We start from the raw sequence: 121,828 nt of genomic DNA, 5'->3' as shown, positions 1-121,828 counted from the left end.
GCTTTCAGATGACTCTGTGTAACTGCTCTGATACATTTAGTCTGAGTTTTTTAGATGAGGATACTAAAAACATCTAATACTTTGAATATTCACTGCATATCAGACACTATAATTGATTTACAAACATAATCTCATTTTATCCTCACAACAGTCCTGTGAAGGAGGCACTGTATTTTTCAAATTTTACATGTGAGCAAACTGAGGGTCAGAGGTTAAGTCATTTATTGGAGAGAACTTGTCAGTTTGACCCCAGATTCTAAGACCATAACCAGAAAACGTCTTCCCAGAGTATCAATTTTATTAGGATGATTTTTGCAAGATGTGGTATATGAAAATACATATGTTCCTGTGAATGGAACGCAAGGTTTGTCTTAAGATAAAGTAGAAGCTTCCAGATGCTTTGGGCTCTGCACTAGAATCCAGGAAGCCCCTTTCATGCTCCTCTTCGTTGGCAATACCTGAGAGGCTCAGCAACAAGCACTGCCTCACAAGAGGACTCTGCCTGGCAACCAAGTTGTCCCAAGTCCCCAAGAACTGACAAGAGTTTTTGAGTTCGTTTTCCAGTTAAGGAATTTGAGGTAGGAGAAACTTAACTGGCCCAAATTCACATAGCTACTAAGTGGCCCAGTCACACTGAAACCAGCTCTGTCTGCTTTGACACCGTCTTCCAACCGGCAACCCGAAGCCATGATGCATTTCTCCGCCAACCTACACGGTTCCAAATATCTGAATCCCATTTTACCCGTACACAAACCCTTTTATACCCCACCAGCCCTCTGCGACTTCCAAATACCGGCCCTTCCTTCGATCCACTTTCTTGTCCCGCTCCTTTACCTTTTCCAGCGCCTTCCCATGCCTTCAGCCACGCCCCGTTATCCCTAAACCGGTAGCGCCCTACTCTCCAGCCCCGCCCCTTTATTCTATAACCCCCGACCTTTCCCTTCAGCTTCGCGTCCTTTTTCCCAGCTCTACCCTTTCTACCTGGTCCAGCTCCCGCTTCAAGGCCCATCCAAAGCCCCGCCCTTTATTTCCTGAGGCCCTCTTCTGTTTAGCCCCACCCTTTTACCCGCGTTCAGCCGCTCTTCTCCTTACTGGGCCCGCTTTACAGATGGCCCCGCCCACTCTCTACAAAACCCGCCCCACAGGCTGGTCAATTCTCTTCTAGCCAGCCCCGCCCCCACCCATAATTCCGGGGCTCCCTTAGGCTCCCCCCACCCCACTTCCCTCTAGCTCCAGGCCCTGCCCCCCAGCCCCGCCCAGTGGCTGAGGCCCCGCCTCCCCGCCGTTCTCGAAGACCACGGTCAGGTCCCTACCGCAGCCTCGGCGCCAGCAGCAGGGAGGGGGAAGGGAGAAGGGCGGGCTCCTTAAAGCCCAGCACCGCGCTCACCGTCCGTGCCCGCAGATTCGCCACATCCGGCCCACTAACTCCGGGTCCCGAATACCGAGACTTCAGTCTCCAGAAACTCAATTCTGAGATGAAGGTGCTAGAGAAGCCCTGTGGAGTATCCAGGGGCACTTCCAAGTCTCAGAGAATGACCTCTCCAGCCTCAGCGGGCGGGCGGGGGTCTGTGGCGAAAGTGCAGGTCGGCAGCGCCGCGGCGCCGCGTTTACCCTAAGCAGACGCCGTCGCCGCCGCTCCTGCCTCCGCCGCTGCCACTGCCTTTGCCGCCACCGTCTCCGCCGCCGCTGTCCCCGCGCTGCCCCCGGGAGCCTCCATTGTTTTGGCGGCGCCGGATCCCGAGGCCGGACAACCTGGAGGTCCTCGAAACGGGCGGCGACCGACGGAGTTGAGACACCGGGGCGCCGGCGGGACCGGGAGCGACAGGGGTCAGCGCGGGAATCCCGGGAGTCCGGGCCAGAGCGTGGGGCGGCAGGGTGCCGGGGTGGCGAGATCTGCGGTCTCCGGAGTTGGGGCTCCCCCTCCCCGGCCCGTCTTTCCCCGCCGGCCTCCCCAAGTGGGGTCGGAGCCCTGGCGGGCGCTCCCGGCGATGAACCCGGACTCGAGGTGGCCGGTGAGTGTGGGCCTGGGACCAGGGCGGGAGTGGCCAGCGGGGAAGGGGTAGGCTACTTTCGGTGGGGGCGCACTGAACTGCCTGGGCTGGGTGCCCCTCGGACCACTCCAGCCGGGAGAACTGACAGTGCATTTGCTTCCAGCAGGCATTCTGGGGCAACACTGTATCCTTAAGGGCTGCCTGGACCAATGGCCGGAAGGGAGCCTTGTTTAACTTGTTACACTTCGACAAAGGGGAAACGTCCCCGCATCCGGGAGAGAGCTGCGGGCACCGCCTGGGCCCGGCCTGATCTCTTCGGCCCCCGCCCCCTACTTCCTCCAGCCCCCAGGGCTCTGCAACCGATTACGCCTGTGCCCCGGGCTTTCCCCACGGGCTTTCAACTCTTAATTTCTCACCTCTCTTCCCTGTGCTTCTACCGCCCAGTCCCAACGGGACATCTGCCAGGGGCTCTGTACTACTCCGGGAGTCAGGGCGACAGAGCCACAGTGTTCACTGGGGACCCGTGTCTGAAAGAGGAGAGCTTGTTTGTGCTTCTGATTGGTTTGTTTAAAGACAGCTGCAGGTAAGATGTAGAAGCTAGTTGGAGTTGAGGGAGTAGTTTTGCTTATGTGGAAGTCAGGGACTTGTACGCAGAGGCTGGACGCTTGTTTGTTTAAGTCACAGGAGAGAAGCCAAGAGGGGTCACTGTCTGGGAGCTCAAGGTAGCTTTGCTTGGAATGGTGCCAAGTCCCTAGCTGAATTGTTGAACTCAACTAGGCCTGGAGAAACTGGGCAGTCTCTGACCAAGCTGGGCTTCCTGGGGGCTGGTGCCATCTGCTGTCTCTACTCGTCCAGGAACATTGGAGAGGAGGGAGGGTCCTGAGGACCAGCATGGAGCTGGGTGTGCTTGGATGTCTTGTTCCTATTTGCACCCTTAGGGCCTGGTACCACTCCCCAGACCAGGGCCAGGGCATAGACTTCCCCTGAAGACCTCAGTAATGAACTGCTTCTTTCTGTAATCCAGTAATTTCTGGATCCAGTGGAGTCCAGGACTAGATGATTGGCTACTCATTTAAGCTTCTGCATGGGTTAACACTAGCCTTCATCCATATCTCTCAGCTCCAAATCTTGTGATGCCCCCATTCAGCTATTCATTCAACACATTAGTCATCATTTGCCAGAAACTGAATGTCTACTACATGACAGGTACTGGACATGTAGAGGTGGGTAGGCACTGCATGGCTCCCATTCTAGTGGAGGAGACAATGCACTTTCAATATGGTAAGTGCTGTGATGGAGTTGAGAGTGGAATGCTATGGAAACACAGATCCCCATTGGAGAGACAAGGAAGTCATAACAGAAGAAGTGACATTTGAGCTGGGTTTTGAAGAATGAGTAGGAGCTCATCAATCAGAGAGGATGGTGGCAGGCATTCCAACTAGAGATTATGTTGCAGGAAAGAGAGGTTATAACTTCCAGGGAATGGCAAGTTGCCTGGGTAGACAGAAGCACAGCTGGAAGTGGTGAAAAGAAGAGTCTGGAAAGGAGGACTAGAACCAGACAGTGAAAGGAGCACCTTGAACGTCATTATAGGAAATTTCCTGAAGTAAGTGTGGAGGTGTCATCTCTACTCAAAGAGATTGACCTGATCCTTACTACTTGGTAGAAAGATTACTCTGACTACATTATGTGAGGTTAGTCTAGAAAAGTTGAGACATAGGACAGGATCACCAGGCAAGAGGCAGTGAGGCCCAGGCCATGGCCATGGCTAGAGGAAGTAGTATTTGGAGACACTGTAGAGGTGGGCTGGTCAGGGCCCTTGGTTAAAGAGAAGGCCAGAGAATGAGGAGGAGGTGGCCAAGAACTCTTCCCAGCCCTGTTAACTTCTGTGTTCTAGATGTGACAGCATGGGGGTGGACTTTGATGTAAAGACTTTCTGCCACAACTTACGGGCAACTAAGCCACCATATGAGTGCCCTGTGGAGACCTGCCGCAAGGTATACAAGAGTTACAGTGGCATCGAGTACCACCTGTACCACTATGACCATGACAACCCACCACCCCCACAGCAGACTCCACTTCGCAAGCACAAGAAGAAGGGGCGCCAGTCGCGCCCAGCCAACAAGCAGTCACCCAGCCCGTCTGAGGTATCCCAGTCACCAGGCCGTGAGGTGATGAGCTATGCACAGGCCCAGCGTATGGTGGAGGTGGACCTGCATGGCCGTGTCCACCGCATCAGCATCTTTGACAACCTGGATGTGGTTTCAGAGGATGAGGAGGCCCCTGAGGAGACTCCTGAGAATGGCAGCAATAAGGAGAACACTGAGACACCAGCTGCTACTCCCAAGTCAGGCAAGCATAAGAACAAAGAGAAGCGCAAGGACTCCAACCATCACCATCACCATAATGCTTCTGTGAGCACCACTCCCAAGCTGCCAGAGGTGGTATACCGGGAGTTAGAACAGGACACCCCTGATGCCCCACCCCGGCCAACTTCCTATTACCGGTAAGGCCACCTGCACCTCCTAACTCTGAAAACTGGTAAAGCAGAGCTCACGAGCCAGAGAGAGGTGACAGGCAGCAAGCAGATAGGAGAGTGGCAGGGAAAAGGAGGGCAGAAGCACATTGGCCCTGCCAGGGCAATGGGAGGAACAGTGCCCCAACTAATGATGGTGGCACTTACTGTACCCTGCTACCCCCAAGGCCCCACACTGGGTGTGTTATAGCCACTCCCTTTTTTATTCTCACAGTGCTCTCAGATAAGTGTTGTTCTCATTTCGTAGATGAGAAAACCAGTCCAGAAAGGAGGCATGCCAGTCACATGCCAGTAGATAGCTGAACTGGGATTCAAACTCAGGTTCCTCTGACTCCAAAGCTGCACTATATCCAAAGATCTTAATTCTGGTTCCTGGCCCTCTTCATTCCATCACTGTGTGCCGTTGGGGAAACCATCTGGCTTCTAGAGTTCTAGTGATCCTGTCTGTAGGGCAGGTATAATACTCCTCTGCAGGCCTAAAGGTAGAGACTAGGAATACTGCTTTCCTAAGGTCCTAAAATAATTTGTAAATGTACAGAACAACTTTTCCATTATTTGTTCTCTTATTGTCACTCATCCTTTGGCATGCAGTAGCAGTATTTGTATCACCTACATTTTGTATTCCTCCAATGGCCCCTTTGTTTATCTCATTTCATTGTTTTTGGTACCCCACTTCCAAAAATTAGGCACAGTGGCTCCTAATAAAGTCATAGGCATAAGGTTAAATTCCTTTAAGATGAGGTTAAAAAAGTGAAGGGGTGAGGGCAGTGTGGTGGTGAAACTACATACAAAACCTTAGCTGAAGAAGGTAAAACCAAGTGTAATACTTCTGTCTCAGAGTCTTGGCATCCAAGGCAAAGAGGGCATTTGGATGAGTTCGTTAAGGAGCAGTCTTTGGTGTCAACTAAGCAGAAGGACTGATCTCTAAGAAGGACTTGTAAAGGTTTTTATATGAAAGGTAGTTTTTACCAAAAGTGCAATCCATGTGCTATTATATTAATCTCAGTGCTGTAAAAGCAACTCTCTTAGAACCAAGTGATTTGGCCCAGTATGTCACTTTCCTCTCTCCCCTGTTCACGTGTTAGCCAGTCTCCCCTTCCTCTCCTCCATTCTGCCATCTGTCCAACCCAGCTCCACCTCCTGGCTTTCCACTGTCTCTTTGTCTTTCTATGGGCACTGACTGCCATGCCCACCCACAGCACATAGAGACCCCTCTCTGGGCGGGCCTGCCCTTCTTTCTAATGGCTCTTCAATACTCTGCTCTGACAGGCAAAGCAGCCCAACTTATTCTGCTCCTTTTCTTATCCCCTCCACTCAGATGCACTCTTTCCTCCTGGGGGTAAGATCTGATCTCCAGTGCAGCAGTTCTTAGCTGGTGCACTGCAATCAGGAAGTCTGTTATATTTTATTTTGTTACTACTGTTAGGGCCTGGAACCACAAATACTCTACCCGGCAGGATTATCATTTAAATTTGAAGGTAGGATTAAACAATTCCCAGATAAGCAAAAGCTGAGAGAATTTACCTCCCACAAACCATCTCTACAGTGTATTTTGGAGGGACTGCATAGATGGAAGTGTTCCTAAGGCTAAATAGCTGTCACCAGAGGAAATAAAATCACAGTAAAGAAAGTAGAACAATTAATTACTAAGCAAATACAAAATCAAATCAGCTCCCCCCAAAGTCAGTCAAAGGATAGACAAAGAGTACAAAATATGACATCTAATATATAAAGAATGAAGAAGGAAGAAAATGGAAAAATAAAGAAATTAGATTGTTTGTATTTTGTTACCACTGTTAGCAGAACTGCCTAAGTTTTGGAAATGATTTTCTTTTTATATAAATTTGAGAAACTGGAGGTCATCTCTGATAACCCCACTTTCTCTTGTACACATCTGATGTGCTTTCCTAAGAGAGAAAGAGGGTGAATTGTAGGCTGATGTGCCAGAAATTGTATATGACACTTAGCCTGCCTATCTGTGCCATGGCCTGTAATCTGGGTGCACCATGGGAGTGTGCTACGCACCACCATGTAATGTCACATACGTCCTGCAGAGAAAAGGTTCAGAGCTGGTGCCAAGGCCTGAAAGAAGCTGGTTGGTTCACACTAGCTCTGAGCCACACCCTTTTTCAAGAATGAGGACATTGTGGTCACCTTGGGGAAAAGGCAAAGGGCTAAGAAAGAAGCTGCTTCATGTAAACAGAACATTTTAGTCTCTCCCCCTTCCAACCCCAAAATGCCTTTCAAATGAACAACAGTGAGTGCCTATTTCTGTGTTGTTAATCAGACCTGTCCTTGCCTCTATCCTATAGTGAAGAAGGAGGGGTTAGGGCTATACAAAAGCTAATGACAAAGCTAACATTTATTGAGTACTTGAGCCATGCCAGGTAATGTTTTAAGTGCTTTACCTGTACTAATTCATTTAATGCTCACAACAGCTGCGTGAAATAGGTTCAGGTTATCATCACCACTTCCGGATGAGAAAACAGGACTAGGGAGGTCAGCTCATTTACCTGCTTTCACACACAGAGCATGGCTCCAAGGTCTGTGCTCCCCTGGCTGTTCTAGCACCCAGAGCTCCCATTTCCTTTGTGGAGAGAGAAGGAAAGGGATGGGAACTAATATTTACGTAAGGCCTGCTATGTGTTGCTTGATTTAGCCAATTCAGTTTTGTAATTCCACTGAATCCTGACAGTGTCTTTGGGATAAGTAGCATTATTCTCATTCTGTTATTGATAAAACTGAGGTTCAGAAACAAGCAGTGCTGTCCTAAAGGTCACAAAATGGCAGAGCCAGGATTTAAATCCAGGTTTGTTAGAAGCCAAAGCCCCATTCTTTCCATTGTAGTTCCCTATAGGCTTTGCAGTACCAGAGTCCAGGCAACCCAGAGCATGGCAAGGGCGTGGGGAATCTGCTCTGTATCCCAGGCACCTGGAGCAGCTCCCAGCTCCAGTCCTGCTGGCCCAGTAAGTGCTGTAGGTGGAGTCTGAATCGTAGTTTTGCCACTTCTGATGTGACCTATCTGTGTTGGGCAGTTAATTAACTTCTCAGTGCTTCACTTTCCTCATCTACAAAATGAGGACTAGAAGAACATTGACCCCATAAATTTGATAACTTAGCATAATGCCTGGTTCATAGTAAATGCTCAGTAAATCTTAGCTATTCTGTGATCTCCCAAAGCTCTCCAGAGAATAAACACAGTACCTAGATCTTGAGGGAGCCCTGAACTAATGCTGACACCAGTGGACAGAAGACCCACCACAACAGCTCCAATGCTTGCCAGCTGGTGCTAAATCAACTTTATGTATAATTTGCAAGTAACATCTGAGGACCTTCCTACCCCTGACTCTTTGGCCCATCACCCAAGGGTCACTGCTGCCCCTACCCTCCTCCCTTCAGAAATCTGGCTGAGCATCTCCACTCCCCCAAGGGAGGCAGTGTACCATCTAGGAGACAAGCTTTGGAGTCAGCAGGCTTGAATTCACATCCCAGTGCTACCACTTTCTCACAAGGAAGCTGGGGTAGGTAAATTAACCTATCCAACCTCAGGTTTCTCTTTTGCAAAACAGGAATGATATAGGACCTATAGTACCTAGGGTTAAGGTGAGGATGGAGTGAGACAACATATGTAAAGGAACAGGCCTGGCATAGAGTATGTGCTCAGCAAATGTAACCCATTGTCTTTAAGGGATGGAAATCTTGACCATATGATGTTGAGCTGCTTGTGTGCACTGTAGGTACATCGAGAAGTCAGCGGAGGAACTAGACGAGGAAGTAGAGTACGACATGGATGAGGAGGACTACATCTGGCTGGATATCATGAACGAGCGGCGAAAGACAGAAGGTGTGAGTCCCATCCCACAGGAAATCTTTGAATACTTAATGGACCGGCTGGAGAAGGAGTCCTACTTTGAGAGCCACAATAAAGGTGACCCCAACGCCCTAGTAGATGAGGATGCTGTGTGTTGTATCTGTAATGATGGTGAGTGCCAGAACAGCAATGTCATCCTGTTCTGTGATATGTGCAACCTGGCTGTGCACCAGGAGTGCTACGGTGTCCCCTACATCCCTGAGGGCCAATGGCTGTGCCGCCGCTGCCTACAGTCACCCTCCCGTGCTGTGGACTGTGCCCTGTGCCCCAATAAGGGTGGTGCCTTCAAGCAGACAGATGACGGGCGCTGGGCCCATGTGGTGTGTGCCCTGTGGATCCCTGAGGTCTGCTTCGCCAACACAGTCTTCCTGGAGCCTATCGATAGCATCGAACACATTCCACCAGCTCGCTGGAAGCTGACCTGCTACATTTGCAAACAGCGGGGCTCAGGGGCCTGCATCCAGTGCCACAAGGCCAACTGCTACACAGCATTCCATGTGACATGCGCCCAGCAGGCTGGCCTTTACATGAAGATGGAGCCTGTGCGGGAAACGGGTGCCAATGGCACCTCCTTTAGTGTCCGCAAGACGGCCTACTGCGACATCCACACCCCGCCAGGCTCAGCACGCCGCCTGCCTGCCCTGTCTCACAGTGAGGGGGAGGAAGAGGAGGAAGAGGAGGAGGAGGAGGGTAAGACTTGGAGCTCAGAGAAGGTCAAGAAGGCCAAGGCCAAGTCCCGGATCAAGATGAAGAAGGCGCGGAAGATCCTGGCAGAGAAGAGGGCAGCAGCACCTGTGGTGTCGGTGCCCTGCATCCCTCCACACAGGTATGTGGGGCGCAAGTGGACAGGCTAATGAGGGAAGAAGCAGCCTGGAGACTGACAGCCCCTGAGTGGAATGACAGGTTATCTTCTTATCAGCATAGAAGTTTTAAAAAAAAAAATTCCAAAAGAGGTTAACTCTAGCAAGTCACCTGACTTTTACATTAGGAGCCAGAAACTTCAACTTTCATCAGACAGATTTAACAGATGTTTTAAACCATCCTTCATTTTGATTTCAGTGTGGTTTAAGTTAGGAAGAAAGAGGATGGAATAGGCAACAGGCACAATGGAAGAAACAGTCTGACTATGCAAGGAGAAATGGAATGAAAAAGAGGGAAGGAAACGCTCAAGGAGTTGTGAAGTGGTTACTGCCACAGATGAGTCCAAATGAGGGCTGCAATCATCAGTTATTTTTAACTCTTGTGCTTTCTACTCGACTTCCTATAGTTTACTGCTGTACAACTTTCCAAGGCTTAGTCTGAGTGGGTATCCTAGGGTCAGATAGTACCCTGGGCTTCAGTGACAAGAACAGTCCTAGGGACCATGCTCCCTGACCCCCTGGTGAACAGACTTAGGGATCTGACTTCGTGCTGAGAGCTTGACTTCCTGTCTTCCGAGGTGCCCCTGATGGCACCATTTGCTCTTCTTTGCCTTAAGCCCATTGCCACAGGCCTTTTTGACAGTAGGCTTACTCCCTGTTTGGTCCCATTCAAGAGCTCGTTCCTTTTCTGCTTAAGAAAATAAGGGCCCAACAGGTTTTTCTCTTTATTCCCCTGCTTTCCAGGCTCAGTAAAATCACCAACCGCCTGACCATCCAAAGGAAGAGCCAGTTCATGCAGAGGCTGCACAGCTATTGGACCCTGAAGCGGCAGTCACGGAACGGAGTCCCACTGCTACGTCGCCTGCAGACACACCTGCAGTCTCAGAGGAACTGTGACCAAGTCGGGGTACTGTGTCAGATTCCCTGTGGGCTCGGATCTAGAGCTAGGGAGACGAGGACTGAGATTTGTGACTATAGCTTCCAGAGTCCAGGGGTTTAGGCTCTTTCCTCCTCTAAACCAGCCCTCAAACCAGGCTCTAGATGAAACCCTTACAGATTATCTGCTCAGTTAAAAAGCACTGTTTCTGTTTTCATTCATTCATTCACTGAACAAGCATATAAGGCATTGACTGTGTCAGGCCCATGGGACATGTAGGTTGAGGACCTCCCACTTTAGCTGACAAGCCTGCCAATTAATCACTATGCTACCTCTTTCGGCTTTATGTGTTCTTGACCCAAGTTTCCTGGGCTCTCTTCCCTTTTGGCCTTTCCTCTGGTTCCCTCATCGTCTCCCGATCCCCTTTTTGCCTCCACAGAGAGATTCTGAGGATAAGAATTGGGCTCTCAAAGAACAGCTCAAGTCCTGGCAGCGGCTCCGGCATGACCTAGAGCGAGCTCGGCTGCTGGTGGAGCTGATCCGCAAGCGGGAGAAACTCAAAAGGGAGACGGTGAGTGCTCCTGGACCAGCCCTATTTTACAGAGAAGAAAATAGATCCAGGAGAAGGAAAAAGGGTGTGTCCTGTGGCCAGAAAGCAATAGGGCTCATGCTGGAGTCATGTCTCCTGGTGCTCATTCTGCTTTCATGCCCACTGGAAGCAGAATGTCACAGGAGAGTATGAACAGAACCTTCAGTTATGTGATACAGGTAGCTAGTGCTGGGATTTCAAAGAAGGGAAAGGCCAGAACAGTTGCAGAAGGTTTTATGGGGTGGGGCCTTGTAGAAGGTAGGCCTGGATGAGTACACCTAGCTTTGGGGGGTGGGAAGGAAGACAGGTGAGTTCCCACACCAGCTGTGACCATCTCCTCAGACCTCTCTGCCAGGGGACTGGCCCGAGCCTGGCTGATTGGGCCTTTATGTGTGTCAGATCAAGGTCCAGCAGATCGCCATGGAGATGCAGCTGACCCCTTTCCTCATCCTCCTTCGCAAAACCTTAGAGCAGCTCCAAGAAAAGGACACAGGCAACATCTTCAGCGAGCCGGTCCCTCTGTCTGAGGTAACCGAATTGGACGAAGTAAGAATCCCTTCCCTCACTCCACCTTCTTTCTGTTCCTCTCCCAGTTGGACCCCTGCTGCAGGTCTGGGCCAGGGACTAGGAGGGGACCTTGAAGAAAGGGGCTGGTGGCTCTGGGGCACCAAGATGAACTGGAGCCACATGCATCACCTGGACTCTGTCTTGTCCCTGTCATACCTCAAGGGCCCAGAATGGGAGGCAATCTGCACCCCTTCCCCAGAGGCAGGGACTGAGTCTGCCAAATGAATAATCCCAGGGCAGGACGACACTTTCGGGGTGCTGAACCCTAGAACGGAGACTTTAGAAGGCTCAGCACCTAAAGAACCAGCTCTGAAGCCCTAGGTCCTGACTGGCAGACTCTTCTTTCTAAAAGGTATAAAATGAGAGGCCTGAGGCAGGATCCTCCTTTTAAGTCTTAATGATAAGTGAAAAGAGGTATAGGAATACAAATTGCTATTACTTCCAGAGGATTTCCCCTAGCCATTTCCTTACTGAAGCCTCTTATGGCTCTAGGAGGTAGATTTGGCTGGAATTTCATCACCTTTTCCAGGCAAGGAAAAGAAGGCTCAAAGAAGTTAAGAGACTTGCTAAGGTCACCAAGCTTGTGACTGTAGAGTCGAGTAGAATCCAGCTTTCCTTTCCCCTGTGCTACATGCCTGCCTCTAAATGCGGTGGGAGGAGGTTACTGGATGCATTTCTTGCGGGGTTGTTAGGAGCATGGGCTCAGGGAGAACAGGAGCATATCTCCACTTAGCTACACCTACCCTGCTCTCCCAGGTACCTGACTACCTAGACCACATCAAAAAGCCCATGGACTTTTTCACCATGAAGCAGAACTTGGAGGCTTACCGTTACCTGAACTTTGATGATTTTGAGGAGGACTTCAACCTCATCGTCAGCAACTGCCTCAAGTATAATGCCAAGGATACCATCTTCTACCGGGCAGCAGTGCGGCTCCGTGAGCAGGGTGGTGCTGTGCTCCGCCAGGCCCGGCGCCAGGCAGAAAAAATGGGCATTGACTTTGAGACTGGCATGCATATCCCCCACAGTCTGGCTGGAGACGAGGCCCCACACCACACTGAAGATGGTGGGTGATAAGTCATACACACACATAGTGGCCAGTGCCAGCCAGAGATGAACAGCTTTCCAAAAGTCCCCTCCTGGGAGCAGGCAGTGTAGGCAGGAAGCAGCTAGGCTGAGCAGTGGCAAGCTACCCCCAGGAATGCTTCCCAAGAAGCCAGACTGGGTGAATGGATAGCAATGTCCACCATTCCACATGTTAGTGCTGCTATTTTACAGCTGTTCCTGGTGAAAAGCTGGGGGGAGAAGAGTGGGTTTCTTGCTGCCTGTCCAGGTTCAAGGGGCCCAGAGGGCTGCCCTGAGTCTGTCTGTGTCCTATCCCCACCCCTAGCAGTAGAGGAAGAGCGGCTGGTCCTGCTGGAGAACCAGAAGCACCTGCCAGTGGAAGAGCAGCTGAAGTTGTTGCTGGAGCGGCTGGATGAGGTGAATGCCAGCAAGCAGAGTGTGGGCCGATCACGGCGTGCAAAGATGATCAAGAAAGAGATGACAGCATTGCGGCGAAAGCTTGCCCACCAGCGGGAAACTGGACGGGATGGACCTGAGCGGCACGGCACTTCCAGCCGGGGCAGCCTGACACCCCACCCAGCAGCATGTGACAAGGACGGCCAGACAGACAGTGCTGCCGAGGAGAGCAGCAGCCAGGAGACAAGCAAAGGTCTGAACCCCAAAGCAAGCCAGACTTTGACTCTGCAGCACACACTTGGCCCCTGCCATCCCCTAGGCAGAGGTCCCCCCATGCACAGCTAGCTGCATTTCCTCCCTCATTCCCCAATCAGGGGCCTCTCAGCCACCTCTCTGGCTATTTGTATAAGAGACATGTTCCCACTTCCATGTCCCCCAAGTCATCTCCCCAACTCTAGCTGGAGTAATGGTCCTGTCACCCTGGGCATAACCTGGACTTCTACCCTTTGCACATTAGGCCCCTCACCAACTCTCCTTCTCTCTTTCTCTGCTCCAGGCCTGGGTCCCAACATGTCCTCAACCCCCGCACATGAGGTGGGCAGGAGAACCTCAGTTCTGTTCTCCAAAAAGAACCCGAAGACAGCTGGACCGCCCAAGAGGCCGGGCCGGCCCCCCAAAAACCGGGAGAGCCAGATGACCCCCAGCCACGGAGGCAGTCCTGTGGGACCCCCCCAGCTCCCCATCATGAGCTCCCTGCGCCAGCGCAAGCGGGGTAGGAGCCCCCGGCCCAGTTCGAGCTCAGACAGCGACAGTGATAAATCCACAGAAGACCCCCCAATGGGTGAGCCTCACCATCACCCAGCTCCCCAAGAGAGTGAGCAAAGCTGCCATTATTCCCAACATCACTTCCACCTGTCCCTTCATTTCCTCATAATATATCAGAGCTAGAAGGGCCCTTAGGAAGCCTTTAATTCAATCCCATTTTACAGATGGGGAAACTGAAGCCCAGAGACATTGACCCAGCTAGATTCCCATCCAGGGCCTCCTTCATCATATCACTTCACCTTTTCTCTTCTCACCTTCTTTGGGGATCTCCTGCCCTTTAAACCATTTGTTTCTTATAAGGCCAGTAACTGTCAAGGGAAGTACAAGGGGGGGTGGGTGCAGCTGTGGCAGGCTGATGCCCGGCTGAGCTCTGCTGGCCAAGGTTGGAGGGATTTCCCAGCACAAGGGGAAGCCAAGCTCTCAGCCCCTCTTGCCCCCATGCCATCTCTGATCTACATCTTCCTGACCGATTGATTCCTTCCCTCCTCCCCTCCTCCAACCAAGACTTACCAGCCAATGGCTTCAGCGGTGGAAACCAGCCAGTGAAGAAGAGTTTCCTGGTGTACCGTAATGATTGTAGCCTCCCCCGGAGCAGCTCGGACTCCGAGTCCAGCAGCAGCAGCAGCAGCAGCGCCGCCTCCGACCGGACCAGGTATAGACTCCACCTGGGCCAGACTCCTCCTAGGCCTGCTTCCAGTCCAGGCCAGCCTCCAGTTCAGGCCAGCCTCCACCCGGGCTGGCCTCTCTACCCAGGCCAGCCTTCAGCCCAGGCCTGCCTCTGATGCCCTTCTGGGGCCTGGGGAAGCAGGCACCAGCCATCTCAGCCTGATGAAGATGCCTCAAATGCAAAACAAACGCTTCTCTGCAAAATAAATAGAAAACATGAGAATGTCACTATAGTGGAATGGAGGGAGCCTACCTGGGTTAAGCTGATGTTTTAAAGCAAAAGGTGTACCGTGTGGCCTGGATTTGGCCTGCAGACATACTGTTTGGCCAACATGTGTTTTTAAAAAAATGAATCCAGAAATGCCATATAAAATTATCTTCAGAAGTCAGATCTGGCATATCTGCCCAGGTCTGCTTTTAGATAGGGCATGCACTAATCACCACCATTGCTGAGTCCAGCCCAGCTCAGTCAAATCACTGCCAGACTCACAGGCATTTGAGTTGAAATTCTTCAAGTAGCCTCTGCTTTCCAAGTCATAGATCTGGCAGCTTAAAGAAGAGAGGACACCCACCTACTGTGCCATTACCCACTCATCCCCTTCTTTTGAGGTGAGCTCTCATTGTCTTGTCCACAGCACAACACCCTCAAAACAAGGCCGGGGCAAGCCCTCCTTCTCTCGGGGCACATTCCCAGAGGACAGCAGTGAAGATACCTCAGGCACTGAGAACGAGGCCTATTCCGTGGGCACTGGCCGCAGTGTGGGCCACAGCAGTAAGTACCCTTGCCCAAGACCAGGGATGCCGGGGGCCAGTGTCAGGGCCTTGCCAGCTCCCTGGCTGCTGATTCGCCCCCTCTCTCCCATTCCTGCAAAGTGGTAAGGAAGAGTCTAGGCCGGGGAGCTGGCTGGCTGTCGGAGGACGAGGACTCCCCACTGGATGCTCTGGACTTGGTGTGGGCCAAATGCCGAGGGTATCCATCATACCCAGCTCTGGTAGGCTTCCACTGTTCTTGACATACTCCTTGCCTCCCAACCCCTGTACACAGACTCACAATGAGCAGACTTTTTCCCACTCTCTGCTGAGCTGCAGAGTACAAGGGTCTTTGACAGTAAACACTTAGATGTCCCTGGTTACTTTCTGCAACTCTTCCTTTTTCATTACCTCCTGGGCTCTTAAGTAGTTCACCATGGGAAGAAGCCAAGGGTCAACATTGTACCCCTTACAGCACAATGACCTTTCTCTGTCCCGCTTCACAGGGAGTCTCCAATTTATCTTGGGTAGGGTAAGTCTTGGGGAGAAGGGAACTGAACCAAGGTCTTATTACACCCTCAGATCATTGATCCAAAGATGCCCCGGGAAGGTATGTTCCACCATGGGGTTCCTATCCCTGTGCCCCCACTGGAGGTGCTGAAACTTGGGGAACAGATGACCCAGGAAGCCCGAGAGCATCTCTACCTCGTCCTCTTCTTTGACAACAAGCGAACCTGGTAAGAGAGGAGGGAAGCGAGGATAGCATTTGGTGTGACTCACAGCTGTAGATGCAACCCCGGGTATTGGGTCAGGCTGCCAGGAAATTCCAACAATAGACTGGGCTGTCACAAATCAGGGGAGGAACTTAGGTCTTTGAACAAAAGGGTTGTGTTGACCTATGAGTCTGAGAGACCAAGTGGGCAGCAGCTAACAAACAGCATAGCTAGAAATCAGAGGACCATCAGTGACTGTGGCAAATGTGGGGGTGGCTCCCCACCCAGACTCAGGTGGCTTCTAGGCTTAGTTTTGCCACCTCTGCTTCCATGGTGGCAAGAAGGGGATAAATCAGGGATGAACATTCAAGCTCTCAATCCCTATTCTGTCATATTTACATATGTAGTCTTTTTAGGTCAGGGATCCTCCATTTTGCACCCTTAAATACCCTGTGGTTACTCCCAGTGTGACCATCAACTAAGTTCTTTTCATCTCTAGACTGAGAGTTCCTTGAAGGCAAGGGCTAGGTCTCTGTAACCTCAGCTCCCCATACAGCCTGGCCCAGAATGGGTGCTCAGGAGATATTTGCAAAGGAGTGAGGAAGGCTGGTGCTTGTTGCTCTGCCAGAGGGGACTTATTTGACCCTCACCTCATCCTACAGGCAGTGGCTCCCCAGGACCAAGCTGGTTCCTCTGGGTGTGAACCAGGACCTTGACAAGGAGAAGATGCTGGAGGGCCGCAAATCCAACATCCGAAAGTCAGTGCAGATTGCCTACCACAGGGCTCTACAGCACCGCAGCAAGGTGCAGGGTGAGCAGAGCAGCGAGACCAGCGACAGTGACTGACACTGCCCAGCCCAGCCCAGCCCATAGCAGCCTACAGTGCCCTGCCACCTCTCTCCTCCCCTTTGCTTGCTGTCCTGGAGTGGCACCGGCCTCTGCACTGACTCATTCCTGGTCTTGGGGCCAGTCTCAGGGGAAGCTGGGTGGGGGAGGTCCCTCCTGCCCTGAGTGCAGCTGGACTGTACAAAACACTCCAAAGGCCCATGGTGGCTCTGTGCAAGGAGAGGGGAGGTCTCACAGGCCAGAAATCTACAGAGACCTCAGCACTGTAGTGCAGGTGGTGGGCCAAGGTTAGGACACTGCATAAAACAGGCCATCCCAACCACCTCTGCCTGCTCGTGCCAGGAGATCTGTAACTGCCTATAAGGCCTGAGGCCCCTGCAAATGGTGAGGTGAGTGGGCATCTGCCCAGCTTAGCGGTGGGATTGATGTCTGTCCAGCCCGGAAGAGGGGCACTAGGTGACCCCCTCCCCTGCAATTGTAAATACTGTAATTAGCGGAGAATTTAAATTATTCTCATTTGTAACTGCGTTTCCGGGTCGCGCCAGAGTCATTTGGTACTAAAAAAGACTGGGGCCTGTCCCCACTGCCCTTCTTCCCATAGATTCCCCCACCTTTCAAACTGGTTTGTATTTATTTCAAAAGAAGAAAATATATTGATTCTTAGAAAATAAATGGTCTGTTTGGAATTCTTGGTTCTTGCCTTCTGCCAGGGCAAAGGAATAAAAAGGGAGGTTCTGTCCCTGAGGGACAGTAAATAATTGGGCCCAGTGGTGGGTGACTGCTGTGCATGCTGCATTTGTAAGACAACAGCAAAGATCATATGAGAGCTCCCATTTCCCATGCAATTACTAAGTGGCAGGCCCTTTGCTAAGCATCTTTAGATACACAGTTGTGTGTAATTCTTGCAGTAACTATGGGGAAGGTTAATAATAGAGTTATCTCCACAAAGACACACTGACATTTAGAAAAATTAAGCAACTTGCCAAAGTTCCCATAAGTAGGAAGTCACAGAGCTAGGATTTGAACTCAGGTCTGCAAAGCTGGTTTTTAACCAGTGTGCCAAACTGCTGGAGGAAGAGTCTACTGCCCATTCCTTCATGAACTTCACATGTTTTAAGTCCAGTGCCAGTAGGATGGTCCAAATGCTTCAGGGTCACTATAGCTGTGAACTTCCCCTGTTCAACTGGGGCTAGAGCAGGAACGTGGAAGGTTGCTCTTTATTCCCAACCCTGGCACCTTCTTTTCTGATTTATTTATTGAAGGAATGGCTTCCAAGTTCTAGGCACCCATGGGCTAGCATGCCTACAGATGAGACAGTTATGGGAAGTAGTTGCCAGAGGCCTTGCAGCTACTGAGGAGTGGAACTTAGACATAGACAGCATTTGTTGATGCCAAGATTATAGTTCTCCCTGCTAGGTACTGTGGATGGGACACAAATCAGCTGCAAATCATGTCCCTAAAGATTGTGCAGTCTAATCATTCATATAGAGCAACCAAAAATCACTATGCTACAAGGTGAAAAATCATGAGCTTGAAGTTCATGTCTCCTAGCTCCTTGTTTTTTCTTTCTCCAGAAGGGAAGAAATTACATAATACATCTTTTCCTGGGGCCAGGCAGCTGGCCCTGGCAAGTGTGCTAAGCAGATAGGCTGCTTCAGGGCCACACATTTGTTCTGGGAATGAGTTGCCTTTGTCGGCCACAGGGCCCAGTTCCAGGGAAAGGCCCCATTTGGCGCAGGGGTGTGAGGTAGTGGAGTATTGTTGAAGGAATGCCCAGAGACTGAAGGGAGCAGCTGTGGCGGCTGGCGGTCTGCGGCCAAGGCGGGACAATCCCAGGACACCGGCACCCTGATAGAGCGAAGTCTATGAGGACGCCTGTGACGGCGAAGGCGAGGCTGTGAGAAGGCCGTGGAGGGCGGGCAGCTCAGCGGACGAGCGCGAAGGCCGAATCCTCTGGACGCTGTGGAGACACCTCACGGGGACACGGAAGGGCTGTGTTCGGGTCCGATTCTCGGTGAAGAGGGTGCTCCCGGGAGGCGGACTTGAGGGTGAATACAGACTGTGGAGAGGCTCTCAGTGGAGAGCGGTCCTCAGGAAGACGGGATAGGATTTGGTTCTGAGGACGGGCGGGCCCTGAGGAATCCCAGCGCTCTGAGTTCAGGCAGTGAGTATTGGGGCCTGAGGGCGCACTCTGCTTTGCGTCCGCGGGCATTGGACACCCTGGTTTGCCGAGCGCGGACAACGCAGGAGAACGCTAAAGGCGGGAAGCGAGCCGAGCGGGCAGCCAGCCCAGCGCGCGCCATCCGCTGTGGCGCCTCAGGGAAGCCCGCCCATTCGCCAACACCCACTGTCCTCATTGGCTACTCGATTCAATAAACTGGGCTGGAGTATTACATCCGGTGAGAGCGAGGTCAGGGCCCGGAGAAGCCGGAAGTGTTCTCTGGCGCGCGCTTCCCCAATGGGCCGCAACGCAGAGGTCTCGGACGCACCGGGTGGCCGTGTCGGGCAGGAGAAGATTCGTAAGGAGGCTAGGTGGCGGGTGGCGGGTGGCGGGTGGTGGGGCCTTGGCAGACTGCAGTGGGCGCGACTTACGGAGAGGGTAGCAATTAAATACTACTGGGAGTATCTTAAACACGAAGAGGCCAGGACTTGGAGGGCACCGCCTTAAGGGCGTGGTCCGTGTGTACTCGGTCTTTGGCGGCAGGTAGGTCTGGTTCTGAGTGGGCAAGGACGTTGTGGGCGCAGCCGGATGTGAAAACATTAGTCTGTTCCTTTCTGCTGGGTAGAATGGGGCATCGTACTCTAACCTCCGTGCCAGCCCTGTTTGCCTCCATCCCCTGTCCACGCGCTGAGCTGTGCCTGGACCTGGTTCTGGCTTCTGGACAGTCCTTCCGGTGAGTGACCCTGGCTCCTGGCTCCTCAGCACTGCAGGCCTGTGGCGCAAAGGATGTTGGGGGTGAAAGAAGAAACCTTAGGGTACAAAAGAGGCAACTGAGGCACGGGTGGCGAGCCAGTTACCTCCTTTATAAAGTAGGGTTAATAAGCCTGGGCAATGTAGTTGTGAGGATCAAGTGATAAAATTGATGTAAAAGAAAGCACTTTTACTTTGCAATTTGTAAGTAAGTGTTGTATGTGGAGTAGGTTGTAGGATGGGAGGCCCCCAGAAGGTGCAAGAAGGGAAACTGAATACTAGGGCTGCCATGTGCTTGGGGGCTCAGGTGGAGGGAGCAAAGCCCTGCGCACTGGAGTGGCATCCTGGCAGACCAGGTATGGACACTGACCCAGACTGAGGAGCAGCTCTGCTGCACTGTGTACCGAGCGGACAAGGCCCGGATTGGCAGGCCCACACTAGAAGAGCTAAAGGCTGTGTGCCAGTACTTCCAGCTGGATGTCAGCCTGGCTCAACTGTACCAACACTGGAGTTCTGTGGACCCCCACTTCCAAGAGGTGGCTCAGAAATTCCAAGGTGAGTGCAGCGCCTGTGGCAGGGATTGGGCTTCTTGTAATTTGGTTAAGTTACTCAGTTTCACCATCTGTACAATAGGGGTTATATCTCCCTCATAGGATCTTATGAGGAATAGTCCTTCTGGGACTCCTCAGCATCCTCAAGATCAAGTGCTCTACTGTGGCACTCAAGGCTCTCAGTGGCCTAACCCCTACCTGCTTCTCCAGCCTGGGCTCCTGGGCTTTGAATAGCACCTGACACATAGTCATTGTTACTACTACTATTATTGTCCTGCTGATCACTGTAGTGGAGTGACAAAGATACTGAGCTAAATCCTGGCTGTGTGACTTGGAGCTGGTGGTGTCTGTCATTCATCCTGTAAATATTTGCAGAGCATCAGCTAAGTGACTTAGGGATACAGCAGTGAACAGAAAGAACACAAATCCCCACCCTCATAGTGCTTACTTTGTGGCTCCTTTATCTGTAGAATGGGGTGATAATGCAGACCTCACAGATGCTTTTAAGGAATGAGAGTTCTAAAATGGCTGTCTCTATCAACACTGTCCCTCATCCCCTGGGACCCCCTCTGAGCCTTAGTGCCTAGAATCGGAGGGCATAGGAGGAGGACACTCCGACAGCAGGTGCTATTCCTCTCTCCCTCCTTTTTTGTCCCCAGGTGTACGACTCCTGCGACAGGACCCCATTGAGTGCCTTTTCTCCTTCATCTGTTCCTCCAACAACAATATTGCCCGAATCACTAGCATGGTGGAACGGCTCTGCCAGGCTTTTGGACCTCGGCTCATCCAGCTTGATGACATCACCTATCATGGCTTCCCCAGTTTGCAGGCCCTAGCTGGTGAGTAACTGGGTCCCTGCCCAGAGGCCCTCCAGTAGCTTTCAGGGTCTATTCAGTTTTACCCTGGTCTCCAGCACTTGATAATAGAAGCTACCATTGTTGTTATGATTATTATTTTAGATCATGGGTGTGAATGGCTTTTGGAAAAGTTCAAGAACTCAACTGGGGAGTTCCTCAGGACAGCAAGTCCTTCTCAGTCCCTTCTTCAGTGCCCAACACCCATAGTAGGTACTCAGAAAACATTGTAGAGGGATAGAACCCAAGCTTTGCACATGCAAGTGTCCTGGGGTCTCCCAGGGAGTGGTGAAGTGGGAGCGGGTTGTTAAAGAAAAGCATTCCAGTGGGGATGGAGAGCACATATACTAGTCTGAGGACAGGAAAGATTTGAGGATGCCTGACCCTGCTCCCCTTCCTACCCCCCCACAGGACCGGAGGTGGAGGCTCAGCTCAGGAAGTTGGGCCTGGGGTACCGTGCCCGCTATGTGAGTGCCAGTGCCCGAGCCATCCTGGAAGAAAACGGTGGGCTTCCCTGGCTGCAGCAGCTGAGCAAGGCACCCTATGAGGAAGCCCACAGGGCCCTCTGCACCCTGCCTGGGGTGGGCACCAAGGTAAGGCCCAAGAGAGACAGGAGCTGCCCTCACCACCCATGCAGAATAGCAGAGTAGGGGACAAGGCAGGCCTGAGAGCTAGGTGCAGGATTGGCTTCCAGAGGCAGAGCAGGAAGGAGAAAAGATATAAGCAGGTATTTTATTAGAGACAATGCAAAGTGTAAAAAGGGTATAAAAGACATTGCCCTTTGAAGGCATTTTTAGAAGCCATTTGTTCAGACGCATGTATACGCTACTATGTGTATGTAAAATTTTCTAGAAGGAATCAGGAAACGTTATACTTAGTACCTGTTAAGATAAATAGAAAGATGTTTCTATTTTTATTTTGTTCTTCTCTTGAAATCATACGTACTTAAAAGACTTTTTGTCTAATGTTCAACAGGGTTAGCTAGCAGTAAGATGATTGAGAATGTGGCATTTATTGTTTTCTTTATACTTCTCTGTAGTTTAAACAATGAATTTTTGTTTAAAGAACTTTTTCTAATGGGCACCGATCTCCAGCCTAACATTAAATCTTGGCTCTGCCGTTTCCTAGCCATGAAACCGTGGCCGGTCCCTTCAGCTTTTAGAATGTCAGTTTTCATGTCTGCAAAACAGATATAATACTACCTTCTTCCCAAGTTATGATGAAAATCTGGCCCACATAGATTTTCATGCAGTAAGCACTCTCATCACATATATTTTTTAAATCGTTAATACATTGTGTATACTGAATGATTGAGAATATAGAATAAGAGTAACAACCTCAGAGTGGAGGAAGCAGCAGCTGGCAGATGGCTTTGGGGCTAGAAGCAGGGTGTTTGCTGGACGTGCCATTTCTCCTCTGTGGCTCTATCTCTGTCAAAGGTGGCAGACTGCATCTGTTTGATGGCCCTAGACAAGACCCAGGCCGTGCCTGTGGACGTCCACATGTGGCAGATTGCTCAACGTGACTATGGCTGGCACCCCACCACAACCCAGGCCAAGGGTCCAAGCCCCCAGGCCAACAAGGAACTAGGTAAAGAGAGAGGGTGGGATACTGGGGCTGGCAATGAGCCAAGGTGGTAGCAACATCTCACACCTCTCCCTAAAACGCCACCCTGTGAATGGAGAGCAGGGAAGTCATATTAATTTCATTTCACTGCTTCTGGTTTAGGAAACTTTTTCCGGAACCTATGGGGACCTTATGCTGGCTGGGCCCAAGCAGTGAGTACTTAGGATTCCGCTCCTCCTTCAGTCCAGACCCCTTAGGATTTCTCCCTCAGCCCTGACCCAGTGGACCTTTCCACCATCACTGTCTCTCTCCCAGCGCCTAGAGGACTCTCCATCCCCCCTGAGCCCTGACTGCAGTGGACTCTCATTGCCCTGACCCTGCTCGCCATGGACTCTACCTCCCCACAGGGCCACCAGCCCCAGCTTACCCTCTTCTCACACTGACTCCTCCCTGCTGCCCCTAGGTGCTGTTCAGTGCTGACCTGCGCCAAACCCACCAGCCTCAGGAGCCACCAGCAAAGTGCAGAAAGAGATCCACAGAGCCGGAGGTTTAGGCAGGGGGTACTGGACAAAGGGATTCCCCAAATACCTTTCTCCTCCATTCCCCAGTTCTCTCCTCCATCCAGTTCTGTGTTGGAATGGAGGCTTCCTTCAGTTACCTCAGGGGTCAGGCCCCCTCAAGTCAAGCAGTTTGCACAACAATATGAGGTGGGGGTTATCTGGAGAGACAGAGCTGCATGTTGTTTTATCTTCTTCACTTTATTACAAGAAGGAACAATAAAATAGAAACATTTGTATGGAAAATGCAGTGGAAGAGGGGTAGGGTGGGTTGGGGAGGGGTTGGGGCAGGATAACTCCCCAGTTCAGGGAGGGAAGGGAACCAGACGGTCCCCAAAGCTTCCCGTACAAGGGATCCTGACCCTGGACCCAGGGTCTAGATCTAGAGTTGGGGGTGCAGTGGTGGGGACAGTTCTGGGCCCGGCTCCACACAGCAGTCTCGACAGCAGCAGCCAGCTGCTGGCCCTACATGGAAAGAACAGAGTTGGCTGTAGGAGCAGACCCTCCACTCCAGTGTGGGGCATGCACGGTCTTCCCCAGAGCTCTGTTCCTCACCCCCAGCTGCTGATGTCAGCAGCTCCCCATGGCTCGCTGTCTGTCCTTGCCCCTCCTGGCTGGTGCCCAGCTGTAGCTTCCTCATGTGCCGTACCACGGCCGTGGCATTGAAGGCTTGCTGTGGAGAGAGTGGGAAGAAGGGACTTTTCAGAGTAGGAGATCATAGGACAGCATCTGGTGATAGGATTCTTACAATGGTTGTTATTTTCATTCAGATATTATTGGTTGATCCCCGAACCAACCCCCAAAAACCCCTACAAGGCTTTATTAAATTACATTCAGCCATGTTACATATTTATACACACATATACATACATATATAAACTATATATAAAGACATCACTTTATATATATATAACTAATACATATTCATGTAATAGCAAATACGTAGTATAACATTATGCATCAGGCACTGTTCTAAGCACTTTACATAGTAATTCATCTAATCTTCACCAAAGTCTTTGAGGTGGACACTATTAGCATCACCACTGTCAAAGGAGAAAACTGAGGCACAAAGAAATTATGGAATTTGCCCAAATGTGTATCATTCTCTACTCAAGAAATCCACTGAGATGTCCCACATACACCTCAAATTCACAATGTTCAAAACCAAAATCTTCCCCCCAAAATGAGTTTCTGCTCCTGGGATCTCCATCTCAATGACAGTGCCACTGTCTACCTTGTCCCCAACCAGAATCTTGGGTCAGCCCCTTGATATCTCTCCCCGCCGATATTCATTCTACTATGACTTCTTGCCAATTCTACCTCCTGAACGACCTACCACTGTTCTCTCTTCCTGTTGCCACTACTCTGGCCCAAGCTCTCACTGTCTCCTCCCTGCAGCTCTGTCACAGCCTCCTAAGGGATCTCCAGTCTTCATTCAGTGCTTCTCTCTACATCCTGAGAGCCCTTTCTAAAGGGCAGATTCCTGCTGAAATCCTTCTGGGACTCCTCAGCATCCTTAAGATCAAGTCTGTGCTCTACTGTGGCACTCAAGGCTCTCAGTGGCCTAACCCCTACCTGCTTCTCCAGCCTGGGCTCCTGCCTCTCAGCCCCTTAGCCCCTATTACCCCCCAGTCCCTGCAGTCCACCCAGGCATAGCACTTGCACTTCCTTGAATGACTACACTCTTGCCCCTGGCTCTTTGCACTCTGGTTCTCTCTGCCTCAGACATTATTGTACTGTGCTTGGCTAATTCCTATTCAGCTGTTATGTTTGTCAGGCCATCACCACCTTTCTGCCCCTCCTAGGACCCTGTAGTAGGTTGGATTACATGTCTCCTTAAAAATTATACACAGGTTTCCTTCTAGACTTGGAGGTCAGGGACCCTCAGTGACGGAGACTAGGTATCAGGGAGCACTGAATGAATGAGGTTTCTTCAGTAAGCATCCCCGAGCACTTTCTGTGTGCCCAACTTTGTCCTAGGCGCTGTGCAAGCTGAGGCCTGGATGCGGGTGGGGAGGAGTCCTGGGGAGGTTGGGACCCAGGACTGGGGATGTGGGCTTACCTTCCACTTGCTCTTGGCAAAGTTCTTCTTGATTTGCTCACTCACCGACTGGTGAATATTCTTATCTAGAGCCGTATCTCCTGCAATCCTGGGGTGGGCATATGTGGAATGTTGTCTGTGAAAGTAGAAGCAGGCTTGGGGAACCCAGACTCCACCCCAGCCCACAGCTTGTGGGAACTCTCACCATGGGTGCTGCAAGGCCTGCTCACAGGTGAACCTCTTCTCTGGATCCTTCTCCATCAAGTGCCGGATAAAGTCCTTAGCTGAACCCCCAACACAAGAGCAAAAACAAATGGCATGAAAACAAAAAACAAAAACAAATGGCATGGCAGTGCCTGTGGACACCCCTAAAACAGACTACCCTCTCATGTCTGTCCTGGCATCCAAGCAAGATAAAAGGCCAGATCTGTCCATGTACCACCTCACCACACCCAAACTGTTTCTCTAAGCACCCCCACCCATCCCAGCCTTCCAGCTCTTTCTTTTTCTCCTTAAGAAAAACTTGTTCTTAGAACCAATTCTATTCACTACTCACACTGATATGTAAATGATTAATAATGGCTTCTCAGGTTTGCCTCTTAATAGGCACAAAAGGACAGATGAAAAGTTTTATGGTGGTGGTTTAGGCATTAGGAAGTCAGCAGGGGACATATTTTGAAAAATACTATGTTTGGAGGCCGAATGAATGAATGAATGCCTGTGAGTTTGTCATTTCAGGGGCCAAGCAGAGAGAAGCACCTAGGATGTGGGGTCTGGTCTCAAAAACAGCTCTTAGTCTGGGGCTGGGGAATCTGACTGAAGGAAGGCAGTGAGGAGATCGCCAAAGCAAGTGAGGATGGCACCTGAGGTAGAGCCCAGGGGAAGAAGGCAAAGCCCGCAATACCAGAGTCAGAGATGTCGTCCCAGTAAGGAGAGTCAAACTCGTACTCGGCCTTCAAAATCTGTTCAAAGAGTTTGGCATCATTCTCGTCGTAGAAGGGTGGATAACCGCAGAGCCTGGGCAGGGAGAAACTTTCAGTGCAACCACTGGCTCCAGGATGGAGCTTTGGAGGCACTCTGTAGGGTCAGGGAGGGAAATTACCCCTCTCTGCTTTGCTCACTGTCCAGCTACACTAGCCTTTCTGCTTTTTAACATGCCACCATCTTCCCTTCCTCAGGACCTTTGTACTTGCTGTCCCCTCTGCCTAAACCATTCTTCCCCCACACCTTGAATGTCTGGCTCCCTCACTTCATTCAGGATGTTACTCAAATATCACCTCCTCAGAGAGGCCTCCTCTGACCTCCTTATCTAAAATGGCATCCATCCCCATCTCCTTGCCCTGCTGGATTTTTCTTCATAGTAATTTTTTTATCACCCAGCATTTTATAGCTTTATTTATTTTATTGTCTGTCTCTTCTCCTAGAGTGTCTGCTCCTAAATGGCAGACACTTGTCTGCTAAATCCCCAGTGCTTGGCACTGTGCCAGAAACATAGTATCTGTTGAATGAAGTGCTATTAGTTATTAATTGGTAGATATAAATATGGATGGCAGGAAGAAGACAGCAAAGGGAGAGGAGAATTTCTGGAGCCATATGGCACGATGGCCAAGCCCCCACTCACAGGATGTAGGCAATGACCCCAATGGACCAGCAATCCACTGCCTTGCTGTAGGGCTTCTGAGCCAAGACCTCAGGAGCTATGGAGGGAAGGGGACGTGGTAGTGACAAATCTCTACCCTGCCACTCCTGGTTCCTCCCCTGCCCACAGCGCCGCCCACTCACTGCATACCCACGTATCCTGGGGTCCCACAGGCTGTGGAGAGCACACTGCTGGGGTCCTCCATCTTGGAGAGGCCAAAGTCAGAAATCATGATCTTGGAGTCTTCATCCAGGCTGTAATACAGCAGATTCTCTGGCTTGGAGGGCAGGTGAGAGGAGAAAGCACAGTCAGGGATGGCCAGAGGCTGGCAGAACCTTCTGCCTCCCCAAGCAGCTCCTGGGAAACAGTGGCCCTTCCTCCAAAAGTCAGTGTGGCTTCACGGCTCCTGTCTTGTTTGGAGGCACAAGAAACTCAAGGAAGTTAAAAATTCCAGAAAGGACAGGCCTCAGATGTGTGTGAGGGAATTATCTGTAAACCTCAGATGAGTACTATGAAGACCTTAAGGATTGTTGAGCACCTACTATGTGCCATATCCTGTGCTAGTGCTTGATTTCATCTCATCTTTACCATATCCTGCTGGACTAGGCTGAATAATCCCACTTTACAGATGAAGAGACTGATGCCTTGAAAGGTAAAGTGCCATGCCTGAGAACTTCAGTTAGGGAGTAGTAGCAGGGCCAGAATTCAAACCCAGATCTGTCTCACTCATTCTTCTAGATTGGAATAAGCTGTACTACAAAATGAACTTCATCATAATCTCTTGAGAAGTAGCATTTCAGGGATTTCTGGCTTTTCAGCATTTCTCTGTCCCATCCAAGTTTTCTATAAAGCAAATGGGGACATTTATTAGAAAAGATAAGAGGTTATCTGGACCTTTGTGTCGATTTGAATGTCTGAACTGGAATGGGAAGAGGCAGCTCAAAGGTTTATATGGTCCATTTTTCAAATGGGAAGCAGAGGCTCAGCAAGGGGATGCATATTACTCAGGGTCACACAGGAGTTTGCAGAGATCCCACCCCTGGGTGCTCCAGCTCACCATACACCCTCACACCCCACCTTGAGGTCCCGGTGTACTATGCCCAGGTCGTGCAGGTACTTGACAGCATCCAGCACCTGGAAGATGAGGCGGCTGGCATCCCGCTCCGTGTAGAAGCCTTTCTCCACGATGCGGTCAAACAGCTCCCCGCCTGACACCCTGCAGCCAGGGATAGGACACTCTGGCCAAGAGAGCAAGGTAGGGTGGGGACAGCAGGGAGAGGTGTGAGGAAGGGGCAGAGGCAGGGCCACTCACAGCTGCATGATGAGGTAGAGGTGGCCCCCACTCTCATAGATGTCATCCAGAGCTACAATGTTGGGGTGCTTGATCCTGAAAGGAGAAATACAGTGGCTCAGAGCTGAGAATAGCTCAGTCCCACTCTCACCTTGAGGAATCAGCCCCTGCACACCTGGGCAGGACAGACTAAGGATCTGGGTCCCAAAGGGAAAAGCTAACTTATGATTTATTCTAATATAATAGAAGATAGGGGAGCACAGAGGTGAATGCTAGGCTCTGGCATCAGACAGACCTGGGTCCTAACCTGCCTCTACTGTGTTCTATTTGGGGGGCAAGTTTTTTCACCTCATAGCACATCATTAAAAATAGATGATTTAAAAATTTCTCTATGTTCCTAAGTTTGTCAACCTTCCTCACCACAATATCAGCTCCACAAGACCAGGGACTTTTATCTTGCTTACCAGTGTTCCTCCAGGACCTGGTACAGAGTAGGTGCTCACTAATATTCACTGAATAGTAAGCTTCAGTTTCTTCATTTATAATATGAAGCCAGTAATAGTACTTTCTTCAGGGAGCTGAGGTAAGAACCACGTGAGAAAATGCCAGTAGGAATCTTGGCACAGTGTTTGGCACAGAGGAAACAGCAAGGGAACCAGTGGTGGTGAATGAGCTTGATGGAAGCCTGGCTCTGCCACAGACTTGCATGTGACCTTGGGCAAGTCACTTGCCCTCTCTGGGGCCTCAGTCCCCACCACACCCTCAATAGGGGAAATGGCCGTTTCTTTCCTGCCTAGGGTGGGTAAAAGCTCAGGGGAAAAACTGGAAGTAGAGATGATAAGTTTTCCAGTGAGGGCAGCAGATTTCACATCAGCATGAGCAATTAATAGACCAGTCCATAGATGACTTAGTCAGGTGGTCAGCAGATAGGCATTTTTAAACTTGCTGAGTGGCTCTAACATGTAGGGGGAACTTGAGGTAGGTCTAGCAGTAACACCGTTGAGAATTGTGGGTTCAAGCCATGTTCAAGAATTGACCTTTAGATCTCTGAACAGATCGAACCACTGTAAATAAGCAGTGACATCTCAGTCACATCTGTCATGTTAGCTGTTGTGCCAGGCACTTGAAATTAAGAACTTTTAATATGCTCCATAACCTAAGTGGAGATTATTACCCCATTCTGTAAATGAGCAACTTGAGGCTCCGAGAGGTTAAATGATTTTCCCAAAGCAGAGGCAGGAGGAGAATGGGAGGGTTCAAGGCAGGGTCAGCCCAAGACAGAACTGGCTATAGCACACGCACTTGTGTAGGACAGCAATCTCATTCTCCATGCTTCCCTCCTTGCCCTCCAGAGCCTTCTTGGCAATGCATTTGATGGCCACCAGCTTCTGAGTCCTCTTATCTTCTGCCAGGATTACTTCTGAGAAGGCCCCCCTACAGGGAGAGAGAATTCCTGAGGTGGGGAACTGGAACCTTAGCTTCCAGCCTCTTCTCCATCTCCCTCTGAGTAACATGACCACTTCTGGACCAAAGAGGAGGGATGAGCCTCCCAGCTCTCATCCAACCCTGGTGCCATCACATGACCCAGGCCTGGTCAATAAGAGTAGTCTATCCCCTGGCCATAGTAATTTGATCATGTGATATAAAACCAGGTTACTGGCACTTTGAGAATGAGGGGCTTTCTCTGGCTAGGATGGAAGCCTGGAGCTAATGGTCGTCATCTTTGTCACCACTTGAGGAGAGCCTGCTTGAGAATGAAGCTAATACAAAGGAAATCAGCTGAGAAATGGTCAAAGACAATTTCCTGATAATATGTGAGCCCCTCTATCCAGCCATTCCTAAAGGTTAGGCCTAGGCTTTTTGATTTATGCATGAACAATTCTTTCCTTTTTTTGCTAAAACCAATTTGAGTCATGGATTATTTAATACCCTTTAGAACCTTGAAGAACCATCAGCATCACCTGGGAACTTTTTAGAAGTGCAGAATCTGAGATTCCAATCCAGACCTATTAAATCAGAATCTGCATTTTAACAAGATCCTTGGGTGATCTGCATGCTTGCTGAAGTTTGAGAAGCAATGTTTTACAACAAGCTCTTAGTAAAAACTCACTTGCACTAAATTTCACTGATTCAGGAAGGTTCTCTCATGGTGAAATCTCAGTCATCAGAATTACTAGTGACTGTGCTAGCCACGTTGCTGATTTCCAGTCTTGTCTCCTTCCAATTTACCCTCCATGTTGTGGCTAGAGTGACCATCCTGAATTGCAGACCTGCCTAAAAGTTTTAAATGTCCCCCTGTGGCCCTTGGGATAAAGTCCAGGCTTGGCTTTCAAGGCCTTCCATGACCTTTCCTCTGTCTTCTCAGCCTCTTCCACTGTACCCCCAGCCTGTGGTTGTAAAGCTCTTCACCTCTTTCCACACATAGCATGCCTCTGTACCTTTGCTTCTGTTACTCCCTTATGTAATGCCCTTCTTCTGACAAGTGTACTCCTACCAATCCTTCGGTACCCATCTCTGATGCCCCCTTCTCCAGCAAACCTTCCCCCAAGCACTCTCTCTGGGCTCTACAAAGTCCTCATTCCTGACTTAATGGAGCACAGTATACAGTTGTCATTTTCCATGGGTCTATTTCCCTCACATGTCTGGGATCAACTTGAGGCACAGAGACCAGGTTCAAGTTATTTCTGGGTTCCCACCACTGAGAACAGAGCCATGCCCAGCTTTAGTTCCCCAAACTAGGCCAAAATCCCCAGCTCCTGGCAGCAAGTTGGGAAAACTGTCTCTTCTGTTCTCCCCTACTTTATTCTCTTCATAGGAACCCAGAGCTGTGGCAAGAACTACCTCTCCATTATAGCACAGAGAAGACAAGTAGTGATTCTATAGCATCTTACTACGCTGATGGACAGTGACTGTAATGGAGTATGTGGTGGGGACTTGATAATGGGGGGAGTCTAGTAACCATAATGTTGCTCATGTAATTGTACATTAATGATACCAAAAAAAAGAAAAAAACTGCCTCTCTTCCACCCACTGTTAGCCAGATGTGGAAAGCTGGAGTCAGACTGGGCCACGGCAAGCCTGGGCTGTAGGAAACGGGAAGTAATGATCAACTGACCAGAGGAAACAAATGACCAACCTGAACTCAGCCTCTCCAGCCAACCAGGCCCAAAAGTGAGGATCTTCCCAACCCCAGCCCCCAGCTCAGTCAGTTCCCCCTTCTCGCCTGCACTGAGACTCACGTTCCCAGAACATCACGGAAGTTGTAAATGTCCCTAATGTCCTCCGCCTGCTTCCAGCTGGGTCTTTCCACTGCCCCCGGCATGGCCCGCTGCCCCCTGGCCACAGCCAGGGCTCCTGGGAAAGGGAATGAAAGCAAAGGATTCAGTGGGGACCCAGGCCCTACCTTCTATGTGGAAGCTTCCTGGGGGCCCCATTCAGTCATTCAGCCTGCATTTATTCATTCCTTGATTAATTCATTCAACAAAATCATTCATCAAACAATCATTCACCATTCATTTGCTCATTTACCAACATTCATTCAGCAAATCTTTATGCCTAGAGGAAAGTTCCTCGTGGTGGCATCAAAATTCCTTATTCAACAAAGTCATTCATTATTTCAGCTCACTTCCCAGTTTCTGTCTCCGAATCCAAAAACCCAGGGGGACCCTGACCACTGGGAGGACAGCAGAAAATACTCCAGAGCAGCTTGTAGAAGCACACAGCTCCAGAGGATCTCACTGTCCCCAGAACCAGAGATGTCCCAGCTCCACCCTGGAAATTGCTGGGGTGTCTCCTCCCCCTCCTCCTCTTTCTCCTGCCCAGCCTCTCAGAAATAAGGTTTCCGGCAGCCTGGGCTTCCAGCAATATCTCAGTCATGTTTTTAAATAGCTCCTTCTGCACTGTTACCACAGCAACAGCAGCTACAGCTGGAGCTCCCTAGACCTGCTATTACCCCCCCTCTCCCCAGCTCCCTATCTGGGTCCCACCCAGCCTGTCACCTCCTGACTTCATCTGACTCCGATCCAGTCCATACTTCAATCTAGTGAGACCCCTATCAGCAGGAGAGGGTAAGAGTTCCCCCCATTTATCAGATGGAAAACAGGGAGACTGAGGTTGGTGATGGGTAGGGGCTGGGTCCAGAGTTGCCCAAATGATGCCTAGCTGGGGCCCTAGCTTAGCTTGCTGAGGGCAAAGGCCCTGGAGGGGGCTGCCATCAGCTGCTGCTTCCAATATGCAGTCATACTGCCGCCCATTCAGAGAACACAAGAGTCTCAATCCCATCCCAGACTCATAGAGGGTGAGGCCAAAACAACCCTGACATGCTGTGTGACTTCAGAGAGGGCACCTTCCTTCTGTTTTCTCTGCTGAAGACTGAGGCAAAGATGCCCTGACTAGAGTCCCTGGTGTAGGATACCATTCCTTGGATGGGACTTTGTTCCTGGGGGGCCTGGCCACCCATCCTAGGGGTAGGAAAGGAGACATGGTAAGCTCTAGAAGCAGTTTTAAAACCCACCTGGAGGCCTGGCAAATAGGACCCTCACATTCCACAATATCCCCCTGCACCCAGACACACCATACCAAGCTCCACCCATACCCCTGAACCAAACACCTACCCCCAGATCCAGCACACTCCATCCACACACTTTGACTACTGATCATCCATGCACACCCAGACATTAACACACACGTCCAAAACACCCTCCCCTAGACATCTTCACACCCAAATATCCCTCCCACAGATCCCTCACACATCCCAAAACATCTGTCTGCACACACCTGGACAGAATCACACAGACACTCACACCCATAGCCTGTATACCAGACAGCCGTTTCACTCATACCCTTCACCCTCCAGCTCCTATAACACCCTAGAAACAGCAGTTCACCAAACAAACAACCCCAACTCCTTACCAAACTTGTAACATAGTATATCCTCCCAACTCTTTACCCTTTAAGCCAGATAACAGCACACTCAACACCTGGACACACATCTGCAACGAAAACAGATTCCTAGACATCCCCACCCCTAAGGATACCCCGACGCACCAACACAGGGCAACCCATAACTGATGCACATGCCTGTGGTAAAATATCAGCACAGCCCAAGGGAGTCCCAGCACGTCCACACCTCCGAATGCCCAGTCTTTCCACATTCAAGTTCTGTTGAATGCAGGTGTGTGCGCACAGGCACACAAACACAAACACACACACACCCTCCCACATTACTGTTAACCACTGAGCTCACGACCGGTCGCCTACCACCTGCTAGGCCTTGGGCAGAGGTTAGGGGAAAGGGCCCAGCCCTGCCCATCCAGAGTCCAGGCCAACCCGGCGGCACTCCTCCCATCCTTGGGGGAGGGTATTCAGCAGCCAGAGGGTCCCGCCACCCCTAGTCAGCACCAGGGGCGCAGGGCGGGTTTGCTGCCGGGCTGTACCTGCGGCTGCCCCGCGCGGGGCTAGCTAGGAAGCCCGAGGTGGCTGGCGCCGAGCTTTGGACACCGTCCGCGCCACTACGCGCCTGGCCCGCCCGTTCTCTCCCTGGGGCTTGGCTCGGGCGTGCCGGCTCCCCCCGCCCGCCTGCGGCTCTGATGTCAGTGGAGGAGGAGCCTGCGGTGAAGGGACTGGGCTCTGGGAGGCGAGGCTCCGCTACTGGGCTGGGAAAGGGGCGCGGCAGACGGGGCTTTGGGGACGTACCCCCTAGTTAAGGTCAGCTCCTCTGCTGGACTCTTCCCGCCCCTTGTCTCCGGTGGGACCCCAGTTTCACAGAAGGAACAGCTGAGGCCCAGAGAGATGAAGGGTTCAAAATTAGCAGTTGGTCAGAGCCAAAATCGGATTCGAACCCCAGTCTGCCTGATGCCAGAGACTGGCCCATTTCACCCTGTCTGCTTGTGGAGCTTCTTTCAGACCAATTTCAGATCAGGGCTCCTGGGCTTTGTCTCCCCTCCCTTCTTTTCCTGCTCCTTCCCACCAGTGCCCAGAAGGGAATTAGGCCTTGGTAGGGCTCTGGAGCCTGATGGAGATGGGGGAAGGGGAAGTAAGGAAAAGACGGCGCAAGAGCAGGCAATGTAGAGAATCCAGGCAGTCGTAGGGCGAGGGCCCCTTTGACAAACGGGGAAAACTGACGTTCAGGGTCCCTCGGCGACGCAAAGCTGAGGCTCCGGTCCCTTACACCTCTCCCTCAAAATGGTGTAGTGTTCACATGGACTGGGGGGTGGAAGGGAGGAGGAAGCAGGAGGAGTTAAATCAGGATCCTGAAGGAAGCAGGCCAAAGAGGACCGAAGTGCCACGTGACTGGGCAGACGCCAGGGACTGATGGCTGGGGGCCAGGTTGAGAGGGTGGGGCACACCACTCCTGGGGCAGCAGGCAGGGCGCCAAAGGACCCGACGAAGGCCCTCTTGCACAAGGCCTTCCTTGGGAAGAAATTCGGTACCAGCTAAAAGGGGGGGAGCAACATGCAGGAAGTGAGGGTGGGGCCAGACTGGGGCCAGCCAGAGGAGGCAAATTATTCCCACCCTCACTCCACTAACATCACATCTCCCTGCTGCTCCCACTCCTGAATTGCATTTTCCCGCTGAGGATGGGAAGAGGACAATGCCTACCCCTATTCTATTTCAACTGGCTTTTTTCATCCTCAGGACTATGTCAGAAGGTGGTCAATTTATTATATGCCCATTTTGCAGGTGAGAGAGGAAGATGGCTGAAGTTCCTAGAAGGGTTTTAGAGATGGACTTATCTGAGTCACACTCTACATTTCTGAGCCTCAGTTTCTTCATTTGGAATATAGGAAGGAACATTCATGACATTCAGAATTGTAAGAATTCTATGAGGTAGTGGATGTGAAGTGTCTGGAATACTGTAGGAATTCAAAATATGAGAGCTACACTTAGTATAAACTGAGGCTCAGAGAAGAGATTTGGCTTCTCCAGGGACAGAGGGCTAAGGGGCAATTTCCCTCCCTCAAATATCAGTATTTCAGACTCCCTAGTCTATGGAAAAACCCACTTCTCCCAGCGCAAGCCCCTTCTCTCCCCTACGCCCACCCAACACACCCACTGAGCTGGAGTTGTTTCACCACAAATTCCTGTTTATCTCATTGACAACATGCCCAGGGTGATGAGATGGCCTGTGTCTGGAGGACTTGTACAGACAGCCTTTATGCTCTGTATTACATTTTGTCTGCTTTTGAGCATGTCTGAGGGCACTTATGCATCCTACAGCCTTCACCCCCGGTGAGCGTATTTCAAAGTACTAAAACAAAAAATGAGTTTTGGTAAGTCAGATATATGAAAAAAAGGATATAATACTCTTCTGCCTTTTGTTATTAAAAAGGTGACAGAACAGCTCACACATTTCCATCAGTTCTTAAACCCTACAGAAAATAAACCCTTGGAGGAATGAATGTTTTCTAAGAAAAGAGAACATGGAAGAAATCACAAGGGAAAGATGGACAGGTTTATTTACAAAACAAAAATGGTTTTAACTTCCGTTGCTGGAAACACACCGATAAAACCCTACCCTACTCCAAAATCAAGCCAACTACAAAGCAAACATCAGACCAGGGAAATGTTTTACAGACAGTGGGTTAATATTTCTATTATGTAAGAACATATAAAATTGATAATGAACAGACTAGGAACCAATAAACGGTTAAAGGAGACAGATGAAACACAATAAACATGAGACATTTTCTACCTCACAAGTAACCGAAGTACAAACTAAAAGAATAGGTCATTTATAGCCTTTCAAATTTGAAGTTTAAAAAACTAGTATGATTGAAGACTGCTAGTGTAAGCAATGGATACTTACAGTTCTGGTGGGAAAATGATTTGCTAAAAATTTCTGGGAAAGCAATTTGGCAATAGGAATCAAAAATGTAAGCTGTCCAGGCCTTTCGACCCAGGAATTCCTCTTCTGGGAATCAGTTTCATGGAAACAACCCTAAATGATGACAAAGCCGTATGCCTGAAGATGTTTGAAGAAATATTTTTATAATAGCGAAATTTAGAAGAAACCACCAAGAAGGGAATGATCAATAAACATAAGGTATACCCATCAGATGGAATATTTCACAGCTGGTAAGCTGATGATAAGCAACCTACTTAATAAAAAGAAAAAATGCTTATAATGTTAAGCAGGTGTGCAGTTTGTTAACTTCAATGTAAAATGCAAACCACAAATTATAGCAGAGTGGAAAATAACACCACAAAATGTTAATAATAATGATTGGTCAAAAAATTATGTCCGATTTGGTTTCTTTTACATCTCACTACACATCTGTATTCTCCAGACGTTCTTTGTTGAGTATTAACTTTATAATCAAAGTCACTTTTTAAAAAACTATGCCTAAAAATGGTACACCAATTTGATGTTTAAAAAATTTTAAACAACAAAGAGTGAATGTAAATGTCATATCCATAACATCTTTTCTCCTTACTATTGAAACATTGATGGCACATTAAAAGTTTGTTAGACCTGGATTCAAACTCCATCTCTACCTCTTACAGCTGAGGGAGCTTGGGTAAGTCATTTCACTGCTCTGAACCTCAGTTTCCTCATCTATAGCATGGCATAATCAGACCTACTTTGTAGGACTATTTTGAGAATGAGACAATTTAGAAAGTGCCTTTTAGCCCATAGGCTAGTTCCCTTGTCGTTTGGGATCCCAGCATGTACCTAGTGCATACTTGGTACTTAGTAAGAAATGAGAGTTTTCTTCTCCTTTTCTAGACATCAGTTCCCTGAGGGCAGCTGCTTTAATATTATTTCTCCTTCCATTCTTTAAGCCCCACATGTTCTAGTCAAGTTTCAGATTTGGGGTTTCCTTTCTGCCCTCATGGTGCCAACTCTTACTTTCTCACCCTTTCGGCCTCAGCCCATCTTCGGAGATTCAAGAGGTTCCTCCAGTATTTCCCAGATCTCACTGATTTCTTTTGGCTAACACGGGTATATTCTGGGGCAACGATTCTTGTGCTTTTCTCTGAATCTCAACTCACAAAACCTACAATTTTCTGTGTTATGGTACCTGCAGGCCCACAGACAGACATATAGAAAAGGGCCTCAAGGTCTGTGACCTGGCTTACAAAACTGGTTTACCACCAGGTATCTCATTTGCCTTTCCTCTTTCTGTATTTTGGTTTCTTCATCTGTAAAATAAAGGCACTAGTATTATGTGCTCTATGTAGGGTTGTTGAGAGAATTCATGCTTGGCACCACCCTAGTTCGGTCCCTGCAGAATCATTCTCCCTAAGTTGTGTTTTAACAATATGCTTTCATCAAAGGTTATGATAATAAATCATGTGAAACTCAATCTCTCATTTGCTGTCAAATTTATGGAGAATATTAGCAATATATGAGTCCAGTTGAGAAATTTCTCCAGCATGAGAAATTATTAGGATTTTGGTTAGGAAAACTGGGAGATGCCCTTACCTCTGTTATCAAATGATTTGACACTGATTCATCTTATTTCCATTTTTGCCTTGGTTTCCAGGATCTGATGCTTAATGATAGCAGCTCCATCAAATCTGATGGGCTTAACTTTATTTTTTTATTTTATGAAACTCATTGTACACATCCTCAATTATAAACTTTCTTGGGAAGAAGGAAGAAAGGGAAGGAGGAAGGAAGGAAGGAAGGGAGGGAGGGAGGAAGGGAAAAAGGGAAGCATGTATAGTTTGAAAAGATTTCTTAGCATATCATATGCCCACTATATCAGCTAGATTATAGGTAAGAAGGAAGGGAAAGAAGCAGGTATAGTTTGAAAAGAGTGCTTAGCATGCCATATGCCCACTGTATCTGCTACATTATAGGTTTGTTTTCTCTAGTACTCAAAATAACTGACTTAAATAAAATGGACATGTATAACAATATGGCCATAAGTAATCCTGGGCTGGTATAATGATTACAAGGTAAGAGGAATCCTGGCTTCTTATCTTGTTCTTCCACTGTACCTATGGTGTTGTCTTTCAGCATATGTTTCAAGATGGTTTTCCACCCCGTGTCTTATCCCAGCCAGGGGCAAACTCCCTCATCCTTGGTTCTCATGACCTCATAGTTACATGTATCTCTTCCACTCACATCCTACTGGCCAGAACTTAGTCACATGATCACACCTAACTGCAAGGGAAGCTGGAATATTTAGTCTTTCAGGAGCATATGCACTACTAAAAATCTGTTATGTTAACTGTAGAAGAAAAAAAGAACGGATTTTGGAGGCCATCTACCAATTTCTGCCATATATACAGTCTCAAATGTATTTCTTTGCACATGGTTGCATTCCCATCTGCCTCAATTTCACTCTCAACCCCTCTAATCAGACCAGTCTCCATGCTGCTACCAGAGTGCTTTCCAGTTCAGAGGGCTGTTATGGCACTCTCCTGCTCACAAACCAACCCCTGGCTCCCAGCTACCTAGAAAAGTAATTCTTAGCTTCAGCGTGCATCAGGAATCACCTGGAGGGCGTGTTAACACAGAGGCGGCTGGGCCCCACCCAGTGTCTGACTCAGCTCCAGGAGCTCGTGATTCACATCTTAGTTCCCAAGTGATGCTGGCTGCTGCTGCTGGTCCAGGGGCCAGTTTGACAACCACTGACCTTGAGAATAAAGCCCAGGCTTCTTACCTGCATTCAGTCTATGCCAGCCAGTCTCAACCTATTTTCCAGCTTCATCCCTTCCCCTTCCCCCGCCACACACCCAGGGCTCCAGTCACACTGAAGTTCTCACCTCTCTTTAAGCAGGCCAGCTGTTCACACCCCCCTGCCTTGCTGTTCCTTTTGTGTAGAATGTCTTCTGCCCAGCGACTTCCTTCCCACGTCTTTCCTGAAGCCTTTCCTGCTCCTCTAAGGTGGTGTTAGGTCATTCTCTGCCCCGGCTCCCTGTAGATTTTGTGCGTTCTTCTATTACTGCTCTTATGCCTTGTGTGTTGATGGTCTTCCCAGCTGTCTCCCCAACACTGGAGCCTTAGTCACCTACATAGCTCTTAGCCATGGCAACAGGGTCACTGAATGAAGGAACAAAAGTATCAATGAGAAAACAGAGGTGAGTAGATGGAGTGAATAAACGAACTAGGAGAGTAAAGAGAAGAAATGGTGAGTTCATGCATGCATGAATTATGGTCCATCTGTACTTGGTTCTCTCCAACAAATCCTGAGTCCCAGACCAGGGAAGGAATTTACTCTCTGATTATGTTTCCACTAAGTTCCAGCCACCCCTTCCTTCCTAGCAGTAGTCAGCTGGGACCCAGGATCCACTGAGTCAGTCCCTCAGAGTGCTCAGGAGCTGGACAGGGGCTGGGGACACAAACTGGCTCATATTCCCAATGTCAGGGCTTAAACCCCACCTAATCCTTCCTGTTTTCATGTGCCCTGGTGTTTCTGAAAGTCAGTTGTAAGGCATTTGGGACCCTGGAGAAACAATGATGGTGGGTGCCTATCAGGGCCGAGACACAAAAGGCTTTTTCCCTAATTAATGATTAATTAACAGTCCATGTTAGGACTGTTTCAAGTTAAATTAGAGCCTTGAGATGTTGGAACTATTCTCCCCCTCGTCATGAGGAACCTAGCTTCCTCCAGATCCCTTTGGCTCCAGCAGACACAGATACGGCATAAGAGACTCCCTACCCCACTGTGGTTGTCAGCTGTCAGGGATGATGCCATCTGGGGGTGGTAACTGCTGCTGCACCAGGGTAGCCTCAGAAGGCATTTCAGTTCTTTAGGTCTCAGTGTCCTCTGAGACAGAGTGGTCCATTTCCAACAGAGTGGAAATACTACTGTTTGCCTTATCGTTGTGTGGTGAGAATCAAGTAAAGCCTGGAGTAAGGTAAAGCCCAGCACTGAACCAGGCAGAGAGTAGGTGTGAAATAGAGAGTAACTAGTTTTCTCATAACTAATCCTTGAAAGTTAAGTCTTTTCCCTAATGAACCGTGCCCAGTCAGTGTACTAGGGTTCTTCCTAGTATCTATAATATCTGCCTTCCCCTCACAGTTCTACCTGATTTTGGGATCTCAGCTCCCATCCTGCCTCTTCCACAAAACTGTCTGTATCTGGAATGCTCTACCAAGGATGCATAGAGTACTTCGGAACTGGCCTAATGAATATAGAAGTGAGTGGTTAATTAAAAACGGGGTCTACATGCAGGGCTGCCACATATGGCTGCACAGGTGCATTGCCTAAGCTTAGGAGTACTGTAGGGGAGTAGGGCCCCAATGAGTTGTGTAAAGAGGTTGTGTCTGCAAATAAAATGGACCGAGTTTGATTTTTGACTCAACCACTTATCAACTGTTTGATGAAGCAAGGTATATAACCTTAGAAGACTCCCATGTCCTCATCTGAATGGGATGTTATTAGTACCTGCCATATGTAGTAGTTGAAAAGATTGTTTAATGAGCTTATAATGTGCCTGGTACAGAGCTAATATTTGCTGAGCAGTTAAAATTAATGTAAACTAAGTGTGGGTATCTTTTATTTATGAGACGGCTATAAGCAACTTGGGGACAATGAGTCACTGAAAATTTGCAACAGCTATGCCCCGCACCCCCATACCTAGCAGGAGGCAAGGCCCCATGCTGCCCTCTCTCTCAAGGCCCTACTCCATCTTTCTTTTTGCTAAATCCACTTTTATTAGCCCTTTTTTAGTTGACAAATGGCACAACTCCAGAGCAAACTAGCTTAAATCAAAAGGAGCATGTGTGGGCTGCCGCCATTGGTAGGACCAATGGAGGTTCTAGGGTTCTAGCTTCATCATGTGGACTCTCCTTTTCCATCTCCTGCCTCTGCTTCTGTGAGGTGGCTTTATTCTCAGGTTCTTCCATGTGGGAGGAAAGTGGATCACCAGATGGTCTAACCTTACATTCTATGGCTTTTGATCCAAAAGAAAACCATCCTCTCCGCATCCACAGAGCAAACTTATGGAAGGCCTCTGACTGGCTCAGCTCAGGTCACATGCCCATCCTTTACACCAATCATCATGGCTAAAGGGATAGGGTACTGTGATTGGCTAAGCTGGGGTCATATATCCACCCTAGTTTGACATCCCTACAAAACCACAGGGAATGGGGAAGAGGCAGTTTTACAAAAGAAGTGCTGGGCATACGAGAATGTTAGCTGACCTTACCATCCTTTGTGGATCAGTTCACAGGTCACTTTCTCCAGGAAACTTGCCCTCCCTTCTCCCATGTGAACCTCGACCTTCACACTCTGACTAGTCTGGGAACAACTTGAGGCAGGGACAAGAGCTTATTTATTCATCTGTATCTGCCGAGCTTCCGGCCCAGCTTGTGGAAGGATTTATTGGTAGCCTGTGCAGCGTCCATTTCCCCTTCCCACTCAGATCTTTGTAGGTTCCACCCTCTCCCCCGACTGCCTAGGACACTTAGTCAGCAAGCAGATTCCACTCTCACTAGTTTAAGCCCATTAGAGTCATCCCTTTCCAGTGACTAGTTAGGAATGGGACAGTGAGATTTAGTTTGGGCCAGTAAGTCATAAGGATGTCTGGGAAAGGCTTCTTGCTCTTCCGGGTAGTGCATGGAAGCCAGCTGGCTCCCTCCTGCCCTCTCAAGATGTACCTAAATGAGGAAGCATTTGGCCTCTGTCAGCTGCTGCTGGCTGCCACTGACCATCTGTGGGGAACCGACTTTAGGCAAAAGCTGACACTGTGGAAGGGCAGCTTGGAAACATCTGGGTCCTTGATGGCTCTGCTGAATTGCTAGATTGGCCAACCCAGGGGACCAATCTGCCCCGGGGCCAGCAAGCCCCTAGCCACACCTTTTCTTGTCAATCCAATTTGAGTTGGAGGTGTTTTGTTATCTGTTATCTGCAGCCACAAGTATCCTCAAGAAGTTCTTCCTGAAATGAATGACATGGTGAGTGGTCACAGGCTGAGAACCACTAGGCATGCCCTCCTGAACTTTTGCCATCCACACCAGTTCCTTTCCACCCCGCAATAGCAGACATTCAGAGATGCTGGATGCTTTTTTAAAAACCACAGTAGTCACTTTACTCTTAAGTTTGTACTTTTACAAAACCACAAAGGAGAAGTCCTTGAGGGAAAGAGGGGTGGGGGTAGGGAATGGGGGGTTGGTGAAGAGGGGGAAGAGGAAGGCCCAGAAATAAAGTCCCCCCTTCATCTTGGGGATCAAGCAGAGACTGGGTCCCAGGACAGCCCAGCTGGGCCCCCCATGTCCTGGCTATACAGAGCTAGGCCAAAAAGACCTCAGGGAAAGGCCACAGTCCTCTAGAGGCTGTCACCATTTGACAGGCAGCCACAGGCTGAGGGTTCCAGCAGCCCAAAGAAGGAAGTGGGTCTCCCACCTGCCCCTCCCCCAAGCCAGGGGAAGGCAGCCTGAGGAAGGGGTGAGCACTACCCGTCCAGCAGTTTTAGGATGCTCTCACGCTCCTTCAGAGTCTTCCAGGCCTGGTCCTTCTCCTTCTTGGTGGGGGTCCGCTTCTTCTGCCGGGCAGCCATGATCTTGCGAAAGGCATCCATGACCTCATTGTCTGCCATGCGGACCCGCTGCCTCAGCTCCTGCCGGCTCACCTCCTCCTTTGCCAACCTGTGGGGACCAGCCAGCCAGGTGCTGCAGAAAGCCCATCTCCAGAGTGGGGCCCCTCTGTCTTTCAGACTGAGCCTGCCCAGCACCCCAGGTTGGCACTGCTGCGGACGGTTGCACACCAAAAAGCAGTTACTGAAACACATTTATATTGTGCTATGTGCTATTGCCTTAAGCTTTTATAATATTTTATTCCTGTGCTTCCAGTGATGAAACTGAGGCTCAAGGCAGGTAAGCAAACCCCCAAAGATCCCATGACTAAGTGAGGAGGAGATGTGAATCAAGGAGATAAGCTTGAAACAATCTTTATAAAAAGGGGTTCTGGTGCCAGCAGACCTGCTTACTTGGCAACCAAACTCCAGAGCAACCTAAGGGTCTCAGCAGCCTGAAGTCTGTAAGACGGGTGAGATGCCAAACTGACCCCTCTGAATGGTATCCAACCTATAAATTCCACTGATGGTGGAGCTGGAAGGTGGCTTAGAGATCTGATCTATTCTAAGCTGTTAATTTCCCTGAAGGGGAAGCTGCGGCTCAGGGCAAGAGATGCCTTGCTTACAGCCCTGCAGCTGGCCCACCACAGGGCTGGGGCTGAGCTCTGGCTGCCAACAGTCCCCAGCCAGTTCTGCACTGCCCATTCCTTCGGTATCTGCACATACCACTTCTCTCTCTGACTTAATTTCTTCCTCTCCCCTCCCCCTTACTTCCTCTACTTCTTTCATCTGTATTTTCTTGCCCTGGAGAGGGAACTAGAACTCTAGATTCAGCCTTGGGCTCAAGTCACAGCTTGGCTGTCTACTGGCTGTGTGACCTTCAGCAGAGCACTCACTTCACTGGGTTTTTATTTCTTCATCCGGTTAACAGGAAAAATACCACCTACCCCCTGGACTTAGTCGAGGAGGGGGTACATAAAGCCCCTGGTACACAGTAAGCACTCATTAACCCTTACCCTGAAATACTCTAGCAGCTTGTCAGCAACTACTTCTCCTTTTAATGGTGCAGGTCTTTACCAATCATCCATTTGTAGACCGCAAGCCCTCTGCCTCTCTTCCTAGCCCCAAACACAACATCTAAGAGACAACAGAGTTGGCCAAATGAATGAGTGTGCCCTGCCCTGCTGGGACTCTGGCAGAGAGGCAGACAGCACCTGCCTGTGAAAAGTTGGGCTGTTTCTGTCTTCCCAGTACAAGGGCAGCCGCCACCATAATCTCCCTCCAGATGTCACCTATACCCTTGCTGTGGCCAATGCAGGGCAAAGATGGAGGGGAGTCAATACAAAATGAATGACATCACAACCAATTCCTTGAAGAGCTAGTCCTATGACACTGGGCAACTTCTAGTAAAGGGCCAATAATCATCACACATATCCAACAAAATGTTAACAGTTGATAAATCTTGGGGGAGAATATTTTGGTGTTTATTGTACTGTTTCAGATTTTGTATGTATAAAATTTTTCATAAAAATATTTTGGGGGGGAAAGAAAAAAGCATGCAAAAGATTTAAAAAATTAATCACACTAGTCATTTCCCTAGTCATTAGGGAAATGCAAATTTAAACAACAATGAGATATTACCTCATGCCTGTTAGAATGGTCATCATCAGAAAGATAGGCCTAACAAGTGTTGGCAAGGATGTGCAGAAAAGGGAACCTTTGTACACTGTTGGTGGGAATGTAAATTAGTATAGCCACAATGGAAAACTGCTTGGAGATTCCTTAAAAACATCACTGGCCTGTACACTTACAAATGGTTTAGAGGAGCAATTTCACATTAGGTGTTTTTAACCACAATTGTAAGTCAGAATGTAAATAAACTGCAGATACCTAACCCTTGTCTGTGGAATTAGAATCTTTTGAGACATAACTGGTGGTGTAGTGCCCGACACTGGTATTTTTTCAAGGCTCTCCAGGAGATTTACAGGCCCTGCCAGGTTTTGGAAGCCTATCATAAAGCCCCCAGAAGATGACCAACCACCCCCGACCTATCCATCCTGTCCACACTTACCTCAGCAGGTCATGCTTCTTGGTTCGATTGTGAGCACTGAGTGCTTTTAGCTCAGCCTGCCGTTTTCGCAGCTCCGCCAAGACCTCATCCTCTGAGTCCTCTGCAGGGCGGTCCTCCGACTCCAGCAGGCCCTGGGCAATCAGCTCCTCCTTTATGCGGCTCTCCAGGGACTTGGTATGTGGCACACTGCAGGGGAAGACAGCCCTCAGTTCAAGGGCCAGCTTGGAAGGAGGACCCCTCAGAGGTTCCCAAGGGGCACTTGGGAACACTTTCTCTTTGGATACCCCCTCTATATCTATCTAGATATAAAAATGTAAAGAAAATATAGGACTTGAAGTCATGAAACTCTTAGAAGAAGACAATCTAGAAATAAAGCTTGAGATGAGTCTTGATAATAATTTTTTCAATGCGACATCTAAAGCACAAGCAACAAAAAAAGTAAACAAGTAGGATTACATCAAACTAAAAAGCTTCTGCACAGCAAAAGAAACATCAACAAAGTGAAAAGACAACCTATAAAATGGAAAATAAGATCTGCAAACCATAAATTTGACAAGGGATTAACATCCAAAATATATATTCATACAACTCAATAGCAAAAAAAAAAAAAATTAAAAAAATGTGTGAAGGACATGAATAGACATTTCTCCAAAAGACATACAAAAGGCCACCAGGTACATGAAAAGATGTCAACACCACTAGTTATTAGGGAAATGCAAATTTAAACCACAATGAGATATTATCTCTTGCCACATCAAAAGACAAGTGATAACAAGTGTTGGTGAGTATGTAGAGAAAAGGGAACCCTCCTCATTGTTGATGGGAATGTACACTGGTGTAGCCACTAATGGAAAGCAGTATGGAGGTGCCTCAAAAAATTAAAAATAGAACTACAGTATGATTCAGCAGTTCTAGTTCTGGGTACTTATCTGAAGAAAATGAAAACACTAACTCAAAAAGATATTTGCACCCCCATGTTCATAGCAGCAATATTTATAGTAGCCAAGACATGGAAACAACTGAAGCATCCACTGACTGATTAATGGATCAGTAAGTTGTGGTATACACACCCAAAAGCTATTATTCAGCCATAAAAAAATGAGGAAATCCTACTATTTACAACTCTATGAATGGGCCTTGAGGGCATTATGCTAAGTGAAATAAGTCAGAGAAAGACAAATACTGTATGATTTCACTTATATGTGGAAATAGACAAAGAGATCAGACTTGTGGTTACCTGAGGCAGAGGGTCATGGGAAGGGAAACTGAAGGAAGATGGTCAAAAGGTCCCAATTTCCACATATAAGGTAAGTAAGTACTAGGGATGTAATGTATATAACATTGTGACTATAGCTAACTGATGTATGATGTATAGGAAAATTGTTGATAGTGTAAATCCTAAGAATTCTCATCATGAGGAGAAAATTTTTTCCTTTTTCCACTGTAGAATCTATATGAAAAGATGAACGTTAGCTGAACCTATTGTGGTAAGTAAGCACTTCACAATATATGTAAATCAAACCATCATGCTGTACATGTTAAACTATACATGTATGTCAATTATTATAGAGACACATCTGGTCTTGTTTCAAACATAGGCAACATATACCCAGTGTCAAAAAAGTACAGAAAAACCTATAATGCCAACAACCAAGAGGAAACCACTATTATTTTCTTATATGTTACTATTATATAATTATTATTATTTTGCTATATGTTATTAATAAGTAAAATGCATATTTTATGTTGTTATATGTATACTATATATACCCAGGTTTTGTTACATATTATTCCCTACTTTTATTATATTATTTCAGCTTTTTCCCTATGTGCACAAATTTAAATGTATCTTAAAAATAGGATCATACTATCTGTATTGTGCTTCAACTGACATTTCCCCATTTAACACTCTATTGTTTACATCTTTTCATGTCAATTAACTCTGTCTGCCTAATGTAATTAATAGTTGCAAGTTATTTCATCATATGGAGTTACAAAAATTTAGCCAATCAGTCCCCTTCAAGTGGACATTTAGGTTGTTTACAGCATGAACGGTGCTGACAAAAAAGCCTGTAATAAGTCTGTGCATGCAGAAATACTGGGGCAGCAAGCATGCTGGAGACTTTTATTGGGTTTATCAAACTGCTCTCAGCTTTACTATTAAGGAAACCTTCCCATGTCGAGATGGAAAAAAGTTAGCAGAAGCAGGGCCAAATGTGGACTGTGGATAGGATGCCACTCACCTGAAGGGCTTGTTCTGATTGCGAGGAGAGGTGCTTGCCCCGTCAGCCCCTGATTCTTTCCCAGACATGTCAGGAATAGGAGAGTCCTCCATTGGGGAAATAATATTTTCCTAGAAGACCACAGAAAGGGGGTGAAAGAAGAAAAAGCTGTAGTATTTCCATCTGCCTTCTCCTCTCTGACCTATATGGACAGTCTTTGCAGACCGGAAATAAGTTTTTATCTTTCCCACCCCACCCCATCTGGGAAGCCTTCCAAACTGACTCCGAAAAGCTTTGATCATTTTAGAAATTCTTTTTTGTATACTGTCTACATCAGTACAAGGTGGTGGCACAGAAGAGCAACAGTAACATTCAACAACAGTAATGAGATAGCTAAGGGTTTTAAGTGTTTGCAGTCCACCAGACCCTGTTGTGGCAGATGCTGTTCAAAAAGCCATTCTTGCCTTTCTTCCACAGTAGCTAGGCTCATGGCTGCCCAGCCACACTGCACATCCCAGCCTCCCTTACAGTCAGGTGTGATCATATGACAAATTTTCTCTAGTAGGAAGTGGTCAGAAGAGTTAAGAGCCACAGCCCGTCATGGCCCATAAACCTTCCTTCAAATACCCTTCCTTGCTCTTTTTCTGTGGGATTGAAGTGGTAAGCATACCGAGAGAGACTTTCCACAGATTGCATGTTTAAGATGGCAAAGTCACCATAGTTGGGGTCCCTGTCTGAAGGTGTGGGGCAGAGATCTTCCCCCATCCCCAATCTCAGCCAACCTGGAACATAGACCCTAGAATATTATATGAGAGAGAAAAAGCACTATTATGTTTAAGTCGGAGAGGAAACTAAAGTTCAGCGAGGTGAAGGGATGTGCATAAGACCAGCCAGTGGGCATAAAGGAACTCTGAACCTGGGATTTGAATTCTGCTTCTAGCTATCAGCTATGTGACCTCAAACAGTTCCCTTTTTATGAGCCTCAGTCTTCTCTTATGTAACACAAGGCTAACCACTGTCCTTGCCTTCAACAAGAGGATGTTTGGAAAGCCCCTTGCACAGGGCTCAACCCTTAGCCAACGCTCAGCAAAAGCGTTGGGGTAGTCACTACCTTTGGGGCAGGTTAGAGACTGAGAGGAGAATGAGAGGAGCTTCTAGAATACAAGTGATTTGAAGGCTAGTTACACAAGTGTGCTCTTTTGGGAAAATTTGTCAATCTGTACATTTGAGATCTACATACCTTTCTAAATGTATGATATACTTCAATAAAAAATAAACATTAAAACAGAAAGTAAACATAGTTCCTGTTTTGGGTTGGGGTACTCACCTCCACCAGGGCCTGTAGGAGGCGCTGAGTAAGGGCACCAAAGGGGCACCCATCTTCTGGCTGCTCATGCTGGGCCTCAGACTTCTTTAGCAGGGCATCCACATCTGAAGCAAGAAAAGAGGTGGTAGAGAGGTGGGCTGAGGTCATGGGAACTCAAGTCCTGGCCTGGGGTGGGCAGGGAAGTAAGGCCTACCTTTAGTGTCCAGTTCGGTCAATGGCCCCATGAGGCCTTTCTTCTTGTCAGCCACAGATGCTGCCCGGGCCCCATCCTTCTGCTCCTCCAGCAGGTCTTCCTGTGCCCAGCGCTGGGAGTAGTGCTTCCCCAGAGGCGGGATCTGTGGGAGAGATCGCACCCAGCCCCAAGGGGTAAACACTGGCCAGCCAGGCCTGGACTGTGTGGGAGTTTTTGGGCACCGAGGCACTGCCAGCAGGATCTTTCTTCATTCCTTCACTTATCTGTCTCCTACCCCAGGGATGAGGACTAGGCTTGGTGCAGGTATGAAGAGACAAAGGAGAAAAAAATCTCTACATTCACAGTCTAGTAAGGGAGACAGAAAGGTACATAAAGAACAAAAACACACAGAACCCAATATGGAACAATTTCGGAAATAAAAGGTGTGGAAAGGTGTGTGTCCATGGCCCATCACAGGCACAGCTGTTGTCTCTAGAGAGAACTAGGTGCCTTAAGGTCAGGAGAGGGAATTATCTTTTGTATTGATTAATTTTATTACTGCCTATATGGATTACTTTTTAAAATAATTTTTTTAAAAATGCAGACAAGTGAAGTGATAGAGGTTGAATGAGGTTTTGGCAGCATAAATGAGACACCAGCTTTCTGCCGGTGAGTCTGGAAATGTGTTTCCATGGAGGTAACATGAGATTAGGGCCTTGAAGAGTTAGTCAATTTCAAGGGGACAAAGGCATGTGCAGAGGCCCAGAGATCAACAAGGACCCTGTATGGGCCTAGAGTAAGGGCAAGGTGCTTGGTGGGGCTGGTAAATGCAGCAGTGAAGAGGGAGCACGGCCAAGGAGACTGCAGAGGGGTGCTTGGGCTGTGCCACCAAGGACTGAGATACTTGGACTTGATCCTGAGGGTAACGGAAGTCAGGGGAGGCCTGGGAGCAGGGCCGGGTTACACTGATCCTGACAGCTGACACATGGGAGAGTTCCCCCCACTGCTTTTCTGTACTTTCTACATTTTCTTTAATGGAACCTGTTTTATTTTCATCATTAAAAAAAATGAAAGGTCCCTCTGGAGGCAACAAAGTATTAAGAGGCTGGTAAAAGCTAATGAAGGCATAAACCAAAACAGAGGGCATGGAGATGTGAGGACAACGGAGGATCTCATGAAGTAGATGTCTTCAGAAGTGGTGACTACTTGAATGGGGTAGAGAGGATGAGTAAAAGGAACAGGCTGAGAAAGCTGGATGATGGGTGGGCAGACAGAAGGTGGGGCAGGGTAGGGGAAGAAAGATGATACATGGCTTTGGGATCTCTGATTCTGAGGCACCTCTAAGTCCTCTTGTTCACCACATCTATCATGGCCTAGAGTTCCCACCTTATAATGTTCAGCCTCATCTTCTGGGGGTTTCAGCAGCTCCTCTAGCGTGCGCACCTCCTCACTGGTGATGTCGGCACAGTAGGGCTCCACTGAAGCCCAGAACCTGCAGGGAGAAGCAGATCCTGAATGGGCAGCCCCTGCCCAACCAGCCTCAGCCCCAGGTCCCTCCACAGCCTTCACTGCCCAGATCCCAAGGCCCCACTGTGATCTGTGGCCCAGAACCTGTTGGGGGCATCATTTTTGGGGATCCGTGGTACATCAATCGGGTCATCAGTGAATTCATATTCCTGAATCTTGGGCTGAAGGTTTTTGGATTTGGGCCGGCCAGGGCCAGGACCTGGCCCATGTCCTGCCTTCCCTTCCAGTTTCTGCTTCTTGGGCTTCCCATGTTTTGGGGGAGCTCCAAGCTCATGGTCTCGACCCAGCTTCAGGAATCGTCGATCACCTTTCTTATCCTGCCAGTCAGTGAGGATCTGAAATTCACAGAGACTGTCATTGGTGGGGAGAAGGGAAGACACAGGACAACTCTTTCTCCCAGTGAAGAATGAGGATCCACAACTCAAGGAGGCTCCGAGGTCTTTCTCCATCCCCTTTTTATTTAGCAAACTCCTACTCATCCTTCAAAACTCAGCTCCTTTTCTGTGCCCATCTCACAGGACTTTATTCATATATTTCTCTTCATTCTATTCATTTGTTCGTACTCTGATTCACCTCTGTATCACTCAAGCTAGTCATATAGTGGTCGGTAGAAAGGTCAAACAAATTATCATACCCCAGTGTAAGTTAGCCGCAGGAAAATACACTGGTGGTTAATTTCCAGTGAAGGCAAGCAAGCCTCCCAGCAAAATTTCACTTCAAATGTCACCACAATTAGAAAGCCTGTCTGCATCAGTTTCCTAGCTTTTGGGGCTAAAATACAACTAACTGTGCCACAGTCCCGCTCAAAAGCTTTAGTGGATTCCCAAGGACTCCCTAGTTAACTCTATTGATCCTTTGAGGTCCAGGTAAAATGGCCCCTTTTTTGTCTGAGTCTCTGGCACTGTGTACCTCTACCACAGGCCCAATTATGCTGTTTAGTCCTTCTGGAAGAACAGCATATTTTATTTTTTCAACTAAATTATAAGCTTCTGGATACTAGGAAGCTCATCTTAACCATTTCTGTTCCCCAGGATCTGGCAAAGCACCTGGTACCCAGGGCTCAGGGAATGTTTGTGCCATGAATAGAAATAATCACAGTAGTCTACCAATCATTAACATTTGAAATGCTTACTTAATGTCAGACATTGGGCCAAGTCTCTGCAAAAAAATCTTTTTAATCCTCACAAATGCTCTCAGGTAGGTCCTATTATTCAGCCCAGTTTGCAGATAGGGAACTGATGCTCAAAGATAGGCAGTAACTTTCCCAACGTCACACAGCTAAGAAACAGCAACACTAGCAAGTGCTAAAGCCAGGATTCAAATCCAAGACTCCTCATTCCACTTCCCCTAGTATCCTGACAGGTTTACCTCGTACTTGTCTGACATGCTCTGCCCTTTAATTGGCAAACTCCCCAAAGGCCAGAACTGTCCTAATTATCTACCTCTAATGACTAGCATTATGAAAGAGAACATAATGGGGGATGAGGGTCAATAATTGCTTAGTGAATTAGAAATATTGTAATTGATAAGCACCATGCATATTCTTGTGTATTTTACAAGTCACATAATCCCTGTTTGGATCTCTCTGTCGCCCTCTAAGCTCCTATGCCCCAGGCCTCAGCAGATGAAGGTAAATGAATGACTCAAACCATAAATTGTCACAGTCCATTCCTGGTGATATCCCCTCTGTAGGGTATCACCTGAGTTTCGGCCTCGAGCACCCGCAGGCGCCGGCTGGCAGAGGAAAGCAGGGTCTCAAGTTCCAGCTGTAGAGTGTCCAACTCCTCGATACCGATGCCATCATCCTCAGAGCGAGCCAACACCGCTGTGTAGCGTGGACAGACCTTCAGATGGTCCACAGACTTGAAGTCGTGGAACTGCAAGGGGCAGTCTTTCAGCTCACTCATGGCCCAGGATATGGGATCCTGTGGAGAGAGCCATTGATGGGACATAAAAATGGCAGAAGAAAAATCCAAGGACTCCCTCCATCCAGGGACAGCTTCAAGGAGGAAGCCAGGCTTCAGTATCCTACTGAAAAGGTTGATGGCACAGCTCCTACTCAACATTTACTGTGCACCAAGCAGGGTACAGACATTTCACCAGCTTCTCACTTAATTTCTTACCCGATCTCAAGAGCATGGACCACGGTGATCTCTATTTTTCAGATTAAGGAAATTGAGATTTTGTAAGGGTTGTACATGCCGAAGTTTACCAAGATGCAGTCTGAATCCAGGTAGTTTTGAGTCTGTGCCCCTAACCACCATGACATACTATGCCCTGTTTCTAATGTACTTCCCTTTTGTTCTACTCCTCCCAGGTTCTGCTAAGCCTGAGTTCCAGCCACCCCATTTTTACAATGTTAATGTTCTCTGTGCCTCCCAGCCACTCCTTGGGGCACACCTTTCCACCTTGGCCACTTCTCTTTGCCCTTGACAGTGGTTAAGAATAGGCTGGTAAGCCAGACACACCTAGGTTCAAGCCCAGGTTTTACCATTCTCTATTTATGTAGCCCTGAACATGTTAAATTTCCTGAGTCTCGGTTTTTTCATCTGTAAAATAAGAGATAAAAGTCTGCGTCTATCCTCCCATAAGAAGTCTCAATCTGTAAAGTGGGGATACCAAGAGTACCTACCTCCCTGCGATGTTGTGAGAATTAAGAGACGATGCTCAAGAGCCCAGTTAAGAGTCCAGTTCAGTGCCTGGCACAAAAGAAGTGGAACTGCTTAACAGCGGGCCCCACCCGTGGGTCGACCCAACGTCTCACCTTCAGGATTCCCTCCTCCAGGGACCCCCTAACGCAGCCCCCGCCCCCTCTACCTCCTCACAGCGGCCTCCTCCGGCCCCCCAGGCCACGGGCGGGGGCGGGGAGTTCCGGTCGGTAGGAGCAACCGCCCCGGAACTGGCTATGGGCGGGGCCCCCGCAGTTGACGCGAGGGCGGGAATGGGGAGAGTCAGCCCACTCTAGCTTGCGGGGAAGGGTTTAAGGGCCGCAAGTGAACCTACTGCGGGTGGGGCTGGGGTGTGCCTCCGGCGTACCCTAGGGAACCGCTCAGAGCTGGGGGGCGGGGCTCGGCAGCCAGGTCCTCGGCCAGGCAGTTTGCCCCAACGAGCCCCAGGGGATGCAGGTAACAGGGGCGCGAAAGGACAGGGGCGCAGAACCGGAAGGAACGAAGAGCTCCTCTGCCTCGCCTTGTCCTAATAAGGTGCCCAACGTGAGGCCGGGCTGCACCATTGCATGACTATGGGGAAAGACGGCGGCAAAGACACCAAGAAGGCCAAAGTCACAAGCGAGGGATGTATGGATAACGGGAGAGGCTTGAGTACCTATTTGAAACTTCAGGGGTCTAAAGATACCAAGACAGCCCTAGCGGGAAAACTTCCGAGGGACCCAGCGTTCCTAGACTCTCCTTTCCCCGCTCGGGGCATAGATAGTGCCGTCCGGAAGTCCGGGCGGAGACTGAGGCTGCGCTTCTCGCGAAAGGGCAGGCGTCACGGGGCTGGCCACTTCCGCACTTCCGCTTTCCGGCCCAGCCAGCGCCCGCGATGGTGAGCGAGCCGGGCCCCCGGGCCAGGGACCCCCGCTGTTTTGTCTCAGAGCTGTGGGTCCTGGGGGCGATGCGGCTTCGCAGCGGAGAGGCCCGGGGCTGAGGGATGCTGGGGAGTGTGGGGGCAACGAGGAGGCTGGGAGGAAGAGAGCAGGGAGGGGGCTAAGTGAGGAAGGGTTGAGCGGGGGACGCTCTCTCTCGAAATAGTCCTTACTGGCTTTCTGATCTGGCTTTCGAGGCAGGTAGGGAATATTCCTGAGGGATGCAGGAAGCCGGAAGCGGGGCCTCCTGGCTTGTGTTAGAGCCCCGAAGGCGTGTAGGAGGTCTCACAGCCCCGTAGTAGGGCTGCCGCGGCATTATAGTAGGGCTGCCGCGGCATTATAGTAGGGCCACCTCCCCACTTAGCGTAGGAGACTTCACTAAACACACTGCCCTGTTCCTTCCTGCCACCGCTTGACCCCACAGTTTCCCAAGGAAAGTGTCTATACTTCCTTGTACCACGTTCCTCCTTATCCCCTGCCTTGCTTTTGTCCCAATGGAGGGTCTCTTATGTTGCCTCTACCCAAGCCCCTTCCTGGTCAGAACTCAACCATGTTAGCCTTATTGCAGTATGTGAATTATATTACTGCTGATCCCTCCCTTCCCGGAAATCCTTCCTTTTGATAAATATGGGTATTCCTGGGAGCTGAGACTTTGGCTCACCACCTTCGTCTTTTTACTCTCCCTGATGATACCTGTCTAGTCTCCTGGCTTTGATGACCTGTGTATTCTGGTGTCCTGGATCTGTCTTCTTAGCTCTCTTTTAAGGTTTGCCTGGATTTCTTGACACCTTGAAATTGGGCCGTCAAAATTCATCTTCTCTCAAACTTGCTCTTCCTCCTATGTTCCTTATGCTGGCTGTGTGTCCTCTTACCTCAGCCTGAAACCTGAGATTTCTTTTTTTCTAATTGAGGCAAGTACCCTTTGGTTTTTTTTAAAGTCAAGTTTTTTGAAGAATTACATGACACAGTGTCTATTTTATTTGTGAACGGGGAGACGTCAGGAGGCTGGCCACCTAAAATTCACCCTTTGCAAGTTTACCATCTATGAATTTTGACAAACACAATCAACTAACCATTACTACATCAAAATACAGAACGTTTCTATCACCTCAGAAAGTTCCCTCCCTCTGCCCTGTACACCCCAGGCAACCACGGGGTTTTTTTTTCCTCATATAGTATTGCCTTTTCCAGATTGTCATATAAATGAGATTCTTAAGTATGTAGGCTTTGTAATGTGGTTTCTTACCATAATGCATCTGAGACTCACCCATGTTGTGTATCAGTAGTTACTCCTTTTTATTACTAAGTAGTATTTCACTATATGGATGGATCACAGTTTGTTACGAGGTGTTTTTTTTATTGTTATCTTCTACGTCTTAACGTCAGTACAACTCCTGTACTAACTCTCTGCTTGTCCTCTTCATCGCCCCAGTCCAAGCTCTCATCAGCCTTCCTTGAATAATCCTCTCTGCCTTATGTTTCACTTCTCTAATCCATTCTCCACAGAGCCGTGATGCAGCTGTAGTTGTATAACTTCCTCCTCAGAAAGCTCTAACAGTTCCTTACCACCTCAAAAGAAAAGATACACTCTATAACTTGGCACTTGAGATTCCCCATGAATCTTCAGGCTACCATTGCAGCCTCATTGGCTGGCTCTGAAATGTTTCATACGTACAGGAACATGGTACCCATTACTACTGCTGGAAATCCTTATGCCCTTTTGTGTTATTCTAACCATTTTTAAGTTATTTCATAACTTAAATATTCTTCAGAAAACAAGTAAGCCACTGTCTATGCTAGGTACAGAATGAGCTAGGTGTGGGATATGTAGATTTGAATAAAATAGACGTGGTCTGTTGACCATGAGACTTAAATTCTGGTGAAGAATGTCATTGTAGGTTGTAATAAATATTATGAAGGGGGGAGTCAAGAAAAGCTTCTTGGGAAGGAAGAGACCTTCCCCAAATAAGCCAAGATCTGAAGGATGACTTAAGCAGAGAGAGGGAAAAAGGCTTACAGATAGATTGTTAAGCTTGTGTGATGCCCTGAAGTGAGAAAGAACTTGGCTAACATAGGGAACTGAAGGTGGACTGGTGTAGCTAGCAGCTGAGCTCTCTACTGAGAATGTCCTCCTTTACTTTCTCTCACTGTAAAATCCACCTAATTCTATTTTCATCTTCAACAGCAGTTTCTTCTGCAAATACAACTTGTAAACCTAATTATGTCACATTTCATCCTTTTTTATAGTGTGGTTATTTTCTGTCTCCCTGGCCCAGTTGAGCTATTTAAGGGTAGAGGTAGTCTAATCATCTTGAATTCTCAGCCCCTAAATCAGTGCCTGGTTCACAGTAGACTTGTCCATTTGTTGGCTCAAAAGACAGAGTATATAGGGGCATCCATAGGCCTCTAGACCAGTTTCTCAACAGCAGCACTATTTGAGGCTGAGTAATTCTTTTTATCCATTGTAGGATGGTTAGTGATATGCCTGGCCTCTGTCTGCTAAATGCTAGTAGCACCCCCACCCACATTATGTCAGTGAAAAATGTCTTGATGTTGCCAATGTTGCCAGATGTTCCCTGGGCAGGCAAAATGGTCCCCTGTTGAGAACCATTGCTCTAGACTTAAAATGGCACCTTGAAGACCTCGTCTCTTCTGTTTACTGTTGTGTCTGAGAGTCAGGCATCCATGTAGCTGGAGTAGGGGGCAAGTGGGTTTGGTGAGACAGATTCTGATCCACCCTTGTGGTTTTCCCTGTAGACTGCCACTCTCCGCCCCTACCTGAGTGCCGTGCGGGCCACATTGCAGGCTGCTCTCTGCCTGGAGAATTTCTCTTCCCAGGTTGTGGAACGACACAACAAGCCGGAGGTGGAAGTCAGGTAGGGAAGGAAAAGGTCATGGTGGGAGTGATGGGTGCAGAGATGCAGAGATGACTCTTTTCTAGAGGGTGCCATGAACTTTTGTCAGGATAACTACAGTTCATGGGTTTTGTGTTACTGCCAGATGAACAATGGTTCTCATTTTGAAGTTCAGAAAATAGGGTCAGTGGGTTGGTAGAACAAAGCCCAGGGGAGAAACTACTCTGGAGCCAAGATTGCTTGACACGATACATGACTTTCCAGAGTAGGGCTGTTTGTGAAGTACCTTCTGTGTCATTATTGAATCTGCTGGCAGTTTAAGGAGAAGATAAGGAATTTATTTACCCGAGGTGCCATCTCACATCCTTTTCTAATGAAAAGATCAAGGATTTCCCCCTTACACTAGTTTGACTCTCATCACCTACTCCAAATTCCATAGTTTGGATTATTTTCCCTCATCTAGTTTATGTCTTACAAGTAAATTATTATTTTTTCCCTTTAAAGTTTAGTTTGGGACATGCATAACTGTCAATCAGTTGATGAATTTTTAAAAACTGAGGATGTTAGCATGTGCTCTGTTAAACTGCTTAACATTGATTTCCACTAGGCATTTTAAAATAACACTTTACAGATACCATAACCACAGTTAATTACCACTACAAATATTGGGGATTCAGAGGCATCAAAATGAAAACTGAGCAGAAAGGGGTCTTAATGCCAAATAACTGAATCATTCTGGATTGATAATTAAAGGAGGCCAAACTGTTTGATTATATCTTGTTCTGATCTCTAAGGTAGCCTCTCTTCTCTCATTCCCTAAATGGTGTATGGGTTTGCTTATAATTATTAAAATAAGAGCTGTTGTTTGTAAAGCTTCTACCATGTGCCAGGCATGCTATTAGACACTTGACCCTTTTTTGATCTCTCTTAGTCCTTGCGGATGGTAAGGAATCAGAGTCATTTTACAGAAGAGGAAATTGAGATTCCTACGGAGTAACTTGCCCAAGGACAGTAACAGGGAAGGCTAGGTATCAAAACCTTTCCTTCCTTACCCCCGAGCCTATGCTCTTTATGTTGGAGAACACACTTGTTGCTCCCCATCTTGGAGCACCTCTGCTTGAGGTCTCCTATTTCTTGGACTGTGGTCTCAGATAGTAATTCCAGGACCTGCTGTGGGATCTCCCTGAGCATTCTATTCCTCCACAGTACCGAGGCCTCTGTGACATTGTGCTTTCAGGAGTAGCAAAGAGCTCCTGTTACAACCTGTGACCATCAGCAGGAATGAGAAGGAAAAGGTTCTGATTGAGGGCTCCATCAACTCTGTCCGTGTCAGCATTGCTGTGAAACAGGTGAGCTCACCACCGAGTCCTTCCCTCCCCAGGAGGCCAGGGATCCTCATCCGAAAGAGTGTTGTGCCAGAATCAGGGTTCACAGTAACCTAGGCTTTATTTTCTTGAAGGTACCCAGGAAATGATTTGCCAGACTCAGCAGGTCAGTAGAATAAAGAGAGTGACCCCATCTTCTAGGTCTTGCTGTGGATTAGAAGTCAGGAAATGTAGCAGCCAAGGCCATGGGTCAGATTGGTGTCAGGTCATAGAACCATGCCTGAGGAATGAAGAGTAAGTCCAGTTTAGGAAAACAAATACTGTCAGTACCAATTTGACAGCCCTAAACTCTGCAAAATTAGGCTAAAAAACAAAGTGCCATTTCTTATATTTCCTCAGGAGGCATTTCACAAATGTCTGACATTACCTCTACCCCCATAATTTTTACCTGGACAGTTATTTGCTTAATAGATTTCTTTAAATTGACTGACTTTCTTTCACTTAAATTTGGAAAAGAAACTTTATGCCCTGAGTGGGAAAATAGAGAACTTGCCAAATACAGGAAGCACTTAAAAAAATAAACACAGTGAAAACAAAACAGTATTACTAAGTTCAGACTACGTACTATTGCCTTCAAAGGTTTGCACCCAGGGACCTGCTCTTTGTTAAAAGGGAGTTTAACAAGTGTTGGGGGTGTTAAGGGCATACCAGCACTCAGCTGCAAAATTCCTCCAGAAATAGAGTTCAGCAGGGAGAACCTTTGGGGATTGTTTTATGTTCAGAGTTATTAAAGAGGAGACCACCTGAAGTCATTTCTGATGCACTGGATGGTATGTATCCCAGACTTTGGAAAACGCAGCACTAGTTTCAATGAGAAAAGGAAAGGCAACTCTTAATATAGTTGTGGAGTCTGGAATGAGCATATAAAAGACTGGTTTGCTGGAATTACGTCTCTGGAATGGGTGAAGATGAGATCATGATAATGTCCCATTAAGTTGGTGAGGCTCTAATGTAGTTGACCGTCCTTCCACTTGGCGGCCAAATGCCCTATAGTTCAAAGTTCAGGCAGTGGTCTCTCCCAATACCAACCCCACTGCTCCTAGCGAGCCTGGGGAAAACGGAGGGTGAGAAGACCAGGCTACAGGTTTCTGTTGGTCTAGGGAGTCAGCTTCAGGGAAACAAGTTTCTCCTTTGCTCTCACCAGGCTGATGAGATCGAGAAGATTTTATGCCACAAGTTCATGCGCTTCATGATGATGCGAGCCGAGAACTTCTTTATCCTTCGAAGGAAACCAGTGGAGGTGAGGCTGTGTGATCCATGTGTGAAATACCTGGGATTCTACCACTGAGTCCCTGGGATTATTACTAGAATTGGGATTGCTGTTTCTCCAGCTGGAGAATGCTCACTGTCTTGAGTTGAGAGTCAGCCTTTGTTTCGGCTGGTGTGGGAGAAAGGGGGATCAGAAGCTTAGGAGAGGTTGGGTTTACCTCAACCATGGAAAAGGCAAAAAAGGATGAACTGCATCATCTTCCCAGAGCTTGCAGTCTAGTGGCAGAAAGGGCATAAGGAATCAAATGCTTTCTAAGCTGTGTCACCAACTGAATCATAGTCTCTCAAGGCCACAGTGACATTGGCTCAGTTGCTGGCTAACTTTGTACTTGAGTCCTCCATACCCTCCCTAGCAGATCATCTTAAAATATCCTCAGTGACTGAGTAAGTGCCATGCAGAACAGCACGCACCATTATCGACTTAACAGACATGTTGGTCAAGCTTATTCTCATTCTGAGCTAAAATCTCCTTATTCTAGACCTAACCTTTGGGGCCACCCAGAGTAAATAAAATTGTTCTTCCACATGCAGCCCATCTAATACCAAAGACCTCAATCCCATCCTTCTCCCACAGCGTCTCTCCTCTTGTTTCCTGTTTGATTAGATTCTAACGTAAGATTTCAGATCCTCTTCTCTCCCCCTTGGCTTACTCTGAATGCAACTGTTTGTGCCACAGATAGTCTTCATGAGACATCTGACAGACACAAAATTGGATCCAACAAAGACACCCCACCAGTGCATGTGGGCTGCTGACTGAAGGTCACGTAGCTTGGGAAAAGATCACAGCCAGTTGGAAGCATGTGGCTGAGTGGACATGGCCAGCTAAGTACCCCTGGGATGCTAATTCCTTCCTATTCTTTTTCTCCTCCCTAATGTCTTCCTTTCCTAGGGGTATGACATCAGTTTTCTGATCACCAACTTCCACACAGAGCAGATGTACAAACACAAGTTGGTGGACTTTGTGATCCACTTCATGGAGGAGATCGACAAAGAGATCAGTGAGATGAAGCTGTCGGTTAATGCCCGTGCACGCATTGTGGCTGAGGAGTTCCTTAAGAATGTAAGTAAGGGCCTTCCTGCTTTCCTTTCAGAGGTAGAAGGAGCCATGGCTTGTGTTGAGAACTTGGCATCTGGTGGGAAAGTGGTGCTAACAGCGTGTGAATATTCCCTGAGTCCTCTGGGACATGGTGGGCAACAGGTCAGCCAGGTGCCTTGGGGCTGGAGGCCCTGAGGTTCACTTTTGAGAACATCAGGGCATTTTTCATATCTGGGTGTCTAGAGAATGCCTCTCCTAGTTTCTCTGTGGTTACTTAGACATTTATTTTAGATCTCAAAGTGCACACAGTCCTTCCCTATATCTAGCTCAAACTCCACGTAAGAAGCTAAAACCGCATGTGGATTTTCTAGGAATATGGAACAGTTAATCATAGTGGAATTTGGCTTCTCAAACAGACGTAAATATTTTCCTTTAGCAGCTGTTTCTCAGACTTAAAGTCATGATTTCTTAACCTGTTTTTCATCACTTTCATGGCTCAAGTCCTCTAGATCCATCTTCAGTTGTTTATGCCTTCTGAACTGCAAGAGCCTGCAGCCCTCTGAAGAGGACGAATTGTTTACATGGACAAACTGATGACACAGTTGTTCTTGTTTAGATATTCAGGACATGCCTTCTTTTTTTGTTTTCTCCCTTCTTCCAAACAACTTTGGTTTGTTGACATGTTCTGCTCAGAGTTGACTACTATCCCTAGGTAGTAGATTGAGTGTTTATTCCTACTTCCAGGGCGTACAGACTCAGCCCAGAAGGAGTTCAGATTCCTAAAAATGGAAATGATAACCACTTCCCCTGGGCTTTATTATACCGAGGGCAGCCAGCCTACAGAGTAGTTGAACTGTGCACACAGGGTGGTATGCTCATTGAAATCACAGACTGGAGTCAGGCCACCTGTGTGTGAGTCCAGCTCCTCTGCCTACTCGGTCATGTTAATGAACCTCTCAACTAAGCCTCAGCTGTGAAATGTGACTATTAATAAGTACCTTCAGTGTGGTTGAACATTAAATGAGGAAATGTATATAAAACCTATCACCCAGTACATGGTAAGCTTTCCGTGTATTGAGCACCAGAGTTCTATGGCCAGGGCACTGGAAAGGCCTCTAGGTTGAGCTGAAGAAAAATAGTTCTTGTCCCAGTTTAATATTTGGCTTATTCATTTGACAATCTTTTACTTATTGTGATAATTGCATTTCTATAGTTAAGTGCTAAAAAAGCACATTCACTTATCTATTACCTAAAACAAGTCTTTGAATCAGGTGTTGTCCCATTCTCCAGTTGAGCAAAAGACTCTGGAAGTTAAGTCATCTGCCCCAAGTTCCTCAGCTGCTAAGTAGAGGAAACAGGACTTGCAGCTAGGATTTCAGACTAGAGATCTACAAGTACTACAGCATCTATCAGGGGTCACACACACAGGTGCATACAAGGGTCGGGCAGGTAATGAAACAGCGAAATGGGCTATTTGGTGACCTTGGGACCAGATGCCTCAGCCAGAGGATCACCACCACATAGCTTTGGATCTAGTGTGGCTTTATCTTCCGGCTTTTCAAAAGAATCCCAATATCTGAATTTGCATGCAGTGTCTCCCATTTTTTCAAGGTTGGCAACTAATTCATATTCTTTTAAACACTGTGTAGGCCAATCAGTGCTCATTTTGAGCTAAGTTCAGTCTCTGGGCCATTGGTCCACAAACTGGTCTGTAGAATGTCCAGGGTTGATCTAGATACCATGAGGGATTCTTGAGGGGAGACATTGCAAGGGCTTGTCCTAGTTGTAGAACCACCCAGAGCTTGACACAAAGTAACAGACCAGACTCCGGGTCCCTCTGCCCTTGGCTCTCTTGAGTCCTCAAGCCCTTGCATATGAACACCCCCATCACAAGTAGTGAACTTCAGTTCACCAAGCAAGGCACTGGGACAGGGCTTTATGGCAGCCTCCATGACACAGCCAGCGGTTGCTGAGGAAAAGCCCACTCAACCTTTAATTGCTCTGCCTTTTCTAGCGCTGAGTTTAAGGCCAGTGCCCCAAAGGTCACTGCTGAAGGCTGGATGGTTAGAGGGCATGTAACTCCAAGGTGTGCTTGGACCCAGAAATCTGAGCACAGTGGCAGCTTTCAGATCAGCCCTCCTCCCCGAGAGCGAACCTGCCAGGATACAGCAATAACCATCATTCACCACATTTTGGTTCTCTTGACAGTTTTAAACCATGTGGCTGGATCTTGTGGCCTTCCCCCTCAGACTCCCCCGTGTCTCTGCAAAGATGTCCTGGAGTTACTCGCCAGCGCGGCAGTGGCAGCAGCGACAGCAGCGAAGGGGAGCTGGGGTGGGGTGGGCCTTAGACGAGGGAGAGGGGTCGTGTGCTTGCTACCTGAGCAGTGGTGCAGTGGACCTGCCCCAAGGCCACATGTGCCTGGTCAGGCTGGCTTCTGATGTTCAGTCCCCTGGGCTGGGACATTTTTTTAATGCCTTGAAATTTAAACCCTATGCTTGTAGGGGACTGTAACCTGTTTTTTCTTTTTTCTTTCTTTTTTTTTTTTTTAAACAATCTCCACCTCTTATTGGCTGTGACTGGTCCCAGTGATTGTATCTTATTGGTCGCTGTGGGTCTGGGCAGGCCTGGAGCCAGAAGGCGACTACTGTTCCTTCCCCAAGCCACCCCAGCTGGGTGGGAGGGAGGTTTCAGACTCCGGTTCCTCTCCCTTGCCCTCTTCCTCGCAAGCTTCCTTGGGCCTGTGGAAGCGGTGAGACCTTCTGCCAGCTTCCTGAGCTCTGCCTGAAGATGGCCACCCACCATGCCTAGGAGCCGGGTCCTGAAAGCCAGGCACCTTCTGGCCACGGGGCTGCCTTGTGCCCTCCCCACTGAGAAGGGCCGCTGTTGCGCCTTGTCAGCGCAGTGCCTGTTAGAGGCAGAGAAGTGAGTCCTCCAGAACTCCCTGGGCAGGGGCCCTCCTTTTCTGCTCCCACGCTCGCTGTACCTTTTCTTATTCTGGTGGATCCTGCCTCCCCTAATTAAAGTCTCTTCTTGCCCCTTTGGGGCTGCATGAGGTCTGTGCTCTGTTGTGTATGTGAAAGGAGGGCAAGTGAAGCTTTTTCTTTCCCAAAACAACTTAGCTGTCCCCACACAGGCAGTCTCCTGATTGGTCCCTGGATGCAGTCTCCTGATTGGTCCCTGGCATCCCTCTGGGAGCCCCCACCCAGAGACCTCTGTCACAGTCTAGGCACCACCTGTTCCTTAAACTGCTCTCTGCCTATACAGAGCTTTGGTCCTTTGCACATAATGAGTTCATTTGGGCTAAAATGTAACCTCAGAGAAATAAAGACCCCATTTCATTGCTGAGGAAAATGTTCCATGAGGTGTAGCAGCTTGCCCCAAATGTACCCAGTGAGCAAGAGGGTGGGACCTTGGACTTCAGATCCAAGGCCTCAGCCTGTACCTGTGCTAAGACAGTAATCGCTAGCCACATGTGCCTATGTAAGTTGAAATTACTGCGTTGGAGTAAGTCAGTTTACAACTCACTTCCTCAGTTGAGAGACATTTCAAGTGCTCAATACCTACAGGTGACTGATTCCTACCATGTCAGATAGTACATAATATGGAACATTTCACTTACTGCAGAAAGCTCAGTTGGACGGCACTAGACCTTAGTGATACCTTGAAGTAAAAACCAAAACACTTGTGTTTGAGTCCTGACTCTTGGTCCTGAATTTGAGCAACTTGTATTTTGTGTGTTGGTTTCTTAAATCTATAAAGTGAGATTAAACAATCTGACAGTGCCTGCCTGCCATACCGGCACTGAATAAGAACAGCTGATTTTTCCACCAGCCCAATATCCAAGCTGTTTGATAATTTCCATTATGCTAGGCATGGGGGATGACCTTATCCCTGTCTTGGAGAGATTTGGGGACTAGTAAGAGCTAGGTGTGTAAATAGGTGCACTGAAGTGTTTCATTTTCATGAATGGAAGTCTGTGAGTCCCCCTCCCTCCCCCCGGGGTATACTCATAAAAGGGGGAATCAGGAGAAAAGTTTCAGAAGGGTTGGCCTTTGAGCAGAACTTTGAAGTTTCTTGCAGATGGCCAGAAGTCTCGAAGCAGAGGATAAGGTAATGTTTAAAGGAGGGGTTGAGACTCACAGCTTGGACAGCTGTCATCGCTTTTATGACATTACCTCTGTGACCTCCCACTCCTGCCTTACAGAATTAGGTGTGTCCTCTAGGGCACATGACTTACGTTTTAGCTTCACAGTGACTATTAAGGTGCTCACCGTGAAGCTGTATGTCCACTAGAAGATGGCAGCTGCTCACTCAACCTTGACAGGACAGCATTGCCTGGGTGAGCCGACCAGAATTCATTTGACACAGAGGTATTTCCCAGGGTCCAGAGCCCCTAAAGCTAAATTGGCAGACTGATGTGAACAGACTGGATGCTTGGCTGCTAATCAGCTTGCCCTCTTCTGCGGACATTGCTTCTGTAAGGTCCAGTCACCCACCATTTAAGCAGGATTAGGAAACATTGTAGATGTGGCTGGCTGGACAGCTAAGTGGGTCTACCTTTAGTGTACAGGTAGATCTTACACAGTGTCTAACAAAGCTGGGTTCTTGGACCAGGATACTGTCTTCTCTAGATTCTGAATGGGCACTGCTAGAGGTTGCCCCTCAAACTGCCAATTTGGTATTCCATGACCAATAGGCCACCTCACCTGAGTAATAACATGGACTTAATGCTTGAGTGTTTATGTTTTAAGAGGGGTTTTGGAATCAGACCTGGGTTCCAATGCTGGCTTTGCTATGTCATTTGAGGCAAATGATTTAACATTTTGAAGCCATATTTATCACACATGTGACCTCTGAGGATAATACTTTTGCCACTACCTCTGAAAAGGTGACTTACAGTCTTGAGGGCTGTGCATAGCTATTCTTTCTGCAATTGATTCACATGATGATCTGTTTTTCTATTTTCCAAGTTTTTGGGACTGGGGTGGAGTGTGGGATTGGCCTCTGCACTTTCATTGTTTCCTCGATGTACTGCCTTGGTTTTCAGATCTCTCCCCAAGGACTTTGCCCTATTCCATCTGCTGGGCCCTACAGAGCTGATCTGGTTTCAGCAGGCTCCAGCCACTCTGGCTGCCTTCTAGTTCCCCAGAAACGTTCTTACCCTCCTCAGTGCTTTCCTCTCCCTAAGACTTGCTGAGACTTTCCTCTCCCTGGAATGCTATTCCTCACCTTCCCTAGCCAGCTCTTGATCTCCTTGCATACTATAGGCTTCAGCTCAAATGTCGCCCCTTTAGAGAGGAAATCCTTGACTCTTGACTGCCTAACTAAAGTATGCCCCCTTCCTGATTTCAGTTCATTGCCCTTATACATACAGCTGTTTTATTCCTTGGTTGCTTGCTCTTTTTCTCCCCCACTGGGCTGTAAGCTCCATGAGGTCAGGTCTAGCTTGTTCCACCTGTCCCCAGCACCTAGCCCACCACTTACACATGGTTCCTTAGAAATACTGTGGAATGACTCAATCCCCAGGAACAGCTCAGTGAGGAAGCAGGACGCTGTGCAGCCCGATGCTCTGCACTTCCACCTTCAGTGTCTTCACTCATTAAAGGCGTGGGGCAAGTGAGGTCGGGAATTCGGCCCTCGGAGGGAATCACCCTCTCGGTCCAACCCCGAGCTCGCCACCCGTGGCCCGATTGTGCAGGGAAATGGTTTCCAAGGCGACTGCAAGTGGTGGGCGGGGCCTCGGAGCGGAGTGCTGGGCTGGGGCTGGGGCAGGCCCCTTCCGCAAGAGGCGGCTGCGTGCGGCGGAGAGGCGGGTTCTGGAGCGCTAGTGGGGCGCGTTCCGCGAGAGGCGGAAGCAGGACCCCGGCACGGCGCTGCTGGAGCTGGGAGCCGCTCACCCGGACTCCGCCGCCTGGTACCGCCGGGAAAGCGTCCCGGTGTGCGGCTGGCTGCAGGAGCCGCAGCCGCCGGAGCCACGCACAGGTTCCCCCGCCCCCTGGCCCTGGGCGCGCCACACCGAGTTCCTACCTCCCCAGAAGCTACTCTGGCCCGGGCCCGCCTCCGCCCCCCGTTCCACATCTTTCTGCAGGTTCCCGTGTCCTCTGGCGAGGATTCTCCAAGGCGTCTCACCGAATGGGCCAGCTCAGAAACGCCAAGATCCACGTGGAGAGAGCCGTCAAGGTTGGAGGGGTTGGGGGCCTAGAAAGGACCCTGAGGGTGACTCATCCTACGTCTCTGAATTCTTTTCTTTCGTCCTCAAAAGGCAACAAAAAACAAAAACCTTGGTCGCACACACATCTTCAGATAGCTCCCCATTTTTCAGTACTCCTTCACAGCCAAGCTTCTTGTTAGAATCGTGTACCACTTTACCTTCGATTTACTCCTCAACTCCCACCGTTTTGGTTCCAGGCTCTTCCCCACTCCCATTAGCAATCACTCTAGTCAAAGTTACTCCTGACCTCCAAGGAGCCAAATCCAGCAGCCCCTTTTCTGTCCCAGTCTGGATTCATACATTCTACACTGTCTGCCCACACACCCTTCCCTCTTGGCTGCACATTCCTAGTTTTCTGGCTGCTGCTTTTCAGTTGCCTTAGAAGTCTCCTCAGGACTCCCGTGGTTCGCCGGGTTGCTGTCTACACCTTTCTCTTCGGCTGTGAATCCAGTCGCTGTGCTGTGCCATCCTCCATGCCGTTTCCAGCCCACCCTATCCTCTATCCTCTACCTCCATACTCTGTAGATCCAACCCCCCTATCCACCTCTCCACCCAGAGAACTTAAAACATTGCAAACACATGTACCAAACCATACTTTTTTGATTATCCTGCCTAAACCTGTCCTTACTCTGGTCTTCCACATCTCCTGCTCAAGCCAGAAACCTGATCTTTCTGTTCCTTCACCCATACATCTAATCCCATTAGCAAAAACAGTCATCTCTATTTCCAAAACAAGTCTCAATTCTATCTCTTAATCCCCATCTCCACTGTAACTACCCTCATTCTAGGTATTGTAATTACTTTTCTGCACAGACCACAGTAGCCCTCTAACTGGTCTCCCTGCTCGCATGCATCCTGTCTCTTCAGTCTGTTCTCCATAGAGCAGAAGGCCAAACTTACAAAGCTTCAATCATGCAACTTCCTCAGCTTGCCTTTATTGCTTCATGCTACTCTTAATATAAAATCCAAGTCTCTTCCAAGGCCTTCAGGACCTTCCACAGTCTAGCCACTACCTCCTCTCTCATTTTCCACAATCCACTCACGCTGGCTTCTTTCCAGTTCCTTCTAACCTCTGTCCAGCCTTATGGCCTTTGCACATGCTTTTCCCTCCACTTGAAGTGCCATTTGCCCAGCTCTGTACATTCATGGCTGCTTCTCGACTTATCTTGACTTTGTATGTATTTCTAGTCTCTCTGGGTTCCCCACTGAGTAGCCAGTTTTTGGAGCCAGCCAGCCTGGACTTAAATTCCAGCTCTTAGACTTAACCACTGTGTGGCCACACTGCCTCTCTATGCTTCTGTTTCGTGACTAGTAAATGGAAATAATAGCATCTATTAAAACAATCTATTGTTAGTAATCTATATAAGTGCTTAACACAGAGTAGATGCTAAAAAATTATTAGCTATCACCATTATAATTATTACTATGCATATTTATTTCCCAGCTTGTTTATAATCTGTCTCCCTTACTGGAATTTAAAAAATTCTTAAAGACAGAGACAGTAAGTGTCTGGTTCAGCATTATATTTGCTGTGTCTGGCACTTACACAATATTTAACTAAACAAGAATCCTTTTCTTATTTTACAGCAGAAGAAGATCTTTATGATCCAAGGCCGCTACCCAGTGATCCGGTACCTCCTGCGCCAGAGGGGCTGGGTGGAGAAGAAGATGGTCCACCATCTGGGCATCACCCTGCCATCACCGCAGAGGGCTTTGGTTAGCTCCGTAATGGGCGATAGCGACACCACAGAGGATGGTGAGCAGTTCCCTTCCTGCCCACAAGCTGCCCCTCCTGAGTCCCTTTCCATTGGTTCCCATTGTCCCAGGATTGAGATTTTGGTATGAGCCTGTGGGGCAGGGACAAAGGCCTCACCAAGCCTGGGCGCTGCATCCACAGAGGATGAAGATGAGGATGAGGCATTCCAGCCACCACAGCTGTTCAACTTTGATGTTGACCTAGATGGGACACATGCTCTGATGGTAAGGGCCTAGGGGGCTGGGAGGGGCCTGCTTAGTTGGAAGGAGAGCACTCAAGTCCAGTGGAGTGAGCTAAGACTAGTTCTTTCCTCCTCTGGGCCTTAGTTTCCCCATCTGTAGTAAGAACTGATTGCTTCTCCAAAGCCTGGATGAACCAGTAGAGTGGTGAGGGACACAGTGGGGCCAGGCAAGGCTGGTTGAAGCCAGCACAGTGGGGCCAGGCAAACTGCCAGGTTGAAGCCAGCACAACCTCCATGCCTACTAATTCCCTTCCAAATAAAAACCCCATAGTTCCATCTCCTCCCTCTGCCCTTGGCAAGTGAAGGCTGGAAGTAGGGGTTTAAAAAGCTTTGAAAGAGCCTGATGTGATGGTGTGGAGGATGTGTATGTTGAAGTGACAACGTTTGTCTTCTGGGTACCACTGCTTTCTAAGTTGAACTGTATCAAATCACCATATTTGCAAGTCAGGAAAGATTGTGTCCTGACAGTTTCATATGGCAGTTGTGAGCCTCCCTCTGCCCCTGTTCCTTCATCTGTGAAATGGGGATAACACTAGCACCTACCTCACAGGGGTGTGGTGAGGATTAAAGGAATTGGCATGGAAAGTATTTAGAACAGGGCCTGGCTCATGGTGTTACTGCCTATTAATAATCCTATCTCCCAGAGTTATAGAACAGATGGAGAAAGATAGAGCCTGGGAGAGAGCCTTTGTCACACACTATGTGCCCATTGCTTGGAGTCTCTGTTCTGCCACAGAGCAAGTCACTGATGGCCATGTGCCCGAACAAGGTGGGGCATTCAGTATTGTGGCTGAGTCACTGCCTAGGGTACCTTGACTAAAGGAGGCTGCAAGCCTGCCTGCTCTGTGCTTACCCAGTGTGTGCCCTGGAGAAGAGCCATCTTTACTTACCTTACACAAAGATGGTATGTGGGCTAGAGGCCATCTTGGAAGCATCTGTCTTCCATTCACCCCCACTACTCAGCAGGGCAGAGAGAAGCTTCCTCAGGCCTTATGCTGCCTCCCCAGCCTCCCTGTCTCTTCCCTTTCCCTAGTCCCGCATGGTTCGGCATGCGATCCCCTACTTCATCTGGACCACTCGGCGGGATGTGCTGGACTGTCGTTTCCTCTCCAAGGATCAGATGATAAACCACTATGCCCGGGCAGGCTCCTTTACCACAAAGGTGGGCCCCCCAGGAGTGGGCATGACAGCTTGCAAGCCCCCCAGCCCTTGGGGCGGCAACCCTGCTCCTTGTCAGTAAGAGAGAGTTCTCACATGGGGAAAGGTATGTATTTCAGTGGGTTTAGAGTCAGAGAGGCTTTGGTTCAAATCGGAGCCCTATAGCATGTCCACCACATGTAGACATAAAGACTAAAATAGACTCCAGCATCCAGATGGGACCTGGAGCCGGAATGAACACCAAGTCCAATGACTGTGAGCAAGAGGTCCCTTGCCTCCTAAGCAGAGGAGATCTGGCCAATGAGATCTGATATGGGTTCATTAACAAGTGACTTCGCCTCTCTGAGCCTGTTTCCCCATCTTTAAATAAGAATACCAGGAAGACCTATCTTCCAGAGTTATAACAAGAATGAAGAGCTTTATAATTGGGACCTGCTCATATATTACTGGCATGTGCTGGGAAGGATTCCTAGAGAAGCCAGCAGTTAAGAATGCGAAAGGGTTAACAGAAGGGATGTGAGGCATTCTCGGTAGAGGGAACCCCAAGGATAAACACACGGAGATAGATATGAGTGAGTCAGGCCTAGAGATGGGGCAGAGGCTCTTAGAATGGACAAGCAGTCTCCCTGAGCTGTCTGGGCACAGCTGAGTATGGGGACTCCCTTGGAGGGCAAGTCCCTGCCTTCCCCCTCAGTGGCTAACTCCATAGGTGGGTCTGTGTCTCAATCTCCGGAATTTGCCGTGGTTTGATGAGGCTGATGCTGACTCGTTCTTCCCGCGCTGCTACCGTCTGGGGGCTGAGGATGACAAGAAGGCCTTCATAGGTAAGGAGATGCCTAGCCCCATGCCTGGACCCCTCAGGCTGAAGGATGAGGGCTAAAGCCCTGGCTCATGGAGGGGCAGGGACCTCTCTCCTCATGTCCTTGTCTACCCCAGCAGGTTTCCTCCTCGATCAGCAGGCCTTATCCTTCCCTAATGTGCCTCCCTTAATGAGCTTCCTAGCTTGGTCAACCCAGACATTCAAGAGAGCTGAGGTGGCTTAGGTTACATTCTGGGTTGAATTTGTAATCCGGTTGGTTCCAGGCCTATGTCAAATTCCTGGCTAGGTCAGTTTCCAATCTAAAAAAGGCTCCAGACTTTGGGCTTCTGAAACAGAATAGTTTCCAGTTACAGAACATGTTCTAATTCAGATCAGAATTAGCGTCCAGATTAGATGCTAGGTTTAAATTAGTCTCCAAATCTGAAATAGGTTTTGGGCCAAGGTCTTGTTCTCAGGCTAGAGTAAGTATCAAAAGTAGATCAGGGACAGAAGAGAGAAAACAGACAACAGGTCCATGTGAGATTCTGAAGGCAGAATATGAGCCAAATCAGGTCAGATTCTGGGTCTGGTAATGCAGTTGAAACAGGAGCCAGGTTCTAGACTCAGAAGGTAGTCAGGTTCTGGGTCCAGAATGGGGCAGGTCACGATCAGGTTCTGGAACCAGAAAAAGGTCTGGAGCGTAGGCACTGAGCAGGGTATCCCCTGCCTGCGAGCAGAGGACTTCTGGCTGACAGCTGCCCGCAACGTTCTCAAGCTGGTGGTAAAGTCTGAATGGAAGTCATACTCTATCCAGGCAGAAGAGGAAGAGATCCCAGGTAAGAACTGTGCTTACCTCCACTCCCCAACCCATTTATCTTCCCACCCATCCATCCATCTATTCATCCGCAAATGTATGTAGTAGCCAGATCCAGCTGCCCATCCACCACCCCTTCCACCAAGCCATCCATACATGCATCTGCCCACATCTGTCCATGCATCCATCTGCCTATCTATTAACCCACCCACCCAGTGACCTTACATTCACCTACCCATCATCCGTTCATTCATCTCTCCTCCACCTTCCCCCTACTGATGATCTGCTCGTTTACCTAACTTCTCTCAGCTCTATGCTCCATATTGTTTCCTTTCTACTCCTCTTACTTTCCTACCTATTCTTCCAAAGATCCATCTACCCATCTGCCCACCTACTTTTCCATCCTCCCAGCCACCACCTATTTTCCAGTCCATCTACTCATCTTTTCTTCTGTCTCAACCACCCACCCACCTGCTTCCTATCCATTTGTCAGTTGATCCATGGCCTTATTAAACCCTCCCATGGGCCTGGCATGTGGCCGGGCACTCTAGAGAAGGACAGACTAAAAAGACATGGTCCATCCCTGCCTTTGGGGAGCTCAGGTCTCTGAGTAGGAGGAAGCAGTGAACTGTGCAGTTTCACATGGTCTGAGGACTCATTGTGCCTTGTGGTTGAGGACACAGAGAATCCTCACAGCATGTTGGCCCAACCCATCGCTTGCCCTTTCCCTCCAAGCTCCTATCCTGTTATCCAGGGGCCTGTCAGCCAGGGAGTCAGGGAAGTTAGGGGAAGCTCTACATGGAAGGAGGAAAATCCCCACCTCTTTCAGAGGGCGAACGCCATGCTGCTATCTCCTGGATGTGTCAAGTGCAAAGAAGGCTGTTGTATGCCAGGATCAGGGTCACAGGGACCTCAGGTGTATCAGAGGTCTCAGGAGGAGAGAGGCTGCAGGTGTATGCTGGGGCTGTAGGTGCCAAGAAGGCCAAGAAGCTTTGAGGACATTTAGGGTGGACTCTCAAGTGAATGACAGGTCTTGAAAGCCAAGGGTGAGCACTAGGGTTCCAGGTGAATTTAGAACAAAGCCTCAATGTAAATGACAGGTCCCAGAGTAGTAAGTAGGGAATGCAGCTGTGTGCTGGGCCTCAGGTGTATTTAGGGTGAGGCGTCAGGTGAATGACAGGCCTTGGGGCAGTGGGAGACTGGCATGTGTCAGGTTACCTGCCGTGCATGTCAGATAGCAACAGGCCTCTCCTTACCTCTTCAGGAGACAAGCAGCCGAAGAAACAGGAGAAAAAGTCAGTGGCAGTGTCCCCAGAGTTTGTGGATGAGGCTCTGTGTGCCTGTAAGGAGCACCTTAGCAACCTGGCCCACACGGACATCGACAAGCACCTAGAGGCCCCACTGTACCTCAGCCCTGAGGGCTGGTCCCTCTTCCTCCAGCGCTACTACCAAGTGGTCCAGTGAGTACCTCTATAGCCAGGGTTGTGGGCAGGTGTCCCTTGCTCTCAGGGGTCTTCCATGTTTTGGGCTAATGCTTGTGGACAGACCCTCTCTGTCTAGTGCAGCCCCCCAACTCCTTCCCAAGCCTCTCCCTTTTTTTTGCCCTGCTGCTCAAGAATCCTCAAGGGTTCCCACTGCTTTCATAATAGGATCCAAACCATTCTTCCTGGATCTGGCACATAGTCACTAAGATCAGGGCCTGTGCTGTTAGATCAACCTGATTTCTAGTTCTGGCTTTACTTTTCTCAGATGCAAAATAGATTTTAAAATTGTTTGCCTCAAAGGTACTATTAGACAGGATAGTTTGTATTGCATGCTCAGCACAGATTCATAGTGTTTACTCACAAAATAAGAATCTATTAAGCCATTTAGATTTTTTCCTGGAAGCCAGTGTTTCCCAAAGTGTGTTACACAAGGTGCTAGTTCTATAGGATGCAAGTTGATTTTGTGAGAAAAGGGCTTTTGTGGTCAGTTTCATTTAGAAAACATTGGATTAAAGTCAGTCAAAATAGGTTTCCTTGATGCAGGACTTCTCAGAAGCTGTTGGTGGTATACACCTCTGGGAGAGAGAGTGTGTAGTATATCCTGTACTTATGTGGCCCCAGTACCCCTGCCTCAGGCATCCTGAGGGGTCATGTGTTCAGAACACACTTTGGGAAAAGATTCTTGAGCAAAGGCAGGTTCTTGAGATGAGATTCTGGCTACTGTAGAGAGATTCTCTTCAGCAGAGGTGTACGTAAGAGAGTAGAGAGAGCAGGGCTCTGAGGGAGGAAAATGCTCAGCATTTTATCGAGCACTTCCTATGTGCTGAGCATTGTTCCAGGCTCCAGAAATGAAGTGTACTCGTTGCCCAGAGGGAGCACACAGATCAAGTGTGGTGTTCTTACAACAAGCCAGCTGGGAGTACTGAGTACTAAGGGCCTCAACTGGAGTGGTGTTGATAGAAAGGAAGCGACAGATATACTGATTTGATAGGGAACACTGAAGATCTAATAAATGAACTTGGAATGAATGACATACTGAGCAAACTCAACATCATAGATAAATAAATCATTTGTTTCTTAGGAAATTAAACCTAGATGACCTTTTACTTTCCCCTCAACTACCAGAAAACTTCTTAAACTAAGAATTACCAAGACTGAGTTAGAACATTAGGTGTGAAGGACATGAGTCCTTCATTTTTTGGGGTGTGGAGCAAGTTCTAGAAGGCTTGTAGGGACCTCTCAAAAGTTGGGATTACATAAAATATTACATCATATGATATATACAGTGTTGAGATACTCAGTACAAATAGTTAGCATCCATGAATTCATTCAATATTCAGTGAATTCACCAATGCTATGGTGTCTCAACTTTTTTAAACAATTCCATGACTCACCAGCCAGGCTCTTATCAAGGCTGACTTTCCACAGAAACACTGGTTGTTGTTTTTTTTTTCTTTGGTATCATAAATGTACAATTACATGACTAACATTATGGTTACTAGACTCCCCCCATTATCAAGACCCCACCACATACCCCATTTACAGTGTCCTCTTTAATTTCTCTTAAGAGTGTCTTGTAGTTTTCAGGGTATAGGTCTGGTCTTTCACTTCTTTGGTTAGGTTTATCCCTAAGTATTTTATTCTTTTTGATGGAATTGTAAATGGAATTGTTTTCCTGATTTCTCTTTCTGCTAGTTCATCATTAGTGTATAGGAAAGCAACAGATTTCTGTGTATTAACTTTGTATCCTGCAACTTTGCTAAATTCAGATATTCTAGGATCCTCAAGGGTTTTTTTATGTACAGTATCATGTCATCTTCAAATAGTGACAGTTTGACTTCTTCCTCACCAATCTTGATGCCCTTTATTTCTTTGTTTTGTCTGATTGCTGTGGCTAGGACCTCCAGTACTATGTTGAATAACAACACTGTGGAGAGTGGGCATCCTTGTCTTGTGCCCCATCTTAGGTGAAAAGCTTTCAGCTTCTCGCTGTTAAGTATGATATTGGCTGTCGGTTTGTTATATATGGCCTGTATTATGTTGAGGTACTTGCCCTCTATACCCACTTTGTTGAGAGTTTTTATCATGATTGGATGTTGAATTTTTCTAATGCTTTTTCAGCATCTATGGAGATGATCATGTGGTTTCTGTCCTTTTTGTTGGTGTGGTGGATGATGATGATGATGATGATGGATTTTTGGATGTTGTACCTTACTTGCATCCCTGAGATGAATCCCACATGATCATGGTGTATGATCCTCTTGATGTATTTTTGAATTCGGTTTGCTAATATTTTGTTGAGTATTTCTGCATCTATGTTCATCAGGGATATTGGTCTGTAATTTCTTTTTTTGTGGGGTCTTTGCCTGGTTTTGGTATTATAGTGATTGCTGGCTTCATAGAATGAGTTTGGAAGTATTCCCTTTTCTTCTTTTTTTTTGGAAAACTTTAAGGAGAATGGGTATTGTGTCTTCTCTAAATGTCTGATAAAATTCAGCAGTGAGTCCATCTGGCCCAGAAGTTTTGTTCTTGGGTAGTTTTTTTTTTTTTGTTTTGTTTTTTAGGAGAGCAAGGTACAGGCTTTTATTTAGAGATAAAGTGCAAGGACAGAGCTCCCGGCTCACGCCAGGAGGGGACAAGAGAGTCCCTCTTGGGTAGTTTTTTGATTACTGATTCAATTCCGTTGCTGGTAATTGGTCTGCTTAGATTTTCTGTTTCTTTCTTGGTCAGTCTTGGAAGGTTGTATTTTTCTAGAAAGTTGTCCATTTCTTCTAGGTTATCCAGTTTGTTAGCATATAGATTTTCATAGTATTCTCTAATAATTCTTCGTATTTCTGTGGTGTCCATCATGATTTTTCCTTTCTCGTTTCTGATTCTGTTGATGTGTGTAGATTCTCCTTTTCTCTTAATAAGTCTGGCTAGGGGTTTATCTGTTTTGTTTATTTTCTCAAAGAACTAGCTCTTGGTTTCATTGATTTTTTTCTATTGTTTTATTCTTCTCAATTTTATTTACTTCTTCTCTGATCTTTATTGTGTCCCTCCTTCTGCTGACTTTTGGCCTCATTTGTTCTTCTTTTTCCAGTTTCAATAATTGTGACTTTAGACTATTCATTTGGGATGGTTCTTCCTTCTTTAAATGGCCTGGATTGCTCTATACTTTCATCTTAGAACTGCCTTCGCTGTATCCCACACAAGTGGGTCCATTGTGCTATTGTTGTCATTTGTCTCCATATATTGCTCGATCTCTGTTTTAATTCGGTTATTGAGCCATTGATTATTTAGGAGCATGTTGTTAAGCCTCCATGTGTTTGTGAGCCTTTTTGTTTTCTTTGTACAATTTATTTCTAGTTTTATCCCTTTGTGATCTGAGAAGTTGGTTGGTAGAATTTCAGTCTTTTTTAATTTACTGAGGCTCTTTTTGTGGCCTAGTTTGTGGTCTGTGCTGGAAAATGTTCCATGTGAACTTGAGAATATGTATCCTGCTGCTTCTGGGCATGGAGTACTGTCTGTTAGGTCCATCTGTTCTAGTGTGTTGTTCAGTGCCTCTGTGTCCTTACTTATTTTCTGTCTGGTGGATCTGTCCTTTGGAGTGAGTGGTGGTTGAAGTCCCCTAAAATGAATGCATTGCATTCTATTTCCTCCTTTAATTCTGTTAGTATTTGTTTCACACATGTCGGTGCTCCTGTGTTGGGTGCATAGATATTTATAATGGTTATATCCTCTTGTTGGACTGCCCCCTTTTTCATTATGTAATGTCCTTCTTTATCTCTTGTTACTTCCTTTGCTGTGATTTCTGTTTTGTCTGACACAAGTACTGCTACACCTGCTTTTTTCTCCCTATTGTTTGCATGAAATATCTTTTTCCATCCCTTCGAGTCTGTGTATGTCTTTGGGTTTGAGGTGAGTCTCTTGTAAGCAGCATATAGATGGGTCTTGCTTTTTTACCATTATATTACTGTGTGTCTTTTGATTGGTGCGTTCAGTCCATTTACATTTAGGGTGATTATTGATAGACGTGTACTTATTGCCATTGCAAACTTTGGATTCATGGTTACCAAAAGTTCAAGGGTAGCTTCTTTACTATCTAACTGTCTAACTTTAACTCACTTATTACACTATTATAAACACAATCTGATTATTTCTCTCCCTTCTTATTCTTCCTCCTCCACTCTTTATATATTAGGTGTTTTATTCTGTACTCTTTTGTGCTTCCCTTGACTGCTTTTGTGGGTAGCTGATTTTATTTTTTGCCTTTAGTTAGTATTTGGTTGGTCTGCTTTCTTTGGTGTGATTTTTTTTTCTCTGGTGACATCTATTTAACCTTAGGAATACTTCCTTCTAGAGCAGTCCCTTTAAAATACCCTGTAGAAGTGGTTTGTGGGAGGTAAATTCCCTCAGCTTTTGCTTATCTGGAAATTGTTTAATCCCTCCATATTTAAATGATAATCGTGCTGGATGTAGTATTCTTGGTTCAAGGCCCCTCTGTTTCATTACATTAAGTATATCATGCCATTCTCTTCTGGCAGTTAAGGTGAAAAGTCTGATGATAGCCTGATGGGTTTTCCTTTGTAGGTGACCTTTTTTCTCTCTCTGGCTGCTTTTAATACCCCATCCTTGTCTTTGATCTTTGCCATTTTAATTATTATATGTCTTGGTGTTGTCCTCCTTGGGTCCTTTGTGTTGGGAGATCTGTGGGTTTCTATGTTCTGAGAGACTATTTCCTACCCCAGCTTGGGGATGTTTTCAGCAACTATTTCTTCAAAGACACTTTCTATTCCTTTTTCTGTCTCTTCTTCTTCCGGTACCCCTATATTGCGAATATTGTTCGGTTTGGATTGGTCACACAGTTCTCTTAATATCCTTTCATTTTAGAGCTCCTTTTATCTCTCTCTGCCTCAGCTTCTCTGTATTCCTGTTCTCTGATTTATATTCCATTAGCAGTCTCCTGCACCTCCCTCAGTCTGCTCTTAAGTCCTTCTATTCACTGTTTCATTTCTGTTATCGTGCTCCTGACTTCATCTCTTAGCTCTTGCATATTTCTCTGCAGCTCCATGAGCATGGTTATGACCTTTATTTTGAATTATTTTTCAGGAAGATTGATTTTATCTATCTCACTAGGCCCTCTCTCTGGGGTTGTTTGAGTGATTTGGAATGGACCAGGTTCTTCTGCCTTTTCATGGCGATAGAGGTGATCACTGGCAAGTGGCGCGTGTGTCAGCTGGGAGAACAAAGTCCCTTCCTGCTTGCTGGTCACCTTGCCCTTCTCTGCTGCCTGTGCTGGTTACCCACACACTGGGAGAAGTCTCAGTATTAATTCCTTGAGCTGCTGTGGGCAGGGCAGTCCTCGGGATGGCCTAGGGCTCTGCCAGGGGTCGCAGGCACGTGGCGTGTGTTCTCCTGTGAGAATGGCACCCCTTCGTGCCTTCTGGACTTTGCCCTGGCTTCCTCTGTGCCAAGCAGCTGCGTGCTGGCAGCAGCCTCTGGGTTGGCCCAGTTAGCTGCACGCTGGGAGAAGACTCTGTGTGGTTGCTGTGGGCGGGGCTGCTCCCTGGCTGGTCCGCAGCAATGGCAGGTCAGCCAGTTTGCTTGCAGTGCTGGCGGCGGGTAGTGGGGAGTGAACAGCAGGCTTCTTATCACTGTGAGGGGCTTTGGAGCTGCATTGCCACCCAGGGGGTTAGAGCGCCTGAAGTTCCTTAGGATTCTCAGCCTGCCGGGCTGAGTGTGCTGGGATGATTTTGTTCACCTGTTAAACCCTTGTCCCTTTAAGACTTTTAAAGTGGCTGCTTTTCTTTTGTCCCAGGTGAGCCGGCTGTGGGGACCCACTTGCAGTCTCCATCTAGAATTTTACTTTTCCATTTCTGTAATATCCAGTACACCATGCAATGTGTGTCTGTGCTCCTGGTGCAGATTACGAGGGCTGGTTATTTAGCAGTCTTGTGCTTCCACTCCCTCCCTACTTGGATTCTTTTCCTTCTGCCAGCGAGCTGGCGTGGGGGAGTGCTCGGGTCCCGCCAGGTCGTGGCTTTGTATCTTACCCTTTTTGTGAGATGCTGAGTTCTCGCAGATGTAGATGTAGCCTGGCTGTTGTATCTTCTGGTCTCTCTTGTTGTATTTGTTGTATTTTCAAAATATATATGGTTTTGGGAGGAGATTTCCACCACCCTACTCACGCCGCCATCTTGAGCCTCCTCTCAGGAGTCTTTTTAACAGTCATCATTTTTTATGTAAGACTTGTTTATTCATTCATTTATTCATTCCAAATTTTGGAATCTCAACTCTGTGGGTGATGCACTTAACTTTCAAAGAAGCGCTTCACTCTTTACAAATTTTACTGGTGCCCCGTTGCCAAGTGCCACTTGCCACAATAGGCAATGCTTGTGGGGATGGTTCCAAGGGGTTTCGAGCACTTAAGAAAGATTTCACCTAAGCAGTGAAGAGAAGGCATTCACTTCTCTGGTTGTTACTGGTAAATTCACCCTGATTCTACTTGCCTCTTATCGTTTCTCCTTGGAAACTTCCTAAAGGCCCAACACTGGTTATTTTTAACTTTTTGTTAAATATAAAATCATATTGTTGTGTTTAATATACTTTTTCAAATTGCACATGCCCCTGCTGCTCCTATGTGACACTTTCCTGGGCTGAGTCACAGATTTTCTGAGCAGATACTCTATGCTATGGCCCATGGAAGGTGCCAGCAAACCTTCTGGAAAAGAAGGGTCAGGATTTGCGTATGAATGTTCCTAAGAGGCCTTGCCAAGCCCCCTCCATCTGGCTGTCCCCATTCCTGGCATGGCCCTGGTGGCTGCTTCTGCCTCCTTATTAAAAGAAAGATAAGCTCTCCATGGCTGGAGATATGCCAAGAGGCTAAGATGTTGAAGGGAACTTAGCATCTAGTGGAAGCTTCCTTCCTTTTCAGTCAGAAGAAAAGAGAGTCTGGATGAGACAACCATCCTAGGGTATTTTGTAACTTGGTTTAGTTTAGGACACTGTGTCCTGTGGGGAACAGGATCCCTTTGTCTGTGAACCCCTATCTGCACAGCCCAGTTACTGAGGCAAACTCCTGTCAGAGTACTTGCTTATCTAACCATTCATTCATTGAACAGAATTTTAGGGGGCACCTAATCAGTGCCAGGTATACTGCCTGGGGATGGGAGTACAACAGAGAATAACAACTGTGCAAAATGTTCCTGCTCTGATGGAGCGTACCTTCCAGTGAAGGAGATAGACAGTAACCCAGTAAGCACAGGTGTCATGTCATCAGTGATGGGCAGAGAAATAAATCAAGGAGCTGTACGATACAGACGTGCTTGGGAAGAATTAGACTAAGAAGGAACCCACCTGTCAACCAGAGTTAGGTCCAGATTCGGAGGGGAATGAACCCCAGAAAAGTACCTCTGGGTGGAGGAATCAGGCCAGACAGAGGTTGTGTCTTGGCTCATCCACTTAACTTAATATGTGACCTTGGACAAGTGCATTCATTTTAACTTAATTCTAACATAACAAGCTTCAGTTTATGTTTCTCTAAAATGGGACCAGTAATATCTCCCTGGAAGGGCCATAGCGAGGATTAGCGATAATGTATGTGTAACCCTTGGCACAGTGCCTGGCACATAGTGGTGCCTCATCATTAGATTGTGCTATGCTTAAATTCTGCCAAAGGCAGTTTTAATGTAATAGAAAGGGAGGTAGAAGAAGATGGAGTGTTGGAGTGGGTGAGGGGTGTAAGAAGTGGGATTTTCCCATCCTTTCCCATTCCAGCAGTCTAGGATGGTGCCGTGGGCAGATAAGAATTTGAGGGGGCAGCTTGAGGGTAGAGATGGAGGTTTGGAAGAGACTTTTTAGATCTCTAGAGGGAGGGTGCAGCCAGGGCCTATTGGACCATGGCCGGGTGTTTGTGTCTCCCCTCACCTTGTCCACCAGGCTGTTCCCAGGCCCAGCCCTGACCAAGTCCCATCATCTCCCTACAGTGAGGGGGCAGAACTCAGGCACCTCGATACTCAGGTTCAGCATTGTGAGGACATCCTGCAGCAGCTGCGGTCTGTGGTGCCCCAGATAGACATGGAAGGAGATCGCAACATCTGGATCGTGAAACCGGGAGCCAAGTCCCGTGGACGAGGTGGGGATCAGTCCCTGCCTCCTGCACCAGCACCCTATGGTCTGCCTCCCCAACGAGAGGCCAGGGAGGTTAACAGTGTCAGCTCTGTTGGAGGCAAACTGCCTGGATACAAATCCCAGCTCTGTGACTAATACACTGTGTGACCTTGTACAAGTCTTAATCACCTCTCTGCAATGCAGATGTCTCATCCATGAGAGATGATAATACCTCCTATGAGGTGAGGATTAGATGAGGTAGGCACTAAAGGTCAGCATAGTGCCTGATGCAGTGTGATCACCGCATCAACACTGGTTGCTGTGATCACAGTGCCAACTCCCCTACTCCCTCCCTCAGAGTTGGGTTAATGTGCTAGGTAGGTCTGGTGGTGCTCAGCATGCAGTTGCTTGTCACCTAAGGACTCTTGGATTTGGCCATTATATCCTTGTGAGGTATAGCACAGTGGTTGAAGATGCATATACTGGGAGCCAGACTGCCTGGGTTCGAACCCAAGCTCTGCCTTCTGCTATCCATAAGACTTTGGGCAAGTTAGTTAACCTCTTCTGAGCCTCATTTTGTTTTTTTGTTGGGGGTGTGCCCTCATTTTCATCACTGGTAAAATGGGCCAATAATACCTACCCATGAGGATTAACTGAGTATAGTGAAGGGGCAGAACTCAGGCACCTCGACACTCAGGTTCAGCATTGTGAGTATATGTAAAGTACTTAGATCCTATGCTTTCACATAATTACTGCTATATAAGTGCTATTATTTTTAGCTATTATTCTGGTTGCTCAGCCCAGAATATTAATAATGAATGGAATTTGAACAAGAGAGCAGCAAGCTGGGGGTGGTGCATTAAGTGCAGCTGGTTAAGGACTCTGAAGACATAGAAAATGGACTTTTGGCACCTGATATCTCCATATACTGCCTTTGTGTGAGTTCATGTCTAAGTAAATGTGTGGCGGCTCCGCACTGTGGAACACTCCCCTTAGGGATGTCACTCCAAAGCCAGCGTCTTGGTTTTTTCTTTTTCCACCTTGAAAATAGTTTTCTTGGCTTTTTCCAATTACAAAAATATGTATTTAATATATATTTTTAATTAGACAATACAGAAAAGTAGAAAGAAGAAAGCAAAAACCACTCTTGATTTCACTGAGGGAACTATTGTTAACCTTTGGTGTGTTTCTTTCTACACTTCTGTGCATTTGGAATGTGTGTGTTTTGCTTTATTGTAAATAAGAACATACTGTTCTGTAGCTGCCTTTTCTCACTAATTGTATCTTTCCATATCAGTTACTATTACTCATTTATTTTTTGCATCTTTCTATTAACAATGGATCTTGGAGGTCACTCCATTTCATTACATCTAGATCTGCTTTTTTTTTTCTTCTGTTTTTAGCTTATTGTTTTGTTATGACACTTTCAAAATATACAAGAATAACACAATGAATCCTCATGTACCTAGCACCCCATTTCAACATTTTATCTCTATTTTTTAGAAAAGCTTAATTGAAATGTGTATATGGTGTGCTTCATTGAACAGGGTACCTACACATTGTGCCTATAGAACTCAATGAATTGTCGCCAAGTGAACACAGTAGTGGAAAGAGTATGCAGATCATGAACCAAAACATACTTATACCTTTACAGAGCCTCCTCCCAGTCTCTACCTCCCCACAGTGGTAATCCCTATTCTGATTTATAATACCGTAGCTCACTATTACCTATTTCTGAATTTTATGTGAAAATACAGCATGTGCTCTCTTACCTCATTGTATTTTACAGCTGCATAGCCCAATCTGGTTTAGATGTATTGTCATGGAATGGCCTAATGCCTTTCTGATATATGTTTAGATAGTTTTTTTCTACTTGTTTATTGATACATTGATTGCTGTTACAAGCAACACGATGATGAACATCCTATGCAAATATCATGGCCTTTCCATTTATTTCCTCAGTACAGATTCCTGAAAATGAAATTGCTGGGTCAAGGGACATGCACAGTCTTAATCTTTGATTATACAAGGTGTCATGTTCTTGGGAATCTTGGGAATCAGTTTCACCTTTTGAGAAAGGATCTGGCTTGGGAACCAGGCACAAGTTATTCTGTGCCATTGGCAGGCAGGCAGGCTGCTTTGGGGGCCAAACAATGAAGGAGTGACATTGATTTGTGAGTGTTTGCTATGCAGTGTTATTCGGATATTTGCCAGCATTAAAATGATGCTTATAAGCATAAGATACTTAATGTCACTTGTTATAACAGAGATAAAATAATGTATCATTTTCTACCTAGGAGAATGGCCAGAATAACCAATAGTGCTGGGTATGATGTAGGCAGACACACAATCTCGTGTACTCTTGCTGGGAGTACCAGTTGGTAGAACGTTTTCGGTAATGTAAAATGAAAAAAACACACATCCCCTTGGAGCCAGTAAATCTACAACTAGAAATTTATTATACAGGTAACTAATAATAATGATATGAGTTAAAACTTACTGAATGCTCCCATGGGCCAAGCACTATTGTAAATCTCTAATGTGTTTAAATGTGTAGAGTCTGTGAAACTGAGGCACAAAGACTCTCCTGTAACCACACGTCCTGGAAGCAGCAGTTAGCTACCTCTGGGGAGGGAGACATTTTTTACTGTATATCCTTTTATTTATTTATCTATCTATCTATCTATCTATCTATCCATCTATTTATTTATTGGTATCATTAATCTACAACTACATGAAGAACATTATGTTTACTAGGCTCCCTGCTTCACCAAGTCCCCCCCACATACCCCTTCACAGTCACTGTCCATCAGCGTAGTAAGATGCTGTAAAATCACTACTTGTCTTCTCTGTGTTGTACAGCCCTCCCCGTGCCCCACACACTATACATGCTAATCGTAATGCCCCCTTTCCTTTTCCCTGCCCTTGTCCCTCCCTTCCCACCCATCCTCCCCAGTCCCTGTCCTTTTGGTGACTATTAGTCCATTCTTGGGTTCTGTGATTCTGCTGCTGTTTTGTTCCTTCAGTTTTCCTTTGTTCTTATACTCCACATATGAGTGAAATCATTTGGTACTTGTCTTTCTCCGCCTGGCTTATTTCACTGAGCATAATACCCTCTAGCTCCATCCATGTTGTTGCAAATGGTAGGATCTGTTTTTTTCTTATGGCTGCGTAATATTCCATTGTGTATATGTACCACATCTTCTTTATCCATTCAGCTACCGATGGACATTTAGGTTGCTTCCATATCTTGGCTATTGTAAATAGTGCAGCGATAAACATAGGGATGCATCTGTCTTTTTCAAACTGGAGTGCTGCATTCTTAGGGTTAATTCCTAGAAGTGGAATTCCTGGGTCAAATGGTATTTCTATTTTGAGCATTCTGAGGAACCTCCGTACTGCTTTCCACAATGGTTGAACTAATTTACATTCCCACCAGCAGTGTAGGAGGGTTCCCCTTTCTCCACAACCTCATCAACATTTGTTGTTGATTGTCTTTTCGATGATGGCAATCCTTACTGGTGTGAGGTGATATCTCATTGTGGTTTTAATTTGCATTTCTCTGATGACAAGCGATGTGGAGCATCTTTTCATGTGTCTGTTGGCTATCTGAATTTCTTCTTTGGAGAAGTGTCTGTTCAGCTCCTCTGCCCATTTTTTAATTGGATTATTTGCTTTTTGTTTGTTGAGGTGTGTGAGCTCTTTATATATTTTGGATGTCAGCCCTTTATCGGATCTGTCATTTATGAATATATTCTCCCATACCGTAGGATGCCTTTTTGTTCTGTTGATGCTGTCCTTTGCTGTACAGAAGCTTTTTAGCTGGATATAGTCCCACTTGTTCATTTTTGCTTTTGTTTCCCTTGCCCAGGGAGATATGTTCATGAAGAAGTCACTCATGTTTATGTCCATGAGATTTTTGCCTATGTTTTTTTCTAAGAGTTTTCTGGTTTCATGACTTACATTCAGGTCTTTGGTCCATTTCGAATTTACCTTTGTGTATGGGGTTAGACAGTGATCGAGTTTCATTCTCTTACATGTAGCTGTCCAGTTTTGCCAGCACCATCTGTTGAAGAGACTGTCATTTCCCCATTGTATGTCCATGGCTCCTTTATCATATATTAATTGACCGTATATGTTTGGGTTAATGTTTGGAGTCTCTATTCTGTTCCACTGGTCTGTGGCTCTTTTCTTGTGCCAATACCAAATTGTCTTGATTACTGTGGCTTTGTAGTAGAGCTTGAAGTTGGGGAGTGAGATCCCCCCCCTTTATTCTTCTCAGGATTGCTTTAGCTATTCGGGGTCTTTGGTGGTTCCATATGAATTTTTGAACTATTTGTTCCAGTTCATTGAAGAATGCTGTTGGTAATTTGATAGGGATTGCATCAAATCTGTATATTGCTTTGGGCAGGATGGCCATTTTGATGATATTAATTCTTCCTAGCCAGGAGCATGGGATGAGTTTCCATTTGTTAGTGTCCTCTTTAATTTCTCTTAAGAATGTCTTATAGTTTTCAGGGTATAGGTCTTTCACTTCCTTGCTTAGGTTTATTCCTAGGTATTTTATTCTTTTTGATGCTATTGTGAATGGAATTGTTTTCCTGATTTCTCTTTCTATTAGTTCATTGTTAGTGTATAGGAAAGCCACAGATTTCTGTGTGTTAATTTTGTATCCTGCAACTTTGCTGAATTCCAATATTAGTTCTAGTAGTTTTGGAGTGGAGTCTTTAGGGTTTTTTATGTACAATATCATGTTATCTGCAAATAGTGACAGTTTGACTTCTTCTTTAACAATCTGGATTCCTTGTATTTCTTTGTTTTGTCTAATTGCCATGGCTAGGACCTGCAGTGCTATGTTGAATAACAGTGGAGAGAGTGGGCATCCCTGTCTTGTTCCTGATCTCAGAGGAAATGCTTTCAGCTTCTCGCTGTTCAGTATAATGTTGGCTGTGAGTTTATGATATATGGCCTTTATTATGTTGAGGTACTTGCCCTCTATGTCCATTTTGTTGAGAGTTTTTATCATGAATGGATGTTGAATTTTGTCGAATGCTTTTTCAGCATCTATGGAGATGATCATGTGGTTTTTGTCCTTCTTTTTGTTGATGTGGTGGATGATGTTGATGAATTTTCGAATGTTGTACCATCCTTGCATCCCTGGGATGAATTCCATTTGGTCATGGTGTATGATCCTTTTGAGGTATTTTTGAATTTGGTTTGCTAATATTTTGTTGAGTATTTTTGCATCTACGTTCATCAGGGATATTGGTCTGTAGTTTTCTTTTTTGGTGGGGTCTTTACCTGGTTTTGGTATTAGGGTGATGTTAGCTTCATAGAATGAGTTTGGGAGTATTCCCTCCTCTTCTATTTTTTTGGAAAACTTTAAGGAGAATGGGTATTATGTCTTCTCTGTATGTCTAATAAAATTTGGAGGTAAATCCATCTGGCCCAGGGGTTTTGTTCTTGGGTAGTTTTTTGATTACCGCTTCAATTTCGTTGCTGGTAATTGGTCTGTTTAGATTTTCTGTTTCTTTCTGGGTCAGTCTTGGAAGGTTGTATTTTTCTAGGAAGTTGTCCATTGTATATCCTTTTAAAGTGTTTATTTTTTGGTTTTGCTGTTTTATATTCTCTTATTGGGAAAAAACTAATCAAGTCATATATTTTGCATGGTTTAAAAGCCCAATACTGTTAGAATTTTTATCCTTTTCAATCAAACAAAACTGGTTAATTTAAAATTTTTTAAATTTGTAGCAGACTTTCAGTATTCCCACAGGGAACAGGGTTCTGACTAAGGGTGGCAGCCTTACCTACTTGGCATTCAGTTCTTAAGGGATAATATCTTCTCAAGCTGTTCATGATCCCTTGGCCCTTCTCGTAACCCAAACCTGCCCTGATCCCTGACCACCCCATTTCTCCTTAGGCATCATGTGCATGGACCACCTGGAAGAGATGCTGAAGCTGGTGGATGGCAACCTCATGATGATGAAGGACGGCAAGTGGGTGGTGCAAAAGTATATTGAACGGCCCCTGCTCATCTTTGGCACCAAATTTGACCTGAGACAGTGGTTCTTGGTGACCGACTGGAACCCACTTACCGTGTGGTTCTACCGTGACAGCTACATCCGCTTCTCCACTCAGCCCTTTTCTCTGAAAAACCTGGACAAGTAAGCCCCATTACTCATCTCACATGAGTTCCCAGTCTAGTTGAGCTAGCAAGGATCAGGTGGCTCCAGGACAATGCTGAGCTCCAAACACAGACACTGCAGGCAGGCAGGCCTCCCTCCATCCAACCATCCTTCCATCCAGCAGGTACCTACCTTCCCTGTGCCATTCATGGCTCTGAGCACTTGGGATACAGTCTTGAACAAAACAAGAGCCCAGCTTTCAAGAGTTCACAATCCAGGGAGAAACAGCAATGAACATAAGTAAAATTATCAAACAGGTTAAAAGGTTATGTGTGTTATGAAGAAAATATGTTATGTTGAGCAGGGTAAAGGGCGTCAGGAGACATGCGAGAAGGAGGAGGCAAGTTGCAGTATTAACTCAGGGTGAAAGGAAGCTGTGTTGAGCCCAATTCCATCTCTCCAGCTTCCGTGAAACCTGCCTAAGCTTTAGTTTCCACATCTGAAGAATGGAGGCAGTAATATGAAACTCATAATTATAGCTGTCAGTTCGTGCGTGCTTCATATATGACAGGTGCTAAGCACTTCACACATATTACCTCAATCGTTCATGAAAACCCAGTGAAGTGGGTACTGTTCCTACCCTCATTTCCCAGATATGAAAAGAGCACTCAGGTTAAATGACTTGCCAAAAATCTCACAACCAGGTAGTGGTGAAGGTAGGACCTGAAAACATATATGTCTGGGTAATAACAGGGCCCATACTCTTACCCAGCTTCTTATCTTCCAGGCACTTACAGGATTAACTGACACTAATTCACTTAGTCCTGTGGCCCCCATAGTTAGCGCCCTCAGAGAGGTCCCAAGAGATGATGGTTCTGGCCCTAGAAGACTATGACAGGGCCTAGGCTTTGTCCTTCTTGTCTTCCCCAGAGGACTCATCTCAGGTTGAATGCTCCAGGGTGGCCCAGGGCTGGTTCCAGGGTTTGCCTGCCCTTCGCCCAAATTTGGGTGGGAGGGCAGAGGGGGCCAGATCTCAGCTTTCTGATCTCTACTCCAGCTCGGTGCACCTGTGCAACAACTCCATCCAGAAGCACCTGGAGAATTCATGCCATCGGCACCCGTTGCTGCCCTCCAACAACATGTGGTCAAGTCAGAAATTCCAGGCTCACCTGCAGGAGACGGGGGCCCCAAACGCTTGGTCCACCGTCATCGTGCCTGGCATGAAAGCTGCCGTGATCCATGCCCTGCAGGCCTCCCAGGACACTGTGCAATGTCGGAAGGCCAGCTTTGAGCTCTATGGTGCTGACTTTGTGTTTGGTGAGGATTTCCAGCCCTGGCTGATTGAGATCAATGCCAGCCCCACCATGGCACCCTCCACGGCTGTCACTGCCCGGCTCTGTGCTGATGTGCAAGCTGACACCCTGCGCGTGGTCATTGACCGGCGGCTGGACCGCAGCTGTGACACAGGAGCCTTCGAGCTCATCTACAAGCAGGTGAGGTGGCCAGGCCAGGCACGACCCCAGGGAGTCTGTCCCCCTTCTAGGCATCCCCATAGTGAGGCAAAGGGCACTTCAGGCAGATAGAACCAGCTGGAGTCTAGGTCCTGCCACAGTGACTTAGTCCAGCCTTCACATCTTTGAGTCTCCATTTCGTTTCCCCATCTGCAAAATGGAGATGCTATCACCATCTTTCTCTTGGGGTTTGGGAGGATAAAATGAGTTAGTATGGGTGGAAAGTATTTCTGGAGAGGTATAGCATAGTGTTAAAAGCATAGACTCTGGAACCTCCCTGGGTTCAAATCCCTGCTCAAGAACTATGAGCTCTGTGACTTTGGACAGCTTCCTAACCTTGAGGGTCTCAATTTCTTCATCTGTAAAGCAGGAACTAAAATAGTACCGACCTCATAAGGTTATGAGTACTGGATGAGTTGATAGGTAAAGCACTTAATAATAGTGCTTAGCATATAGCAAATGCTACACAGACTTTAGCTATTGTTACCAAGTAAGGTTGTTAGATGTTTCATGATAAAAGGTATTACCTGTAAAGTGCCTGGAAATAGAGTAAGAGTCAATTAGTGGAAGGCCACTCTTACTATTATTGTTGTCCTCATTTTGTAGTTTATTTTACTTACCTTGTTTCAAAAAGAGATTTGAGTCTACTTATCAGGATAGGGTAAGATTTTAAAAATCAGTCAGAAAACCAACTTAAAGGGTTTTTGAGCTCTGCAAGTAATTTTTTGTGGCAGTTAAACTAATTATCCTATTCCTGATTAGAATTTGGCTTCCCCCTGGCCCCAGGGAGAGAATGTGCTGGTCACCTGAGCCAAGTGTCCTGGTCTTTGTCACAGTTACTGATCATATTTTAAATTAATATATTGGCATTTTGATTTCCCAAGATATAATGAGGAGATATAAAGGCAGGAAAATAAGACAAAGCCATAGAGAAAGGGAACATTCTAGCACAATGGTTCCCAAAAGACTGCTTCCTAGGCCAGAATCACCTGGAAGGCTTTCCAATGATACTGGTGCAGGAAACCCACTCTCAGAGATTGATGTGAAAATGTCTGGCTTAAGGACTAGGAATCTGCATTTTTCAAATGTCCCCCAATCTTTTATAGTTGACTTTTTTGGTTTTGTTTTTAAACCAGCATGTAATCAAGATTCACATTTTGCATTGGTTGTTTGGTTTTAATCTCTTTCTGTCTTTTCATAGACATTCCCCCTCAAAAAGGAGAGGCAGAGTGGAGAGTACAGGAGAGGTATTAGTCCATAGCGGTTCTGAAATCCAGCCTGGAACATACTTCTAGTGTTGCTATTAGGACCCATTTTTGCTTCCTAGAGTTCATGGCTTTTGCTTCCATCCACTGGGATCTCAGTTCAGCCCTGACTCATCCTTCCTTGTCCATGACCATTACTAATAGTTATCAGTCTGTCACCTGCTCATAGAAGTTTGAGAGTACAAAAACTTATTTCATTTCATATTATATCTGGCCCTTTCAGTCCAAGTTATTTTTAAAAATGTTGTTTCTTACATATCATTTTCAAATCCATTCTATTACACAAAAGCCATGTCCATAAATCTTAGAGATAAGCTGTTCTCTCCTTGGTGAGACTCTTCTAGGACAATAGCCCTCAAAACTGTAGAAGCCCTGCTGTTAACAGAGAAGGCCTATAACCCTTTCCGCTAAGGCAAAATGTATTAAAGATCAAAACATAAGACCTACAGGTATGCCCTTGGGATGCTTAAAAGATCTGTAGCTGCTTTAAAGGGCCTACCAGGCATGTCTTAGATCTCTCGAAGTTTTGTGGGGTTTTTTTGAGATATAATTGACATATAACATATTAATTTCAGGTATACAACATAATGATTTGACATTTATACATACTGCAAAATAATCACCACAATAAGTCTAGATAACATCTATGACCACACAGTTAAAATTATTCTTTCTTGAGATGAAAACTTAAGATTTACTTTCTTAGCCACTTTCAAGTATACAGTATATACAGTACAGTTTTAGCTACAGTGGTCATGCTATGCATTACATCCCCAGGACTTACTTATTTTATAATTGGGAGTTCGTACCTTTTAACCACCTTCACCCATTTTGTCCACCCCCTGCCTTTGGCAACCACCATTCTGTTCTCTGTTATCAGTGAGTTCAGAATTTGTTAGTTTTTTGTTTTGGATTCCACATATAATTGACATAATGTATTTGTCTTTGACTTATTACACTTAGCACACTACACTCTAGGCTGTCATGTTGTCATAAATGGCAAGATTTCCTTTTTTTATGGCTAAATAACATTCCAGTGTGCATATATACACATTTTTTAATCCATTCATCCACTGATGAACATTTAGGTTATTTCCATATCTTGGCTATTGTAAATAATGCCACCATGAACATACGTGGCAGTTATCTTCTCGAGTTAGTGTTTTCATTTTCTTCAGGTAAATACCCAGAAGTGGAATTGCTGGATCATATGGAGCCTCCATACTGTTTTCCATAGTGGCCACATCAGTTTACATTCCTGCTACTAGTGCACTGGTAATTTGTATTTTTAACCAGCTCCAAGTGACTCTGATGTTTGGGTAGATTCTAATCAGGATCCTTTGATGACACAGAAAACACCTCAGACTAGCTCCGGATAAAAGGAGGGTTCCCTTTTCTCCACATCCTCGCCAACACATTATTTCTTGTCCTTTTGATATTAGCCATTTTAACTGGTGCAAGGTGATCTCTCTTTGTGGTTTTGATGTGCATTTCCCTGGTGGTTAGTGACGTTGAGCACCTTTTCAGATACCTGTTGGCCATCTGTATGTCATCTTTGGAAAAGTATCTATTCAGATCCTCTGCTTTTTTTAAGTGAGTTTTTTTTTTGCTATTGAGTTGTATGAGTTCCTTATATTTTTTTTATATTAACCCCTTATCAAATGTATGATTTGCAAATATATTTTCCCATTCTATAGGTTGCCTTTTCATTTTGTTGGTAGCGTTTTGCAATGCAGGAGCTTTCTAGTTTGCTGTAGTCCCACTTGTTTGTTTGTATTTGCTTTAGTTGACTTTTGCTTTTAGTGTCAAGTCCAAAAAATCATTGCCAAAACTGATGCCAGAAAGCTTACTGCCTGTCTTCTTCCAGGAGTTCTGTGGTTCCAGGTCTTACACTCAAGTCTTTAATCCATTTTGAGTTGATTTTTGTGTGTGGTAGAAAATCGTGGTCCAAGTTTCATTCTTTTGCATGTGGCTGTGCAGTTTTCCCACACTGTTTATTGAATAAAACATCCTTTCGGTGTTAATATATTCTTGGCTCCTCTGTAAATTAATTGACCATATATGCATGGAGTTATTCCTGGGCTCTCTATTCTTTTCCATTGATCTACATGTCTGCTTTCATGCCAATACCATAGTGTTTTGATTACTTAACTTTGTAATATAGTTTGAAATGTGGGAGTGGGAAGCCTCCAGCTTTGTTCTTTCTCAAGATTGCTTTGGCTGATGGGAGTCTTTTGTGGTTCCATACAAATTTTCCAGTTGCTTTTTGGATTTCTGTGAAAAATGCCATTGGAAAATTGATAGGGATTGCACTGAGGCTATAGATTGCTCTAGGTAGTATGGACATTTTAATAATACTAATTTTTGTAATCCATGAGCACAGACTATCTTTCCATTAATTTGTGTCATGTTCAGTTTCTTTCACCACGTCTTACAGTTTTCAGTGTACATATCTTTCACCTCTTAGTTAAATTTATTCCTAGGTATTTCATTCTTTTTGATGTTCTTCCATCTCTTTAAATCTAGGACAGCCCCACCACTTTTTTCCCCATAGTTTGGATCTTCTGAAGGGACCAGATTGGTTGTTTTGTAGAACTGTCCCACATTCTGGATTTATCTGATTGTTCCCTCATGGTGGTGTTTAACTTACTCTTCTATTATCTGAATGTCCTGTAAACTAGAAGTTGGGTCAGCTTGATGAGGTTCAGGTTACACATTTTTGGCAAGAACAGCTGAGAGGTTAAGCTGGGTACTTTGTATGGCATCACAAGGCACAGACTGTCAGAGTTTCTCATGACCAGTGATGCTGAGTCTGGCTATATGAAATTAAGGTGGTGGCTATGAGACCTTTCCATTGTTAGCTGCATCCTCCCCTTTGCAAAGATACTTCGTAAGGTGATACTTGGACTCTGACAAATAACACATTTTCCTGTCATTCCTTCCCCTACTTGTTTTGATATCCAGTTTTGATTCTTACCCCTTTTATTAGCATTGTAAAATGGTAAATTATTCTGTCATCCTTCTATATTTATTAGCTGAGATTCTTCCTCAAGGGTGAGCTTTCCCTCATCAACTAGGCTTTCCAGGAATGCTTATAATGTATTTTTAACCAGCTCCAAGTGACTCTGATGTTTGGGTAGATTCTAATCAGGATCATTTGATGACACAGAAAACACCTCAGACTAGCTCCAGATAAAAGGAGGGTTGAGAGCATCACAGGGGCCTCTCCTGGAGTCCAGCTGTAAGAAGTACAGCTTGGCTTAATAGGAACTGAAAATTGTACCGGTGCTCCTCTCTTGGACCTTTTTCTCTGCCTCCTTGTGCATATTTGCTAACTTTATGACTTCCGTAGAATGCCTTCCTTAAGGCTCTTAGTGTGTTTCTCTGTAACTTGGGTTCACACAAGGCTCTAGACAGGCTCCAGGCAGGCTTCTCCAACCCTCTTATCTGTCTGGGTGTCATAACTCAGATTCTCTGCAGAGAATCTGACTATATCAAAAAGCTGTCTATTGGCAGTTGTGGAGTAGAGCCCTACACAATCCAGCAGAGGCTGTGGCAACTTAGCAACAAGGGGGTGCAGGGTTGCTAGTGGAGGCATGACCAAGTCCCCTCCATTCCTCTGGGTTACTAATCCCAGAGGCTCTGTGACTCTCTAGGTACTGATTCGGGCCTCCAGAGCCAGACCGCTTAGAGAACAGAGGTGGGCTTCCTGTTTCTTAGCCCAGAATTGTCTCCTGACCAGTTGACCCAGAAATTAATGCCATCACCTTTAGGAGTCCAGCACCACTGTCTGAGCAGGCCTTGTCTTTCTTTCCCACAGCCTGCCGTGGAGGTGCCCCAGTATGTGGGTATTCGGCTCCAGGTAGAGGGCTCCACCATCAAGAAGCCCATGGCAATGTGTCACCGGCGGATAGGGGTCCACCCAACACTCCCTCACCTCCTGACCCAGCGAGGCTCTGGGGAAGGCAAGGACTTGGGGACATTTGCCCACAGGTCAGCTCCTAGGAAAGTTCCTGGGGCCAGGAGCCTGGGGCACAATGAGAAGCCAGACTCTGCTGCCACCACCTCAGCCCCTGGGAAGGGGGAGAAAGGCAAGGCAAAAAGTGCCACAGCCCTGGTCCACTCTAGTTTCCGGCAGTGGGACCCCCCCAGCAACAGGATGGGTTGCGTTCTTACCATGACCTTTGCTAATGGGGACAGGCAGCCCAACCCCTTGAACAGATTGCCACTGAGTCTGAAGAACTTACCCCAGGCCCTGGGTAAGACCATTCCCCCAAAACACCCCAGGGTCCCCAGGCAATTTCTTCCTGCTCTCCAAGCCCCTCCTAGCCACCCATATTTGCCCCCCCACCACAGCCCCACCAAAGAGCCACTTGTGGCAAGTAAAAGCCACTGCTTACAAAGCATTTTTTAAAAATACACAACCAGATAAGTGTTGTCCCCTCCAAAGCAGTCACCCTGTGAGGCAGCTGTACTTATTTTAAAGGTACCAGGACTCAGTCCCAAGTTGATCTTTCTCCAGAGTCCAAGCTTTTCCTGCCTTTGCCTCCATGCAATGTTGCCCTGGGGGAAAGGAACTAACATATATACAGCACCTAACAGTTTATAATGTGCTGCTACCTAACCAGTTCCTTAGTCCTTACAACCTAGCGAGGTAGGCACTGTTATCCCCATTTTCCAGTCGAGGTATCAGCAAGTTTAAGGAAGTTGTCCGAGGTTGCACAGCTCCGAAGGGGCAGAACTAGGGTGCACACCCAGGTCTGTTGGACTCCAAACCCTGTGCTCTTCTCTTGGCTCTGGAGGAGGAACTGGGAAGGCTCCATCTACCCTCACACACCCCAGCCCTCATCTCCCCTGCATCCCCTCCCTCCATGCACACCTTGAGGGGCAGCTGGCCAACCTTGGGCTTTCCCCAGGCCCTCACAGCCCATCTTCTCCCACAGCCTCTTACCACTTCCCAGGCCTCCACACCAAGGCTCAGCTGCCTTCTCCCGACACGCTCCGACCCCAGGGGCAGGTCCTTAGACTGCAGCACAGCAAGCTGGTGGGCTCTAAGGCCCTGTCGACCACAGCCAAGGCCTCGATGACTCTACCTACTGCCAAAGTTTTGATTTCCCTTCCAAATAACCCTGAGCTCAAGTTGGCAACCAACATCCTGAAACCAAGAAAGGTGGGTCCTCAACTGTGACTCACATCTTGGAGGGCAGTGCTGAGTGCCAGGGTCAGGACTGGAGGACATGGGCAGAGGGATGCTCCCAGGCTGGCTGTAGCCCCATGGGAAGTGCCTGTTCCCCTCAGAAGCTTCTTCCTGGACAGATTTCCTGAACTTCTCTTGCCCCTCTCTCCTCCTTTCACACCGAGGCTATTGCTTCCCAGCACCTTCTTGGTCCCTATCCTGAAAGTGCCTTGTGGCGTCTGCCCCTTGAAGTTGGAACTCCTTCTGGCACCCACAGGAAGATCAAGGCCAAAGGCAAGTTCAAAGCCAGAGTCTGTACCAAACCCAAGGCTGAGACATGCCTCATGAAGACGCTGAGCCTTCCAGGACCCTTGGCCTTTACTGATGCATACAGGGGGCTGGGGGGCATAGGGAATGTGAGGCTAGAGAAGCCCTTGCTTCGATCCTCACTGCCCCTGTCCTGGGTGATGCTGCAGATAAAAAGAAGCAAGTGAAGTATTCTGGGTTTGGCTTCATTTCTCTTGGAGGCTGAAGGGAAGGGGGTGGTACCCCAATGTTCAGAACAGTCGGTAAAGGCCATCAGCAGCTCCTCTGCATGTGAAGCCCAGAATTACCACTTAGTGGCAGACATGGGGCTTCCCACTGAGGGACTCCCCTGGCATCTCTATCTTTGGGTTGAGGTATAATCCTCACTTTATAGATGAGGAAAGTCTGAACAAGAAGTGGCTTGCCCAAGATCACGTGGCAGTGAGGAGGAACCTGAGACACACAACCAGCACTGCTGACCACTGAGAGTCCCTCCCAATCCCCAAGCCCAGAGGAAGAGCTGGGCTGGCAGCAGGATGACATCTAGTGGGCACTGGATTTATAATAAGAGACACAAGGGGAAGGTGGACCTTGCCTAACCCCAGCCCTTCTCTGGAGGGAGGGAGTCTGTCCCTTCTTCAGTGAGGGGCCAAGGTCACCTAGAAAGAATATCTAACAAGCCACAGCCATTTGCAAGTTTGGTATGAATTGTAATAAATTGAATGTTAGCCCCCCCCCCACCACCACCACCAAAAGATGTCTATTTGGAACCTGTAGGTATGACTTTATTTGGGAAAAGGGTCATCCTAGATGTTACTAGTTCAAGATCTTGAGATCACCCAGATCATCTGGCTAGGCTCTAAATCCAATGACAAATGTCCCTTGTAAAAGTCAGAAGGGAAGACACATGAGAAGACCATGTAAAGATGAAGGCAGAAACTGGTGTGGTTTATCCACATGTCAAGGGATGTCTGAAGCCATGAGAGAAACTGGAAGAGGCAGGGCAGGATTCTCCCCTAGAGCTCTCACACCTTGGTTTCACACATCTGCTCTCTGGAACTGTAATAGAATAGGTTTCTGTGGTTTTAAACTAATCCTGTTGTAATTGATTACAGCAGCCCTAGGAAACTAAGAACACTAGTCAAATGAAGATAAATATACTGTGATCCAGAAATTCTTGAATAACTGAGCCAGGAAATACAAACACGCAAGTTCACAGCAGCACTGTGGTCACAGCCCAGCTAACTGTCCACTGACAGCAGAAATGATAAACTGTTTTCTTCACTGAAATTCAGACTCCACGCAGTACATCACAGATACATTTCACAGTATGGAGCAAGAGCAAATCACAAGAATATATACACCATAATTCTATTTATGGAAACCTTTAAAAGTAGGCAAAATGAAACACTGTTTAGGGATACATATATACATAACAAAGAATCCTTCCAAGTCAGAACAGTGGTTTCCAACCTAGACAGAACAATAGAATTGCTTTGGGAGCTTTAAAAAAAAAGGCTGATGCCAAGATCTCCACTCCAGACTGATTAAGCCAGTGTTTTGTCGGGGGCAGAATCAAGGGTTTTTTTTTTTAAGCTTCCTGAGGGGGTGGGGTAGGGAGTTCTAACATGGGGGCCAGGGTTGAGAACTGCTGCTCTATAAGCAAGAGAGATGTTTCTATTTCCTGCCCTGACTAGTGGTTATATGGGTGTCACCTTGTAATTATTTAAATCACAGATGTTTTATGCACTCTTTGTATGTTTGACATTATTTCACGATATTTTAAAGTGAAAGATCTAACATTCACATATATGAGGTCCCTGGAACAGTCAAATTAATAGAGACAAGAGTACAATGGGGAGGTGGTATTTAATGGAGACAGTTTCAGTTCTGGAAGATGCAGAGTTCTGGAGATGCTGGTGGGGATGATTGCCCAATCATGTGTATGTACTTAATACCACAGAACCATTCACTTAAAAATGGTTAAGATGGTATATTTTACTAGGTGTTTTTACCACAACAAAAAAATCTGACATGTCCTCTGCAGCTAGAACTGGGACAGAAACAGCCTCCACAAAAGACCATATATTAAAGTCATCAAAAAGCATCTTGACATGATAAATACTTTCTCAGCAAATCCTTAAAACCATATGATGAGGTAGGTACTTTTATTATCTCAAGTCCAGAGAGGTGAAGTCATTTGCCCAATTCTGCACAGCAAGCAGCCTAGCTAGGATCTGATCTTCAGTTTCTCCAACTTAGAGCTTGGGTTCTTAAATTAGCCTTACTACACACTGAGCCCGACCTCATCTCCCCAGGCCTAACCATAGGCCCATCCTCCCAGCCCCCATTGCACTCCACTGGAAACACGAAACAGGACTATGGTTGGTGGAGCCCCAGGCACTGCAGGGTCCTGGAGAAATAAGAGGGCAGGGGGGCCAGAAATTCAATGGGGGCAGCAGTGGGCCTGGCAACTGGGAGGTGGAGACGATGCAGGTGGAGATGCAAGGGTAGCTGGGCAGCCTGGGAGGGTGTCAGGTGGAGATGTCTAAGGAGAGCTTCATCCAGAACCTGGGGTGGGAGAGGCAAACCAGCATTTAGCCAACTGAGTCACAACCAGCTTTAACCAAAATGGGTGCCAGGCAAGTATACTTCCTTCACGACCATGATGATCATTTCCTCTCTCCACATAGACATGCTCACATGCACACTCATGCTACGGCAGATTCTGGCTAGGGGCTCACCAAATCATTTTCTGCCTGAGCACACAGCTAAACTACATCTCCCAGCCCCTCTGCAGTTTGGTGAGGCCATGTGATTGAGTTCTAGCCAATGGGACAGGAGTGCAAGTATGTATGCCGCTTGCAAACCTGGCCCATAAAAACCCACGTGGACCTGCACTGCACTGTCTCCCTTTAGCTGCTAACTGGGTAGCAACAGCCCAGATCCCTGAATGACTGATTGGAGCAAAGCTCACCCTACCCCAATCCCACAGACTTTACATGGAGGGAAATTAAGAGTCTGGTACTTTGGGATTTACTCTGTTAATGCACACATACAATTCTTTTTTTTTTTTTTTCCCAGAAAGGCAACTTTATTTTCAAATCAGTTTCACTTGAGGGAGACAAGCAATTCTTCTCTTAGCAAAATGGCCTGAAAAGTTAAGAACTTGGGATGATGCATGAAGAGTATCAAAGAAAATCAGTACTGATTTCAGCTACCTTTTCTCTTATTTACAGTGAGAATTTGAGCAATTTAATTGCTACCGTGAAGTTCTAAATTCTTACAGAATTAAGAAAAAGAAATGGGTTTGAATTTCAGTAGGAGAGATTTGGGCTAGATTTAAGAACTTTCCTATTGTAAGGCTGCCGAGCAGATAAGAGGGACTCCTTTGTCACCACTAGGAAACCTTTCTGGCCTTCTGAGGTTATTGCAGGGCTCCTGGGAACCTGTCTAGAAGCAGCTTTAACCTAGACTTCAGTCCTAACGATGGCGTTGTCATTGGGTTTCTGAGTGCCCTCTGTGTTGGTTAATCCTCCTGGTCATACAGTAGAGCATTCTGATACGCTCCCCCTGTTTGGATAAGTAAATGAGGACACTACAGTATAGACAATATGTATTTTAAATAATCTGTAAAATAATTGCTGTGGTTCCCAAAAGAGATTATAAAACTCTAAACAGTTTATAGAGCTGTTTGGACAAGAAGGCAAGTTGAGTGGGAGGAAGGTTAACAGTTGTGTTTCTGATACGATGAGTGAGTTGACTCTTTTGAGTTTCTTTAAAATCAGGAATTACATAGTTATTTAAGATTTATCAAGAATAAGTAAGGTGATCATGTAAGAAAAGAGCAGTAATTCTCTTGAGTTGTCTTTAGGAAGTCAACAGATTTATTTTTGGCTTCAGCTTTGTTTAACTAATTGAGTCTAGTCATAAAGGGTAGGCAACACATACAATTCTTTTACCTTACACCAAACAGACTCAAAGAATGGCAGACTTTGAAGGGCCTTTAAAATCAGCCACTTCAACTCCCTTATTGGACAGTTTGGGAGAAAGGCACAAGAGAGGAGGTGTCACTTGCTCAAGGTCACATAGCAAAATAGGGCTAAAGATAGCCTTGGAAACGGCTGCCTCCCTGTCCCTAATCTGCATAATCAATGTCTGGAGATGCTGCCCACAGTCACCCCCCCACCTACTCACAGAAGGCATCAGGCAGGCAGGCTTTGGTACCTGTTTTCGGGGCTTGGTGCTCTCAGCTGGCAATAGGAAGCGCTGGCCCAGTACAGTGCCCACACGAGCAGAGTATGTGTGATCCCCAAGCACAGGGCAGAGCTGTAAAACCATATGTACCTGTAGCTGACTGGGGAAGACTGGGAGACAGAAGAGATGGAACAGATGGAGGGGGGACTGCTGGCTCTTCCTGTCCCACCCAGTACTGTCCCTCTCTCCCCCCACGGAAAACACCACCCCTCATTTTCAGATCATGTGGTTATAGTGAGGTCTATGCTACCACCCCTGCCTCCTGAGCCAGGTGCACAACTAGCTCAGAACAGTCAGCTGTCAATCCACCAGGCCTGCAGGATTCATGAAGAGATGCAACCCTGAATTTATTGTTGAAGCAACTGGGATAAGGAACACTCTTTCCTGCTGGGGTGTTAAACTGGCGGGGTGCAAACCTGGAGCTCCTGGAGAGAAAGGAGAGCCTGTGGGAGAGAGCAGCCAACATGCAAGAGGCAAGAAGCAAGAAATGGGAAGTAGCTTCCTGATGACATCCTCAGCCTCTGGATTCAGCCAGACCTGCACTTTCAGTTACATGAGCCAGTAAATCCCCTTTTTTGGCTTAAACCAAGTTGAACTGCTTTTTGGGAAACTTACAAACAAAAGTACCTGGACAAATAAGAGAGATGGAGGACCACATGCTAGGTATAGTATGAAGTGCTTTGCATATGTGAGCTTACTTCATCCTGACAGCCCTATAAGGCAGGTCCTATCATCACTCCCATCTCACACACAGAAATACCAAAGCTTTAAAAGAAGTGATTCGTGGTAAGTCAGGATTCTTACCCGGGAGCTATACTCTGCTTCCTTGTCTGGCAATACAGTGGACTGGATAATCTAAAAACCCTCTTGCTATAAACCACCTAGAAACACTGGAAGAATCCTTTTTAAATACACAGCTGGGCAAAGAGGAAAGGTCCCTATGACCAAAATATAAAAGAAAAATAAATCTAAAGCACATGAGAGCCAACATTTCATATATTCTAGGGGTGTTGCCAATCTTGGTATCCATTTAAGTAGCTACCTAGGTGCCAGAAACGAGACATTGGAGCCCAAATTAAACCCTCAAGGTTTCATTTTCCGTGAAAGGGTGGCCCAGGAGAAGCCAGCCACCAATGAAGGCAGATTAGGTCTGGATGAGTGGAATGAAAAAGTATTCCCCTGAGAATTCACAACCATGACTCTGCTATCAAACAGGTTTAGGGCTCAAATTTTACTACTTGAGTGATCTGTGAACTTTCAACTGAGACATAGTATCTAGAGAGGTCCTGGAGCAGAGATAGCCCTGGGGTATTGAGCAGAAGCAAACGCAGGACCTCTCCTGAGGGTCCCACCTTCAATGAGACAACAAAGGATTTCCACAGATAAAGGCCCAACTAAACCTGAATTCACAATCCTGAATCACAAAGCAATGAGGAAACAATCTATCAAGTGTGAGAGTCAGCAGGAAATTCAGTAAGATTAGGCCCCTCAAGAATTTCAGACAACGGATTTATAGAAATATAATGTTTAAAATGATTAAAGACAAGAACAAATAATGTAAAAGGGGGGGAAGTATTTTAAAGGCCATTTGTATTTGTAAAAGAACCAAACAGAACTTCTAGAAGTGAAAAATACAGTCTATGGATAAGGTTAAACTGGCAGATTAGCCCCAACTGAATTTTAAAAATTCACCTGGGAGACAGATCTAAAGAAATTACACAGAATGCAGCAGACATAAAGAAATGAAACAAAACAGACATAGAGAATTAAATGAGGTTAGATGTCTATTAGGCATTCAAAAAGAAGAGAGCAGAGAGAATGCAAGCGGTGCAACATTTGAAGAGTGAAATTCCAGGAGTAATGAAATACTTTAATCTTCAGATTCAGGAAGCACAGTCAATCCCAAGCAAGATAAAACTAAACGTCAAAAGATGGCGGCGTGAGAGGAGAAAAGATGGAGGCGTGAGAGGAGAGACAGAGCCTTCCTCCTAAAACTGGATACAATTAGAAAATATAGTTGGCGCAACTAATCCTGAGAGAGCAATAGGAAAGAGGACGGCATCAGACTGCACACACCTGGAGAAAAGAGCAGACCTCAGCGAACCGGGTACCGTACCAGAGCTGTGGCTCCGTGGAATCTGAGCCCCTCCCCCACCCCAGCTCACCAGCAGGAGGAAGAGAAACGGAGCAGGGAGAGAGTGGAAGGCTTGGGACTGCTGAATACCTAGCTCCGGAGATCTGCTCTGGGAGCACAAACCTACATTTAATGGTGCTTTCATGAGACTCGCATGACTACCAGGTTGGAAAGTTAATACAGGCAGCGTTCCTGGGGAAACTGGGATTCCAGCTGCTTGTGGAAAGCAGGGATCCATATCCAGCTGCTCTGGGACAAAAACTTATACCTGTGTGACTGGCCCACTGGCTCAGGCAGTGGAGACAGGCACAGCAGCCAGGAGGCGGGGAACACCTCTTTCCTACCCCCAGGCACCAGTACTGCTCCCCTGCGACCCCCGACATTGCTTCAGGGGCTCAGCAGCTCCAGAATAGAGCTTCTGGACACTAGAGGGCGCCATATACAAACATGAAACGCCAAAGGAACCTTGTCCAGAGTAAAATTGTTAATACAACTCCAGAGAAAGATTTAAATGATTTAAATGATACGGACCTCGTGACTCTTCCTGAAAGGGAGTTCAAAATAAAAATAATCAACATCCTAATGGAGGTACAGAAAGACATCCAAGAACTCAGGAATGAATTCAGGTCAGAGATCCAATCGTTAAAGAACACGATGGAGGGTATTAAAAGCAGGTTGGATGCGGTGGAGGAGACAATAAATGAAATGGAAACTAGAGAAGAGGAATACAAAGAAGCTGAGGCACAGAGAGAAAAAAGGATCTCTAAAAATGAAAGAATATTGAGAGAACTGTGACCAATCCAAGCAGAACAATACTCGCATTATAGGGATACCAGAAGAAGAAGAGAGAGAGAAAGGGATAGAAAGTGTCTTTGAGGAGGTAGTTGCTGAAAATTTCCCCAATCTGGGGAAGGACATAGTGTCTCAGGCCATGGAGATTCACAGATTCCCCCAACACAAGGGACCCAAGGAAGACAACAGCAAGACACATAGTAATTAAAATGGGAAATATCAAGGATAAGGACAGACTGTTAAAAGCAGCCAGAGGCAGAAATAAGATCACATACAAAGGAAAGCCCATCAGACTAACATCAGTCTTCTCAGCAGAAACCTTACAGGCCAGAAGGGAGTGGCATGATGTATTAAATGCCATGAAGCAGAAGGGCCTGGAACCAAGACTACTTTATCCAGCAAGATTATCATTTAAATTTGAAGGAGGGATTAAACAATTTCCAAATAAGCAAAAGCTGAGAGAGTTTACCCCCCACAAACCATCTCTGCAGTCTATTTTGGAGGGACTGCTATAGATGGAAGTGTTCCTAGGGTTGGATAGCTGTCACCAGACGTAGTAAAATCACGGTAGGGAGGGTGGAGCAGCTGATTGTGAGGCAAATGCAAAATTAAATTGACTATCCCCAAAGTCAATTAAGGGATAGACAAAAAGTACATAATTTGATACCTAATACATAAAGAATGAAAGAGGAGAAATAGAAAAGAACCTTTAGATTGTGTTTGTAACAGCATACTAAGTGAGTTAAGTTAGACTCTTAGATAGTAAGGAAAGTAATCTGGAACCTTTGGTAACCACGAAAACTAAATGTGCACACCTAGATTCATCATAGTGAAACTACAGAACATCAAAGGCAAAGAGAAGATTCCGAAATCAGTAACTCCAAAGAAAAAAACCAGATGAGCTACAAAGGAATGACACCAGACTGACAGCAACAGTACTGCCTCCCCCCACTGGGCCTGGTCACGTATCACATACACCCTCAGGGTCCAGCAGATGTTCCCCAGGCTGCAGCTACCACCACCACCTTCTTCCCACCCTCTTGCCTCCCCCTGTCAAAAACAGTTCTGAAGGCTGGCTGGGGCTCCAGACCCACCTGTAAGTGGCTGCAGCTGGACCAGGGCACAGCCAGAGCCTGTGGCCATCACACGGAAGTGGCTGAGGGTCCTCTTGACACCTTCCAGGATGTCCTTCCGGGATGGGGGCTTCACTGGAACTGCCTGTAGTGTCAGCCCCCAAGAAGGAACAAGCTTCACATATACCCACACCCTTGGAGCTATACCCAGACCCTTCCTGTTCCCATGGACTCAGGACAGGGCCATAGTAGAGGCAGTGGTGACTTGCCTGTTTTAGGGAACAAGAGGGCCAGCCACCCCAAGCTTATACCCTTGACTCTTCCGTAGAGTAATATGTCTACAGGGTCCCCTCCTGTTCCCCACCCAGACCCTAACTCACAAGATTGACACCATCAATGTGTTCTAGTTTCAGAGCTGCTTGGATCTTCCCCTCAGTAGTAGCTGGGATCCCATTAGTGACAGCGCTAAGAAAGAGGCAGGAAGAGGTCACAGAGTGGCTTGCTGGAACCTCTCCACTGCCCTAGGAGCTTCCCCTGCACCTCACCAGTAGGTGGCTATGGGTCTCTGGGTTCTCCGGGAGTGGCTGAAGAACTTTTGGAGGCGGCTTGCTGTCTGGGGACAACTGGAGAGGAGTACAAGCCCAGAGGTCTCCCTGGAGGAAGGGGACAAATCATAAAAGTCAAAGTCCCTTGAGCTCACCCACCAAAAAAAGGAAGCCTCTAGGAAGAAACATTGACCTGCTTAAAGTCAAACAGTAATACCAACAGTATAACCCAGACCTCTTCCTGAGAAACAAGTAAGGCTTCCTCATGTTTGATAGTAAGACAACCTAGCTTAACGTGTTTTTCATTTTGCCCTGGCCCCCAGGGAGCTCAGAGCCAGACATAAAAATTATCACCATTTTCTGAGTGTCTGCCATGTGCCAGGCACTATACTAGGAATTTTATATATATGAGCTCTTAAATAATTAAATCCCTCACAAACAAGCCCATGAGTTTGTTGAACTGCAGAAATATTTCATCTCAAGTACTGTCTCTAATTGATGGCAGTTAGAGGAAAGAGTATCAGGGTATCAGAATATCCCAACACCTTCCATCAGTATACATACTGAGCAAAGGTGTTATTAGCTCTATTGTATGATTAAGGGAACTGAGCTCAGTGAGGTTTCATGTTTTGCCTAAGATCACAGTTTGTGCATGATTTTTTAATCCAGACCTGTCCACTCCCTCCTTTTCCTTGTATTCTACACCTCTGTGATCTCAAACCAGCCCATGGAATATGTCTGTTTATTCCCCAGCAGCTGTTCTCCCATACCAGATGGATGCCTGCCTTCCTACCTTCCTATCACCCCCACCACTTACTTTCCAGATGCTCGGACAACCTGGAGCTCCTGCTCTCCAAGCCCCAGGGACCGGCTCAGCTCCGGCAGCACAGAGAGCAATGTCAGCTCCCCTGGTTTTCCTGGAAAAATAGAAGAAGTACAGACTGCTCCCAGAGGCCTCTGGCTTCATCCCACCACCTCCTTCTCTTCCATATTCCCTCCCTTAGGACATCAAACCCTCTTTCACTACATCCCTTCCCCTGTCCATACCTGTCACTGGCAGACCCTGTGGCTTGTTCAGTGTCACTAGAGGTCCTGAAACATATATTACATGAACATCATCCACAGTAAAAAGCAGCAATTAGAGTTTACAAGGCACTTTCTCAATTCATCTTATGTGGCCCCACTACAATCTCAGAAGTGAATGATCAATCACACCCTAAACTGAACTTCTTTCTGTTTCTCTCATATGTTAAGCTCACTGCCACCTCAGGGACTTTGCACTTGCTCTTTCTCTGACCCAGATTTTTGTATCTGGTTTCTTCATATCATCTTGGCGCAAATGTCACCACCACAGAGAGGCCTGAAACCCCAATCTAATGGCTGCCCCCTTTTGTAATTCCTTACATCATAACACCCTGTTTTATTCATAACACTGATCACTAGTAAGGACCTTGTTTGTTTATTTCCTGGGTAATCCATTTTTCCCACCAAAATGTTGGCTCCCTGAGAGGTTTATTATTAAAAAAATAAACCATATTTATCTTGTTCAGCATGGTGTAGTCATGCCTAGAACAGTGCCTGGACATAGTCTATGTTTAATAAATAGTTGAGAAAAATCAATAAATCACTGGAGACCGAGGCTCAGAGAAATTGTAGCCTAAAGCCACACAGCAAACTGATTATAGAGTCTAGATTTATCTGGCTGACTCCAAAGCCTGTGTTTTGTCCATCAGTTAAACAACGTATTATAGCAATACCCATTATGTAATGCTTAGTATGTTCAGAACTCTCTAGTTATTTACACTCTCCCATCCACACCATCATCGCCATGATGCTGAGGCTCTAAGAGATTACTATGCAGGGGCTGGTCCCAGCTCACGACTCTAGTGGGTTGCAGAACCAGGATTTGATCCCAAAGGCTTTAAGAGGGAGCCCAGTCGGCTCCCCAGAAGGTTCGAACAGCAGGCTCCCCTTCTAAGTATCTGTAGTTGTCCCTCCCACTCCTCAACCTTTCTGGTCCAGCACGGCTGCCCTCAGCACATCAACCAACTCCTCACGGCTGAGGTTCTCTGGCTGCAGCAGCCCTGGGAAGGGCTGGTCCCTCAGGGGCCCCGACTGTTTGCTGGAACCTTGAGGTTGCTGATGATGCCTGGAAAAGGTGGAGTAAGCAAGAGAGGAATCATTCGTTTCCTGAGGTGCCGCTCATCTTCAGACACCTCTTCCCAAATTCTGCTGCCTCCTACAAATGTCTCAGACAGACTGGCTGAACTTTCTGAAAATTCAGGTATGCCTAGCCTCATTTTGGGAGAAGGAACTGAGGACCAGACAGGCCAAGTGACTAGTTTTGGGTCACGCAGCAGAGGTGGGATTAGAATCCGTATCCACCTAACTCCACAGCGCGCGCGCACCTTCCCCGGCCTCACCCTCCCTACCTCCCTCCAACACGAAGAGAAGTAGTGTAATTACCGGGCCTCAGTGCCAAAACCCTTTGCCGCTGCGTGGATCCCTGGCGTCTGCCCACAACCACACCACACCCGGCCCAAAACACTGCAGCCCCTCATCGCTCATGCGAGAAGTGCGCATGTGCTCAGAAGGGCAGACCCCCCCCTTGCACAGCGCGCTGATTAGTCAGATTGACTGTCAATCGGAATAACGAGCAGGCGGGGCTCAGAGCCGTAAGGAGGTGGGGCTTTGCCTTTGACCTGGAAGGAATTGCCGAAGTTCGCGTCGCCACTCGGGGAAACTGAGGCGTCAAGACTGGAGCTTGACAAGAAAGAAGCATAGGAAGTGTTTTGGCGTGCTGTCAATAGTGATTATATAACTGTATACATTTTCCAAAGCTTAATGACCTATATACCTTAAAAGGATATATTTTATTGTATGTAAATTATACCTGAAGAAACTTTTTAATTGGAAGATTTAAATAATTTAATAGATGTGCATAAATACAGACAGATCTGGCAAGAATGCAAGTGATTTTATCTTGTTTTGGGCTCAGATATTTGTGTGAGTTGTCATAAGACCCGTTGGTATTTGAGAATCCCTCTTATGAAAGGTCTCCTGTGCATGCGAAAGTACTGGCTTGAGCAAAGATGGAAAAACTTAAGGCCGAGGGGCTGCGGCACAACCTGCCTTAACTGCAGCAGACCTCTTCACAGCTAGCTGCGCTTGGCCCCAGATGGAGGCTATTCCCAGACTTGGACTGGCCCTTGGCCCTCCTGAGCAGCCCTGCTCTTTGGAATTTTCCTTCCACAAGCCCCGGCCTCATCCAAGTTTCTTCTGTTCACCGCCCACACAGTTGGTACAACTCCATTAGCCTCCAAGATCCTGGAAGAAACGAAAGAACCTAATTTTTCTTGGACTGAGAGCGCTTGGTGCCAAGAGACAGTATCAGTCACTCAAAACTCACTTGTGAAAGGCTGAATCTCAGGAAGAAGGGAATTGGGACAAATTCTAAACTTCTGCCACCCTAGTCCGACTCAGTTTGGACTAACTTCTCAAGACAAGCAGGTAGGTTGCTGCCTAAGCAAGGGTTGGTCAAGAATAGCTTCTGTGCGGATGTAAACACTGCGCTTCCCTGCCAGAAGGCCCACCCCATGGAGCCAGGAGGGCACTGAGCCAGACCTCGAGCCAAAACTGCAAGAGCAGGAAAGCCCAGAATAGACAGTTTTCCTGGTAGCTCTGGCAGCTCCTCCCACACATGGCTGTAGGGTATGGTTCAGCTGCCAAAAATTACTCCTCAGACTGTAGCTTTGGTAACATAGGCTTTTGTCTATGTATTTAATAAACCCAAATAGGTTTTATGGTATGGGTCATAAATGACACGTTTTAAAATCTGAGAGCCATAGACTAAAGCATAGTCACCTACAAACCTAGTCTTTCTTACTTGTCTTGTTTGAGTTGCCCTTTACTGAAAAATACCAGCTCACAGTGATGAGAAACTAATATTCTTTTTTGTGGTGACCTAACAGCTCATTTGGAAATCCTGAGCTTGAAAGTTCTGAACATAGAAAAATAAGCTTTTTGGTAAGCTAGGGGAGGCATTGATGGAGAATTGTGTTACAGTTGAATTAGTATTTTCCCAACGAAACACTTGAAAGTTGTTATCAAATGCAGCACTTTGAAATTATAAGAGTGCTTTAATCCTACCCTGCCAATCAAACCTTTCTGATAAGCAAATTTAGTTTGGAAATTGTAGTTTATAATATTGATTACATGGTTTGCTCAAGTCCCTGGTTAAGCAGACATCAGTTCCAAAATCAAATGCAAATTTTTTTTTTAAAGAACTGTTTCCTATTACCCCATATTTTGAAGAATGGTTTGACAATAGATTCTTCTCTTCCCTTAGACTTTTCCAACCTTCTAAATAAAATCCCACCCTCACCCCCAAAGAGTACAGGCAAAAAAGAGGTGTCAGCATAAATAATCTATTGCAAACTCTCTAATATGCACTATAGTGTAGGCTTGACAGTTCACTCAGGAGTATTAGGGATGGGGAGGAGTGGCTAGGAGGTAGGGAGTGTACAGCATGTGAAGATGGGTAGCTGAGGTGCAGACTTCGTGTCTAGCTTGCTGGTGACCAGTGTTGGTCAGCTAAGCTACCTTGGGCAGGAAGGAGCTGGGCCAGGCTAAGAATCCTCAGTTCTCCTTTGGTCATCCAAGGTTTCCTGTCCTTCCCCCAACTTCATTCATTGTTCTGTGCGGGTGAGGGAGGTGTGGGGAGATAATAAGCTCTTTAGCTGCTAGCTTATGGGTGTTACTAGCTGAGCATGGGGTCTCCAGTCTAGTTCTTGTCTGGGGAAGGCCTCCAAGGACTTGGGCCTTCATTGCAGTATCTTCAGACAAGTTGGGATGAGGGATGAGGCCTTATCCTTGGGGGGCTGCCCTTCGTCTGTGGCATCCAGGAGCTGCTGCATGTAACAGGAGGTGCCGAGCAGCACATGGCCAGTGGTCTGCATGCTGAAGAAAGCCCAGCGAAGAGCTTCCCTGGGGGAAAAAGAAGGCACTAGAGTCAAAACACAAAGAAAACCCCTTCCTGCATTCCCTAAATGTCTCCTCCCCCATTTTCATCATTTTGTAAATTGTAGAGTGATATGCAAACTGGAACAGATGCTCCCTCCCCTCAGCAAATGGGAAAGAGACCATAGGCATTACCTGCAATCACACCTCAGTTGAGATGTCCATAACCTCACTATTTTTTTATGCAAAATTCAAGCTGATTTAATAAGGCTTTTTATTTTTGTAATACTACTTTGGACCAGCCAGAGGAATCTCCATAGCAGGGCTCTGCCTTTCATGACCTCTGTTCTAGATTCCGACACCCTTCCAAGTCATCTGTGGGCTAGCTAATTTTCACTGGGCTAGACGTGAAGGTCCTGTGCCTGGTGCTGCAGTGATCTGAGAACAGAACTTCAATCAGACAGGCCTTAGTTCTACAGTCTTATTAGGTATGTGAACTTTGGCAAACTGCTTTAGTTCTCAGCTTGTTTTCTCATCTGGTAAATGGTATCATACCATTTTGATCCACACAGGATTATGAGACTAAAAGAACAAAAATCACTTGATGGGGAGTCAAGAGTAGCTGGCTGAATGTTTGACTACTTTAACCAAGTTCTTATTCAAATCTGTTTAAAAGAGACAGGTGAGGGTCAGTAGAGGTGGCTTGTCTAGAGATAAGGGAGAGAAAAATAAAAGGAAAAAAATATTTCCTGACTGATATGAAAATGTTAGTCCTCTGTTAACCTTCATTCAATAAATAAGCTATGGTCGAGGTGTAGAGGGGCAGAAAGACAACTAGAACCATAAATATCTAATGTGAAAATACTGTACAATTTTAAAGGCTGTACCTGAGAAGTATACCCATTTATCGACATAGAGAGCTGAGGCTTAAAACCATGAATAGGTCCAGCCATAAATAGGAATGAAATTTTGATACATGCTACAATAAGGATGAACCTTAAAAACATTATATTAAGTGAAACAAGTCAGACACAAAAGGGCAAGTGTTGTATGATTCCACTTGTATGCCATGCCTAGAACAGGCAAATTAACAAAGACAGCAAGTAGGATAGAGGTTACCAGGGGCTGGGGAAAGGGGAGTAGAGAGTTTCATTGGGGACAGAGTTTCATTTTGGGGTGATGAAAAAGTTCTGGGAATGGGTAGTAGAGACAGTTGCACAACATTGTGAATGTGCTTATTGTCGCTGAATTGCACACTTGAAAATGATTGAAGTGGTGAATTTGGGTTATGTATAAGTACATAACAAAACAACCCCAAACTGAACCAACCTAGCTGACACCACTAAGTCGCTGTATTGACTCCAGCTTGCTGTTGTTTTTTTGATTCCAACATATCTACTGTGTTTAGGTCTGAGAGTCCCACTTCACCTAAATGGACTGAGTTCCAAGGCTGAAATTTCTTCCTCTAGATTTTGAAATCTGCAAACTACTGGCAGCAAGCCCAGATCAAGAAGGGACAGGATATGGTAGAGGAGGAAAGGGAACTTCTAGATCACCTTCTCAGGTTCAGAGAACCAGGCTCAGACCTACCACTGAGTGTCATCTCTGGCAAGCAGAACCACACAACCTCACTTCTGCCATCTGTAGACTGGGTATGCACAGAATAAACTCAGAAGGCCAAGAAGGTTTGATATGCTCTTGCTACATATGTTCTGGCAGAACGGTGGGGACCCTGGACTCTGAGCAGGATTTCTCAAAAATTCCCTAAGAACAAGGATCATGTGTGTCTTCATTTGGCAACAGAAATTCTTGCCCTCATGAAACAGTCTGACATCTTGTTTACCTTCGATCCTTAGTTTATGGCATTGGGCCAGGCACACGTAATGGGTGCTCAGTAAATAATAAAACAGGGAGGAGTAGAATCTGTTGGAAGAAACTGGCAAGAGGCCATGCCCTGCAACACTCTAGCTTTGTAGGTTTGGACTGGTTTGATGGCTCTGCCTCAGTAGTTACATCTACCTAATGAGGTAAGATTTTTCTAGAGCACCACCAGAGCAGCTGAATTTGGGAAACACTACCTTAACAGTACTTGCCTTATGATTCAACATATTTTCATGCCTTCTGTTACTTGATTAGACTTTCAAAAGTAAAAAGTTAAAAAAAGAGTTCATTAGACAATACAAATGACTATTGTCCATAGGTATTCAAATTGATTCTGTCCTGCAGAAGAACAGTTATTTCATCCCTCCCACCCCCACGGAAAAATTCAGTTTTGTATCTATAAATTTATCTCAGCCTTCTCGATAGACCTAGATATGGGTGGAATTTTGAATTCCCCTTTGAATTGATTGTATCTTCTTGCTGGTTTTCTCATTAATTAACAAGTTCCATAAAATATTTGATCCATGTTCACTTTTTAAAAGTTGTTCAGAAGACTACATAGGAAAATTTGCTATTTTAGGTGAAAAAAACTAGTCATTGTAGAAGGTGATTAGAAAAACTAAATGTATCCTGGTTCCACCAGGAGTATATGTATCCCTTTGGCACACACTAGTGCAATTTAAAGCACTAGTTCAACCGTAAAGTTCTAAATGAACGCTAACTGTCATGCTTTGTCTGCATGAACACCAGTCCCAGGCCCTAGAAGGCTGAGGTCCATCTAAGCAGATGGGGGCTCTCCCACTGCTGCATACCCACCCTGTCTTCAGCTAATCCCAATCCACTCACTTCATGATTCTCTTGGCGCCGAAGCAGCGTAGATCGTAGGAAAGGGAGTATGTGCCATAGAGAGTTGCCTTCACATTCAGGCAACCGATGAAGTCCTGTGGGTTCATCTTGTACAGGTTGAAGGTTACACGGGCCACATCGATCTTCTTGGCAGGCTTACTGGAGAGGGAGAGTTGGTACCTAGTGCCCTGCATCAAGACAATCATGTGGTTGGCACTCCTCAGCGACACCTCCCAGGCTCCCAATGGTCTCCCCCAACAGGTGAGACCTCACCTGCTTTGATGGGGGCTGCCATTTCTGCCCCTTCTGGAGGACCATGAACAGTGTGTCATCTGCCAGGGCTTGGAAATACTCTTCTGTGTCTACACCTGTGCCGTCTTCTTCCAGCACCAAGAAGAAGGGCTTGTCTGCAAGCATCAGGGTGTCCTGGGCCTACGGAATAAGATCAGCGATGCTTCTGCCACCCCCATGCAGCTACAGTGCATCAGAAAGATCTACATCACATCACCTCAACTGTCAGGGAAAGATCAAGTGGGCCAGGATCTGTGGGCTGGGACTGGAACCCAGGCTGTTGCTGGGGAATCTCTGTCTTTTTGGTACTTCCTTGCACCTGGCCTTAATATTCTAGAACAGTGCTGTCAAAAAATATATAATGGGTGTCACATGAATTTTTATTGAGATATAATTCATATGCCATAAAATTCACCCTTTTAAAGTATACAGCTGTGTTTTTTAGTATATTCACAAAATTGTGCAACCACCCCTATGTCATTTCAGAACATTTCATCACCCCAAAAGAAACACAGTACCCATTAGCAGTCAACTCCCCATACCCCAACCTATGGCCACTTCTACTCTACGGTCTTTATGGATTTTCATATTCAGGATATTTCATATAAATGGAATCATACATGTTTATTTTAGACTGTCTTCTTTTGCTTAGTATGTTTTCAAGACCCATCCATGTTGTAGCATGATTCATTTTCATGGCTGAATAATATTCTACTCTATAGATATACCACCTGTTTAATCCATTCCTCAATTGAAAGACACACTTAAGTATCCAAGAATGATAGGCAACAGGTTGGCAACTTACTCTCAAGTGATTCAGGAAATCCTGTATTGTTCTTGCAACTTCTGTTAGTCTGAGATTGTTTCAAAATTAATTTTTAAAGTCTCCCAGTGGCTCACTGTTATTTTAAAAAATGAAACCCAACTGCTCTTTGGCATGGCCAGTACAGGACTTCATACTATGGTCCCTGCTAGCCATATCACTGTACCTTCTCCCCATCACTCTCTCTGCTCCTTTCTTTTGCTTGCCAAACTTGGAAAAGCAGTCTAGATAGGCTGATGGCCTCCCTGCTCTACTGGTAAGACCTGCTTCCAACCTGTGTTCCACCTTGGAAAGATGGACCCTCGCTGTTGTTCCCCTCTCTGGAGTTAGGACACTGACTAGTGGTTCCCTGACCCTAAGGTACTAGGAAACTAGGGGCTCAGTGGCTACAAGAACCTCCTGAAGAAGCTGCTAAAAATGACAACTCCTGGGCCTCACTCATGACCTAATCAGTCCCCAAGGATGAAATCTGGGAAGCCCTGTGTAATGAGGCTATGTTGATACAGGAGGTGGTCCCATGACCTCAGAGTGAAAAACAATGCCGAGTCTAGACTCAAATGTGAAAGAGCCCTTTTAAGTCAAGGCACAAGAAATGTAGTCTGACACAGCCAGAAGCCTCACAAGGGAGGGAAAATTGTCTCTCAGGAAGATTTGACCTAATTCAAAGAAATGGGTGAGGGAACCTGGAGTAGAGGGTTAGGTCAGCTGTGATTTCTGCATGTTAAACAGACTCTAGTAGCCTCATCTAGACATTTGATCTGTGCCAGGCTCTCAGCCTTGCAGATGAGCAGAAGCAGGGATCCCATCCCCTGGAACTGATAAGTTAATGGGATGCACACGTGACTAATTGGGAGCCAGATTAGATGAGTCTGTAGGAGGGGCAGTGGGAGAAGTAGTGGAGAGGGAGCCTGGAAATGGGGAAGGATGTCATTCTTGCCTGCTGGTGCTACCACCCCCAAGAGCGGGAACTTTGTCTAATAAGTTCCCGAGTGACTTCCTGCTCTGGAAGCCTGCTGATCAACAGTTGGAAGAAAGTCCTCTACAAGTACTAATGAAGCCTTATGTGGAAGGCCAGCATAGGAGACAGATTGAAGGACAACAGCTCTGGTTCAAAGCAAGAGAATAGGGAAAGGAGTCTAAAATCTTGCCCATTTTTCCAACTTCTGGGTACTTCACAAATTTAAGAACTACTGAAAAGGGGAACTTAAGGGTCCTTCTGGTAAGAAAAATAGGCTCTGAAAATATCAATGACCTATTGTTACTATAGAATAGCAGTATACTGCCCTCTCCCTGCCACCAGACATATCACTGAGTAACTGGACAGCACTCCAGGCAGGCACTTCCAGCCCTTGGACTGGCATCGGAAGGGAAATCTTTTCACCATCTGAGCCATGAACTTCCAGCGCAAGACTTGGAGGACAGAGGCAGCTGGCAGGTCAGCTCTTGGCCATGGTCCCTTGGCTGGGAAGTAGCTGGGCTGTGCCAAGGGCTGGCTCCTCCCTCACCTTGCAGAGGAGGTCCTCAAGACTGTGCGCCATGACGCCCTTCCGCACCTTCCGGTCAGCAGTGCTTACTCTGTAGGGCCGAGCCTTGGGGGCCTCCGAGCTGGGCAGCTGCTGGCTCACCACCGAGGTGCTCACTGCCACATACCTGGGGGCAGTTAGGAGAGTCAGGATGAGCTACCTACCTCCCAGCCCCCACCCCACTGCAGGGTAACTCACTCCCCTGCTCCTCTATGCTGAGCTCATGATGTTACTCCTCTAGGTGGTCTTACTCAAAGACCTGTTCGCTCAGTGCATCCTAAACTCTAGTGGACAGCCCTCCAGGGATCTTGTTAAAATGCAGATGCCGACTCACTTGGTCTCGGTGGGTTCTGAGATTCTTTGTCTAATAAGTTCCCAAGTGAGGTCAACGCTGCTGATGGAGGCTGACCATGAGGAGGAGCAAGGTGATAGAAGGCCCACCCACATTCCCCAGATGACCACTTTCCTCCCTTGGCCTCATTCTCTCACCTGTAAAGTGGGATGAAGTAGCAAGGCTGAGGTTAATGTCAGGTAGTTTTGAACTCTGATATACACCACGTAGAAAGAATCAAAGGTTTGCAGGGACTCTGGGTTTTGGAGTCAGGCAGACCTAAGTTCAAATCCTGACTCAACTACCCATTTGCTAGGTGACTGAGAGTTCCCACTCTGTGCCTCAGTTTCTCCATCAATTAATTTGGTATAAAGATTCCCACTTCCCAAAGTCGTGGTGAGGTTTATATGAGATTGAGAATGAAAACACCAAGCACAATGTCTACCTCTTTCTACTCTGTCTGTGTGTGTTGCAGGGTGGGGGTGGGGGTGCCAGCATCAGTGTCACCTGAGGGCTTGTGGGAAGAGCAAATTCTTGGGTCCTACTCCAGACCTCCTGAAACAGCATCTGTGCTTTAACACATGCCAGGTGATTTGTGTGCCCATTGAAATTTGAGGTTTGCCCTACAGCTCACCAGTAGTTCCCCATCCCTTCCACCCTTGGCTGTCCTCACCTGGCCAGGGACTTGGGGGAGAGTAGGCTGAGGGACTTCATGGCATATTCCATCCTTGTCAGCTGGATGGTGTCTGACCTGGGAAGGAACAGCTCATTAGGGTGGGATAGGAGGCCTCCCTCTCTCACCATTTGACGCCCCACCCTCCACACAGCCGGCCCCCACGCTGGTCCCCCCTCTCAACTCACACACACCTTCCCCAGCCCTTCTGTCCAACCCCATATGTGCCCACTGTCACCAAGCTGGACACCCGTCCATGCCCAGGCCCAGCCCCACTCAGCAGCCACAGCTCCCTCCCTCCCAGGACTACTCACTCCATGTTTCTCTGATCCTGGCTCTGGGCACATTGATCAGGGATCCCAGGCGCTGTCTAGGTAATTCCTGTTCCCGGGGGGCAGAGTCCACTTTACGCTGGCAGGAGGTGAGTCACATCACCTCATGCTGCGGGAGAACATTCCCTCACCTGTAGCCCAGGGACTTCACTGGCCAGGATCTCACAGCCAGGCAGCCCAGCTAAGCCTGCTCTCTCCTGGGTCATTGAGCAATTTGAACCCTTCCTGAGGCTTCCCACTGGCCAAAGGGACTTTCTGTGATGATGGAGACACAGTCTATATCCTACTCTTCCCAATACCATAGCAACTAACCCCACGTGGCCATTGAGCACTTGAAATGTTGCTGTTAAAAATGAGAAGCTGGATTTTCAATTCAACTTAATGTTCTTTAATTTAAATTGAAATAGTCACTGTGGCTTATGGCTACTAGCAACCACACTGGACGGCAGAGTTCTAGCCGCTATAGCCCTGGGCCACCTGCCACCTTCTCTCCTAAACCTCTCTGCTTCAGCCCTTGCATGTCCCAAGACTTTGTACAGGCAGCTCCCTCCACCAGCAAACCCTTCTTCTGGCCTAGGACTAATGTTTGAGGTCTTGAAGCCCCAAGGCTGCAATTTCACCTCTCTCTAAGGAAAGCCTTTTTAAGACTCACAGAATTTCCTCTTCCTCCTGCTCGTCCCTACTTCCTAGCAAAGTGTCTGTTTCTGCCTGATCCCCCACAACCCCTGGGTGCCTTGCCCTGAGATGTTCTGCCAGTACCCAGTACAGAGAGTGCCTAGCACAGAGCAAGGGGCTCAAGGAACGGTTATGGAACAAAACTCCCTCCCCAGTCAGGTAGAATCACTCTTTCCTTCCAGCATCTTGGAGGACTCCCAGAACAGTCCTGTTTATAAAAGGGCTGCCCCCATTTAGTACTCCTTAAGTCTGCTTGCTTCTGCCTGTCTCCTCATTCTCTTTAGCAAAACTCCAACAACCCTCAACTCACCTGATCTCCAGAAGCCGAAACAAACTCCTTGCCTCCCCCTCACAGCCTCCTAACCTCCTTTGGTATTGGCCGGTTGAGATCAGGCCTCACTCCCTTTTATGTCCAGCTCCAGGGAAGCCCCTCCCCTTCAGCCCCGGGGAAAAGAGCAGAGTGACTGGCAGCTCCCACCCTTGGGATTTCAAGCCAGCCTAATTTCCAGAAAAGGCCTGAAAGGAGGGGAGAAGGCATGTTTCAAAAGCTCTGGGAAGAGGGTATGGCCCGGGACATGATATCAAGCACAGAGGGCACCAAAAAGGGGCGGATGTGGGTTGTGGTTCTAGCTCCACCCACATTCGTGGTTTGACTGTAGACAAGTTGCCTTACCTCCGTGAGCCTGTTTCTCTTACCTGTACAACAGGGATGATGATTCCTGTGTTAAACGACCGAGGTGAGGATCGGTGGTAATAAAAGCAAAGGGCTCTTCAGCAGAGACACTTCATAAATAGAAGCAAGTATTAGTGTTATTGATAATATTAATTATTTAATAACAGCACAGACTGAGACAAGCCAAAATGTGTAGTGGTTAAAAGTGTAAGATTATGACCCAGCAATTCTACCCCCAGGTAGAGATGATAGATAGATAGACAGTTAGATATTCCCAAAAGAAATAAAAACATATGTTGTGAGGAAAATGAAACTTTCTGACATTCCCACCTGGCCTTAATAGCACCCACTGTGTATATAATAGAGCATGTTTGCACATTTATTGAATATTTACCAGGGACAGAGTGACTGGTCCGTCACAGGACTGCTGGCACCGGGGAGGGGTGGAGAGGAAACACCCATTCCCTCCTCTCCTCTGTTCCTGGTATGTCAGGCGTCCACCAGTCACCAGGGACCCACCACCCGAGTTCCTCCTGGAGAAGCAGGGGGCACAGGACAGGCAGCCACTGGGAGAGCAGAAAGTGAGCTATGGTGTACCAGTGAGATAGGGACTGTGGGCTTAGACAGAATAGGGTGAAGCCCTCTGGAAAATGCAAGGCAAGATAATTACAGTCAGAGCAATGTAACTATATACAAAAAACCCACTACCCAAACTCCGTGCTAACCATTAAGCTCTAGAGTCACTCTTCAATGAGATCAGTTAATATTCCCCAGATAAAGGAAAGTAGCCCATGTTTTTTATTATGCTAATCATTTGGAATCATGTGTAAAATCCACTTCAGCATGCTAAGAGGCTGTTAAGTCCGGGGAGAGGAAATCCTGGGGCAAAATATCTCTAAAAACTGAAATCAGTCAAAGGGAGAAATAAAGCTTAAAATCCGTTTATTGCTTACAAAACTGCAGTCTGGCTCATCTCTCTCTCTCTCCTGCTCAAGCAGCAGCAAAAACTGGCCCTCGCCTCACCACTCAGACACAGATAAGCCCTCCTTGCCCAAGTAATTACCCATTATGGAGACGAACTTCTACTCTCCACCCCTGAGGAATGATACAAATGCAGTAAAGCCATACTTCTTTCCACCTCTGAATGCCTATTGATATGCAGATGTACCAAAGCCAGGCGAGATATTCTGGAAATATTACAGTTTTACCCACAGGTCACCCCTCCAGAAATCTCCCCTTAGAATTTTCTCATCCCCCCTCTTCCGATCAATCTAGTAACATGCAATAGCAACAACAATAAAATCTTGATAATCCTCAAGCCAGAGGATTCAGCCTATGCAGATTAAGTAAATGTACTTTACAGCACAATCTCTCACTAAGCACAACATATGTTTCTACACTTGTTTACTCATTCCCAACAACCATGCTAGACTGCTCACAAAACTTTTACCAAACATTAGACAAAGTCAAGCCTCTCTTTAAACATTATTTTCTTGACGATGTTGGATTCTCCCAGAGGAGGACGCCACTCTAAATTACTCACGGAAGGCGTCTCTTGATGCAACAAGCAAGAGGAATTTATTCAGAGGCCAGCTAGCTGGGGTCTATGCGTTAGTTAGCCCGACGCAGCGGGTCTCAACGAGGACCCCGAACTCACAAAGCCAGAAGTTTTTATAGCATTTTCAAAGGGGCAGTATTTTCTACAGTCACAATACAGTGTTTTTTTTTCATAGACACATAAATTTTCGGCTGACGCCTCATCCTGGGGGTCTGGTTAGATAAAATCACTTTCGGAATGTTTAGGGTGGTTCTAGCAAGATAAGCTTAACTGATTGAGGTTGGCTAACTAAAAGTCACTACAATTAACACTGGCTGACTAACTTGTTTTTCAGAGTTCTAGTAATTTTCCTCCTTCTAGGTTAGAAAATAGTATTTGAGCCTTTAAGATGGCTGTGCTTATGCTAACTTTTGATTCTTCAGGTTCTACGACAGCGACACAATCATAATTCTCAAGCCAGAGGATTCAGCTAGGTTCAAAGTCCCATGCAGACTAAGTCCAAAGCTCATCCGTTCCAGCCATCAGGCGGCAGCTGCAGCCAAGGGGCGCATCCAGGACACAAGGACTGTAGAAGCAAATAACTGTGATTGTGGGGGGCCTATTTGCTGTTATTCCAGGAATACACAGGAGGCCAGCTTCCAGGCCTTTTCCCCAAGGTGCCAGAAGAGCCAGCCATCGCCAATCCATGTGTTGAAATGTTCAAGGCCACGTCCATTTTATTCCTAATTGCTGCACCCATCCTTGCAATGCATGCCCAATAAAGTGGATGAATTGATTGCTCTCAATCACCGGTGACCAGCTATAAGCTGCAAAGAGACACTCTAGGCCCCTCTTGGTTTGCTGATCTGCACAACATGCAGGGCACTCCTTCCAGGCCGGGCTGACTTCTTAAAAGGTGAAATGCAAGCCCTGCCGATGGGCTACAGCCCACATTGTCTTTTGCCCCACGTGCAACAGACACTGCTGTAGCCATTGGGCCATGTCAGAGGCAGGCTTTCCTTCTAGCTGGCACACCTGGGCCAATGCATCTGCTTCACCTTTCCCTGGGGATGTCGAAGGCAAATGGCCAGTCACATGGTATACAGCAGGTGCCTGTGCCACGCCTCTCCATGGCCTTTGGGTCCAGTCTCTTCACCCATCCTGCGATGGGATAGGTGGTTATTACCTTGGTCGGAGCTGTTCTGGCGATGGGCTTTGTAGCCAGCAAGGCGCGGTACACAGCAGCCAGTTGCTTCTCTATCAAGATGACCCGGACCTCTGCTCCTTTCCATAGTTGTCACCAGACTCCGGCTGGCAGCAGGAGCAGCAGCAGTGGCAGAAGCAGTAGCCTTAGGCTCAGGCCACGGGCTGGGGTTGGTGCGGCCAGCAGCGGTGGTGGTGCCTCCACGACCACACGAGTATAGACACATGTCCCTTGGCGCAACGCCTCTTCTCCCCATCATTTCTTGGGTGGCCCTCCCAGTGGTTGCACCCATTATGACAGATTTCAGGTTCAGAGGAAACCTACCAACTGCACCAGAATGTAAGTCCAGGGAGAGGAAATCCCTGGGCAAAATACCTCTAAAAACTGAAATCAGTCAAAGGGAGAAATAAAGTTTAAAATCGTTTATTGCTTACAGAACTGCAGTCCGGCCCATCTCTCTCTCCTGCTCAAAGCAGCAACAAAACCGGCCCTCCCACTCACCTCTCAGGTACAGATAAGCCCTCAGTTGCCCAGGTAATTACCCACTGATATGGAGATGAACTTCTCTCCACCCCTGAGGAATGATGCAAATATACTTCTTTCCACCTCTGAACGCCTGTTGATATGCAGAATAACTAAAGCCAGGAGAGATATTCTAGAAATTTTACAATTTTACCCACAGAGGCCCAGGCCTATATGCTGTTTTTCCTCCTTCAGACCTCATCAGGTGATTTGCAACCTGGGCAATTAATAATGGCAAGGAAGCCCAGCCATAAACAACATAGTAAAAGCAAGAAAGACTCCATGTTAGATTGCCTTTTAAACTCTTTAGCTAACAGACAATCACTCAGCCCACCTTGAGGGCAGGGCAGGCAGTCTTGTTTGATGATTGATATTGTTGCAGGAACTGTGGGAACTACAAACAAGGATTCGGGACACAAAGACATTTGGTGGGAAGCAGTTTATTAGTGCTATAGCACTGGCTCAGTGGATTCATATCACAAGGCTGAGGCCTTGCCTTTTGCATTCGTACAAGGGTAAAGGACAGTCAGCCCCCAAGAATGTTGCAGTGGGAGCTGTTCATGTACTATAGGTTCAGCCAGAATGCTAGGTATGTTTTAACCTATCTCAATAAAGGGTACCCAGATACTCTATTGTAAACTAATGGGCCTTCAAGACTATGATTAACAAGCTGTTCCATATCACTGGGTCCCAGGGTGGGGTACATTATTACATTGCTTTAAGTTCAAGGACCCTCGTATTTCTCTGCATTCTTAAAGCGTTAAAGAAACATTGTCCCTTTTCTAGGCTTGTCTTCCCACCACAATATACTCCCAGACCAAGGAGCTGCTATTCTGGAAAATAGATCTGCAGTAAATTTCTTATGCTAATTTTGCAGAATTACCTGGAGGGCTGATAAAAAAAGGGCACTTAATGTCTCATCAAGGATAAACATTCTAAGACCACTTAGTAAGTCCACACCCCTAAGCCCTTTATCACATTCCTAAAAAAATCCTCAACCGCCTATAAATCCCCTAGACAATGCACAACTACGGGCTCTGTTGTCCCCCTCCGGGTGTAAGCCAGGAGCTCTGTCTTCTCACTTTATCTCTAAATAAAAGCCTCTCCTTGGCTCTCCTACCTTGAGTGATTGGTAAGTTCATTCTTTGACTCCACAAACAAGAACCCCGGCATCATTTTTGGGGGCTCGTCCAACTTCAGAGGTGAGTATCAGCATCTGAGCCTGCCTTTTTCTTTCATTCTCCTTATTAAAGGAAGCCGTTTGTGGCACACAACATCGGGCGCACATCAGCCACTTAAATGGGACTAGCCCGGCTGCTGATCTCAAAGTCTCAAGCGACATGTTCCCCTGTGTCTCCCTCAGTGAATCTCCTGTCCCCCTTGGAAGCCAGGAAAGTCAACTGAATGGAAGGAAGCCTTTGGCAACTGCAAGAGTCTAGGCTGAGCTGCACTTCAGCAGCTTCTCAACTCTCTCTCTCTCTCTCCTTACTTCCTAACTTCATCAGTTTCATGGAACCTGATGCTCACCACCGCAAGGTAGGATATCTACTCTTTACTCTTATTCCTGACTTAATACTGCACTTTTTTCTCACAAAAATGTCTCTGAGCACCCGTTAGCCACTTAAAAGACAATTAGCATCGGCTACCAGTCTTAAGTCTCAGGGGAAAGGTTTCCCAGTGTCTGCTGCCCCTTGATCCCCCACCTCCAGATGGGAATATCAGGGATTGGCTGAGATGATTTCCTACTTTCCTATCCTAATCTGCAGACCCTGACGTCAGACCGGACTAGTAGGCAATGGTCCATGGGTTTTGGCGCTGGCCAATTGAACCAATGTCACTGAGTGAACCGCCAGCTAGGCTGTTGCTTATGTGGTTCGCAGATGACCCCTGACCTCTTTGTCTCACAGGCTAGATATCCTACAGTGGGAGACTG

The 121,828-nt window shown here is 47.0% G+C and overlaps 8 protein-coding genes and 1 long non-coding RNA gene across 44 annotated transcripts; 5 read left to right on the top strand and 4 right to left on the bottom strand.

Annotated features, from left to right (window-relative positions):
• The first annotated feature begins 1,385 nt into the window (after nucleotides 1-1,385).
• BRPF1 (bromodomain and PHD finger containing 1) lies at nucleotides 1,386-17,236 on the top strand. Of its 7 annotated transcripts, none has more exons than XM_036878462.2 (16): nucleotides 1,516-2,012; nucleotides 2,436-2,574; nucleotides 3,111-3,197; nucleotides 3,889-4,497; nucleotides 8,265-9,224; nucleotides 10,003-10,165; nucleotides 10,575-10,706; nucleotides 11,124-11,270; nucleotides 12,048-12,357; nucleotides 12,682-13,005; nucleotides 13,309-13,593; nucleotides 14,082-14,229; nucleotides 14,879-15,015; nucleotides 15,117-15,235; nucleotides 15,576-15,730; nucleotides 16,369-17,235. In XM_036878462.2, the coding sequence occupies exons 4-16, from the start codon at nucleotides 3,899-3,901 to the stop codon at nucleotides 16,550-16,552; spliced, it is 3,663 nt and encodes a 1,220-aa protein (XP_036734357.1). In that variant the 5' UTR covers nucleotides 1,516-2,012; nucleotides 2,436-2,574; nucleotides 3,111-3,197; nucleotides 3,889-3,898; the 3' UTR covers nucleotides 16,553-17,235. The 7 variants fall into 7 exon arrangements, with proteins under 7 accessions (XP_036734365.1, XP_036734362.1, XP_036734363.1 ...); XM_036878465.2 differs by having other exon boundaries at nucleotides 11,124-11,252; nucleotides 16,369-17,234; XM_036878466.2 differs by having other exon boundaries at nucleotides 1,517-2,012; nucleotides 11,124-11,252; nucleotides 12,685-13,005; nucleotides 16,369-17,234.
• A 1,696-nt stretch (nucleotides 17,237-18,932) lies between these two features.
• On the top strand, nucleotides 18,933-23,237 carry OGG1 (8-oxoguanine DNA glycosylase). 5 transcript variants are annotated; one of them, XM_036878483.2, is made up of 9 exons: nucleotides 18,934-19,071; nucleotides 19,339-19,446; nucleotides 19,771-20,018; nucleotides 20,674-20,853; nucleotides 20,974-21,081; nucleotides 21,280-21,461; nucleotides 22,308-22,458; nucleotides 22,597-22,646; nucleotides 22,898-23,237. In XM_036878483.2, the coding sequence occupies exons 2-9, from the start codon at nucleotides 19,340-19,342 to the stop codon at nucleotides 22,985-22,987; spliced, it is 1,116 nt and encodes a 371-aa protein (XP_036734378.2). In that variant the 5' UTR covers nucleotides 18,934-19,071; nucleotide 19,339; the 3' UTR covers nucleotides 22,988-23,237. The 5 variants fall into 5 exon arrangements, 4 of the variants coding, with proteins under 4 accessions (XP_036734378.2, XP_036734382.2, XP_036734379.2 ...); XM_036878486.2 differs by lacking the exon at nucleotides 18,934-19,071 and adding an exon at nucleotides 19,114-19,256; XM_036878487.2 differs by lacking the exon at nucleotides 20,974-21,081.
• CAMK1 (calcium/calmodulin dependent protein kinase I) lies at nucleotides 23,172-33,546 on the bottom strand. Of its 4 annotated transcripts, none has more exons than XM_057506920.1 (12): nucleotides 33,398-33,546; nucleotides 31,202-31,316; nucleotides 29,265-29,396; nucleotides 27,984-28,058; nucleotides 27,749-27,887; nucleotides 26,822-26,948; nucleotides 26,654-26,729; nucleotides 25,939-26,049; nucleotides 25,238-25,327; nucleotides 25,054-25,141; nucleotides 23,547-23,664; nucleotides 23,172-23,456 (listed from the first exon to the last, which is right to left on the bottom strand). In XM_057506920.1, the coding sequence occupies exons 2-12, from the start codon at nucleotides 31,282-31,284 to the stop codon at nucleotides 23,374-23,376; spliced, it is 1,122 nt and encodes a 373-aa protein (XP_057362903.1). In that variant the 5' UTR covers nucleotides 31,285-31,316; nucleotides 33,398-33,546; the 3' UTR covers nucleotides 23,172-23,373. The 4 variants fall into 4 exon arrangements, with proteins under 4 accessions (XP_057362903.1, XP_057362900.1, XP_057362897.1 ...); XM_057506917.1 differs by lacking the exon at nucleotides 33,398-33,546 and adding an exon at nucleotides 33,222-33,330 and having other exon boundaries at nucleotides 27,806-27,887; XM_057506914.1 differs by lacking the exon at nucleotides 33,398-33,546 and adding an exon at nucleotides 33,222-33,326.
• A 5,866-nt stretch (nucleotides 33,547-39,412) lies between these two features.
• On the top strand, nucleotides 39,413-42,455 carry LOC130684802 (uncharacterized). Its single transcript, XR_008999152.1, has 2 exons — nucleotides 39,413-42,256; nucleotides 42,313-42,455. It is a non-coding gene; the product is annotated as an uncharacterized LOC130684802 (long non-coding RNA).
• TADA3 (transcriptional adaptor 3) lies at nucleotides 42,263-53,213 on the bottom strand. Of its 8 annotated transcripts, none has more exons than XM_057506907.1 (10): nucleotides 52,790-52,807; nucleotides 52,386-52,452; nucleotides 51,454-51,678; nucleotides 49,838-50,088; nucleotides 49,613-49,718; nucleotides 48,248-48,389; nucleotides 48,055-48,158; nucleotides 46,749-46,858; nucleotides 44,506-44,691; nucleotides 42,263-42,507 (listed from the first exon to the last, which is right to left on the bottom strand). In XM_057506907.1, exons 3-10 carry the CDS (start codon nucleotides 51,658-51,660, stop codon nucleotides 42,315-42,317), a joined length of 1,299 nt encoding a protein of 432 aa, XP_057362890.1. In that variant the 5' UTR covers nucleotides 51,661-51,678; nucleotides 52,386-52,452; nucleotides 52,790-52,807; the 3' UTR covers nucleotides 42,263-42,314. The 8 variants fall into 8 exon arrangements, with proteins under 8 accessions (XP_057362890.1, XP_036734366.1, XP_036734367.1 ...); XM_036878471.2 differs by lacking the exon at nucleotides 52,790-52,807 and adding an exon at nucleotides 51,877-52,302 and having other exon boundaries at nucleotides 52,386-52,564; XM_036878472.2 differs by lacking the exon at nucleotides 52,790-52,807 and adding an exon at nucleotides 52,222-52,302 and having other exon boundaries at nucleotides 52,386-52,564.
• ARPC4 (actin related protein 2/3 complex subunit 4) lies at nucleotides 53,117-62,939 on the top strand. Its single transcript, XM_036878493.2, has 6 exons — nucleotides 53,117-53,299; nucleotides 56,097-56,215; nucleotides 57,432-57,543; nucleotides 58,724-58,819; nucleotides 59,738-59,908; nucleotides 62,093-62,939. The coding sequence occupies exons 1-6, from the start codon at nucleotides 53,297-53,299 to the stop codon at nucleotides 62,096-62,098; spliced, it is 507 nt and encodes a 168-aa protein (XP_036734388.1). The 5' UTR covers nucleotides 53,117-53,296; the 3' UTR covers nucleotides 62,099-62,939.
• A 2,506-nt stretch (nucleotides 62,940-65,445) lies between these two features.
• On the top strand, nucleotides 65,446-95,918 carry TTLL3 (tubulin tyrosine ligase like 3). 13 transcript variants are annotated; one of them, XM_057506871.1, is made up of 14 exons: nucleotides 65,455-66,067; nucleotides 67,686-67,854; nucleotides 67,957-68,078; nucleotides 69,129-69,257; nucleotides 69,963-70,077; nucleotides 70,790-70,888; nucleotides 72,131-72,326; nucleotides 80,318-80,466; nucleotides 86,362-86,605; nucleotides 87,624-88,059; nucleotides 93,163-93,433; nucleotides 94,286-94,512; nucleotides 94,704-94,812; nucleotides 95,219-95,918. In XM_057506871.1, exons 1-14 carry the CDS (start codon nucleotides 66,020-66,022, stop codon nucleotides 95,308-95,310), a joined length of 2,406 nt encoding a protein of 801 aa, XP_057362854.1. In that variant the 5' UTR covers nucleotides 65,455-66,019; the 3' UTR covers nucleotides 95,311-95,918. The 13 variants fall into 13 exon arrangements, with proteins under 13 accessions (XP_057362872.1, XP_057362870.1, XP_057362861.1 ...); XM_057506872.1 differs by having other exon boundaries at nucleotides 65,456-66,067; nucleotides 94,719-94,812; XM_057506878.1 differs by lacking the exon at nucleotides 95,219-95,918 and having other exon boundaries at nucleotides 65,450-66,067; nucleotides 86,362-86,437; nucleotides 94,704-95,013.
• A 372-nt stretch (nucleotides 95,919-96,290) lies between these two features.
• On the bottom strand, nucleotides 96,291-106,972 carry RPUSD3 (RNA pseudouridine synthase D3). 2 transcript variants are annotated; one of them, XM_057506933.1, is made up of 9 exons: nucleotides 106,092-106,972; nucleotides 105,635-105,774; nucleotides 104,673-104,717; nucleotides 104,443-104,542; nucleotides 103,626-103,733; nucleotides 103,461-103,545; nucleotides 103,102-103,225; nucleotides 99,052-99,191; nucleotides 96,291-97,395 (listed from the first exon to the last, which is right to left on the bottom strand). In XM_057506933.1, exons 1-9 carry the CDS (start codon nucleotides 106,184-106,186, stop codon nucleotides 97,204-97,206), a joined length of 1,029 nt encoding a protein of 342 aa, XP_057362916.1. In that variant the 5' UTR covers nucleotides 106,187-106,972; the 3' UTR covers nucleotides 96,291-97,203. The 2 variants fall into 2 exon arrangements, with proteins under 2 accessions (XP_057362916.1, XP_057362917.1); XM_057506934.1 differs by having other exon boundaries at nucleotides 105,683-105,774.
• A 1,060-nt stretch (nucleotides 106,973-108,032) lies between these two features.
• On the bottom strand, nucleotides 108,033-116,409 carry CIDEC (cell death inducing DFFA like effector c). Of its 3 annotated transcripts, XM_057506935.1 has the most exons (7): nucleotides 116,270-116,331; nucleotides 115,267-115,333; nucleotides 114,953-115,030; nucleotides 113,931-114,075; nucleotides 111,585-111,743; nucleotides 111,312-111,499; nucleotides 108,033-108,611 (listed from the first exon to the last, which is right to left on the bottom strand). In XM_057506935.1, the coding sequence occupies exons 2-7, from the start codon at nucleotides 115,269-115,271 to the stop codon at nucleotides 108,449-108,451; spliced, it is 738 nt and encodes a 245-aa protein (XP_057362918.1). In that variant the 5' UTR covers nucleotides 115,272-115,333; nucleotides 116,270-116,331; the 3' UTR covers nucleotides 108,033-108,448. The 3 variants fall into 3 exon arrangements, with proteins under 3 accessions (XP_057362918.1, XP_036734386.2, XP_036734387.1); XM_036878491.2 differs by lacking the exon at nucleotides 115,267-115,333 and having other exon boundaries at nucleotides 116,270-116,409; XM_036878492.2 differs by lacking the exon at nucleotides 113,931-114,075 and having other exon boundaries at nucleotides 115,267-115,393; nucleotides 116,270-116,385.
• Between the last annotated feature and the right edge of the window lie 5,419 nt (nucleotides 116,410-121,828).

Source organism: Manis pentadactyla, chromosome 1 (genome assembly GCF_030020395.1).
Source record: "Manis pentadactyla isolate mManPen7 chromosome 1, mManPen7.hap1, whole genome shotgun sequence".
Classification (NCBI taxonomy): domain Eukaryota; kingdom Metazoa; phylum Chordata; class Mammalia; order Pholidota; family Manidae; genus Manis; species Manis pentadactyla.
Note: the sequence above shows the minus strand (reverse complement) of the source record. Positions and strands in the feature narration are given on the sequence as shown.

Excerpts from the sequence above, each read along its gene's own strand:
- BRPF1 (XM_036878462.2), top strand. The coding sequence starts at position 3,899 with ATGGGGGTGGACTTTGATGTAAAGACTTTCTGCCACAACTTACGGGCA. Across the intron at positions 12,358-12,681 it reads CCCACACCACACTGAAGATG|CAGTAGAGGAAGAGCGGCTG; the intron begins GTGGGTGATAAG and ends CCCCACCCCTAG. Across the intron at positions 14,230-14,878 it reads GCCGCCTCCGACCGGACCAG|CACAACACCCTCAAAACAAG; the intron begins GTATAGACTCCA and ends TCTTGTCCACAG.
- OGG1 (XM_036878483.2), top strand. The coding sequence starts at position 19,340 with ATGGGGCATCGTACTCTAACCTCCGTGCCAGCCCTGTTTGCCTCCATC. Across the intron at positions 20,854-20,973 it reads CAGTTTGCAGGCCCTAGCTG|ATCATGGGTGTGAATGGCTT; the intron begins GTGAGTAACTGG and ends TTATTATTTTAG. Across the intron at positions 21,462-22,307 it reads TGCCTGGGGTGGGCACCAAG|GTGGCAGACTGCATCTGTTT; the intron begins GTAAGGCCCAAG and ends TCTCTGTCAAAG.
- CAMK1 (XM_057506914.1), bottom strand. The coding sequence starts at position 33,309 with ATGGGAGGAGTGCCGCCGGGTTGGCCTGGACTCTGGATGGGCAGGGCT. Across the intron at positions 26,949-27,748 it reads TAGTACACCGGGACCTCAAG|CCAGAGAATCTGCTGTATTA; the intron begins GTGGGGTGTGAG and ends CTGCCCTCCAAG. Across the intron at positions 23,665-25,053 it reads TTGCCAAGAGCAAGTGGAAG|CAAGCCTTCAATGCCACGGC; the intron begins GTAAGCCCACAT and ends CTCTCTCCACAG.
- TADA3 (XM_036878476.2), bottom strand. The coding sequence starts at position 51,660 with ATGAGTGAGCTGAAAGACTGCCCCTTGCAGTTCCACGACTTCAAGTCT. Across the intron at positions 50,089-51,453 it reads TGCTCGAGGCCGAAACTCAG|ATCCTCACTGACTGGCAGGA; the intron begins GTGATACCCTAC and ends TGTGAATTTCAG. Across the intron at positions 48,159-48,247 it reads GACCGAACTGGACACTAAAG|ATGTGGATGCCCTGCTAAAG; the intron begins GTAGGCCTTACT and ends TTCTTGCTTCAG.
- ARPC4 (XM_036878493.2), top strand. Across the intron at positions 57,544-58,723 it reads TCAGCATTGCTGTGAAACAG|GCTGATGAGATCGAGAAGAT; the intron begins GTGAGCTCACCA and ends TGCTCTCACCAG. Across the intron at positions 58,820-59,737 it reads TTCGAAGGAAACCAGTGGAG|GGGTATGACATCAGTTTTCT; the intron begins GTGAGGCTGTGT and ends TTCCTTTCCTAG.
- TTLL3 (XM_057506862.1), top strand. The coding sequence starts at position 66,020 with ATGGGCCAGCTCAGAAACGCCAAGATCCACGTGGAGAGAGCCGTCAAG. Across the intron at positions 70,078-70,789 it reads TGACAAGAAGGCCTTCATAG|AGGACTTCTGGCTGACAGCT; the intron begins GTAAGGAGATGC and ends GCCTGCGAGCAG. Across the intron at positions 88,060-93,162 it reads TCGAGCTCATCTACAAGCAG|CCTGCCGTGGAGGTGCCCCA; the intron begins GTGAGGTGGCCA and ends TCTTTCCCACAG.
- RPUSD3 (XM_057506933.1), bottom strand. The coding sequence starts at position 106,186 with ATGAGGGGCTGCAGTGTTTTGGGCCGGGTGTGGTGTGGTTGTGGGCAG. Across the intron at positions 104,718-105,634 it reads AGCCGTGCTGGACCAGAAAG|GACCTCTAGTGACACTGAAC; the intron begins GTTGAGGAGTGG and ends TATATGTTTCAG. Across the intron at positions 99,192-103,101 it reads CCAGCTGCAGCCACTTACAG|TCTTCCCCAGTCAGCTACAG; the intron begins GTGGGTCTGGAG and ends TCTGTCTCCCAG.
- CIDEC (XM_057506935.1), bottom strand. Across the intron at positions 111,744-113,930 it reads TTGAGGACCTCCTCTGCAAG|GCCCAGGACACCCTGATGCT; the intron begins GTGAGGGAGGAG and ends CTTATTCCGTAG. Across the intron at positions 108,612-111,311 it reads GGCGCCAAGAGAATCATGAA|GGAAGCTCTTCGCTGGGCTT; the intron begins GTGAGTGGATTG and ends TTTTTCCCCCAG.